Below are 121636 nucleotides of genomic sequence, written 5' to 3'. Positions count from 1 at the left end.
ATGTGGGAGACCTGGGTTCAATCCCTGGGTTGGGAAGAGCCCCTGGAGGAGGACACAGCAACCACTCCAGTATTCTTGCCTGGAGAATCCCCATGGACTGTAGCCCGCCAGCCTCCTCTCTCCATTGGGTCGCAAAGAGTCGGACAAAACTGAATGGCTAAGCACAGAACACAGTACATGCCCCTTCTGAGGGGAGGCTGCTTTAATCAACTGCAGTTCTGGACCGAACACAGATCTTCAGGGACCATAATTCATAATAATAAAGCTACTATATATGAAGGTCAGGGTGACATATGGGTGATTGACATATGGGTGATAAGACACCAGATTAGATGGTATATTCACATCTGTCTTCATTTACCCATGTTTAATCTTCATTAAACCCATGAGTATTTTCTTCATTTAGCAGATGAAATGGAGACTCAAAAGGCTGAAGAGACGTCAAACAAAAACAATTATCTAGTACAGTATGCCCAGGATATACTGATAAAGATGCGATATACAGCTGTTCTCTCTTTAGTGTCAACAATCATTAGGACCACTCTGCATCGTTATTACTCACCAGATACTCAGGCCCAGGTGCTGTGATATGCCCCAGGGGTATCAAGTTGATCCAGACAGGGTCCCTTCCCTGAAGGTATCCCGGCCTAGTGAGGGAGATACACTGAATGCAGCATTGACAGAAAGCAAGCCATCAACCCGATATTTGCAGTGTTACAAGAGCCTGAAGGAGCACGTGGCTTGGGAGAAGCCGGGTGGGAACTGGCTTTCGAAGGTGATAGTTGCTTAGGAGGGCAGAAGGAACAGGAAAGGGCATTTTGGGCCACAGGTGGAGGCAGGCAAAGAGGAGGGATGGTATAGAAGGGTAACTGCAAGTAATGCACAGTGGCTGGGAGGTGAGGTAAACTGAGCATTTGGAGAAGAGGCTGAAAACTACTTCATCCAAAAATTTATTGAGTGCCTACTAAATGTCAGGCTCTATGTAAGGTGTCAGGGAGACGGTGGTACATGAGATAAAACCAGGCTCCTGTCTCCTGGAGCTTATATGCAGGTATGTTATCTTGTTCTTCTTTGTCATCATAGCCACAAAAATGTAACAACATGAGAGGCTTGACTCAAGTAGCTGGTATATCTCGACTCACGATTCTAAGTGGAATGTATAAAGGGAAGTGGAGTTTGGTACTGGCATCGTCCTGCCTACCCTTCCCAGGAAGGGAAGCAGCATGGGAACTGGCTTTCAAAGATGACAGTTTCTCAGGAGGGCAGAAGGAGTAGGAAAGGTTAGGCAGGAAGATGCGAGTACATAAGGTAAGTATTCACAGGGTCTGGGGTTTAGGATACGAATATCTTTTGGGGGCTGTTATTCTCCTTACCATAGAATGATAAATGTCTGGGTCCCCTTGAATTTGTTGAGAAGGAAAGCAGTCCTGCTGTCAGCTACTTCTGGATTCCTTCTAAAGTCAACCACGAACAAGACAAAGTGCTGTTAGTCTATGTTGTTTGAAATACAAAAACAAGCAAAAGGCGAACAAAATACAGCTTTATGAATCCCAACCCACCTGCCTTCCAACCTGCAAGGGGAAAGCAAGTTTAGAAAATAAAGTGTTTGGGTGTTTGGTACAAGCTCTGAGTCTGAGCCCCACCTTCTGCACGGGTGACTGGCTGGCTTGTCCACCCACCCAGTCTCAGACTGAGGAGGAGTATAATAGAACAAAAATGATTGCTGCTGCTTCTTCCCAGCTTCCTCTTCATATTGTCTTCCTGTTCCCTCTTTTTACTCCTCCAAGTCGTTTCCAGCCTCCCTACCGTTTCTTTGGGCTTTTGACACTCAGGACAAAGGGGGTGTAAGCAGAAGGATGAGAGCTGAAAAGAGAAACAAGGTGGTCTGCTGTGGTGGAAGAGTGGGATAAGGGGCAGGAAGTACTCCTGGGGTCTGTGCATCCCCACCAGAGTCAAGAAAGCCGACTAGATTAGAGATTATGATTTGATAGCCAGACCGGGTTTCTAAAGGCAGAGCCGAGAGACTGCTGAGAGGTGTCGCAGCAGCAGCAGCTCAATCGCCCTGTGTAAGATGACAAAAGACCTGGTAAGAAATCCCCTTTTGGAAGACCACAGTGTTTGGAAAACAGGTTATTTCTCTATCTGACTTCCTATGAGGCAGAGGCAATAAAACTAACATGGATGCAACTAGAAATAGTCGTTAGTAAGTCAGAAAGACAAATACCGTTATCACTTAGATGTGGGATCTAAAACATGACATAAATGAACTTGTCTATGAAACAGAATCATGGACATAGAGAACAGACTGGTGACTGCCAAGGAGGAGGGGAGTAGGGCAAGGATTGGGAGTTTAAGATTAGCAGGTGCTAATTGGTATATATAGAATGGATAAACAACAAAGTCCTACTGTATAGCACAACAAACTATTCAATATCCTGGGATAAACCATAATGGGATGTACGTGTGAGACAGTAACCTCACCACCACCAACAGGAGGCTGCTCTTTGCCCTTTTCCACCATCCATAGAGTTAGTGCATTAAGAGCCAGTGGAAAGTGGGACTGTTGACCACTGCCTCCTTCCCTTTCTAAGCAGAGTATCACATCCAGCAGGCACTGTGTGTGTGTTGAGGGGTGGAGACCTTTGAATCAAATGACTGAAAAACTTGATTGTTTGAATAATGCAAATGACTTAAAAGTTATACAACTGCACCAAAAGTCCTCTTCCAGTGCGAAACTGTATTCAGTAAAACACAGCAGGCAGTTACTGGAAAAACAGAATCACTCTACTATTCGTATCTCAACAAGGTGATGCTTCAGTTGGTTACTTCAGCATTATGAAAGGCTGAACGTGAAGCATGCCCTCTATACTGGTGGAAGGGATAGGTTGTGAACAAAGGAGCAGAGACAGAGCATGGGACTCACCTTTAAGGCAAGGTTCTGGGGTCCACTTGCCTGATGGTGATGATCCCCCGACATGGTAAATTCTCAGGCCCTGACCCGTTAGACCAGTGAGGGAAGTAGCTGGTGGTACTATCACGGGAGACGGGCAGAACTCCCCTCCCCAGCACTCTTTTGCCCTCCTAACTTTTCTAAATGCTTAAACCTGATTTAATGCACTCATGAATTTGACAAGTATTGTTTCTGAAAGTAAAGTTTTGAAAATTAACACTGTATCTAACCAAATGCTCACAGCACCCCCTTCCCCACAAAGGACACTGAAGGAGCATCTTCTGATGTCCTGTACACCAAGGCTAAGGGGCTGCAAACTTTATTTGGGTGGTGGACTCCTTTGGAAACCTGATTTTAAAAAAAAGCATTTACTAGACCCCTAGAAAACTATACATGCACACAATTTTGCCTTGGATTTAAGGATTTTTGGCCCTAGAAAGCTTTTGACTGCTAGTGACCAAAATATTGATTTGTTTTGCAAAAATTAGAATTGTTTAGATGGAATACTTTTAGCCAAAAAAATATCTAATTCAGATTATCTTCTATTCCATGTTGTCTAGACTATAATTTGCAAGTCAGAAGTGCAAGAGTTGGTTATTTTTGATGCTAAACAAAGGGACAAAAATCAGAAGAGCAGCAGCCAATTTGAAAAGGAAAAACTAGCAAGTGAACCAGAATAAAATATTTTATTGTATTCCATACATTCACAGGTCACTTCCAGATTTAGCAATAACACTGCAGTGCTCTGATACCGTGCACTCTTCAGCTTGGACCATGCCGGAAATCTGTAGCTGTCTCCTTTCAGTCTAGATACCATTCTTAACAGTGCAGCCTGGCAACCAACAGCTAATTAACTGTGGCAGAATTCACTCCCCTTTTCTCAGAAAGTTAAAGGATCGATACTTTCCATTCCATTACAAAAGAGATGACCAAACACTGTGCAGTACAGAGTTCCTTCCCCCACCTTTTTTATCTTGTTATGCACTGCTATCCCTTACATTTAGTTTTGAGAAGTAGACGTTTACCTAGCAAACCTCTGTACAGACCAGCTAAATAACCAAGGCAGTCGTGAAAACATAGCTCTTGTTTCTTTGGCCAGAATTCACCCCTGATCTTCAGCCCCTGCCACAGATATGCAAGTACTTGGTTCTCACTGAGTGTGCCTGGCTGACACAAACTCATGTGCCCGCCCCACAGTAAAACCTCTTCAAAACTTTGGCGTAAGCCATGGGGGGCAGGGTCATACTTTATTGCCATGTGGCCTGCCACAGCCTCAGAAGATTCAGTAGATGAGTGATCACCAGGTTCCACTGTCCCTTGGCTTAGAGGTGCTCACTTGCTTCTCTGAGGAGGCTGACACAAGAATCTCTTCACCACAAATGACTGCTTCCATTGCCACAAATCAGTTTGAAATCACCATCCCTTTCTACTGAGATTTTTAAAGTGCAACACAGTGTTTCTATCAGGCACTGAAGAGCAAAAAGCTTTTTCTTTTCTATAATGAAATATACATTTTCTTTACTCTTGGTGTTTGTAATATGCCTGCAATTAGAAGCAGCAAACACGGAACAAACAAAACACGGGCAGAAGGCACAGGATGAGGAGCAGTATGCAAAGTTTACTATTACTCTTACAGGGACACCAAACCAAACCAGGCCCCAAGCCCATTTTGTTAACAGTCTCCTCTGTTCCAGTCAGTCCTTGAAAGCTGAAACCACATTTACTAAACCCTGTATCCCAGGTGAGCAGGCCTGTACCAGAACCAAGTAGCCATCACATGTTACACCAGAAAATCTAAGTGATCCGAAAGACAACTTGTTACAAATGCTTAATGTTTTCCTCTGAGAATACCATCAAGTCTACTAATGCAAACCCAGAATAGTACTGCCATTCAATTTAGCAGAATGCTACACAGTCTATATGAAATAAAAATTAGCCACAAAAATACCTTAGAAAAGATTTTTTCTCCCCCTTGTGGACACTTTTAATATATTATGGAATTCTCAATCATTATATTCAAACTGCAACCAACATTTGTTAATACTATTTTTTAATTCTTTCTTAAAAGGGAAAAAAGGGTAAATTTTTTTGAAATATTGACAGGATCCTCCAAAGTTAAATATTAACATCTTTTCATCTCTCTTACGAGAACTTTACTGTAAACATACATTATCACAGAATGAACTATTCAATATGTTACAAAATGTTATCCTGAAAGAAAACAAATCTCTTCTGAACCCAGATTCTTCATCCACAAAAGTTTAATGACTAAAATAACACCACAGAATGAACAAATGTTTTATTGGCATGTTCATTGTTGTAAACAGCATCTGGCATGAAAAAGTTTTACCAAAACCTTTTTATTGATTTTTATAAATTAGATGGCATTTTCAAAACTGACGGAGAATTGTGTTCACTGAATAGCTGTATTTAGCAAACTTGCTGATTCTAACAGACTCTGCAATGAAATCTTGGTGACTGTATTAGCCTGTGCCATGACCTGACTTCCTAGCAAGTTTATTCAACACGATGTTAAGACGTTTCCCCAAAGTTAAGCTACATGTAACTACGTGTCAACTCCAAAAACTAAACTGGGACTTACAAGGTTTTAGAAGATTCAAACTTGAAGTAAAACTTCAAAAATAGATGTACAAAAGGAAAAAAACTGAAGCCACTGAACAGAAAAACCTCATTAACAAGGGCAAATACAATCGTATGGGACCCAGTGCTGAGGAACCTCACTGAGGGTTACATTTACATAGACTGCTATACCTCTCAATGTACACAAATGTACATCATGAATGATACGTAAAAGGAATAGCCATGGGAAATAGTTGAACTGCAATTATGATAACTCAATAGGATCAATTTTATTTACATGCTGAATGAATGAGTGAAACAAATTCTCTACATCCATAACTTACGTACAATCAGTTATAATTACAACACTGCAGCAATCTGAGCTGCCACCTGCTGGGAGCGGTCTAGGGAAATGTTTTGATGTTCCAGAATAATGTTCTTAATACTTTGCCAAAAATGAAAAAAATAAAAACACAACTTCACGATTCTTTACTGGGTTATGGCTGGTTCTAAGATTTTCTTTCTTCAGCTCCTGTTTTTGCTGCGTTCCAAGAGTCAACACACGTTGCATTTACTTCTGAATTGTCAATGAGGTAATGTGTGTATCAGTGAAATAAACAGAAAATTCATTCATTCATGGCCTTTGCACAGCTTTTATTATTAAGCTATGAGCATCCTGTTTGAGGCTGGTTTTACTAGCGGCTATGTGCACATCTGTCCGCAAGAAAAGAAGTTTACTCATTCCCCTTCCCACTTTTCTAGTAGCAGGTTTCACTTTCTGTTTTTTTTGCACATCCCTTTTCACTTTACAGTACATTTGACTATAGTGCACAACATGATTCCAAGTCAAAACAGTGGCCCACTGGGCACTGAGCTTCTGATTGGTGAAGGGCCATCCAATCAGTGCTGGTGTCACTGGGTTACCCCCAACCATGTCCGGCCATCATGGCACTACACAGTAGCAGTGAACCGTCTAATTAAAACCAAAATCCCCCAGGGAAAATGCTACACTAGCAGAGTCAGTCTTGAGTTAGATCTTTATTTGGTGCTCCATCCAGATAAATTTTTAGTGCTTTCTCTTTCCGAGGTGAGTATGTTACACGATGTCCTGTTTTCTGGAGTCGACTGCTTTCTTTTTTCATCAGTTCATTTCTTTGCTCATCTGTCAACTCCATTAATTCTTCTGTTCTATCCCTACATTTAAAATATTAATGACACATTAGACCAGTATAGCCGTCTGCCTCTTTTAATTTATGCTTAAAAGATATAACGCTCCTTAATGAGAAAATAAAATCTGACGGTCACCACTTAAGTTATGTAACTTAAACTAAGATGTCCTAGATTTCTAATGTGTTATGTTAACACAGCACTCACTTCTAAAAATGGCAGAGAATAATTTCCATGTTACTATTAGTATAATAGTGGCTATCATTTATTGAACATCTATTTATAACAGTCATTGGGCCAGTTTTTTAAAATGCAGTATTTCAAATTCTCATAAGATCTACAAGGCTGACATTACTGATGCCATTTTACAGATGAGGACCTAGGTAAATAAATAACAAAGCCGAATTTGAATACATATCTGCAGGCGCCTATGACTACTCTTTTTCCTCTCTCTCTATAACGACAGATCCAGTAGCCACTACCCATGTGTGTCTATTGAAGTATGTATGATCCAAATTGAGATGGGTGGCAAGTATTATAAACACATAATATTTCTAAGACTACAAGGAAAATAATGTAAAATATCTTAGAAATGATTTTTATGTTTTTACAAGTCATAATGATATTTTGGATATAGCAGGTTAGAAATACTTATTAAAATAATGTTACCTTTCTACATTTAAAAATGTGGCTAACTAGAAATTTTAAAATACAATATATGGCTTGTATTGTATTTCTACCGGTCAGGGCTATTCTATAACAATCATAAAGCTGTTTATGAAAAATAAGATGTACAACAAAAATGTGGTATCATTAGAAATAACCAAAACATTGTGAATGTTACCTATAAAATATGACTGCACCATCATCACAGATATAAAGAGGCCAGACATTCAGGGTAGAAACTTTGGGATTCCAGTCCAAATCCTGATGAATATCAAGGACAGAAATATCACAGGGAAAAGTTCCTCTACCCTAAGGAAAAAACAATGAATGAATGTCACTGTTGGCCATGTTTACTTAGCACTAGTACCCAGATTTAAACACTCTTAGGGTCTTACCTTGGCAAACTCAATATCTTCTAAAGGAATTCCACTGATTTCACAAAGCTGTTAAGAGGAAACATTTTACATGAGTTCACCTAAAAACTAAGTTTGCTGAAACAAGTAATTTTCCTTTCACCTTGTGAACACAGAAATAGTTTTGATTTTTTTTCCAAAGTAACTTATGTTTGATATAAAATTTTTTGAAAGCAGGTAGAACTGTCTTCCCCGTCCACCTGCAAGTACCATGTCTCAAAATATCAATTTAGTTGGCACTCACTTCATAGGGTCTCTCTTATGCAACACAGAGAAAAATGTATGTTAGTTCATTTTGTTTAAAACGAGTTTACCTTCTCTCGCAACTCATCAACACTACTGCTTTCCAACACAACCTCCTGGAAGGGGTCCAACTTCATCTCTGAAGGCCTCCACCGTCTTGACAAAACTGCAAGTTGTGACATGGATTTCATCTTCTCCACCCCTAAGAATATTCAAGAGTAGGCCATCATTCTCTTTACCCTAAAGATTCATAATATGCCTTTTCTTATATTGCCTCAAAACCTAAAAGATTTCCTTCAAGCATTATTCTTAAAAAGTAGGCATAAAAGAAACCAGTTATCACAAGGAGTTTTTCAGAATAAAATACTCTCTCCCCTCCAGTCTCAGAAGAGAATTTGTAACCCCGCAAGCTCTCCTTCCAGCAGGACTCCGGATTTCACTCTCTTGTGAGTCTTGGTGGACACTGCTCTCCCAGCTACTCTCATCTTTGGACCTCTAATCTTTGCTCCTCTGTTGGCTCCTACCATCCCACAATCTAAAATCATAATCAAACAGCCTTCATTTTATCTTCTTTTTTCACTCAAGCTATTATTAATCCTTCTCTTTTACTCCCAAACTTGCTGATTCTTCAAACCCAGCTCAGCTGTCACCTTTCTCTTTGATGTACACAAGAGCCAATTGCACTGATGTGTTTCTTAGCACTGATGTTTCCTATCATTTTGGAATTACAGCTTTGTAGTTCTTGTTCTCCCATACACTGTGCATCTCGAGGGCAACCACTGGTCTTTATTGCTGCAGCACCATGGGTCAGAATGTCCGGCAAATTACAGGCCAATGTTTCTTAGATTTAATCATATGACTTAAATCTTACTCAAGCACTTTGATGCTAAAATATATACTGAAATGATACTGATGCAAGGATCCACCATCCAGTAACATATTCTCGCTAATTCATCTCCGCCAATATATATTCCTTCCTAACAAGGGTGACATCTATGTCCTTCATCTCTTCTTGGCCTACCCAGACCCAGGGATTAGTCTATAAGGCCCCAGATACTCAGAGAAGGACTAACTGGTAACACACATTGTTCTTCTAGGTCACTGTTACACGGTTATATGGGTTGAATTGTGTCCCCCACCAAAAACACGTTGAACTCCTGAACTTCAGTACCTCAGAGTGTGACCTTATTTGGAATTTACAACAGTAATCAAGCTAAATGAGGTCAATTGAGGTGGGTACTAATCCAATATGACTAGTGTCCTTATAATATGGGAAACGGGGACCCAGATAGGAATTCCTCCATGGAGCACACTGTGTGAAGAGGAAGCCAGAGATCAGGACACTGTCAAGGCATCTATCTACAAGCCAAGGAACATGAGACTGCTGACAAACCACCACGAGGAGAGAGGCATGGAGCAGACTCTCCCTCACAGCCAACAGAAGGAACTAACCCTGACAACATCTTGATCTCAGATGGCCAGCCTCCAAAACTGTGAGAAAAGTTTGTGGTACTCTGTGATAGCCTAGAAAACTAGTATTGTTATTGCTCTCAAAATTTCTGAAAAATTAATAGCACATCCTCAAAGCAAATAAGCCAAAATGAAAAAAGATACTAAAAAATAAACATGGCTAAGAAACTTTTACTTTCAATAAAAAGTACTAAAAATGCAACTTTGAAACTGCAACTTCCCTGAAATGAGACTGAAAAACAAACATGGCTAAGAAATTTTTACTTTCAGTAAAAAGTACTAAAAATACAACTGTACAACTGCAACTTCCCTGAAAGGAGGAATTCATATTCTTAAAATTAGAGAAAAGAAGAAATATTTAAAAGGCAAATGGGGCCCAGAGAAAAGATAGAAGCAGCTCATTATTTGAGAAAAGCTACAGCCTTCTATTATTTCTAGAGAACTTCTGATATTTCTCCATAAAAATAATGATAATACCATCAAGAACTTCAAGGAAAACCTCCCAGTTGCTGGAAATATTAATATCTTCTTCATAAATATGATAATCCAAAAAGACAGTGCCAGGATTCTTCCATGTTTTTTTCCTTAGACGAAACCTACAAGTGTGATAAGATATTTTAAACTACTATACTCTGAAATTCTTAACTTAAAAAAAGCAACATGAATCTGACATCAAGGAAAAATGAAATGTTCAAATACAAAAGTCAAATGGTTATTCATCAAAATTTTGGGAAAATACAATGAAATGATTTCAAGACATCAAATTGAGTGTCCTGCAGAGGAAGCTCAGACCAATTCCTAAACAATTTGGTGAGTTCTAACACATTAATCTACAGTACAAAATTTTGAATGGTACAGGAATTTAAAATTCTTTGTTTTAGAAAATCATACTAATCCATGTCAATTGACCACACTGTCTTTCTTGAAACTGCGATGACATTGTAATTTTACTTTACCTGTCAATACTGAGCTCTAAACCACACTGCTCCCTGAGTTGAGGAATTAACTCCTCTTTTGATTGCCGTACAGTCATTCCTTTAGCAAAAACAGCATCTAGCAGAAACTTGCATGGCTAGGAATGTAAAGATAAACAATTACACCCTGAATTACACATTAAAATGAGGATCAACAAAACATTTTATTTGTACTTTATAGTGTAACAATTACTGGGACTGGGTTTAGGAGTCTGTCTTCCTAGATTTAAATCTTGGCTCCATTACTTACTGTTATCTTGAGCAAGTTTACTTAACATTTCTGTGCCTCAGTTGTCTCATCTATAAACTGGGGACAGTATCTTCCTCAGAGTCATTGTGAAGATTAGATATGATAACACATTCATATTTCTCTTCTTATAATACAATGATCATCACTTTTATAGAGTAAAATGAGGGAAATGAATACTAATTTTTCAAATACATCCATTAATTGTCTCAAAAGAGAAACAGAATCCACAAACCCCAAACTCAAAGAAAGACAAGTCAAAATGAGTGTAATGAATCACACATAAGAGATATAACTGATGCCTAATAAAATATTTGTTGAAACAAATGAAGGCATTTTATGAAAACATTACCCGCTTATTTGCTGTTTTTCACATCTGTCTAGGTCTTCATTGAGATGTTATAAATATCTTAAAAATAGCATCTTTGTCTTTATTTTTCTGGGTATTTACCACCATTTTAAATATCACAGGAACTAAGATATTTTATTACTCCCCTAGAACATAGTCTGTTTAGACTCTTAATCCACCGTTTAAGAGCAATATGAACCTGGGCATGTTACTTAACTTCTCTGCGCCTGTTTCTTAACCTATATAGTGGGAATAATAGTACTTTTATAATAGAGTTAACTGATGAGGATTAAAGGAGTTAATATTTGTAAGCACTCAGAGAACAAAGAGGCACTAAATATAATGCTAGTTAAAAAATGTCTCTCTGAATTAAAAAAAGTATACACTACAGGTCAGTTGCTATCTTTCTGTATCATTATACAATCATTCCCAGAAAATAAGCACAAACAAATCCACTTTTAAAAAGCAGAAAATGTATGCCATTCCAGCATTTGTAGCAACACTTTAGATCAGGGGGATGACAAAAATGGTCTGAGGGCCACGATCTGGTGCCTGTTTTTCTGAGTGACATTTTACTGCAAGGAAGTCCCTGCTGTTGGCTTATGTGTTGCCTATGTCTGTTTCTGTGCTATAATGGCAGCACAGAGCAGTTGCAACAGACATAGTATGGCCTGCACAACTGAAACATTCCCTTAAAAGAAATATTCCTCCTGTGTGTTGTGCTGTGCTTAGCTGATCAGTCATGCCCGACTCTTTGCATCCCCTTAGACTATAACCTGCCAGGCTCCTCTGTCCATGGGGATTCTCCAGGCAAAATCACTGGAGTGGGTTGCTATGCCCTCCTCCAGGGGATCTTCCCAACCTGGGATCAAATCCAGGTCTCCCACATTGCAGGTGGGTTCTTTACCATTTGAGCCACCAGGAAAGCCCTTTCCTTCTTTAGAGAGACAAAAAGAAATGTCTAGTAATAAAATCTGTACACTGCATGTTTTTAATAACTACCCAAGTGACCTTACATTGCTTGTAAGGATGTTACTTACCTCTTGTTCATTGACTAGAAGCTGGTACACTTTAACTCTGTATTCTCCTTTTTTAAGTGCTCTTCCCAGTCTAATTGTAATCTATAAATTAAACACACTTTTTAAAAGATGTACTGTCTCAGTAGAATAAACTACCCATTCTCACCCCAACTGTTTAGGATTCTCCCCCTAATTCTCTAGATTCTGGGCTGTTTGAGAACAGGTATATCTTTTACCTCTGATTCCCCAATGCCTAGAATAGTAACTGACACACAGTTAACATTTAACAAATGTTTGTTAGATGAATGGAGAAAACAGTAACAAAAAAACCCAATAATCACTAAATAATCCTTTTAGGGTATCTATTTCACCTTACTTGGAAGTAGTGTAAGATGTTCCCAAATCTATCATTTAAAACAGACTCTAATTATTCAGAATTATTTTTATCAACCTTATTGTCATCTGAAAATGATGAAAGTGTCTCATTCAGCCGGACGCTCTCAAACTCTTGATTGCTGGCGTACACGCGAAAGACCTTGAAGTGAGAGGACAAAACTCCAACAAAGGGCTCTAAATGTTGTTTGAAAGTGGCCAGAGTAATTCTTTTGTCAACATGCACCATCAACCCTAAGCACACAGACACACACAAAAAAACAGAAACAAAAATGTAAAAGAAACCTCTTAAGAGTATAAATACAGCAGATAGATTATAGATTGCCAACTACACTGTGAGGAGGAAAGAGCACCCCTTTTCAGTTATTTGACTTTCAGCTAACATACTACATTGAATGGACATGGACACAGAGCATATGCTACGTATAATCCGACAGCTTTAAATATTCTGAGATATTTGCTTACTCATTTTGGTCACTAATTTAAAAATCAAACTTTCAGGAATTTTTTTCAAATCCATACATTTCTAGTCCTACACAGCAGCAGGGTACGCTGTGACTGTGTCTCACCCCTGCCTCTTCTTCGTCCTTACTAGCTGTCAAGACACAGAGCAAGTCACCAGCCTCCATACCTGCATTTTGTCATTTGAAAAATGGAGATAATAACAGTACCGATCTCATAGTATCTTACTGTCAATTCAGTGAGGTTAATAAGTTAATCATGCTTTTAGAATAGTTTCATAATAGTAATAACCTCAAAATCTAATTTTTTAGATTTACTAAAAAACTAGTAAATCTAGTTCTGGGATTTCTACTAAAAATGTCAAGACTAGCATACAAAGATGACTGTCTTATCCTGTGATTGGCTGGACTATAACAGAAACACCTACATGGATCAGAAACTCCAACCTCCTCTAAGCTCCAATTTAAGCTCTCTTTGCATTATAATATGGACTTCCCTGGTGGCTCAGATGGTAAAGTGTCTGCCTACTACGCAGAAGACCTGGGTTCAATCCCTGGGTTGGGAAGATCTCCTGGAGAAGGAAATGGCAACCCACTCCAGTATTCTTGCCTGGAAAATTCCATGGACAGAGGAGCCTGGTGGGCTACAGTCCATGGGGTCACAAAGAGTCAGATGACTGAGCGACTTCGCTTTCACTTTCTTTTGCATTATAATAATAGGGTTATCTTTGATGTGCTTTAATTTTTTCTAATGCTTATTATTTTAATCTTTGGCCTTTATTTTATAAGCCACTCATGATGATACTTTTGGAACATACTCTTGACACTACTTCTGGAATATATTTCTTATGCTGATCTTCATATTCTATTAAAGAGCAAAAACATCACTAGTTATCTCTTTCTTTTATAAGACAGTGCCGAATGCAAAAGCTGCCATAGAGTCTCACGCTCATGCAGCCCTAAGGCTCTCTGTAGGGCAGACCACAAGTTTTCTGTGAAATTTACATGAAAGATCAAGGATGAAACCTTTATATAGTCTTGGTTTCCATTTCCAAGTCATCCCAACTAGGACTGATGAATTTTTCTGAATGGATTTTTCAAATAATGTCTATTTACTACTCCCCCGGTTATAAAATACTGGTTCACTAGAGAAAATGTGATAAGTATGAATTAGCAGAAAACATACAGTGATGAACTTTATTTACTGTATATACCTTTTGAGGCAGTATATCTTTTACTTTGTTTAAAATGTCTATTTCTAAGCTTTAAGGAATGTCCCTACATATCAGCAATCTAGCTTTTGGCAAATAAACCTCTATTTATTAACCAGAGAGGTGTTAAATTTCTTGAGAGAAGGGAGTAATGAAAAAACTTCTTGATTAGAAATGAGCAGCCTATGGCTGGATTTCAGTTTTGCCACTTTGGTCCGATAAATGGCTATAGGTACTTATCAATCTCTTAGCCTTAGTTTCCTCATGGGATTATTACCCAGTCTCATTGACTGTTGTTCAACAAATGTAGTATATTCTAAGGCATTACTCAAACAAAAGCTATCACTGCCATTTTGGTTTCTCTTGTAACTCCTAGTAATGCTGTATCACAGAAAGACATGAATGTTTGTTGGTTATTGATATAGTCCAATATGGTGATTAGAACAAAGTGTTCTGGAGTTAGATGGCCTGGCTGGAATGAAGTTCTTGTTCCCCTTCACATATTAGATTTGTGACTTCGACTAACTTCTCTGAACTTCAGTGATCTCTATTATAAAACAAAGATAACAATTTTTATATTTCATAATGTGTTTTTAGGTCATACATGCAAAATGCTTAACACAGCACTGACAAAGTGTTAGTTCAACTGACGAGCTATAATTATTTACTGGTTTTACAGAACACCATCATATCGATTTTCCTATCTATGCCTTCATACAGAAGAGTTCAGTCTCTTCACAGCTGCAATTTTAAAGTGCCCTCAAAAGCTTTCTTTTTTCATTCTTTTATGTATTTCTTGAAAGAGGTGGTAACCAAAATTGTACAAAGAAGTTTCAGTGCAAATACATGACCATTTTTATTTCTCTGGTCTTCCTATTTATACCCTACTGCCTGCAGATTACAACTAGGTCACACTGGGATAGTATTTTCAAAGAGGTCTATAAGTACTCCCTGAAACAATTCCTGGATTATAACTAATTGCTTCAAGACCATCATTTTAAGTGTTATTTGGTTATTACCTAAATGAATTGCCTATACAGTGCAGGGCATACCACTCTTCAGGTATCAAATTCTGTTTACCCATTCTACCTTGCCATTTCATCATTCTAAAGAATCTGTACTGTTACTTGTCATCCACATTTCCCAAGCACCTACTTTCAGATCCCTGTGGAACTTGACGAAGCAGTCGTAGTACCGATTCCTGAAACACCTGGCTGCTGGCTGTCATCCCCATTCCCTTTCCCCTAAGCCAGTTTGTTAAACATGGAAAGACACTTTGCAGGGTTTTCTTCTCAAACAACCTTCTGTATAGCTTCTGAACACTTAAATAATTCATAGAAAATGATTTATCTTCATCACATGTTTTACTATATCCATGAATGCTAGTAAATTAGCCCACAATGTATTTCTAAAAAGGTTAAAATGGTCAGCAGGCTCCTTTGCAAAGGTTCCATTAACTGTTTTAAGATGGAAATGAGACCCTTCAAACTATAATTCTAAATATCTCCACTAAATCCTTCCTACAGTTGAATGCAGTCAAATTTCCAGTACATCATTGAAAAACAAACTCCTTGAAAGAAATTTCTAACCTTTTTCCAAAGAGAAGCTATTTTTAATTTCTGCAATGCTCTTGAAGGGTTGAGAATGATAAGAAAGCAGTGTAGGTACTAGCTATCTTTACTATGATGTGAGAAAAGAAACAGTGGTTAGCAGTGAGAAGGTGGAGAAATGAGTACCAGGCTTGCAACTGGAATACTTGAATCTGATCCCAGCAGTGTGACCTACTAACTGTGTGACCTCAGGCAAATTATTTAACCTGTATGAGCCAGTTTCTTCATCTGTGAGTTACGTTTAACAATATCAATTTCACACAGCTGCTGAGAACTAAATAAAATAACATGTTAATGAGAGCTGTAAGAAAAAAAAAAAAACCCATGAAAATTTAAATAAAGTATTACTATAATAGAGTTTCTCTGTCTCCATTTTAATCTACCAATCCACATTTTCCCACTTGAGTTTCTATAAGATATAGGTATGGATGTCAAATAATTATGCTGTTTTTGAACCTACTTAAAAACACAAACTTATGCATTTTTACTACTGATTTCATTTCTATCACTTTTAAAAGGAATTAAAAGATCCAGTTTTGAGACTATAAGCATCATAGCATTTAACTAATATAGTGGTTTTTCTGTGCACCTTCTCCTCATGAGATGAAGCATAATGCTGCACTTTAATCATCCCGACTTCTAACAAATACATAGGGCCTAGTTACAGCTTATATTCAGGAAATAGCAGTTGTGGAGGCATACAAATGGAGAGATGAAGAGTGGGACTCTCTTACAAAGTAATAGGAGCAAGTGCATTCATACCAGAGCTTTAACCTTTAGTAATGGTCCCACTAGTTACTAGCCATATATATGTTTTTGGGAAAGTCATTCACCCTCTATGAGTTTCAGCCTTCTCATCAGAGGATATCAATGTCTATTTTATTAATCTCAGAGAAGCTTCAAGTGAGAACAAAGAAGTGTTTTGAAAACTAAAATATAAAAATATAAGGGGTAATATTAATATTTGCCTTTCAGACTAATGCAAAGTATTTAGGTTTTCAGCTATTTCCCTTTTATACTTGAAGAAATATTTTGTATCTTGCACCTGTTTGTCCTGCTAATTCTCTGGCTGGTTTTATTTTGATATTTCATGAATTCTTTTATTGAGTCTCATACAATGTTATGTTTTTGTTGTTGTTTGTCCAAGTGTCCAAATCACTTCCATTCTGAGATTATACAATTCAGCACTTCTAGTTTATATGCCTGAGGCTTCCTTCAAAGAAATGTGGGGGAAAAGGTCCCTTTTCTTTCTCTGACTTTCCCAGTTAATTACGTACTTTTTAGGGGGTGTAGGAATGGTGTACCTTGGAGTAGGTGATGGAGGAAACGGAAGGAATGCACAAATTAAAAATTTTTCTAGGCACTGAATAAAAAATTTTCTAAAGTACCTGGCCTTTTTTTTGTATATTATTTGTTATTTAAACTATTTCTTTTCCTTTTTAAAATTCTGCACTATTATACTTCTTTCCTTTAAAAATATTCTTAATTTCTTTCTTTTTAAAAATCATCTCACCAGAGTCTGGACATCATTCCAGCACAGGTCTAAGAACACTGCTCACTACAACTGCATCAAAAATGAAAGCAAAGAAGAGAGAGGATAATCTTATAATCCAGGATGCTACAGATAATCTTAGGACAAAGCATCTCTCTTAGCTGATTCTTCTCAACTAAAAATTTAAATGAACTGATAAAAAAGAATTGAGGCTGTTTCAAGAAGCAGCCTTTTTCTTTAAAGTACATACATTTATGTCCTTCCCCAGAACCTTCATCTGCAGCATAGGGCTCTGCTTTGAAATACATGTACTGTATTTCTCCCCTACTCTTGCCACTCTCATCATATTCACTGTCCGTTCCAGAGTCTTCTTCTGCTGTATCCCATGTCTCCTTTTTCCCTTCATTCGCTTTAGTTCTTCTACTACTCGTGATGCTGTGAGAGTCAAGTCCATTAGCCAAAGGGATCTGAGCATTATCTGCATTGCACAAAGTGTCACTGCTATGACTCGAGCTAAGAATATCACTGTCCACCGAACTTGTACTCCTGTCATTATTCACATCTGAATCTGATCGCTCTTCAGATTGAAAATGTTCAGGATCAGAAGTCTGCATATGCTGTTCAAGTTCTCTATTATCCACTGAGGCTGAGGAGTCCCTCTCATTGAGAGGTGATTCAATGTTTTCAAAGTCACTTGTCTCAGTACTCTTGCTGCTGTCCCCATTATCTCCCTCCTGCTGCTGTTGCAGTGACAAGCTTTTGAGTTTTTCAGTGCTTTCTTCCAGAATAGCTTCCACAGACTTTAGGCTCCCTGAAGGTCCTTTGACTCTTTCACAGTCATCATCCACGTTCCCAGAGTCACCCCCAGCTTTCTGATATGCTGTCCTTTTGGAGTAAGATCCTGGAGATTGTTCAGGTAGCAAAACAAATAATCTGATTGTATTTGCATGCCGATCCAGGAGTTTCCATAAATGAGAGTCTGTAAAGGCCATCTGGTAATCCAAAGTCTCAGAACTTTCAACAAACACCTAAACAGCAAGTTAAAGAGTTACATTACACCATTAATTTTGGGGACAATCTCATTCACTGTAAGAATAACATCACATCAATATAAGACAGTTCACAATAGATTATAAAATTTGAGATGATAATGTTTCTAAAGGACATATATATATATCGTTTTTGGAGACTAATAAACTTTATGTTCATATCTCCTTGTAACTGGCCATAAACTGTGCTAAGACAGATGGGGCACACACATGTGTATGTGCCTGCCAAATCTCTTGCTTACTGGAACATTCATAAAAACATCTTGGCAATGCAACACCAAAATCCAAGTTCTATAAAAAGTTTTATGGACAAATGACTTGATTCTATAGCAAATAAATTGCAAGGAAACAAACATAAAGGGAAAGCTTTAGACTAAAATAAACTTAAAGAGATATTACAGCCTTTATTCAGATTCTGATGTGAGCAAATTTCACTGAAAAGTTTTTTTTAAGATAATCAGGGAAATCTGAACACTGACTAGATATTGGTTAATACTAAGGCATTTCTGTTAATTTTTTAGGTGTAACAATGTAATTGTGGTTATGTTTTTAAAAGAGTTCTCATCTTATAGAAATATATACTCATTGCTTATAGATGAAATGATATGATGCTGGGGATGTTTCTGAAATAATCTAGGGGAAGTAGTTAAATATAGATGAATCAAGACTTAATAATTACAGAAGCTGGGTGATAAGTACATAAGGGTTCATTATACTATTTTCTGCACTTCGGCGTATGTTTGAAATTTTCTATAATAAAATTTTAAAAAGTGAAATGCATATATATATATCTGGCAATTATGAATAGCATTTTGAATTTTGTATAAATGTTATTCAATAAATGTTATAAATGAGGGCTATAAGCTAACCATTTAAGGAAAAATATTAAGTTAGATCCTTCCCACTCCTTACCCTAAAACAGTATTAGGGTAGATTAGAGATTTTAATGTTATATACAAATACCACACAGAAGTACTGGAAGAAACTACAGGTGAATAAAAATTACACGTCAAAATTGATAAAACAATATATAAAAAAAGGGCTAAATGTTATAAAAGATCAATCTTTTCTAAGATGAGAGAGACTGGAAATGGTGATAAATAAAAGATGGTAATCGAGGAAACTTTGCTACAGTCTATCCAGAGTAAACTAATAGCATTAAGAATAAAAACACATGAAAAATGATATGATGGAAACATAATGACACCAAGAGATGCAACAAAAAGACCAACATGAACTTTCTCTTTCCTTCTAGAGATAAACGAGTAGGAAAAGGGAATAACATGAAGTGAACCCAAGATAAGAACTGTCTGTACCCTAGGCATGCTTCAGACTCACCATGAAGTAACGCTTTATGGGAGAAGCTCAAGAATGAACAAAATTCAGAGGACATAATCATTGTGACCAGAACTAGTCATCAAGGTTCCACCAGAGAGGCAGGACTAATCAGGGGCTTGAAAAATAAATGTAGGTAGATGGGGGAAAAACACTACATGTTGGGGTAGCACATGAACAAGGCAAAGAGGAGAACCAGCAAGATTCATTTAGAAGACAAAGAAGCATGACCTGACCTGACTATAAAGATAGGTAATTACTGGAAGGATGTGAGAATTTAAAAGGTAAAATTTCAGACAAATGGTCAACAGCAGTACAGAAAATAGTAATGGAAAAATAAAAGACATACCTTGTTACTTCTAAAAAACCCTTCAAGTTTCAGGGTTTTACTGGGCACAGTGAGAAGGCGCAAATCATTGTAGCAGCGTTCCAGCACTATTCTCATTGTTTCAGCAGGTAAATGGATGGCCTAAAATGAAAGTGATTTAATTAAAAAGTACTTTTTCAAAATAATTTTGCTTGACTTGGAAATATGGGAAAATAAGACAATGCCGAGTTCTTCTTAGAAACAGCAGAAAGAAAATTAAGTGAAAAATAATCTTACTAGAGATTTACAAATTAAAAACATTATCAGTCCTATCCACTAATTAGGCTGTAAATTAGGAGAACAGAAAATCACTTATAAATGTATGCTCTGAAACTATTTTAAAAGTAACAATTACTCACTAAAAGTTCTATTTCTCCCAAACTCATGAAGTAAATGAGGTGATGATTCCACAGAAACTGAATAACTGACTGTGAGAACTGATGTCAAACCACTTAACTTCTTGACTTTTGATCAGGTCTTCTGTACTGAGTTAATACTTCTACTAAATCAATTTTTTTTCTGTGTAAAATGAGATTAAATTAGTAGGTAAATTTTAAAGTTCTTCTAAAATTCCATGTCCTTAATTTTTGGTGTCACTTAAGAAATTTCTCATGAAATGAGCAAATAAAAATAATTTACATTTTACAAAACTTCATTTGTATAGTTAATGATGACTAATTCTGAGGCATTCTAGTTATAAACACTAAATTTCTTGGCATCTTGTTTTCTGACTGTCTTTATACTCTACAGACATATTTTTCCCCAACAAAATTATAAGCTTCTTCAGGGAAGAAAACACATGTGTTTCTTTTGTATTCTACCTCAATGCTGGTATTCTAGATTAAACTATAAAACAGAGCAGTTAATCATAAACTATGACTTCAAAATATGATTTGTTTCCTCTGATTATTACTGTGGCAAAAGTGTCAGAAGTATTTTTTTAACATAGTAATAATTAATAACTAACTTCTATACTTCACTTTTTCACAAAAAGAGCATTTATTTATTTTACTCATGTTCACAACAACCCTGTTAAAATAGGCATTAAAAAATTCCAGATGAGATAAAAGACAATACTACCATAAAATGAATACTAGAAATGACTGGCTGAAAGTTTTTTGATTTGTGATTTCTGAACAATTCCCACCACACCAAAGGACTCTAAGTTGGGTTAATTTTGCCTATATTTGTGTGCTCAATGTTCTACAGAGTACAAGACCCCTGAAAGGATTATAATGATTTCTCTGGAGTGAAAGAGTTTTTCTATTCAAGGAAATCTGAATGTTTCATCATCATGTTTTTCCAGTTCAAAAATTCTGAACGAGCCTATACTCTTTACTATTTGCTCACATAATGTGACTGATAGCAGCTTACTCTTCTACTACTTATTCATTTATCACTATCTTTCTGGTTACCCCAATGTGAAACTCCTCAGGTCTTCTGTGCTCCTGCCTTGCTCTAATATTTAGCAATTCCAAGTGCTGCCAATTTTATTTATAGATTCACTCTTACAATCTCCACTTTTTTTCATTTCTGGTCTTATGTCTTCACCTAAATTACTTTAACAACCTCATCTATTAATAATGTTCCTGACTCCTCCCTCAGTCCATTGGGAACACGAGTCTGGAATTGCCAGAACTGCCACACTACAGCACAGCTCTCATATCATAACACTGCTGTACTTAGAAAAACAACCAACCAACCAACCTACTTCCTACTGCTTAACTAAACAGAGTCCAAACTTCTCTGTTTACATTTAAAAACCTGCCATGAGATAAAGTGAACTTATGTTTCCAGGCATGTACTTCACAATGATCCAGCCAAACACACATGTCATTGTTACAGGCACTTGCTTCACACTTCTTATCTTCACATTTAGGTCAGTCTGCTTCTTCCATATGAAGTATCCTTTTCTCCCAATTACAGTTGTCTCCAAGCTATAAATACATTGGCTTCTTGAGGTAAATATCAGTTCCTACATCTTATAACTATCACATAGTGCTTTGTACATAGCAGGCATTTAAAAATATTCATTGACCAATTTTAAAACTTACCTTTGAAATAAGCTGTTTGAACTCTGTAACTGTTTGATTTAAGTAAGCTCGGACAGTGATGGGAGCAGCTATAGATTCTGCCTTTAGATCAACAACATGAACTTTCACCATTACTTCTGTCACATTTGAAAAACACAGAAACACAAATGGAGGTTCTTTTTTAAAAAGGAATTTCACATTAGCAATGCATTCTAAATGTGTTTCTAACAGATAGCAAAGATAATGTTTTTCTAATTGTCAAAATGGTAGATGTATAGGTTAACATGCATAATACAATTAACACTTCTTTCACAATTTATCACATTACAAATATATATAAAGAACTAAAAAATAAATCTAATAAAAAGGTTCTTACAGATCTCTTTAAAATGGCAAAAGTCAAAATGTGATTTTTAAAAATACATGCTTTGTTTCCTTATAAAATATTAATACCACCCCTGTTGAATTTTTCAAGCATAGTAAAAATATATATCCAAAGTTCTAAAATACAGAGCAAAACCACAACTTAACACTAACAGAAATAACTAGAGAAAACAAATACTAAAGGGGACATAGAAGCCCTACTTGCTTTTTACAACCTTCACTAAACAATTCAAGACCTTGTTCATAATCAAAGACTTCTTCTCAAAATAATATTCTCTATATCCTATAGAGAATTCAACAGAAAAGCTTCTGGTTTACATGTTTTGTTTTCTGACTTAAAAGTTTTCATGTTAACAACTTAATGCCATCTTCTCCTCTCCTGTTTTCAGGATATCATATAAAACTTAACTTTCAGTCACCAGAAAAATAAATGATCTTCAATACCTAGATTTAGTAGATATTCTCCAGCTTTAATTGTTTTAATCTCTTGTACATAGCACATGTCAATCTTCCATTTCCCCCAATGTAGCTAATCTAAATTTGAATATTATTCTAAAGTATTGACTATTAAACAATAAAGGAGATTATGAGTGTCATAATACACAACAACATTTAGAGTTCTCTTTTTAAAACGTGAGTTATTTTGCTAACCAATGTTATACTTTTATCATACTCTCTACAGTCTAATTCAAAAATAGTCTGAAAGAAAATGCTCCAAAGGGACTCTTTATGGATAAAGTGGAGTATGACTGAAGAAGCTCTTGAAAGAATACCATCCTTAATCTACTTTGGAAAGAGGAGGCTTCAAAAACGGGAGGTGTGGAAGATCGGCAGAAGAAGAGGATTTGAACGAGTTAGGGAACCGTGGCTTCAGGGAGGCCCTGAAAGACTACTTCTGAGGCTTTATGAGGACATACTTCTTTGGGCCGTGGTCTTCTCTATAAAAAGAGAGGCAGGGGCAGGGGCAGGGGCAGATGTAGGAAGGGAGGATGATTTAGTACTGGAGGAGAAAAATCCTACTGAAGACTTCTGTTGTTTTCTTTGTTATTTGTTTTTAAAATTTTGTGTATAGTTTTTTGAAAGTAGTCTAGAATTTAATTCCAGGTTTGTTGCTCACTACTTCAAAACCTATCAAAATTATTATACATTCTGAGAACATGTAAAAAATTTAAAAATAATTTCTATAAACAGAAAACTTTATGAAAATATAAGTCCTTTACAATTCAAAATACCATAAAAATGCTTACCTCCAGGTTTATAAGACTGGAAAACTTGATCAGGTCTTCTTGTTTCCAACAGCAGATCAAACATGTATGTTGACTTGACTCCACCTAGTAAAAGACCCATTGGAGTATCTTCTTCTCCTTCATATGATCGTTCAAGATAATCATGAAACTCATCATATTTAACAAGACGACAGCAATCCATGGGTATTACCTCTTCTAAATCCATCATCTAAAAGAATACAACATCCAAGGAAAAAGAAAAAAATATATATATTTTAATCTGATATGTAACTGTACTAACAGGAGATCCTAACAAACAATAAAGTCCATATATATTTATGATTTGCACCAAAGCTCAAAGGCATGACTTAAATGGTATTTTAAAATAACCCTATTTCATTATCCCTCAAATTATACAACCTATATACCAACATATTTTAAAGACTTTTAAAAAGTTAACATTCTAAACTTTAGATGCACTCAAAATTAATGCACTGTAAGCTATTGCTTTATAACTATTAACCTGGAAACATAAGAGGAAAATAACCAACTAGAACATGCATCTTTTGTTATCTTAACCCAATCTGGAGAAAAACTGGTAATTCATGTATCTAGTAGTGCTCTTCTTAAGCACAGGAGGACAGCATGCCTTGCTGAGCTACCACAAAGGCCTTCCCGTTTCACAAGTGCTACCCCACTCTTCTCTGAACCATCCCCCGCAATCTAAGCCAACAGAACACCAACAAATCAGAGATAGGAATTTCTATCAAAAATTTCCCCTCTATTCCATGTCACTTGTAGGTGGCACACACTCCATGCAACATCACTTAAGTGGGAACTGAATCTCTCAGAGAAATAGAGTACGACTGCTTAGAAGTAGTTGATACTCATTCAAGGTTTGTGCTTACTGGTGGCTCAGATGGTAAAGAATCTGCCTGCAATGTGGGAGACCTGGATTCAACTCCTGGGTTGGGAAGATGCCCTGGAGGAGGGCATGGCAACCCACTCCAGTATTCTTGCCTGGAGAATCCCCATGGACAGAGGAGCCTGGCAAGCTACAGTCCTTGGGGTCACAAAGAGTCAGACAGGACTGAGCAACCAAGCACAGCACAGCATGAGCCTCCCAGCAACAGGGCAGGACTGCTTAGGAGCATTTCATACTCATCTACGGCGTGTGATTATGACTTTAAACAAAGTGCATAAACCTCGGTTTGTCCCCACTGTCCTCTACTCTACTCACTCACACCCCACTAATGGAATTTTACCTTTCTTACGTAAGATTAATTTCTCTCTTCTATTTAACTCTTTACCTTTATGAGCTTTTACTTTCTATTTTTAAGACAAGATTTTTTTCCCCCTACATTAAAAACTGATGGAATATGAGAACCTACTGTATAGCAAAGGGAACTGTATTCAATGCTCTGTGGTTACTTAAATGGGAAGGAAATCTTAAAAAGAAGGGCTATATGTAATACATATAACTGATTCACTTTACTGTACAAGGGAAACTAACACAATATTATAAAGCAACTATACTTCAATAAAAATTAAACAAAACACCTAATGAACTGTAAACTACCCTTATCACTATCACTGATTGACCTTACTGTGTAAACCTGTTAAGACATTTTCTCCATTTTAGTCTAATTTGGTTTCACTACTATTTTGCGTGCAGTCCACCATTATGTTTAAAGGATTTTTACTTTAATCAGGTGAACCCAGAGACATTTATCCACTTATTATCTGTTCATGCCTATACCCATCCAATTTTGACTAGGTAAAAGTAATAGAAATGCAACTGTGAGCAAAATTATGGCACTCTTCACCCTTGTTAGTGCTTACAATTTAGTGAGGGACAGTAACATTAATTAAAACAGTGACAATTAAGTATAAATTTTTAATACTGATGAAATGCTATGAAAGACCAGGTATGTAACAGAAGTTTTCAAATTTTGTGTGTCCAAAAATTCCACTTGAGGTACTCATTTAAATTGCATGAATCCCAGAAGCCAAAATGTAAGTTCACATTTATTTGCAAGAATTAGTTTTTTCATAGGAATGTGATTCTGGTGCAGCCTGTGCTGGGTTATACACAGCACTCTGAGGATAAATGCCAGTGATCTTATGAATTATTTTTATTTTTTCATTGGTTCTATTCATAAATATAAATGAAATGATGCAGCATGCATATTTTTTCTCTAGGTCTGAACTATATATCATTAGAATAAAATAAAATTTCTATACTGATAAAATTGTTTAATTTCGTTTTATGCCACTCTCTTCTCATTCAAGACGATCTAAAGACAATGCCTCCTTTTTCAGCTTCTTTATCATGCACTTCTTCACCTTAGTTTTTCTACACGCTTTTTCCCTAGTTTCTTGCACAGCTGTCTCCTTCTCATGGTTTAAGTCTCAGATTAAATAACCTTAATATACTTCTGAATTACTTCATAGCATCTAAACAATAAGATATTTGCAAATTATCTTTAAATATTTAAATATTGTGGTGTTTAAATATTTTGTCCATTTTCCCCCAGTGGGATTACAAACTCCATGAAGGCAGTGAGCCTATCTTGTTTACTTTGGTACCTCTAACACCTCATGTTATCTTGTTCATTCTAGTTCTCTTATGCCTCATATGGTAGTCATTCAATAAGTATCTGCTACAGTGGTGCTACTCGTAAAGAACTTGCGGGCCAATGCAGGAGACATAAGAGACACAGGTTCAATCCCTGCATTGGGAAGATCCCCTGGAGGAGGGCATGGCAACTCACTCCAGTGTTCTGTCCTGCAGAATCCCATGGACAGAGGGGCCTGGCGGGCTATAGTCCATAGGATCACAAAGAGTAGGCCATGACTTAGCAATAAAAAACAAAAACAATTTGAATATAAAGAATAAATAAATATCTTTGTTTCTAATTTTATTTCTGAGTTCTAGAAAGCTTAACTGGCTTTCAGAGTGAGAAAGTTCTCAAAAGCAATGAACCACATTTCAAAGAAGAGGTATAAGCTATGCTCCTTAAGAGATTCATTGATAGGATTTAATGGGCTACTGCAAGTGAAAAAAAAAAGCTACTGGAAGTGCTTATACTACTACTGACTATAATAAAAACTTGGGAAAATGTTAGCACCATTATGTAAGACATCAATAATTAAATGCCAACAGTACAATTAAACATACCTTATAAGCCATTTCTACTGCTTCCTTTAGTGTCTTATCCTTATGAACCTCCAATTTATTTTCCATCATCACTTGTTTCACAGGATGCAAGCAGAATAATTTTATCTAAAAAATGTATATGTAAAATATCATCATTAACTCAATAAGTCATAAATCAAACTAGTTTTGTAGACAGTATGTAAATCAAATTATTAAAATTTTTAATTTTACTTTTTTAATTTTTAATACATTAAAAAATATATATTAAAATATAATTGAGATCACTCTCCCTCAGGTCTATTTATCTCGCTTAATAATTGATAGTTTATCAAAAATTCAAAATCATTCATTTTAACAACTATGTTTCTTTATAAGCATGTATCACAATTTATGAAACCACTCTCCTACTGATAAACATTGAAGTTGTTTCCAATTTTTCCCTAATTTGGAAAATACTGTGGAGAATGCTGTGGTAGTCGAAATTTTTACTACACTGTAATTATTTCATTATATAATATTTTTTAAGAGAATCATATGAAAGAATATAAATTTGCTTTAAGGCTCTTGATAAATCTAATGCAAATGCTAGACAAAAAGGTTTATAAATTTACTCTTGTAGGAGAATGTTACAAAGTTCATCTCATTGCAACCTTACCAGCACCATTATCACATTACTGATTTTTTAAGCATAAAATAAAATCACTTCACCTCAGTAATATAGTTGGCTACACGGCTTAATGATTACACCACTCAATGAGTAAGTTACGAGAAACGCAGTGAAGCAAAGTTTAACAGCACTTTTTAATTAAAAGTAAATTAGGAAATCTAACCTTGCATGTATTGCGCTCAATTTCTCGTTGCCTCTTTTCTTGTTCTTCCAATTCTCTCTCTCTCTGCACCAAGTTTTTAATATGTTCTGGATACTCATCTACTTCTAGAAATTCTATTAATGGTAAAAACAGGGTAAAACAGTGCCACTGAGACTGATCTTCCTTTATACAATTTTGTTCTACTATATTTCCAGAGGATATACTTCTACTACAGCTGTTATTAAAATTTACTTCAGTTACATCAATCTTTCAATGTGGAACACAAACTTCTTCCAGACAAGGGTGAAGAGGTAGTTAATAATGACACATGGTTAGGTCTCAAAAAAAGCCGAATCTTTACCTATATACCTCTTGGCTCCTGACAACTCTAGCATGTAAATTAAGATTTTTAGAGTGAAAAAGCCTCCCTTAAACTTGAAAATAAAAGCACTTCTGATTTAAAATAGTGCTATCACAAAACTGTGCAAACCTTGGGCAGGTTTACTTCCCCAAACCTTGGCTTTTTTCAGCTAATTAATAGCACCTGCCACAAAGAGTTATTACCTGGGATATAATGAAATGTAATACATACTGTTGATACTCTATTACTACAAACGGTATTTATTTTATTATTATTCACTAATATCATCTTTCCTTTGTTCTCAAAGTAGTCTTTTAGCTGCCTTTTTTAATAAGGGAGGCACAATCCTTTTTTTTTTTTACTTATTTATTTTTGGCTGCACTGGGTCTTTGCTGTTTTGCCTGGGCTTTCTCTAGTTGCGGCGAACAGGGGCTCCTCTTTCTTGTTGTGCGTGGGCTCCTCATTGTGGTGGCTTCTCCTGTTGCAAAACACAGGCTCTAGGTGCACGGGCTTCAACAGTGGCAGCACGTGTGCAGGCTCAGTTGTTGCAGTATGTGAGTGTAGGCTCAACAGTTGTGGCACACAAGCTTAGTCACTCCATGACACATGGAATCTTCCCAGACCACGGATCGAACCCATGTCCCCTGCTGTGGCAGGCGGATTCCTATCCACTGTGTCATCAGGGAAGTTCCCAGCTGCCTTCTAATCAAAGAACTTCAAACGTAACTCGAAGTGTTAGAAGTATGAGATTATGACACTGTTTAATAAAGCCAATGATTGCTGGGCATTAAAAAGAGAGAACAATTTATATTTTTAAAAAATCACTCCTCTTTGGAAGGCAAAAATCCACTGTTTTTAGAAATAAGCTCTAATTTAAAAAATATTCCGCATTATACATACAGTGCCCCCTGATGCTTTATCACAAAACTAGAGTTGGGGGGAGCAGAAAAAAGAAAGTTGAATTATTGCACTACTGAAAACATGGGACACTGAGTGCCACAGAAGATACATGAACTATAATCCTGGTCCTATCTCCAGACAGTTATGACCTTGGACAAGTCACTCTTTGGGTATAGTTTCTTTATGTGTAAAGTGAGAATGGACACTTCTACTCTGAAATCTCTATTCTGAAATGAGTTCTCATTGTAATTTCTTTTTTCTCTTTCCTATAATTACATTATAAATTATTGAAGAGCCCTTAAACAGCAGTCCCTGAATCATATCATTGGTGAAAAGACAAATAAGTCGTAGGCCCTGCAACAACTGAATTCATAATCTCATGAGGGTTTATGAAAATGTAAACAAAAACATTAATTAGATTGCCTAAAAGACTTACTTATAGTATGGCAATTTCTAAACAAAGGAAATATGTTGAAATCAAAGACAATGATTATATTAATTGTGAAAATATAAGCAGTATATCACCTGACTATATATCTCTGTGTACACACACACACACACATCATACACCTATCTGCAAATACTGTTTCTGTCAAGATCAGAGTTAGCAAGAAAATACAGGAACTGTAATTTTTTAAAGTAGCAATTACAAAAGGAAAAAAGAAAGGCAAATCCACATGCTTTGTATACAGCATTATTTTTAGGATTCTTAGTAAAATTAAAATATAATAAAGGACGCATACTTGACTCTTAAAATTTTACTTGCTTTTTAAGCAAATAAGCAAAGATATTTAACTCTAGCATGAAACTAAATGCTTAAAATTTTATCTCAATTTTCTATAACAATGCTATAAAATACTTAAAAAAAAAAAAACCTATAACATCCCCATTTTACATTTGTGGAAAGTAAGACTTAGAAAAGTTAAATAAATAATTCCTTCTGAGACATGCAAATTGTGAGTTATGACGGCTACACAGATAAGGGACTGTCATCACTGCACCAAACTACACAGAATACAATCTTATTGGAAATAAATATCCAATGTACATAATGCAGAGGAAGTTAAGTTTTGTCTCTTAGTGTGTTACAAGGAAAAGTTCAACTTTTTCCCAAATGCTTTTACCAATTAGTATTACCTCAAAACTATCTTTACAATTAATTCTTCTACACATAAAAAAATTTAATAGTCCTATCATTCAAAAGCTTGCAAAAAAAAAATTGTTTAAAAACACAAACAAAAATCAAGTAACTATGTCAACATACTTGCATTTCTTGCTGGGTCCTTCAGTCTGTATATCAGCATATATGCATTTGTGGAGCTAGCAGAAACATAAAAATGATTAATGGGGACAAAAAGTCGACTGTAAAGGTTCCATTTCCTAGCATCAAATTTTTACTTTAAATAGAAATTTTTTCATTGTTTCAAAAAATTAAAAATGTGTTCTTGAACAGGTTCAGATTTAAATATTCTTGGCAAAAAGACTACTTTGACACATCTAGGAGAAAATCCTCTGTCTTCTCTTGGTAACACAGTAGAATCTTCAAAACACCTTTGTCCTTGAATGACAGTCAAGGAATGACTGTCCCTGAAGGACAGTAGTCCGCAAATTTTTTACTGAAAAGGGCCAGATGGTCAAAGTCATAGGCTTTGTGGGCAACTCTGCTGTTGTGGTGGGAAAAGATGAACATGCAGTATTTAAAGCAACGAGCATGGTGGTATTTCAAGAAAACTTTATTTTCAAAAACTGCAGGCAGGCTGAATCTGGCCCATAGGTTACAGCTTGTTGACCCCTGAGTTAAATCTTTTTAATGCATAAAATGCTGAAAAGCTTGTAATTCTAATTTATGAACAGTAAAACTAGGAAGTTATTTACCTTGCAAAAGCACTGGAGTAATATCCTCTGCTTCCTGAAGATCCACCGTGTGTTTTCTTAATGTCCTCTTGTGTTATCTAAAAGTTGTTACAGTACTTACTTTTTTTGGTACGATCTAACACCTTTATGTCAATATGAACTCAAGTTTTAACCTCAGAGTTAAACAGACCACACAGATACCATTTCTCAAAATGTAATCATAATCAGTGGCTACTAATGGTCAGTCATTTCTAGTCCTCTTAAATAGGCAGCCCACATGAAGGCTCAAGCCAAGAAGAAAACTGGGGATCTATCTCTACAACACTCAACAAGCTCAAAATAAAACAAAACAAGGAGATAACAACAATAAACAAAGGAAATTTACTGAAAACAAAAGACTGATTAGGTATGTGTCTTAAAATGCTTCACTGGACAGACTGTCTCCCATTTTTAATAAACCCTTCTACTGATGAGAAACATCCTTACTCCTGTCTTTCAGAATAATAATCTTAAAAAATTCCTCCTTACCCTGCTGACATGTTGGTCATTGAAGCTGTACCACTGGTCATCACTGAAAGACTTAATGCAAGCGTAATAATGGCCACCAGCAGCGCTCCCTGAATGAACCATAACGGAGAAGAGCTCATAGATCAAGGAATTCTAAGGGAAAAGAAAAGTAACTCAGAGCAGAGGAAAAACACAAAACTGTAATTTGTATATTTCTTATTCTCTACTAAAACACAGTGAGGTAATACGTTAGTTGTCTTACATATTTATGGCAAATCAACTTTTCTCCAAGATCATTAAAATGGTAATTCACCACTTAATTTTATATACCACAAGTTTCATTCAACATATTCCTTCACATTTTAATTATGCTGTCACCTTTAGAACAATGCATAACTGAGATATAAATTTATATATTTATGTAAAAAGAAGAAAATAGCCTGAAATTTTAGAAGCAGATGCTTAACACGAGACTATTCTGATATGCACATCAAAATCAATACATCTCAACATTTTAAAAAATTCAAGTAAGATGATTTTGAACATCTTCTAATGTATTTATTATTTCTCTCTATATAAATATATATATATATAAATTCTAATGTATTTAGTAGTATCTGTGATACACTAATCTATTGATTTGATGTCTCTCAGGTAGGCAAAGCTGGTTCAACATTAGAAAATCAACCAATGTAAACCAGGCTAAAGAAGACAAATTATATGATCATAATCAATTGAACCCAGAACAGCATTTGACAAAATCCAAACCCATCCATGATAAAGACTCTCAACAAACTAGGAAGAGAGGAACATCCTCAAATTGATCTACAAAAAAACCCATAAAATGTATGAAAGAGCCTGTATCATATTTAATGATGACAGACTTGAATACTTTCCTCCTGAGAGTGGGAATAATAAGGCAAGAGTGTCTTCTCTCACCATTCCTATTCAACACAGTATGGGAAATCCTATCCAGTGGAACAAGACAAAGGGGAAAAAAAAAAGATAAGACATAATTGTCTATGTACAAAAACCAGGCAAGGGATGGATTTAGCTCTTGAGTAATAATCTTCCAACTCTTGCTTGAAAGCAATGATCTTTATACTAAGTTATGATGTAACTGCTGCATTATTCATCACAGCAATTCATACTCATCTATCTGCCCTGAAAGAAACAGGTAATTTTAAAAGGTAAAGAGTAGTGGTAATGGTGATGAGAATAACGGTCTTGGTCTAAAGACATTTTTATGCAAGTGAAACTCCATTCTTAAATACTGCCTTAAAAAGCCTGTATTCAATACGACTGTGTAAGACTTGAATTCATGATCAGTCTTCACACTGGTGATTCATTATTCACACCATGCTCAAGACATTTGATCTGTAATTCTACCCTCAAAAAAGTATACAACACAAATGTGAAATAGTTTGAAAAATCTTAAAAATCACTGACCTAGTAACAAAAAAAATTCTATCCTAGATATTACTCAGTGTTGTAGTTTTTAAATTATAATCCATGGAATTATACCATTTTTTGAAGTCCCTTAAGGGCTGTCATAGGGCAGGGGAGGGAAACTGAGGGGTTCCCTATCTAAAAAAGATTAATTCTCTTATTGTTTCAGAAAGAATTCTACAGCCAGAATTTTTTAAATGAACAAATCGAGTCTAATGCTTTCAATTTGCTATATGAGAAAACTGATATAAGATTTAGAGCGTTGCTGTTACTTCAAGGGCCAGTTACAGTTCAGTGTCTCAGAAGTCAACGCTCCCACAAGTAAGTAGCTTTTCCTAAAGTTTAAATTCCTAAAGTTTAATTTTGATCACATATATGCCTAAAAACAGTAGCAATTAAATTTCTTTAAGAGAATTATAATAGCAGCTCAGCAATTACTTTATTTTGTCTTTCAACTAAAAACCACAAATTATAAAATACCTTCTCAAGTCCAGGTTTTGGAATCTTTTCAGCTCCGCTGTTGTTTTCAAGGCAGATCCCTTCATCAACACCGTCGTCATTAGAGAAATCGTTGCTCATCTGATCACTGTGACAACTGCCTTCATTTTCCGCTCCACTGTCTGTGCAGCTCTCAGTCTGTGGAGACTTCTTAATAAAACACAATTGTCTTACAATTATAAGGCAAATAAAGGGAAAATGTAAACCTTTTAATTTATATGCTGTCAACTTCTTCGCAAAATTTAAGACACTACTGCTAATAAAAATACTTATTCTACTTTAAACAAATTTATTTTCTGTTAAAAAAGTGAGACCTCAAACAAAAAAGTGTATTTTAAAACCATTTCTGTTAACATCCTTATTAACATCCTCTATTAACAAATTATTGATTCAGAATTCTACTAAACCTCATTTATGCTTACAGCTGCAAAGAAGCAGTATAAAACTATCATTTCTTTCATCAAAAACCATAAAAGCAGAGAACCTAAGCTCCAAAGTGAGCTTCTGTTGTTCTCAAATCCCAAAAGAATACCATCTCCTTTCTTGAACAAAAAGTTCAATTCAGTTCAAAAAAGTTCAATCACTATGCTAGGTATTACAGACAATTAGAAAGAAAAACAAGACACTGTCTCTCTCAAGAATTTTATACTCCAGTTATAGGAGGCAGAAATGCAACAGTAGTACACAATACTTTTCCATACTTTTATGATTTTTAAATCTCTTTCAGACAAATTTAACTTAAAGAATTCTTCCTAGAAATCCTCAAACAACTCCTTCCTCCCTTCTCCTTAAATATTTTAAATAGAGTTTGAAAACTCTTCTCTAAAATGTAGGCCCTTGATAAGTTTAAGGCACTGCACAGAAGTTCTTGAATTAACCAAGCAATATGTAGTAAGTACCAACTTTTTGCCAAGAATTTTGTTGTAAGGATTACATCTAACATATAGTCTTCATTCTTCAAGAAAGTCTGGTTCAAGGAAAAATGGAAATGAAAACCAACTTTAGAATTCTACACAAAGTTCAAAGAGCTCATTCCCAAAACCTCTTTTAACTAAGCCAGAACACCTACTCTTCTCCCAAGAAATGGACCTATAACTTCCTCAAAGTTCCTGTCAAACCTTCTGTCTTCAGTTTTTTTCCCTTGGAAAAGACTTCCTTTTACAAGAACTACATTAGGAATATAAGAAGACCAATCTAATACTTATCTTTGAGTAGGAAATCTCCTTTGAAATACTCCTTTGGTATACTATGGATAGATTTCCTAGCTTAAGCACAAGTGTTTGAGATACTGTTTCAAAATTATTACCTGGACACAGGTACCATTCAATGAACATTTACTCTATCTAAGGCACTCTCTTCTTAGAAAAGCTATAAAAATCAATTATCATCCTTACTTTACCACAGACAGGGAAAGTGAAGCTCAGAATATAATTTGACTCTTAATACTTAAGAGCATAAATAAAACTTGAGAATGTTTGAAATTATTTTTGAGCCTCTGGGAAAAGGCATTTTTTAACTACTGTGATGAATTCCAATCAGAAAAAAATGCTTTATGGCAGTTTTGAGAATAAGAAAGATTTATCACTCTGTAACAACTATGTTAAGTGACTGTACATATTCCTAATAACTAAATCAGAAGAGTTTCCAAACGAATAGAGTGGGACATTATGAAGCCTTTACTGGATAAGGACAGAGGAACCAGAGAATTTGGGGAGGTCAATGAGTAGAAGAAATTAATTAGCATTATCTGTGCCCTCAAAGTCTCATTCTCAAACTATATTTAATTTTAAGTTTTTTATCTTAAAAGCTTTAATTAAAAAACTAATTAAAAATATCTTTATTATCTAGCTTTATAACCTAGCCAATTTATGATCTGGTAAACCTTAAGTGGCTTCCCTGGTAGCTCAGCGGTAAAGAATCTGCCTGCCAATGCAGGAGACATGGGTTCAATTCCTGGGTCGGGAAGATCCCTAGGAGAAGAAATAGCAACCCACTCCAGTATTCTTGCCAGGAAAATCTCATGGACAGAGCGGCCTGGTAGCCTGCAGTCCGTGGGGTCACAAAGAGTCGGACATGACTTACCAACTAAACAACAACAAAACCTTAAATGAGAACAACCCGGAAAACTTAATGCTTGAAAAAGTCACTAAGACAAAACAAGAAATTTAAGGCCACATTACCCATTTTGCTTGTTCTTTCAATATACTGTATTTGTTCTCTGTTTATCATGTGCCAGAAACACAAATGCAGCCCATCTCTAGACTGCTATGTTTCAATAACTAAGCAAGTTATGAAATATAAGGGACTGGTCATCCAGTGGCTAAGATTTCAAGCTCCTCCTGCAGGGGGCTTGGGTTCGATCCCTGGTCATGGAATCCCTCACGCTGTAACTAAGATCAAAGATCCCACATGTTGCAACCAAGACCTAGCACAGTCAAATAAATAAACATGCTTTTTAAAAAAGAGAAAGTTATGAAACATAAGATTATCACTCAAATTAAATAATTCGAGAGTTTAATATCCTTGTCTTTTCAAATATCACATTACTCTGATCAAAACTGAAGTATAATTTTTAAGTATTTACCTCATCCTCAACATCAATAAATGTACTCATATCTAGTTCCTCAGGAAATGTCATCCGATCATTCAGTTTAATCCTGTGCATGGTTGTATAGTCAAAATCAAACCTTTTCAATTGTAAGGTCAGAAGATAAGGGAAATGCAAAAACCGAAGACCCTAAAAAAAAAGTGGGGAGAATCTACTGAATACTGAATATTATCTCAGATAATTAAGTCTTAATTTCTACATGGCATCTACCTTTCGTGCATCACACTTCTTCTTACAACGTTCACAAAAATATTGATTTGGGCCATCCAGGATCTCTGGCTGAATAAATGCATGCAATGCTTCTTCCTAGTTAGAAAACAAATTGTTGTATAATTATTGTGAAATATTATAATGTTAATGACAAAGTCCTGAAAATAAGAAAATTGTAATTATCAAAATACTCATAAACAGAATGGCTAGAAAATTAAGAATTCAAATACAAAAAAGGGGAAAAAGTATCAACAACAAAGTGATTTTATCATTATAAAACAGCAAAAAATTACTTTATTTCATTCTGTATGAGTGTTATGTTTCCTGGTCTTGAGTATCAGTCATCTCTGCTTAATTTTCTTAGACTTTACATTGTGGTTTTTGGCTAACTAATCTAACAGATCCTGTCTTTAGATTAAAAAGTAATTCCCCACTTAAAAAAGCAGTTGTATACGTCACTGCATTCTTCTTATAAAAGGAGACTATTTTAAACTGCACAGTTAAAAACAGTGCTCTGAAGTGTACACTATCTGTACACTTTCTAATAATTTTCCCTCATCACTATATTTAGGGTCAGTTAGTAATTCACCACTGTACTAATTAGAAAGATTGAAAACCATTGTGCAGCCATCTCACTGGTTGTCAGATACTGCTCCACTTGAAAATGTATGAGAGCTCCTGGACTGTTCACCTAGTGGAGCCACGTGGTTCTCTTTTTCTCCATACAGCTTTAAGACAGAAGCAAGAAACTTGTATGAATATTGTTGAAGAATCAGTAGGTATAAAGTTTTAAACTTTTCATCATTGACTTTTTGCAATTAAAAAAGTTTCAGTTAGTACAACATATATGATTGGCGATTCCCTGGTAGCTCGGCTGGCAAAGAATCTAACTGCAATGCAGAAGATCCCAATTTGATTCCTGGGTTGGGAAGATCCTCTGGAGAAGGGATAAGTTAGATAACCACTGCAGGATTCTTGGGCTTCCTTGGTGGTTCAGCTGGTAAAGATGTGGGAGACGTGGGTTCAATCCCTGAGTTGGGAAGATCCCCTGGAGAAGGAAACAGTTACCCACTCCAGTATTCTGGCGAGGAGAATTCCATGGACTGTACAGCATATAAGGTGGGATTGCACAATTTCATTTGGTATCACTTTTATTCCTCACACATGGTCTAAGGACATGGTCTGACAATAGTTATTATAAATAAAGAAAAAGAAGTGCAATCACTAAGACAAAATATCTTCAAAAATTTTTTTGCTATAGAACAAGTTGTTCCTCAAAAGATAAAGTGAGCTTGATCAGGCAAAATGGAGTTAGTTGTAAAAACAGCTACCAAGTGTATAAAATTCGCACAATGCTTGGTATAGCTCATTCTGGAATAAGATAAAAAAATTATGAAAAATACACAAAATGCTTCTAACTTCACACATCTCCTATTTTGTCCTCAGAACACAAAGAAGCATTAATAGGGTGGGTGAAGGGGACGAAATAGCTGGCTTTTCTCCATATATTCAAGCATTTTACAGGAGGTCATAGAAAAGAACACATTTAGAAAATGATTTTTTTCCCTTCTAGAGCATATTTTAAGTATGAAAAAGGCAAATTCTTCAAAAACATAAGAGCAAAAGAAGATTTAAGAGCAATCACATCTATAGCTTAACACAGACAGATAAAAAATCAGTTGAGCTTTCCAAATGGCAACTGAATTGGTACAACACTTGATATATTTTTAAAAAAGGGAGACAGTGAGAAAATTATGTAACTCAAATTCTACTTTATGAAGCTATTATGTATGTACTGATTTCTGGCTTATAGTTCACAGCCAGAGCTATAATTTTTAGAATTTAAAATCCAGAGAAAAGTTTGAACAACAGAAAATTCCCTTAAACATTTTACCCAGACTCACCAACTTTTAACCTTTTGCTACCTTTCCTTTATCATTCTCCCACCTACATTTACATCATATGTTTTTTCAAACCACTTGAGAGCAGGTTCATACACGCTTTTCCTGTTAATCTTCAATGTGACTTTTTAAGAAAAAGGATATTCTCATAAAAACAAAGGAGTTAATCAAATTCAGGAAAATTTAATATTGGTAATTTGTCAGTCCATATTCCAATTCTGTCAATTACTCTAATAACTTCCTTTACAGTATTTCTCCCCATCCAGTACAGAATCAAAACCAGGAACAAAATCTGCATTTGGATGACTTCAGATTCATTTTATAAGAACAGTTTCAAAGACTTTCTTTCATGACATAAACAAGTTTTGAAGAGGCCAGGTTATTTTATAAAATGTTCCAAAATTTGGGTTTGTTTGATGTTCCTCATGGTTAGATTCAGTTTATGCCTTCCTTACTATACTACCACCTAAGTAATGATGTATTCTTCAAAGGGTATCACAGTCAAAGTGCATGATGTCCTTAACATCCCTACTGGTGATACTAACTTCAATCACCTGGTCAAGGTGTTGCCCAGTTTCTTCACTATATGGTTATTACTTTTTCCTCTTTCCAACTAGTACACAATTTGTAAGAAGACACTTGAGAAACCATACAAAAATACTGAGCCTTAACAAGTTTTCCACCTTGGTTTAGCATCCATTATTGGATTCTTGCTTAACCCATATTTTAATGTTTGTTTTACAAGTCAATTTAAAGATCTTTTACTGTTAATAGGGAATTTAAGCCCATCCATATCTAATAGGACCAATGTTTTGCTCCATCTCACTATTGTGCATTTTAATTATTCTATTAATATTTACTGTTTTTTTTCTACACGGTGCTTTTCTTTGCTATTTTTCTACATTTTCTTTTGGTATTTAGTAAGGTTAGTAATTTTGTTCTAGTGTATTTATGTACACTTTTGCTAGTATTCTTAACCCTTCCTCCTCCTCAAGTTTTTAGTGTCTAGACTGCCTATTTTAAATGGTATCCTGGTCTCCCCCCATTTAACCGTCTATGACCTCATTCTACAACCCCTTCTTTTTTTCCTTTTTTAAGAGAAGCATTCTTTGCACATTAAGATACAGTATCTCATACTTTCTTCTATCATGTCCTCCCCCTTGTTTTACTTGGTCCTTATTCTACAATATATTAAATGCTCATGGTCCTTTTGCTGAAGCTTCCCCAGTGGTCTCTTGGATGGGTAGAGCTCACCCTCTAATAAACTCAAGGTTTACAGATAAAATAATCAATGAGTCCCCCAATATTCAAAGTTTGATTTTCTACTGCCATAATAACTGAAGAAAAACTTGGCTAGATAGCAAAGTCTTGGCTTACAATTTTTACTTTCTTGAAATTGCTATTCTGTTGCTATGACTTGCATGTTGCTCTTCAAAACTATGCCAGTCCAATTTATCCTTCAAGTTTAAAAGTCTATTAAATTATGTCTGAGTTGATCATTCCAGATCTGCTTTTCCAAGCATGGTGGGGGGGGGGGGGGAAGGGCGGGAATCTTGCAAAAAGTTGATTAAACTTCTCCAATTCCTAGAAAGTTTTCCTGGATTATAGTTTATAAGTTTTGCTCTACCGTGTTTTTATTCTTCACACAGTCCAATTATGTTGGATTTCCTTTGCCAGTCTTCCTTTATAATCATTTGCTTTGAGATCCTAATTTTTACTTTATCTCATTTTCTATGTTCTTCCTTAGCTTTCATTCCATCCTATTTTCTCTTTAGTATTTTATAACTAGTTCTTCATTTCTAATGTAGTTTCATCTTTTCTTCAATTTCCTTCCTGAATTTGATCAGCTCACACTGCATTTCTTGTTTTGTTTTTCTAATCCATTTCTCTCCTTAAATTTTTGGATACCAAGTTCTATTCTGCTTGCTTGAGAATACTTAGTCCAGAGTACTGTGTTACAGTATCCTATTTTGTGGTTATTTTTTTGAGGCTTACTTTTTCAGGGCTGTGTGTGTATGTCTACTTACTCATCAGCTGAAATGCTTTAATACATATATTCTGTTTTCTTTCAACAGCTGTGCTGTTTGATTTTTTCTCATAGTCATTTTATGGGTGGCATTCTTTAGTTTGTGAGCATGTTATGTCAACTTAGTGAAGTGCAATTTTGTGAATGGGTAATGGTGAAGAAGAGGCTGGTGTCCCCTTTTCATTTTGCAGAATCATTCTCTTCTTGTCTTCTCACCGCTATGACTCAGAGGCATCATCCCTTTTTGGTTTATCTCCTTCTCTAGAAGCAAAATTCCTCCAAGGCTGTCACTTCCTTCTCACTCTAAAATTCCTTCTCTATAGCTCGTGCTATAAACTACCAAGTCCCAGTCTGAGTTCACTATTTTGGCACATACTGCTGTACTTTCTCATTTAAGGGTATTCCATCTTCATTCAAGTCTTCCAATCCCCACTCCTCTGTTTCATGGAGTCTCTAAAGCATCCCATTCCATACTCTCCACACACACACACTTGCAACAATACTGGAAGGTCTCCTGGAACTTGATAATTTTGCTATTTTCAGGTAATTTAAAGTTCATATTTATTCTGTCTCCTAGTAATACAAAAGTACGGGTCAGTTGGGTTTTGTTAGTGTTCTTTTTGCCTGTGGTTTGGTGAAGACATGTGGGATTACCTATATTCAGACAGCTGAAATTATCCTTTAGATTCACAAACCAGTTAAAGCTATACTAATAATTTTCTTTAGTTTCCTATTCACTTTTTAAAAAGTTGCCAATAATTATAAATAAAGATTAGCCAGCCGTAAAAATTAGTTTCAATTCATCTGTTCATTCAACAAATAAAGTATGTATGGGCTAATATGGTTATATACATTTATCTTCACTTAATGTGATGAACTCCAGTACTTTGGCCACCTCATGCGAAGAGCTGACTCATTAGAAAAGACTCTGATGCTGGGAGTGATTGGGGGCAGAAGGAGAAGGAGACGACAGAGGATGAGATGGCTGGATGGCATCACTGACTCGATGGACATGGGTTTGAGTAAACTCTGGGAGTTGCTGATGGACAGGGAAGCCAGGCGTGCTGCGGATCATGCGGTCGCAGAGTCGGACACGACTGAGCTGAACTGAACTGAATGTGATGAGACAACAAAATCATGCCGAACTATATTTCAGATACTGAAAAACAAGTCATGGATCATAAAAATGCAACACAATACAAACACTGTGCCATTACTAATACACACTCACACACACGGTAAGCTCATGCTTACCATGAGCTGTCCTCTTGAGTATGTTAAACTATTCTTTTTTTTTCATTTATTTTTATTAGTTGGAGGCGAATTACTTTACAATATTGTAGTGGTTTTTGCCATACATTGACATGAATCAGCCATGGATTTACATGTTAAACTATTCTTGAGTCATGTTTCCAAACTAGCTTTGGGTTGACTGTGATTGTTTTTTATCATTCCAGAGTGAAGATAATAGCTTTATTTCCAAGCACTTACACCTCCTTATATATTATATAAAGTGTAACTGTACAGTTTTTTAGACCCTAATCTTCAGCATTCAGAATAGAATATAGAGAATTCTTATATCCTTAGTTCTTTAAGAAATACAGAAAATCTAGGTATAGTGCAATCAAAAGATAGAACCAAGAAACAGTACTGCCTATAAATCCTCATTTAACTCTTAACTTATATATAAAATTGTTTCTCCATCATTCACTGTCTACTTCATATTTTATTTTTCAAACTGAACCACAGAAGATAAATTAGAACTACCACTGATAACTATTTTCTAACTGATTTTAATATACTTAGCAATTCTGTGCTATTGATACGCAGTTATGTGTTCCTTAGAGTCAAGTATCTTTTCCAGAATATATACTTTGTATTTCTCTTTAAAGTAGGAAAAAGATTCTATTTTTACTTAAGCTATCTACTTTTAATTGCAATTTTTGAGATTACTGAAGATTCATATACAATTATAAAAAGTAATACAAAGCCCCCTGTACATGGAGCCATTCCTCCAAATGGTAGGTAACTAGTTTGCAAAACTATAGTATAATATCACAGTCAGGATACTGACATTGACATAACCCACCAATATTATTCCAATCTTCTCAGTTTCAGTATACTCATTTGTCTGTGCATGTGTGTACTGTAAGTTCTATATAATGTTATTACCTGTATAGGCTCATGTATCAACCACCATAGTCAAGAGACTGAACAGTTCCTACACCAAAAGGATCACTCATGTTGTCCTGTTATAGTTACCACCTACCCATCCCTCCCCTGGGTTCAGCTACTCTATAAGCTCTGGCATTGATTAATCTCTCAATTCTAAAACTGTGTTGTATCAAAAATGTTATGTAAATGAAATCATATGTAATCTTTGGAGATTCGCTTTTGTCACGCAGCATAGTTCTCTGGAGATTCATTCAAGTTTCTGTGTGTATTGCAGTTTGTTCCTTTTTATTAATAAGTAGTATTCTATAGTTTGTATGCACCCCAGTTAATCCATTTACTTGCTGAAGGACATCTGGGCTGATTCTAGTTTTGGAATATTAAAAATAAAGACATTATGAACATGTAATTAGCTTTCATTTCTTTCGAATAAATAATCAAAAGAGTATAACTACTGGAGGTTATGGTCATTTCATGTTTAGCTTCGTAAGAAACTGCCTATAATACTTCACATTCCCACCAAAAACATGAGTGATCCAGTTTCTCCACACTGTTGCCAGTTTTTTGTGCTGCCATTATTTTTTACTTTATTGGTAGTGTGTTATCTCCATAAGGTTTGAATTTGCATTTCCGTTCTGCTGCTGTTCAGTTGTTATGTCTGGCTCTTTGCATTTCCCTAGAGATGCTGAATATCTTTTCCTGTATTTATTTGGTATCTGTGTATGCTCTTAGATGGAATGCTTTTGTCTTTTGCCTACTGTCTAAATGGACTGTTTGGGTTTTCTATTACTGTGCTTCGAGATGTCTTTATGTATTCTAAATACTAGCCCTCTGTCAGGTATGTGCTTTCCAAATAATTTCTCCCAGTCTGTAGCTTCTCTTTTTATCTTCCTCACTTTGGCTTTCAAAGGGCAAATGTTTTAAAAATTATGTTGAGATACAGCTTGTCAATTTTTCCCTTTGTGGACTGTACTTTTGGTATCAAATCTAAGAATTAATTGCCTAACCCTGTATCTACAAAATTTTTGCCTACATTTTTTTTCTAAAAGTTTATAACTTTACATTTTAAGTCTATGATCCACTTTCAGCTAATTTTTGTACAAGCTGTGAGGTTTAAGTAGAGGTTCATTTTTGTAAATATGAATACCCAACTGTTTAACATCATTTGTTGAAAAGACCATCCTTCTTGTATTGAATTGCACTGTGCAATTCTAAAAAATCAGCTGGGCTATGTGTGTGGATTTATTTCTGGGTTTTCTATTATGTTCCACTGATCTATTGATTATTCTTCCAATATCAGAAAGCCTTGATTTCTGTTAAGTATATAATAAGTCTTGAAATCAACTAGACAGATTTCTCCTAATTTATTCTTTTTCCAAAATTCTTTTAGCTATTCTAGCTATTTTATGTTATTTAGAATGAGGTTGAAAAAGTTTGTCAGATTCTGAAAGGAATTCATTAAAATTACATAATCTGAGAGAGAACTGACATCTTCAACATGTGAATCTTTCAATCAATGAGCAGAGTGTGTCTCTTCATTTAAATATTATTTTCAGAATTTACAGTTTCCAACACATAGGTCCAGACCATATTTTATTAGATTTACACCTAAGGGTTTTTTTTTCCCCCAAAACTGTAAATGGTATTGTATTTTTAATTTCACTTTCCACATGTTCTTTGCTAATACTTTGAAACACAACTTATTTGTGTTCGCTTATCTTATATCTGGCTACCTTCTAAAATCACTTATTAGTTTTCCAGGGTTTTGCTTTGTTTTGGCAAATACCTTGGGGTTTTCTATACCAAAAAAAAAAAAAAATGTTATTTAAAAAGGGGGAACAATTTTATTTCTTCCTTTAATTGGTATACCTTTCATTTGTTCTTCTTGCCTTATTGTATTGGCTGTGACTTCCAGTACTGAAATGAATAAGAGCAGACATACTTGCCGAGATAACCTTGATGTTTTAGGCAGAAAATACTCAGTCTTTCACCACGAAGAATGATGTTAGCTGTAGGTTTTTGAATATGTTCTTTATAAGTTTAAGAAAAATTATCCCCTATTACCAGTTTTTAGGGTTTCTATCATGAGTGGATTATTGAACTCTGTCAAGAGCTTTTTCTAAGTCAATTAATGTGATCATGCCAATTTTCCTGTCTCTGTTAATATGGTAGATTACAGTCAATGATTTTTAAAATAATGACCATCCTTGAATCCCTGGAATGAACTCTACTTCATCATGGTATATAATTCTCCTTATATATTGCTTAGCTCTATTTACTAATATTCTGACAAGGATTTTTCCATCTATATGCATTAAGGAAACTGGCTTGGTCATAATTTGAGGGTTTTTTTGTTTGTTTAACTGCCTTTATCTGGTTTGGTATGAGGATAAGAGGAGCTTCATAAAACACATTGGGGAAGGTTCCTTCCTATTTTTTGAAAGGGGTTGTGAAGAACTGGTGCTCACTGTGCTAAAATATGTGGTACAAGTCGCCAGTGAAAACTTTACAACTTAACAGATTTTCTTAAGAGATTCTAAATTATGAATTTAATATCTTAACAGTTATGAGGCTACTAAAATTATCTTAAGTCATACGAGTACTTTGTGCTTTTCAAGGCACTGGCTCAACTAAGTCATCAAACTATATGTGCAGAATTGTCCCTTATTATCCTTTTGATATCTACAAGGTTTGTAATAGTAGTAGTAGTTTCAGTCTTAACACTGGAAATTGTTATCTTATCTTTTTCCCCTCTGTCAGTCCTGCTACAGGTTTATCAGTTGGATTGATCTTTTCAAATAACTGCTTTTATTAATTTTCTGTTTTCAATTTCACTGATTTCTGCTCTTTTATTATGTCCTTCCTTCTGCTGGCTTTGGGTTTCTTTTGCTCTTTTCCCAGGTAAGGTGGAAGCTTACATTATTAATTCATAACATTTTCTTTTTGCTTGTGGAAGAATTTAAACTAAAGGCCAGCATTTAAAGCTATAAATTTTCCTCAATCGGTAAGAAATCTGCCTGCAATGTGGGAGACCAGGGTTCTGTCCCTGGGTTGGAAAGATTCTCTGGAGTAGGGAATGGCTACCCACTCCAGTATTCTTGCCTGGAGAATTCTATGGACAGAGGAACCATGGGATTGAGCGACTAACACTTTCCTCTCTGTAGTATTGCTTCAGCTGTGTCTCAAAATTCCTGATATGTTACACATCTGCATATCCATTAAAAAAAAATATATATATATATAAATTTGCCTTGAGATTTCCTCTTTGACTCATGGATTATTTAGAAGTGCATTGTTTATTTTTCCAACATTTGGTGTTTTTCCAGTTAACTGTTACTGATTTCCAATTTGATTCCAGTGTGGCAGAAAAACACTCTATGATTTTAATTCTTTTAAATTGAAGTCTGTGTTACAGCCCAGGATATGGTCTATCCTCATACGTAGTCCACAGGCACTTGGGAAGAACGTGTACTCTGCTGTTGTCAAGTGCACGGTTTTATATCTATTAGAGCTTGTTGGCTGATGATATTGTTAGGTTCCATATCTTTGTTAATTTTTTGTCTAGAGATTCTACCTATCAATTATTGATAAGGGCACTGAAGTCTCCAACTTTAACTGTAGATTTGTCAATTTCTCCTTTCATTTCGGACAGCTTTTGCTTCACATATTTTGCAGCTCTGTAACTTAGTTTGCACACATTTAAGATTGCTGTCTTCCTGATGGACTGACCTTTTTTTATCATTAGACAACGCCCTTCTTTGTCTCTAGTAATTCTGCTTTAAAATCTGCTTTATCTCCTTTTAATATAGCCATGCCTCATTTCTCTTGATTAATGTTTACATGATATATAATTTTCAACCCTTTTATTATCAACCTGCCTATTTCAATATACTCAAAGCTGTTTTTTTGTACCTAGCAAATTGTTGGGTCACATTTTTTTAATCTAATATGCTTATCTCTTCCTTTTACTTGGTATGTGTGTTAGTCACTCAGTCGTGTCCAACTCTTTGCAACCCCATGGACTGTAGCTTGCCAGGCTCCTCTGTCCATGGAATTCTCCAGGCAAGAATACTGGAGTGGGTTGCCATTCCCATCTCCAGAGGATCTTCCTGACCCAGGGATCAAGTCCAGGTCTCCTGCATTGCGGGCTGATTCTTCACTGCCTGAGCCACCAGGGAAGCCCTTTACTTGGTATAGTCAGACTATTTACACGCAACTAAGTCTGCTATTTTAATGTTTTGGTTTGTTTTCTTTTCTGTGCTTTCCTATCGATAACTTGAAAAAAATTTTTTGAATTAAATTTTACTTCGATTTATTGACAGTGCTTCTGAGTATACCAACTCTGGGAGTTGGTGATGGACAGGGAGGCCTGGTGTGCTGTGGTTCATGGGGTTGCAAAGAGTAGGACATGACTGACCGCTGAACTGAACTGAGTGTATCTCTTTTTCAATGGTTGCTCTACATGTTACACTATATACACAAAACTTTTAGTCCATTGGTCCCATTCTTTTAACTGTTCAAGTGAAGTACCTGTCTTACTTCACTTACCTGTCTTTTCACCTCTTTCAGTTTTGTAATATAATTGTCTTACATAGTTCCTTTACATATATTTAGAATCCCACCAGACACTGTTATAAATTTGGTTCAAGTATCAAAGATAATTTAGAAAACTCAAGAGGAGAAGGAAAGCCTACTGTATTACCCTAAGTTTTGCTTACCATGTTCTTTCTTCATTCCTAATGTTCCAATATGCCTTCCTTTTACCATTTCCTGTTCAGAGAATTTTCTTTAGCCATTTTTTTATGGTAGGTCTACTAGTAACAAATCTTCTCAGGATCCCTCATCCAAGAAGGTCTTGATTTCCCCTTCATTCCTGAATAATATTTCCACTGTATATAAAACTCTAGTTGACAGCTCTTTTCTTTCAACACTTGAAAAATGTGCTACTTCCTTCTCACCTCCATAGTTTTTGATGACAGATCTGCTTATGAGAAACCAGATTGTTTTTCCCCCATAAAAAAGGTACCTTTTCAAATCCATGGCTGATTCATGTCAATGTATGGTAAAAACCACTACAATAATGTAAAGTAATTAGCCTCCAACTAATAAAAATAAATGGAAAAAAAAAAGGTACCTTTTCTCACTCACTGCTTCCAAGATACTTTGTCTTGCCTTTTCAAAAGTCTAATTATAACTGAACTTGATGTAAAGTTCTTTTGGCTTATCTTGTTTGTGATTTGCTCAGCTTCTTGGATCTGCAGCTTTAAGCCTTTTGCCAAATTTGGGAAGTCTTTAGTCATTATTTCTTCAAGTGTTTTTTTCAGCCCTGTCTTCTTTTTCCTCTCCTTCCAGGACTCCAATGACACCAATGTTAGGCCTTTTGTTATAGTCCCATGGGTCCCTAAGGATTTTCACCTCCCACTGTACTTCTTCTGTTATTTAAACTGGGCAATTTGTATTGTTCTATTGTAAGGTTCACTATACACTGTCTCTTCCATTCTGGTGTTGAGCCTATCCATTAACTTTTTAATTTTGGTTACTGCATTTCTCAGTTCTAAATTTCCATTTCATTTTTCTTTGTATCTGCTATTTCTTCCTCAGGACTTTCTACTTTCTCATTTGTTTCAAGTGGGCTTAGGAACTTGCACTGATGTGTTGATATTTCTAAGATGGTTGCTTTAAAATATTTGTCAGATAATTCTAACATCTGTCCCTGCTCCCTCTGTGGCCTCCACCGACACCACATGTAGGAGGGGGACAGCCTCCCTGTCTGGGAGGTGGGAGGTGGTAAAAGTCCTGGCTCTCATCTAGGCCTCCTCTAACATCACTCCAGTGGGAAGGGAAAGGAACACCTTTTTACTATTAGGTGGGAGTGTAAGGCCAGGCTCCCCACATGGTATCTAACAACAATTAACCACAGTAAAAGGTGAACGGCAGTGGGGAGGCTCAGTACTGCCCTGGAGGGAAGAAACTTCTGGCTCCTAGTCAGTCTTCTCTGAAATCACCCCAGCAGGGGGTTGGAGCACCTTGTTCCAACTTCGAGACTCCCTGCTCAGCCTTGGCTGACACTGGTTAGGGTCAGGGCCACAGTCTTCCTGGCGGTGTCTGGCTGCAGCACAGCAGCTACTGGCTAAGTTTTCTGCCTTGCCAGGCTGTCCTTTCCCCAGTCTTTGGGCTAGAGACAGCAGACTTATTAGTTTGTGCTACTTGCTACTTTCAGCCTGCCAGCATCTTCAGCTCCAAATTTGGGATACATTAGGCAAAAAGAAAACCCAGGGAACTCACCCCTTGTCATTCCTTGAGTCCTGAGGTCCCTAGTCTTTATGCCTTTTCTCCACCTTTCAGAGTCTTCTTATGCTTATTTTATATATAATGTTCAAGATTTTCAGTTGTTTAAGCGGAAGGAATAGGGCAATGTACATCTACTCCATCATCCTGAAAGCAAAAGTCCCCACTTTTTAAATTGGTTCTCACTATGTTCAACCACACAAATTCCTGGAAAAATGAGGGTAGAGTCCATGGAAGAGAGTTTTCTTTATGTGATGCTTACACATTTGGACAAATCTGGACTACTCTACCAACCAAATGAGTTATGTGACCAACCCAGCCATATAAGAATGTCCAAATTACCTGTTAAATCAGGGTAGCACTTATGATATAAACATATATAAACTAAATATCTGGAACAGTTATGATTTCACAAATGCTTATGAATTTAACAATTTTCTATTCAAAACTTTAAATGATCATTAAATTGTGTTTACTTAGGGAACAAAGGTCTTTCTCCTAATCTGATCTTTCCCAAGACACTACAAGGAACCATACAGCCAAATCCAGTTTTAGACTTTTGAACACATTTTTACATAATAAATGAATATTTAAATATACTTACCCCAAAAGAGGATAAAACTATACTAATAAAAATGGCCTAGAATAGTACCTACCACTGAATAAGCAACTCAATAAAATTACCTATAAGAAGACAGTGTTTAAAATTTACTATTAAGTATAATGCTCTCCTCTAGTTAATGTCAAACATATGAGGTTATACCATTTAGATCTTCTTAAAATAATACACTCTCAAATATGCTTGGCAATAAGCAGATTCAAGGTTTCTTTGATTATAAAGTTTGAAGAGACTGATTTTATGTAGACAGTTCTAATTACCTAACAAAACAGTGAGAATCAAGTTTTTTAAAGTATTAATACAAGTAATCTTTTGGCTGATATTATTTTTTCAGGATTAATAACAAGACATGTAAAATAACAGGAAATGAGAAACATATTATTTTCGTATTGTCACTCCCTTCAATATTACAAGGACATAAATGTTAATGTAACAAAGTAGAGATTTCCTTAAATCAGCTTAATCTAATGCAGAGCTTCACAAAATATCCTAGAATATTTTGTGAATATATTCCTCAGAATCCTAGCATCCTCTGAAATACTAACAGATGTCCCACAGAGAAAAGTTTGGTTAATTTCTCTATTACAGGAACACGGAGGGCATTTAAAGTTAAATGTGCATTGTAAACTTCCCAAAGAGAATTACAGTTAGACAGTTTCCCAATTTTATTTAATCAGAAGCCTTCTTCCAAACACCTATTAAACCTATTGGAGACTAGTGCTGAACAAAACTCAATTTGAGAGACAGAACAGCAGAATCGTTTACACTACTTGGACAGATAAACTGGAGACTAGAAACGTAATAAATATTACAGTTATAACAACTAAGAAATAATTCAATAAAGAAAACATTAGGATGAAAAGCTGTTTTAAAAAACTATATAGGTAATTTTTAGCACTTATTTAAAAATTAGTCTGCTATCAATCATGCTGAAAAATAACCAAAGTTATTTATAGATGTTATAATGCTAAATTAACTAAGTGGCAACTCCATTCTTATTTAATTTTAAATATTACTCTCAAGTTAATTTATTTAAACATGGAGATAAAACAATTCAGAAACTGGGTGTTGCAGATGAAGTTAAGAAACAAACAAACAAAAAACCTCTTATTTTTAACAGAATTTCATACTTACTGATCTGAAATTAAATACCAAGTGCTAACCACAGTGAATACGCATAACTATAGTATTGTGGCTCAGTAAACAGAATATGTAATATGCAAAACACATAACCATCAATGCTGTGTATGAAGGTAAGTATATGTGTGTATATATGTGTGCATGGAGTCAAGTATGTTTGTGTATGTATGTATAAATAGCCAACAAGGCAAATATACCAAGACCATTAGTAAGAGTAAGAAAATAAATTTTAAAAGAGTTCAACTTAAATTAAGGCCAAATATTATAATAGTCTGAACAAGATTTTATAATGCTTCTTTTAACTATTTATAATCCACATTTATACCAAATTCTTTTTAAAACACATAGCACTAACAAAATACACAATGGCAAGCAGTGATATAACACTAAATTTAGATGTTATATGGTGATTTCTGCAGTTTAGTAAGTGTAGGTTTTAAGTTTGAATTCAGAAAATAAAGGGAAATCACTTACCTCTAACTAAAGTTCTCTGAAGGTAGTATCCTCCTTAGAACCCCTATCTTGGGTAGTCTCACCTGCTGTAATTTCCCTCAAGAGACTCCAGCAAAATCTAGCAAGTTTTAGGTTCCCTTCTGCAAGCCCTATTAGCGCATGTGTGTATAAACCTGTTACATCCTGCTTCATAGCTGTAATTTTCAATTCCCACTGAATAATCACCACCACCATCATCCATATATCAATGTAAGATAGAATTGGAGAATTCCATTCAGAAATGTGACTTTTTTCACTTCTCCAAAAATATCCTCCAATTCACTTCACTGCTCTGTCTGTAACGTACTGAGGAGAGTGGTAACAATTAGCAGGCAAATAATGAAAAAGATTTAGCAATTTTTTTTATAGCTGAATACCCAAGTATTATATTTGCTGAATACTCAAATATTAGATTCCAACATAACACAAATAAAACTAACTTCCTCAAAATTCAATAAATATGTAAGAAAAAAACAAAACATATGCATGAAAAATCTTACATAAAAAATATTTTCATAAATAAAGTAGAAAAAACAGTGTACATCACTTGGGACTACTGAACACTTTCCTAGTACATTTCCTTAAAGAAATGCCAAAGTTTTAAAATGAGTTAGGAGATAAATCACTGAAAGATAAATCTTAATTTTTCAGTATGTCTCTTCTACCTTAAACTGACAAAATAAAGTAAAAACAAAACAAAAATGAAAAATAAAACTAGCCGCTCAAGCCAAGGCCAATCTCATATACCTAGAATGGCAGTTTACCAAGGGTATTATTAAGTACTTAACAGAATTTTTCAAATCTGTTCAGGAAGCTGAATCACTATATTGTACACCTGTAACTTAATAACTTACATAATATTGTGTAGTAACTATACTTCAATAAAAAGAAAAACATGCACTTAAAAAAAAATAATGGAGCAGAGGAGGCCAAATCTTCCCCTATCTCGGAACGGCCTTTTACTTTGGATTCCCACTGACTGATCCCACAACTTCTTGCTGTTATTGCCTGACAGTGATATAAAAATAGGAGAAAAAAGCAAAGGGTATTAAGTAGTCCTAGAGACTACTTAATCACAGTTGAAATGCTATTTTAGAGACTAAAGTATGAACTAGTTTTAAGAGCACTGATTTTACCTACAAGCCACCACCAGCCTGACTGTAGCATAAGTAAGATCATCATGATGAAATTTGACTTTTTCAGATAACTTAGCTGTGAAAGTTTCCCCTGACTCATAATAGATTTGAATAAATGTTTCTAAATTCTAATTTTAAATGTCAATTTAAGTCCTTCCATGACTCTCCTTTTGTATAAGCAATTAAATACATAAATGTAAGGCTAAAATACAATAATAAAATTACAAAAAAGCAGTTAAAAACAGAGAACAAAAGGAGAAATGAGAAAACCTAATTCACCCAATTTGATGATATATAAATAAGCTAATTATATATAATTCTGATTCTTCAAATTATCTGTGCTTATAAAATGCTGGGTCATTTTAAAATTATGTTTTAGAACAGGAATGCTTTTCAAAAAATACAGTCTGTGTTTGTCTTAGTAACTAGAGGTTATTCTTCTCACAAAAGTATATGGAACACAAGTCTGTTTTATACATCTGAGTCTCTTTTTCTGTTTTGCATATAGGGTTATCGTTACCATCTTTCTAAATTCCATATATATGTGTTAGTATACGGTAATGGTCTTTATCTTTCTGGCTTACTTTGCTCTGTATAATGGGCTCCAGTTTCATCCATAAAAACTACTGCAATGATGTAAAGTAATTAGCCTCCAACTAATAAAAATAAATGGAAAAAAAAAAAAGTATATGGAACAAAACAGTGCTCTCAAAACAAAAAAGTACTTTCCAAAAAAAAAAGTAACAAGAGCAGTATTTATAGGAGATTCCCTGGCAGTCCAGCGGTTAGCACTCTGCATTCTCACTGCCAAGGGCCCAGGCTCAATCCCTGATTGGTAGAACTAAGGCCACACAAGCCACCTGGCAAGGCCCCCCCAAAATAAATGTTAAAAAGTAGCATTTATAAAACAGACTGTTTACAGAGGTTTAAACAAAGACAAGTGAAATAATCTAGTCACTTCTACAAAAGAGTAAAAGCCTGAGCCATGAGGCAGTACATTTGCATATACTTCTTCTCTTAAACATGCACTATTAGGACTCACTGAAGGGTCAAAAATCTTCTAGATCTTGCTAGTTTAAATGCAGGAATGACTATCAACCCAAGAAGGTGTATCTAGGATGATACTTACCTTAGGATATGTTATATCACTGTGCTATTATGTACTCTGTGTATGGATACACAAGCAGTCAGCGGAAAGGTACACACCACACTAGCAAACGCTTGGCTGGACCCGTAAGGCCGGATGACCAATGGGATATCAAGGTACGTGTCGATTCTCCAGCCCTCATAGCCACATTCCAGACACCTCACGTAGTCCTTCAGCTTGCCTTGGTACAGTTCATTTATAAGATCAGCCTAAAAACAAGAACATTCAAATTTTTAAAGGGCTCCTTTAAAATCAGCTAATACTTTATGCCTTTCAGAATGAGTTCCAAAAGGATACTGATTCTTACTGTTGAAGTTTTAGAAAGCTTTAAGATTTACCTAATCTAAAATTCTATAGAAAAAAAAATCAGATCTTAACAAAGACAAATTAGGAATGTGCAAAAATGAACTATTTCAATTCTCATATCACTAAAAATCCCACTGTTAAAATGTTTTCTTGAAATCAGTTATCAAGTAACTTTACTACTACTAAGCCCTATATTATATTTAATTAGGATGGGAATACTTCACAATCCATCATTTCAGGCATATTGATAATCACACAGCTAAATAACTGGCTCTATAGCTTTACATATACATATCACTATTTTCACAATAATATACTCTGATTTCTGAAATCATATCCTTGATCTCAAGATACAAATAAAACTTTTTTCAATAATGCACATAAAATAATTTGAAGGAAAAATATACTGTACTTTAAACAAATAGAAATTAAAAAAGAAACCTTAAACTCCATCTCCCTCAAGATAGCCTCACCTAAGAAGAATGAATCTCTCACCTACTCCCCAAACTTAAGTCAACTGGGGGCTATTCTGAGCCAAAGGAGACAGGTAACTCCTAGGTTAAGGACCCTTCATGTGAATGTCTTGCCTCAAGATTCCTGTACCAAAACCTGGGAACTCAGAAGGAATGCCCCAGCCAGTCTTAAAATTGTTGACCCACAAAGGGATGTTAATGAGGATAAAGGGTATCTGCATAAGGTTACAAAAATACAATCCTAAAGATTATGTAGAGAATCTAGATAACTAAATGAATGTAAATTTTTTTCAGTATTTCTTAAGTAAGAATAGGTTAAGAGGGAAATCATAGTTTGCCTCTTTCATAAATGTATACCTCTTCAAGTATTGAGGATTTATAAGCCTTCAAACCAGGATCCACCATAACTGTCTACATTAATACTATTTGTTTAATGAAGCCTTCTTCATTAACCTGCTCCAGCTATATCTGAGTCTTTTCTGAGAGGACATTTCTAAGTGTTTCAATTCAGCATTTTTCAGAGTTTTGCTAGCAACCCACAGTAAGAAAATAATTTACACTGCAACCTAGCACATATAACCGTAACAAAAGTGGCATAAAACAATACTTACCCTTACTATATGATGCTTCTACTTTTCTATTTTATTCCTTTTCAAAAAAAAAAAGTGTTGTGTAGATTCACTAAATTAATTTCATAAATGAATGGATTGCAATCTAGTTTGAAAAACTCTAGTCCAAGCCATCAGAATAGTTCCGATCAGATAGTACATTCTCCTGGCTATCTTCCAGATTCTTCCTTTTTATCTCTAATGATCTTTTATCACTACACTTAGCATAAACCCTCCTCTGTAATGAGTCCTAAGCCTCATCCAGTTCACCCTTAGGCCTCATTCCAGTGATACATCTAAAGTTCTCTCACTTTTAATCTGTTCCTCCTTCCACTGGACAAGAATAGGGTCAGATTAACAAGGATCCTAAGTGTGAAAGGGCTTCCCTGGTGGCTCAACTGGTCAAGAATCCACCTGCAATGCGGGAAACCTGGGTTTGATCCCTGGGTTGGAAAGATCCCCTGGAGGAGGGAATGGGTACCTACTCCAGTATTCTGGTCTGGAGAATTCCGTGGACTGTACGTAGTCCCTGGGGTTGCAAAGAATCGGACATGACCGAGCAGCTCTCATTTTCACTGCGTGTGAAAAGCATAACTACAGTTCACTGGTCAAAACGAAGGTAACGCTGGATGAGTACACTTCACAATGTGTGCCTTATGTGTTACAGAGAAGACACCTAATTTACTTAGCATCTATCTGAAAATGCTGTTCAAGAATCACCACCCCCCCACACCCCACGAATTACACAGTTTTCAGCTAAAAAGAGACCATCTAGATCACAGGGCCCAACTTCCTTAAAGATGAGGAAACTCTCAGTACTTTAACAACTGGACTAATGCCCAAGTTTTAAAACATTCCAATAAAATAAAGTCACTTTAAGGAATTAATAATTTATTAGAAAATACTCCCCTCAACTTGAGAGATAAATTACCTGTTCTGTTTGCTTCCATTTCTGTTCCAAAGCATCAAACATGACTCTGCACAGTTCTTGTACATCATGCTGCTGCCAGGCTATTTTAAGATAAAATTTAATTAAAAAGAGCTATTAACTTAGTGTAATGAAATATTAGTTTGTTGTTTAAAAGCAAATTGCCAGAAATACAGGAGTCTACACAAAATAATGCTAGATTTAAAAAGAACACAAAATACATATTAGAGTCATAAAAAGGCAATCGTATGAAAAAGAATCAAGAGAGCTCAACATTCTATAAGTAGCATATGCTTCATGGTGCTACAATATTTGCCATTTTTATTATTTTTCACTATAGAGTCAAGAAATACGTTAATAAAAATCTAAGCTAACACATTTAAAAAACTGTAGTTTAAGTACCTAAAAAGAGTATAACCAAACTTTAAAATAAGATAGCTTTAATGGATCAAAAACTTATGCCTCGGAGTTTAAATTTTAAAAATAAGCTATTTTTAAACACCAACCAAAAAGCAATGAAAAGGTTTAAAGTAAAGATGTTAATGTGTTATTTATAATACAGTCTCTCAGAATTCCTTTGACTACTGCAAATACTTATCATTATAAGAGAATTAGTACCCTCACTACTATCCCATCCAAAGCTCCTTGTAACATCTGTAGTTTCAATTGCTCTCTTTTTGCTGGTTTGTAACAAAACAAAAAGCCTCTGAAGTTGGTATGGGATACTTGTCACTGGATCTTCTTCAGATTCTTCAAACTCCCACCTATTGGAATGAAATGTTTGAAAATTATTCATAACATATTTTTATTCTTTAGAGCATAATTAACATTAAAACCATAACAAATGTTAATTTTTAACTCTGGGGATTTTACGGAGCTTGGGTATTAACTGAAGCAATTAATATCTAATGAAGTATTCTAATTCATACATTTAGAAAGCAATTTAGGCAACATGAATAAAAGGCAAAGGCTATCTAAGAGTAATCGCTGAACCCGAACCTGGTTAAGATTCTTGTCCCAATTATTAACTCACAAAAAATAGAGGTAACAAAATATTAAATGACACTGGCATTTGACCATCAAAATCCAAACTGTGGAAAATTACAGGACAAATGCCATCAGTTTTTGACACACATATATATTTCCAAGGAATAAATTGCAACGTGGAAAAAGATCAAAGGGGATCAAAAATAGATTAAGTAGGTTAAAAGTTTTGTCAATTTCAATGCACAGATCTTATCTGGATCCTGATTTGAACTGTTTAAAAAAGAAATTATGAAGCAATCAGGGAAATTTTAGCAGTGACCTAAGATGTAATTTACAGATGATATGATTAGGTATGTGCTTCCAAATAATCAGAATGGGGGATTATAGACAAAAAAGACTGATCATGAGTTGATAATATCCAAAGTTGGGTGATGGGTACAGAGGAATTCATTATACCATTTTACTATTTTTATTTTAGTATGTTGGAAATTTTTCCTAATTCATGCCTACATACGTAAGTGGTAGGTTCTTTCCGGCTGCTATATAGCACGTGAAGAGAATAAGCAAACGGAACCCTATCTTTCATGCTAGTGCTACCCTGTCTGTAGTCCAGCAAAGTCCAGCCTTTTAATGGAGCCATCCCTTCTTTAGCTCTACATGATGAACTTACTCATTTTGCTCCTGAAAGTCCTCCTGTCTATAATGTCCTCTTAATCTTCTCTACCTGGCCAAACCATACCTATCTTCGTGACTACCTCAAGTTCTACTTGCTCTGCTAAATTAGCCACTTCTCCAAGTTTCGTTAATCTCTCTTCTCTCTAAACTCTCAGGGCATTAAGCCATCCTTAAATGTTATTTCAACTACTTTAAAAAATTCACATATTGCTACTGTGAAGAGACCTGTGAATTACTTAAGAACAAAGACCTTATTTCTAACTTTATCTATCAAGTACCCACATATAAACACTGGGTAACAAATACTTGCTGAATGAAAAACATGTCAACTTTTTCAAGTAAATTCAGATGGTGAGCTTACATATGCATTTAATGGTAATATAATGTCGTTTGTAATATCAAAAGTTCCAAAAGTACTTTAGATATGGTATTTATTTAGTACTTTATGACTGTAAATATTTACAGTAATTACAAAGGTGTTTCTCAAAAGTAACACAAAAAGGAGGAAAAAAATCAGTTTATCTGTACTTTAAAATGTCAAAAAATAAAAGTTATGGATACTGTAAAGAAATATACAAACTGTATTAAATGTATTATAATAAGATACTCATAAAAACAAATGTCTGACTTTAGGGTTTATTTAAATATGGATATATACAAATGTATATACAGTCTTATATACACACACACATAAAACACAGAACAGTTGCATTTTATTTTAATTAAAAACAAAATGTGCAAGTTTAAAAAGGCAACTTTGTTTCTTAAATTGAGATGTGGAGGAAAAAAAGAATATGGGTTACAAATTCAGATTATCTCCAAAAGTAGATAACATACTTCTTCATAAAGGCATGAAAGCTAAAAGCAAGGGAAGCTTAAATATAATAATTTATCTTAAACATAAATCTTATCAATTTTATCCTGTTGCTGTCTATACATTTCTGATTCTCTCTCCCCCCAAATTTTTCATATGCCTGCCTCTCATAAAATCATTTTCTTTTTTTTCCATTTATTTTTATTAGTTGGAGGCTAATTACAATATTGTAGTGGTTTTTGCCATACATTGACATGAATCAGCCATGGATTTACATGTATTCCCCATCCCGATCCCCCCTTCCACCTCCCTCTCCACCCGATCCCTCTGGGTCTTCCCAGAGCACCAGCTCTGAGCACTTGTCTCATGCATCCAACCTGGGCTGGTGATCTGTTTCACCTTAGATAATATAAAAATCATTTTCTTATTTACTATTCAAGGTATGTTTTAAGAAGTGAGAAATGCCCCAAACTTAACAAATAAGTGAAAGAAGGTAAACAGATTTAATTAATTAGAAGTTGTATTTCATTCTTAAATCAATTTTATTGATAGATAGAATTTTTTTGAATACTCACTTATATAATGCATTCCTAAATTCAGGAGTCATAAAAAGTGTTTGCAAAAGGCTATTCAAATAGCAAGTCATTGCTTGGTTTACTAATCCGACATACCCTTAAAAAAAGAAATACACAAATATAAATCAGCATTTATGTAAAAAAATTAACAAAAAGAAAACTTAACAAGAATTTAATACACAGTAAAAATTAAGAGATTAAGGTTATAATTGGAAATTATTTCAATTTTTTTCAATAATACCTAAGAAAGACATCTTTGGTCAATATATGCACTATGTAAACTTTATCTCTCAGAAAAAGTCAGAATCTCTGGACATGCTGTTATATGTCTAGAGATACACATAGATATTACATAGCATTTAATATAGTATTTTGTGACAAAAATAATCTTTGTTCCCCAAATCTAAAAGCTGTGCATTAAAATGGAAAAAGTATATACATATTCACTTTAAACATCATATACACCCAAAATATGAAGACAGTACTGAACCAGTTCACCAGGTCCAATAAACCAATTTCTACCAATAATCAATAACATAAGATAAATTCACTGTATACAAACTCAGAGGACTTCCACTGTTGTACACACCCATGAAGTATGAAACCCATAGATCAGCACGCCATGCAGAGAGTGACGATTAAAGTAAGAAGAGAACTCAGAGATGGAAGAAGAGGAGATTTGAGAGAAAGGGAAAAGGAAAGGAGTAACTTAGATGCGTTCAAAATTCAAATGAACTATTTAAGTACTTAACTTTATATACCTAATTAGAAATGGTTACCACTGTTGAGAATATTTTTGGAACTTCTCCTTTGAAGTAGGCTTCAGGCTCAGTTTATGAGGTACGCATACACACACACACAAACTTATCAGCCTCATCATTTTATTATACCTCATTATGTGAGTAAAATACGGTAAACACATTGCTTAATAATTAAATTTATTTACTCCCACTTTATACTGAAAAACTTAGTTATCTCAAAAAAACAAATCTTTTCTCAATACATGCCAAAGGCATTCACTGAAGCTCTCTGAAATACATTTTTCAATTTTCCAAGAATTAACAAAAATATCTTTTGTTAGTAAGATAGTGGCAAACTTTGTAGACAAACGATACTGCTAACTAAGATGATGAAAAAGATCAACAAATGCAGCATGAACTTTGGTTCAGTTGTGGAAAAGAGGAACAGATTCCACACTACCTGCACTTGTACAATTCTAAGAAGGGACCAAGTAGTTGCCTATCTTTTACTCGGGACTAAGGTTCAAGCTTTGATTTCTAATGCCTTCATCTTTAAGAATATTGTGAACACATGTCTATATATTTACTCTACATTGTTATATCATTATAAACTGCTTCAATTCCTAATCAACACGCACCACCTGAGTTGTTCTTACAGCATACTGTCCTTAATCCTTTTTAGAGCTTTTAATTCACTGTTCTATAATTGTTTATTTATTTGTATAAGTCCCCAACAGTGAGGGGAGGGGTCAAATCTAATTTATCTCTCTATCCTACTACTTAGCACAGCAGCAGGTACCCATGAGGGAGAAGTGAATATGACTTACAAGCAACATAAATCTATAAGCTACTTGAACTGATAATGGATTCTTTCCCACAAACAACAGCACCTGGAGCAAGGAGACACAGTTGTTCAGCACCGGATCAGCTGCCTGGGATTTCTTCTTTTCCACCTCCTTCCCCAATTCCTCAATAGTCAGGGACAACCATTCTACCCGTAGCCTTAAAAGGCAAGGTATTATCAAGGTACTACTGTCTTTTGTGTACCCTAAGATCAATCATACACCATTTATTTGTGAACTTGTTTCCCTTCCCTGGGCTTAAAAAAGAGTGGCAGGGGGAGGGGTTTAAGGGAAGGAGGGAGTAATAACAATTTTTCCACTGCTCTTTATTTTATCACTAGCAATAACAATCAAATAGAAATATATAGTCTTTTGTACTTCATTTAGCACCATATTTAACAGAACGACCAGTGTGTCAAATAAAAGTACTATTATTTTCCAAAAATATGAAGGTTTTAGTGAGATTAAAAAGATAACAATGCTACAGAACTAATAGGAATCTTCTGTCATTATAAATTGTCTAAATCAAAAAATTTCAAATGGGAACTATTATCAAGTGGGCCCTCTATCTGAAATAGTCATGAGTCAATATCATAAGTCAATAAGGGAAGAAAACATAAGAACATATGCCATTCTGTATAAAAAAATAACACAAAGCAAACACAGAAAGAAATCCTGAAGAGAACCAGTAAGAAACGAAGGAGAACTCTACGAGGCTGAATGAAGCAGAATGAAACTGGGCAACTCAAAGCAAATATAAAGAAAGAATTGTTAAAGAAACTGGCCAAGGAAAGATATCTCAGATTTAAATGATAGAACACTTCAGTCATGTGGCTTTTAATCACCTGCAAGTCCAATCCACCTTCAATCCACTCCTTAATTTTTTAAGTGCCCCCCACTTCCAACCATCTCCCATTAACAGTAATTGGCCACCAGAAGGAATTAGGCAAGGAGACAGAAAAGAGTAAGTCCCCAACCTCACCGAATATGGAGAGAAGTGTTCCTGCAGTTTTGAGTGGAAATCATGAAAGCATTTTTCAATGAAAATATTTTGTGCATTTCAATAAATTCTTAAGCAAAATGCCAATTCAATAGTCACTAACAAACAGTTTTTGAACACCAATTCGTTTGGATGTATACAGACTGTTTTAATTCAGAAAGGGAGTACTCCAGAACACTGAAGGACAATGTACAAGTAGGGAAAAGAGTGGAATAGAACTGTGTGAGGAACAATAGTTGGAAATGAAGACTATGATTACATGGCAATGTATATCAAAGTCCTATAAAAATATGTTTAGTAAATTTCAACTGAGTAATTCAATTTCTAGAAACTTACCCTAAGGAAATAATCAAACATGAAAATAAAAACTTACAATAATGTTCATTATAACATCAGGAATAATTATAGTTTAAATATCTACATCATATAATGAAACACTACTTTTTAACCATTTAAAATCCATACTAAAATACTACTTAATAATACTGAAAAATGCCCCTCATACATTACATGAAAAACATAGATTAAAACTCTTCTCATAACAATTTCCTCATTTTCTTGAAAGCATTCAGATGAAGGAAAGAGAAGACAAAAATATGCAAAATCATTAAAGTAGTTTCTGTTAATTGTACTGTCAGAAATTTCCACTTTCATTTACAATATGACAATGAACATTTATTATATTCAAACAATCAGAGAACTTTTTTTTTAAAGTATATTTACAGGCATCAGAGAGCTATACATTATTCAGTACAAAGTAGGAGTTCTGTAAATACTTCTTGCATAAGGACTGAGATGGTTGTCAGAATACATAGCAAAAATTTCAAGAATCCTGACTTGTTAAATCTGGAACCTTCTCAAAGTATTTCAACTATCTTATAAAAATCTAAGGGTATTTATTTAAAACAAAATGCAATTTATCCAGTCTACTCAAGAGTAACTAAATCAGTATTTTGGGAGTAATGCCTCAGAACCTACATTTTTAACAAGTATCCCAAAATGATTTTTAAAGAAATAAAATTTTGAGAATCACTACTGTTGACAGTGTAATGAGAAGCAGCTTTCTTATTTGCTATTATCTGAAAAGATAATTTTGCATTCTCTTCTATTCTTGGTAGTTTGCTGCTAAAAGTTCTACTTATATAAATTGACCATAAATACCAAACCCAACCAGTTTTGACTATTTCCAGAACAAATATGCCATTAAACCTGTACAAATGCTTAGCTGTGAGGAAATTATTCTATATTTCAATTACAAAATATAGTAAGTGGAAGACTACAGAACACATTAAAACAAAACCTACAATGTAATTATATAGTTCTCTTTTTATACTAGATGAAAGTAAAAGTGAAAGTCACTCAGTCGTGTCCGACTCTTTGCGACCCCATGGACTATACAGTCCTTGGAATCCTTCAGGCCAGAATACTGGAGTGGGTAGTCATTCCCTTCCCAACCCAGGGATCGAACCTAGGTCTTCTGCATTGCAGGCGGATTCTTTACCAGCTGAGCCACCAGGGAAGCCCTTATACTAGATATTATGTGTTATATTTACAATCATCTCTGTTTTGAAGTTCTAAGAGTAAACACTCTGAAGCCATACCTAGCATGAAATAACATTAGCTAGCTGTACAATCAAAAGCAAAATGATATGTAAAGTGATTCAGATTACATTTTCAGGCAATTAACCAGTCATATATAAATAAAAAATTGCATAAATAAAGCAACTCTACTAGCTCAAAAAATTGAAAAAAATTTAAAAATTTGTTAGTTTTAAACATAACATATTCAGAGACAAGCTAGCAGGAATTTTTAAATTACATGATTAATGTCAAACATATGATTAGATTAAAGCAGAACATAACACAGTAGTTCTAATAAAATAAGCCTGACCCATTTGTTTCCACATGAAAGTTATCTCCGTAAATCTACTGTAATCCACACAGACAGATATTACACATTCCTTTCCAGAGAAAGTAAACTTCAAAAACTTAAGATTAAATTCAAGATAAAAAATTATCAAAAAGAAATGACTTCTTTCAAAATCCATTTTTTTTTTTTACTAAACAGTAGCAGTAACAAGAAAGGTAACAATGAGATGAGGGAAAGGGAACCCATTCTTGTTCTAACGTTGCTTCTGCTCACTAGTGATCTTGTTTTGGGTCTGAGTTTTCTAATCCATAAAATGAGAAGATTAGGTTTAGAGTGCTAAGATTATTCTAGGTTTAATGCCCTATGATTTTAGGAAAATACAACAATCATAAATCTTACCAGTTTCTGATTTATTCAAAATAGATGAATAGGAGTAGCTTTGGCTGACATAATCACTGGTAGAGCCCACAGAACCTTCTCTTGGAAGTGGACCAATAAATTTGTCATGAACACTGTCATCCCCAGCACTGGAATCCTCCTAAAATATAGCATAACAAATATTTACTGAGTGGTAAATACTGCTAAAACAATGAAAAAAAGCATACTAATTCCTGAGGCAATGAAAAAAAGACAAGGCATTACTAGCACCATCAAGATATTCCCTGACTATTTCCTACAGGAAGGTCTGAAACATGCCCAATATAAAACACTTTAGAGAAATGCTTATGTCTCCTTCCAAAGCTTTTACTTTCTCAAGTTTCTTTAATTCTTTTTCAATTTTGCTTAAATGAGAGAGATATCTTACTAGTCAATCCAAAGTACAGTTATGAACTCCTTGATGACAGTGTTTATCATTTATTTTTCTATTATCCTTGCTAAGTAGGCCTGGAAGGTAGGGAATACTCAATAAGTACTGAATGAAATGGAAAGGTTCCTATTATCTCCAATAACAAACTTCCTATCAATGAGGAAAATGTGCAAAGGGAATAAAGGATATAAAATCAGCACAAGCAACTAAGACAGACTTGAAGAGTAATTAGTAAGAATTTTAAAACAAGAACCCCCAAATTAATAGCTAGTTTAGTTTCAACATTACTCAGACTAATCTAAATCTTCTCATGATGTCATAAAGATCAACAGTGAGATTAAGGTAGGTCAGAACATTTTCTGGTATTGCTTTGAAATCGATGCCCTATGTTTAATTACTGTCTACTATCCAGAAAGGTACTCTAACTCACAACTGACTCCTAAATGAAAAGCATGAAACAGAAGAACTTTTCCTGAGGAAAGTTTCATTAAAGAGAAGGGTTCTAAAAAAGTCCATAAACTCTGTGAGTCTTAGTTTACTAAGTCTGTAAAGCAGGAAGTTAAATCAGACCAGGTTTTTTCAGTGAATGCCTCTCAAATTAGGAGTTAACTAGATTCAATGATCACTAAAGCCACTGAACTGGACAGGAAATCCTATTGAAATATGAATTGCAGCAAGCACTAAGAGAACAGAAATAAATCATATAACTTTACAAACTAGCCATTCTAAAAAGGAGGGGAGGGGCAGGAGTGGGGTCACAAACAACAGAGTAGCTAATTCTGGGGGTCTGTTTCTCTACCAAAATACCAGAAAACCTGGCAAAATTGCCAAAATTTACAGCAGACAAGCAAATGCTTAACCAAAGAAAAGGCCACTGAAATGCAGTAAGAGATCCTAGACCCATCCCCATCCTTGTAGTGGTGATTCTCAGTGTGGCAAGAGACTGTACACAAACAAAGGTGCTATGGATACCCAGTGCAACCATGTTAACATACATATTTACAACAAACCAATAGAAAACAGAAAAATTATTTATTATACATAAGTTATGTAAAACACATCTCTCTCCTTTGGAAAACCGCTTCACAAATAGTAGGTGACAGTGCACAAAAATTATGAATACAGGGCTTTCTAAGTAGTTTACCAGCAGTATCTGAGGCTGTTCACCATCTTTATCTGTCAAATGCAGGAAGTTCTTCTTTCCTGGCTCAAAATTAGCATCAAGAAGAGACTTATCACTGGTATGATCCAGTGGAGCCTACAAGTATTAAAAAAAATAAAAAACAACTCAGACAATGAGAAACATTAATGTTAATAAAATAAGTAATATGTAAATAGATGCATATCTACAATTATTGGGCTTAAGCAATATTTTTTAAAAATGAAGATTCTGATAAATTCTGTCAATCTAGGTTTGAATTAACTCATCTATTCATGAACTGGGATGGCTAAGCCCAGTGACAGGGTATATACTAACTGGTATCCCACCTGTTCACATTTCCCAACATCTAAAAAGACTGAAGTACCACACACAAAAAAGAATTATAAGCATTTGTGTTTTGATGTTCTCTAAAATGTATGCAATATAGTAGTCAATGGGTTTTCATGAAAACTAAAGAATATTTTATATAACTAAAACATGTTTTGATATAAGAATATAGTAAGAATTCCCATATAAGGAACCGCTATGCACAAGCAACCCACCTTATATAATCACATAATATTAAAAAAAGGCACTCTTAGAAATGAAGGAAAAGCCTGTCCTAATAAATGATACCTACTTCAAGTCTACGGCCAGGATTCAGAGGATCCCAGGGAGATAGAAGTGATCAGTCTTTGAAAAATAAACATCTAACATGTTTATTCTTTACATCTTTTATCTGGTAGGGCAATTTAAATGCTAGCTGTCATTCTGATACACTCTAGTTAGTAGATCAGAGTTAGAACTCTGTTATGCCCCAAGCCCTACTAATCCAACACTCCAGTCTACCACTGAGAAAAATGAAGGATAGAATGAATGCCCTACCCTTGTTTTAAAACTATTTTGTGAACCTGGTAGAGATCGGACTTGTGGACACAATGGGGGAAGGTGAGGGTGGGACAAATTGAGAAAGTAGCATTGATATGTATACCTATCATGTGTTAAATGTTAATAGACAGACAGTGGGGAGTTGCTAAATAACACAAGGAGCCCAGCCTGTTACTCTCTGATGACCTAGAGGGGTGGGGTGGGGAGAAGAGGGCAACTCAGGAGGGAAAGGATATATACATTAATATAATTATGACTGGCTCACATTGTTGTAGGGCAGAATACAACAAAAATTGTAAAGCAATTATACACCAATTTTTAAAAAACTATTTTGTTCATTAAGAGATGTTTTTAATGTTTCAAAGACATGAGGATTATCTCTTTAGAAGGCTTTATTTCATGGAGATGCCTTTATTTCTTAGAAAATTAACATTATAAAAAAGTATAGGTATTAAGGACAAAAAAATTAATTCTAAGAGATTCTGCCACTTTGCTATTTGTGTGACTTGGTACAAGTTACTTCACTTCCCCATGACTCAGTTTCCTCACCCTTCGTACAAAGCTGTGATAGCACTTACCTCATAGGGTGGTTAAAAGAATTAAATAAGGTTACATTTGTATAAAGTCTAGTTTCAGAACAAAACTAGGCACATAGTAAGCACAAAGTAAGTGTTAAGTAATAAAATAAATTTATCAAAACTCAGTTAACTTTGGCTCACATGTAGAAATTCATGAGAAAAATAGGATACAGAGAACCAGAAGCTAAGAGAAGTCACAAGCAAGAAAGAAAAGAAAAGGAAAAGAAAAAGAAAAGAAAGAAAGAAAGGTAGCTTTGGTTCCCTTAATTCTGACAGGAACCAGAACGCTCAGCATCTCTCAGGCATAAAAGATGAGATGATATAGCTAGAACACATGGGGAGAGAGGGTTTTCCTTAATAAATAAGTGTCTGTGTGTATAAAAGGGTGAGTAGATAAATGAATTAGGTTTGTAGAGAAGCATACATGCAGCATTGTACAGTAAGGTAAGAGTTTACTTGTAGAAATGCCCAGTAGGCAAATTAAAACACAAAAATTAAGTACTTAAAAACAATCACAGTTGATGAAAGAAAAATAGTTAATCCTGGCACAGTGCTATTTGAAACTACTGCAAATGTTAATTTAACAAACACTTTTTGAGTGCCTAGGGATAGTATCTTTGGAGGATACAAACTAATACTAAGGTCCCAGTCATCAAAATACATTCTGTCAAGGGGAGAGACATAAATGAACAACAATTATAATAAAAAGACTATATGCGTGGCATAGTAGAAGAAAAAGCACAATAAGAGGACAAAGACAAAGATTATTTTTAAAGTGGCATGAGGAAACATCAAGTTTCCTCAAAGTAAAAGATAAACTGGACTTAGGCAAACATATATGGTAGTATAGGACTCCTTTAAGTTGAAAAAGAGGCAACACTAGAAGTTACATAGTAATGTAAAACAGAGTATTCAAAGTTTCAGATTAAATATCATTTCTCATCGTTTAACCTGTTGGGGACTACCAATATTACTGACCAGTTTCACAGGGGGAAAAGTTGGCTAATTTAAAACACTAGGGGTTTTTTGTAAGTACATATTGAAAAACAATTTTATTTTACATTGGAGTATAACTGATATACAATGTGTTAAGTTTCAGGCATAGAGCAAAGTGATCCAGTTATGCATATATGGCTATTATTTTTTTCAGATTCTTTTACCATTTAAAAACACTAGTTCTATATTAAAAAAAAAAACAACAAATACATTATGAAACAGAAGGCAAAATATCATCAATTTTAAAGGCAAATCCAGCAATATCCTACACCTCTTATTCTTCTATAGAGCCAATTAAGACCATACTCTCCAAATAGGATGAAGATACACATTCAACTTCATTTGCTATTAAAGCTATTTTCCTGGGAAACTGAAGAGCAACAATGGTATAGGACAGGAAGAGATTAACATAAGCAAAAACACGGAGATGGAGAAGTATAAAATTCTATGTTAAGAAAATAAATTAGTCCTATCTGCGAGTTAAGATTAGACTTAAAGGACCAATTGTCTTGAATGCTAACCTAGGGAATATGATTTTTAATCTGTGGGCAGTGAGCAGTCATTAAAGATTTCTAAACTGGAAGGTGACAGGAGTACTATGATTTAAGATGACTGAAGATAATTCTAACAATCGTACACAGGGTGAATTTGGACTGAGAGTCAGGGGGCAAAAAAAAGACTATAAGGAACACTATCCTAAAATACAGATGAGATCCAACTCAACGTCTTCTTGCTACTGTCCCATGCAAAACTGATCAGTGCCTCCTCTTTGCACTTAGAGCAAACTCATAAATAACACTTAATAATACTTAAAACACGTTAACGCAATTGTTTTTTATGTACTTGTCTCTACAACTTTACTGTGAGATCTCTGAAGCAGAAGTCATGGTGCCACCAACTTTCCTGACCAGGTGTTTCATCACTCTATGTGGTACATAATCTCTGTTAATATTGCAGATCCAAGTCCTTTTATTCCTTTTTCTTTCTATATATTACATTTTTTTCTCCTTTTCAAAAAGTTAGATTATAAAATACATATGATTTTATATCCTGCTTTTCTCACTTAAATATTTAAAATGAGGATTATCCCATTCAGTAAATGTTGGAAATTTTTCCATAGATGACACAAGCTTGTGATAATCAACTTACATAAATAAAAAAACTAATGAAATAACATTGTGCAGATAATCAAATGCTGAATTCCAAATGAAGGTAAAGGGATGAGTTGCACATACACTCTAGAGTTTTGCTTATGATATCAAGAAGGGTTCCAGGATTTAATATACTCGTTAATAATAACAGCAACTATAATATTATTAGCAGCTCAAGAAAAGATGCTTTCAGTTTAGAGTTTTACCATATCAGCAGTATTGATTCCATTTCCCCACACCAAATCAAAGGTTCCATTTATGTAGCCTACTTTGTTGGCCACATCTTCAAAGAGCTTTCTGAGTGGAGTAGAAGCTGGTAAATTTAAAGTGATCCGTTCATTCACCGTCTTTGAATTAGTAGTATCTTGTATTATACATAAGACTCTTGGTTCTTCAGCAGCATTTTCTATCTGAAATTTTAAAAAATATATTATTTCTCTTTAAAGAAAAAATATAATTATTGTTTTCTACTATTAAATGCAAAACAACACAAAATACTATTTTCTTTGTGTGAATATTACTGTTTTATGTCTGAAACACACTCCACTGGATATGTCAAACATATAAAGCACCATGTATGTTTGTTTTGGGAAAACTGGGGCATACATAAGAATAAGCCATTGTTCTTATGGATATTTGGTTTCATCTTTTAAGGCTGCAAATCAATGACCAACAAGCCCATGAAGACAGTTTACCTGAGCAATTTTCAGTTGAAAACAACAACATCTGATCCTTAAAAATGTGTCAGTACTATGCTAGCACAGTTATATCTAGCATTTCTGGGTTTCCTGATGAAACAGAAAGGGAACTGTATAGAAATGCAATAAGGATTATCTCAGACCGCAAAATCCATAACTAAAGGAAATAAGCAATCAGGCATACTGATCTTTATGTTGTCCTTGTCATACCCGAAGACCCAATGTCCAAAAACCCCATTTATCAACATGTTAGGAGCTAACAAGCAGACTAGCCAGCAGAGGGGTAAAGGTGAGCCAGGAAAAAATGCTTTTCTATTACCAATGTACAAGGAGTTAGGACCACAAATTGTTTTCATTCTTTTTCATCTAGCCCGCAAATCTGAGCAGAAAAATTTTGAAAAAGATTTTCTCAAGGAAGCTATGCACTCCCTCAAGCTGTTGAAGGACACTTTCGTCCTATTTCCACAGGGATAGCTGGCTACATCAGACACTGCAGTGAAGTAAGTTCTTTCCCTCCTCCTGTAATGCCCAACTCAGTGAATGGTACCATCATCTACAGACTGCTGAAACCAGACAGGTGAGCATATTCTTCATTTCTTCCCTCTTCTTCACCTCGCATAATTACCAAATTCTATCATTTCTACCATCTGAATATCTCTTGAACTATTCCTTTCCCCTTTATTCCTGCCTGCAGTAATCAGAATCTTACATTAAGATAGTATCAATAGTTACAATTAGTGGCAATAGTTTCTCTCACTCTTATCTTCCTTCAATCCAGAACAGCATTTTAATATGCAAATCTGATCATGTAAATTTCTTCCTTTCCCTCAAAATCTAGTAAGGCAGTCATTTCCTCTCACCATCCCCACAAAAGGCTTTTGCACAAATATGAACTGTAGGAACCAGTACTGTATACAATGTATTTCTTTCCTTCTAAAAAAAAAAAAAAACCAACCACAATAATATCAACCTCCGTCTTCTGCTGCTTCTATATTATCCATTTTAAAATAAGAATACTTATTATCACTGATGAGTACTGTAGACAGAACAGCCAGTTTTTGTTTGGTGAGGTAATATAATGGTAATTAGTTTCTGCCATATATCAATACAATTTGGGATTTGTAAAAGATTACTTAAACTAAGGTTAATCCAGATAGTTTAGAACAGAAATAAGTTGCCATAAAAGAAGTATATTGTTTAAGATTGGCTAGAATTATATTCACACAAATCAAGATATTTAACTACCAATAATACCCATTTAAAAACAAAGAAAAATACATTTTTAATTAAATAAACAGGGTAATAAAAAAGTCTTCAGTTGAAAACTTAGGATGTTATATTAACACTTGCAAAAGATGGTTTTATACATTTTAATGTCAAACTGATAAATATAAAATGGGCCCTTTTTAAACTCTGGTTTACAATAAAGGAAGGAGAAACTCAAAATAAATTTCAACTACAAAAGATCTGCTTTTACAGCTTCAGAGGTAGACTCAAGTATTCCAGGTGAAAAGCACTATCGTGGCCAGATTTTAAAGCTTCAGATAAGTCTGAGTTGAGGGTTCAAGGAAGAGAACCCTACCTAAGAATTTAGGAATCAGAAGCACTGGCATAGCAGTATACCTAAGAATGGTGATATGACATCATCATATGGCCATCAGCAATTCCTGGTTCTTTCCCTAAATAAGTGAGTACAAGGTACAGGCACTCCAGCCTCCTCTCCCACATCCAGATGTTGGTAAAATTAGCCCCAGTGGAATCTCATCTGAAGGCTAAATGTACTGTAGTAAACACAAAAGCTAATTTTATGTATGCCTTTTATTCTTTTTAATAACAACAACTTTTTTTTCTGTGTACTGCATGTTAAGAATTTTTGTTCCTTTAAAAAAAATAGGAAGAGAACAAAGGAAAAAGTGAAAATTAACTGTAATTCATAACACAGGTAACTGTGAACATTTTGGTCTATATTCTTCCAAATATTTTTCCTACACATACACAAACAGATATATACATGCATGCTTTTAAAACTCCAATGTTCAGATGGAATATATATGCTGTTTCGAAATGTCTTTCTTTACTTACATACATATAAAGTAATCTTTTCTTGTCAAGTTTTTTCTAACTCATCATTTTAACAATTGAATAGTATTTTATTACATGGATTAATAGTAATTTGTTCCATCAATTTTATTTTACTGACTCTTAAGCTAGACTTTTTTTATATTCTAGAATAATTTTGTGATGAATACCTATATAAAATTTTGTACATTTTTCTGTTTCCTTAAGCTGTAAGAATTTCTGGGTCAAACATATTGCTCTTAAATTTAATTCTATGATATTTTAAACAAGCTTTGGATTTCTTTAAAGTTCTAAGATAGCTACAAGTAAATTCTATTACTTTATTTTATACTCAACCTCCTGGCCCATTTTTCAGACTGAACTTAATCTACTATATGGCTATCATCCACGGATTACATGTGAATTTTTGTGACCATGAATGCCAACACTAATTACACTGAAGCAAAATCACTCTCCTCCTCTTTCCTCCCAATTTAGGAACTAATAAGAAAAAAAAATCTTTTTCCCAATTTTAAGGTTTCATCAATAAGGTGTACCAATCTTAAGCTTTCCAAGAGGGATTAAAAAAAAAAACTCTACAGTATTATACTAAACATACAAATTTCCAAAATACTTAACATGTAAAAAAGTATTTCCTAGAATTAGGAAAATAGGGGTGTCCTCTTTTTTTCTTAATTTCCTTGGAGCTCTACCCCTGACTGATCCTGCTTATGCCCAAAGCAAAAAACACCACCATCTTGAGGTGAATTAAAGATGGCTACAAATTCTTTGCTATTCTTTTTCTTTTTCCTCTTCCAATGAATCTGGGCTGGCCTTGTGACCAAGTAGGACCAACAGAATGTGACAGAAGTGATTCTGTGTGATTTACAGCAGGAAGCGTCTGCTTCTGGATCTCTTAGAATGTTCCTCTTATAAGTCAGCCAAACAAAAAAAATTCATTTACCCCGGGACCACCACACAGAAAATGGCCACTTAGTGGAGCACTGGGGTGCCTGCTCAGTAAGAAAAGCCTTCTTGGACATTCCATCCAAAGCTAGTCACCAGCCAAATGCAGCCAAGTAATGATCCCAGATAATGCTATGTAGAGCGGAAAACTGACTGGTTAAGCCTTTGCCCAAATCCCATCCCAGAGAATTGTGAACAAATAAACTAGCTGTTTTAAGCCATAAAGTTCTGGGGTAGACTGTTCCATAGTAATAGATAACAGAAATACATTCAAGCACATGCAAGCGCTGGTTGGGAAATATATGTGATAGCATTAGTGACGGTGGCTGGTAGTGGGGAGGGTGTCCACTTAAATACTACACCCAACATTAAGGCAAAGCATCTGAACACACGTCTTAATTTAGGGAAAGGAGCACAATTTTCAAGTTAGTGAAAGTTCTATAATGAGTAAGAGACAATAGTTAAGAAAAAAAAATGCAAAGTTTTAGAAAAGCCTAAAGTACGTCCCACTTGAGAAAATATTTCATCTATATTTAGTGAGCTATTAGAGAGGCATAAAATTCTCTATAAAGAAAATCTAGTCAATTACAAAAAGAAGGTACAAAGTATAAAATTAAGACTACTTACTTTGTGGGCAACTCACAGTAATACATTTGTGAGAAAAAGGGGACAGTCAACAGTAGTTATATTAACACTGTAAGCTAAGAGAGTGATCTGTCTTTATGCTCTCTGTAGAAACAGATTTCCTAGCAAAGCCTGAAAAAAAGAATCCTTGAAAAAAGACAAACAAAAATGATAAGTCTTATTTACATAATGTAAAATATACTGGGATAGAAACACTGCAAATATATGGTCCGTCCAAAGATAAGCTCACTGTCAGAACATCTGAAAGTGGCTGACACAGATGGTCCTTCTGCCTGAGAAGTCTGAGTCTGCTAAAGGGATGCGTGCCTCTCAAGTCATCTTATCTCCTACTCTTGGCATTCTGAACAGTTCCAAGTTCAAATCTGGGTTCTCTGAAGTTAATATCTCAAAAGTTAATATAACTTTTGTTTCATAAAAAAAAAAATCCTAGGTATTTCTTACTAAAAAACACAAAACAAGGTGCATAGTTAATGCATATATTTAAAACGGTGTTCACACGCAGAAAAGTTAATATCAAACAAAATTCAAAGTTATCAAGATTAAGATTTTTCTAAGAAAAAAACTAATTTATGAAGAATTTTAAAACCTTAAGAAAGGACCTCTTCACCTCTAAATCTGTCAACCCATTTTCTCTCAAGACTTTCTTCTTTCCAATGTTATTATAAATGATAATATTACGGTTATAAACTTAAAAATACATCCCCTCACACACACACACACAGGCCATTTTATCTACTTCTTGATAAAGAAACTGCTATGAACTAAGAAATGAGGCCTTAGAAAATTACCCTTCTGGGTATCCACAGTTCATGGTTAATACACTGCCACAAACTGGAAAAAACAACTGACGGTGTAAATATTTTTGCTGACTGAAACTTATTAAATTTATCAGCTGCATTCAGATTGTCCATTTCTAACAAGTAACAATTCCTGGGGTAGTGCTGAGAGTCTTAACTTACACGAGAGAAAGATTATTTTTAAGATCCTCCCTCCATTTTATTCCAACTCCCCACCAAACTCTAATGTATTTTCTAAGTGGTCTCTGCCACAGATCACCTGGAGAGAACAGAATTAAATAAAGAACCTTGAGCCTAGAGATAAAGGGGTCTGAGTGAAATGATGTATTAAGTAAAGGTTAGAATGGGATGCTACATCAGAGAAATGTTTAAGTTTCCAGTGTATACAGGTTGTTTTTAATTTCTATTTAATTTTTCAAGTTAAGATTTCTGGGTCTTGACTCTGTAAATTATTAAATGACTTAATCTCAGTGCTATTAATATTTCAGAAAATATATATCTGTATAAAATAGACAACTACTATACCCAAAAGTCAAAACAAAGGGTTCTAAAGTTTTTACATCATTTTCCCACCTCATTTATTTGTTAAAGACAAGGTGCTATAAGACACATATTCATTTAAGGTGACTTATTATTGAAATCAGGGAGAAATAAAATAGGCAAACAACCATAAAACTTAAGACATGCCTTGTTATTAAACAAAAATACTAACATGCTGTTACTTGCTCTGCTGATTATCACACTAAAGCAATTACATCAGCAGTCTACCTGTAAAAATTTCTTCTTCATTTCATCAAAGATATTTTGTCTGCATCTCCAAAACACATCCTATGATATATAAGAACAAAATAAATTACAAATCATTCCTTTCAAATAAAGAGAGAAGACAGTGAAATGAGAACAATTAACCTAAAGGCATTTTTACAACAAAATATGTGTGAATTAAAGTATTATTACACCATCTAAGATTTTATGCATAAATTATATCTGTAATTTTAATCTTAAGCCTCAATTACTCTTGAAAGTTACTGAAAGCCTATGTTATGGTGATAAATATAATATTAACATGGAAAACAACCACATTTTAACAAAGAGTGGTAGCTTCAGAACTATATATAAATCAAATGTTCTAAGTCACATATTTTCCTAGTTTTATTGAGATATAATTAACATGTAACTGTAATAGTTTTAAGGTATACAACATAATGATTTAATAAATGTATATATTCCAAAATGATTAATTACTACAATAAGTTTAGTTAACACCTATCATCTCAAAATAGTTACAATTTTTTTGTCCATGTGATGAGAACTTTTAAGTCCTATTATCTTAACAATTTTCCACTATACAATACAGTATTGTTAGCTACAATCATCACACTGTATATTACATTCAGAACTTATAAGTGGAAGGAAGTCTATACCAGTTATCTATAGGATAACCTATAATCAAGACAATCTCTTGAAAAATCTTGGTTTAACATTCCATACTTTTTCTGTATAAATTTTTTCTCCACCATCTTTAATTAATAAAAGGAAACCAACATATTGTTTTAAAAGGTGCTTTTCATCATTCATGGGCTTCCCTGGTAGCTCAGTTGGTAAAGAGTCTGCCTGCAGTGCAGGAGACCCGAGTTCAATCCCTGGGTTGGGAAGATCGTCCTGGAGAAAGAAATGGCAAACCACTCCAGTATCCTTGCCTGGAAAATCCCATGGATAGAGGAGCCTGGTAGGCTGCAGTCCATGGGATCGCAAAGAGTCGGGCATTCACAGTAGCTTACATGCTATTCTACATCAATTAAAAAATTTTACATCACTTTCTTTTACAATAGAAATGTGTTTCTACTATAATGGTAGTACATATTTTTTGACAAGCAAGTCTAAAATAACTCCTATAGCACTTATTAACAATATGATATACATCCTATTAGATTCTCTCCATTCTGTGCATATTAAAAATTATTAATCAAAAGAATCATTCTGAACACCATCATTTAAATTCTGCTCCTTTCCCCTCAACACTCACTCATCTTTCTGGGCCAAAACACTGAGTTTGAAAACTGCAGTGTTCCATTATACAGTCCAATCAAAATTTATTTAACTATTCTGTTAATGGACATTTAGACACTTTCAAATTTCCACTACAGCTCTGCTTATTTGTACAGTTTTCTCTGAAGATTATTTCCTAAAGAAAAAATTAGTATATCAAAGATTACATATTCATTTTTATGATTTTTTGATACCTGGCACCAATAGGCTGAGTATTTCTTCCACAAATAAGAATTAAACTACAACTATCTGTCAAACACCATTCTAGGTGCTGAGAAAATAGCAGTGAATACAAGCCCTCGCCTCCAAGGAGCTGACACTGCACATGGGAATTCAGCAGTAAACAAACCTAAGGCATCAGGTAGCCACTAGCCATAGAATCTTTGCATTTCTGTACACTGTACATGTGATGCTCTTCCTTTAGATATCCTTACCTTCTTTTCACAGGTTGTTATTGTGGTGGCTTTACACTTGATCTTAGCCAAAAGGCCAAGAAGTGATGTGTGGTGGTTTAAACAGGTGTCCACAAACTCTTTGACATGCCTCCCAGCAAGATTAGGAGTCTAATTCCAGTTCCTTTTAATATGGGCTAGCCTGTGTGACTTTCTATGATACATAACATTACTTTCAAGATTGGGTTAGAAAAGGCAATAAAGCTTCTTCCTGGCTTTCCCTCAGATGCTCATCCTTGGAATCTGGCCACCACACTGTGTAGGAGCCAAGCAGCCATATGAGAAGGTCATGTGTAGATGTTCTAACCACACCCAACCGAGATGCCATCTGGCAACTAGCATCAAGCACCACACATGTGAGGAAGCACTCAGATGATTCCAGCCCCCAGACTTTCAGATGCCCCAACTGATGCCAAGCAGAGCAGAACAAGCTGTCCCTGTCCAGGTTTGCCCAAATTGCACACCCATGAGCAAAAGTCATTAAGTGTGTGGGTACACAAAATATAATCAAAAGAGCCAATTTCTCAAACTCTCTTCTCACCATTCAATTTAAAATTGCAATCCTCTTCACCTCCCTTTCTCACTTCAGGTTTCTCCACAGCACTTTAGCTACCTGATATATTTGTTTATGTTATTATTTATTGTTAACGCCAAAAAACTTCTACTATGAGCCAAAATGAAATAGCAGACTGAATTTATCTTCTCCACCTTAAACAACTAAAAAGAAGAGATGAAATATATGAAACAATAGTTTAAAAATATTAAGTAACAGATAACACAGGACAGTGATCCCTGTGGAAATAGAAACAAACAATGTAAGCTACCTTCCAGGCTATGATGTAAGCAGAAGAACCCCGCTAGAGTTCAGCAATCTCCCTGAGCTGAAAAGAGGTTAGAAATTCAAGTGGGTCAATTCAGCTACAATTTACAGAGCAGAATACTGAAGAGAAGAAAAATGCGCAAATATCACACTCCAGAGATACGTAATGGTCCTCCCTGTGTATTCAGTTGAGTACTCATCAGCACATACATGTGAAGAAACTACTTGGGCAAGGGAAAGAACCAAGGAAAGAATCCCCGAGCTCACTTCAGTTCCCACCAGCCAGAGTGAAAATAAAATCATAATACATAGGCATCAGATAAGAGCAGACAGAAGAGTATTGTCTCAGTAGTGGAACCAAATTATGCCTAATCTAAAGGTTATTCTGGGGGGCTTCCTTGGTGGCTCAGTGGTAAAGAACCCACCTGCCAATGCAGGAGACACAGGTTCAATCCCTAGTCCAGGAAGATCCCACATGCTGCAGAGCAACTAAGGCTGTGCGCCACAACTACTGAGCTTGTGTTCTAGAGCCTGGGAACCACAACTATTGAGACCACGTGTCCTAGAGTCCGTGCTCCGCGACAAGAATGAGAAGCCCACAAACTGCAATGAAGAGTAGACCCTGCTTGCCACAACTAGAGAAAAGCCGGAGCAGCAACAAAGTACCAGCACAGCCAAAAGTAAATAAAAAAATAAAAATAAAACAAAGGTTATTCTGGGTCAATCTTAAAATACTAAAAAGCAAGCCTTAAGAGGCTCAAAATGTTTACAAGTAAATTCACACTGTCAGAGAACAAAGCTCAAGAATATCTATGGAAATAATATACCCAGCACTCATCAACATAAAAATCACAGTGTTTGGCATCCAATTTAAAATTAGCAGGCATGCATCAAAGTAGGAAATGATGACCCATCCCTAATGAGGAGAAAAATCAATAAAAATCAACCCAGATATAATACAGATGATATAATTAGTAGACAAGAATACAAAAAGTTTTAAACTATATTCTGTATTTTAAGAAGGCAGAGGGAAGTATGTAAAAGGAAACAAATTAAAGATTAAAGATTCATCGCAGGAGGAGACAAGATGGCAGAGTAGAAGGAATTGCACTCACAACCTCTCATACAAACACCAAAATCACAACTAACTGCTGAATGACCATCGACAAAAAAGACTGGAACCTACAAAATAAAAGATATTCTACATTCAAAGATAAACAAGAAGCCACAGTGAGATGGTAAAAGGGGTGCTTTCACAATATAATAAATCCCATACTGACATGCGACAACCCACAAACTGAAGGATCATTATACTTCAGAGGTTCTCCTACAGGAGTGGGTTCTGAGCCTCCCATCAAGCTCCTCAGCCTGGGGTCTGGCACTGGGAGCACTCCCCAGAGGATCTGGCTTTGAGGGTCAGCAGGGCCTGAGTGCAGGAGCCGCACAGGTCTGGGGAAACAGACTCCACTCTTGGACGGTGCACACAAGAGTTAATGTGCACTAGAACAGGGCAAAGCAGTGATTCCCCAGGAGCCTGCGCCAGACATGCCTGCAGATGTTAAAGGGTCTTTTGGGGAGGCAAGGGTTGACTGTGGTTCACCGTGGGAGCAAAGACACTGGTGGCAGAGGCCCCAGGGATCATACATCAGTGTGAACTCTCGTGTAGGTCACCATTTTGGCACCCAGACCTGACCCCATCCAACAGCCTGCAGTCTATGGTGCTGAGACCCCTCAAGCCAAACAACCAACGGGGTGGGAACATGGCACCACTCATCAGCAGACAGGCTGCCTAAAGTCTGTCCTAAATGCACAGCCAACTCTAAACACACCCCCTAACAAAGCCATACCCAACAGAGGGACAAGAACAAGCTCCAGGAAGCTGGAGTAGCAAGACTCATATCAGACAAAACAGACTTTAAAATAAAGACTATTGTGAGAGAAAAAGGACACTACATAATGATCAAGGGATCAATCTAAGAAGATAAAACAATCATAAATATCTATGCAACTAGCATAGGAGCACCTCAATATATAAGGCAAGCCATAAAAGGAGAAATTGACAGTAACATGATAATAGTGGGGGGCTTTTTACATCAGTGGACAGGTCATACAGATAGAAAATCATTATGGAAAAACAGGCTTTAAATGATGAATTAGATCAGATGGACTAATGGATAATTATAGGACATCCCATCCAAAAGCAGCAGAATACACATTATTCTTAAGTGCACAGGGAATATTCTCCAGGATAGATCATATGCTGGGCCACAAAGCAAATCTTGGTAAATTTAAGAAAACTGACATCATATGAAGCATCTTCTCAGACCACAACACTAATGATTAGAAATCAACTAAAAGAAAAAAAAAAAAGCACAAAAAACAGACACATGGAGGCTAAACAACATGTCACTAAACAACTAACGGGCCACTGAAGAAATCAGAGGAAATAAAAAACACCTAGAGACAAATGACAATGAAAACACAATGATCCAAAAACTCTGGAACACAGCAAATTCAGTTTTAAGATGGAAATTCATAGCAATACAATCCTACATCAGGAAACAAGAAAAATCTCAAATCAACAACCTAACCTTATCCAAAGCAACTAGAGAAAGAACAAACAAAATCAAAAGTTAGTAGAAGGAAAGAAATCATAAAGACGAGAGTAGAAATAAAATAATTAGAGACAAAGAAAACAATAGCAAAGAGTAATGAAACCAAAACTTGGTTCTCTGAAAAGATAAATGAAACTGATAAACCTTTAGCCAGACTTGTTAAGAAAAAAAAGAGAGGGTTCAAATCAATAAAGTTAGAAATGAAAAAGGAGAAGTTACAACTGACACCACAGAAATACAAAGAACAAGAAACTGTAAGCCTATACAACATTTTTGAAATGATCAAATATAGAAATGGAAAACATATCAGTGATTGCCAGGAATTAAAGAGGGACTGGGAGTGGGAGAGAAGTGAGTGTAGTTATAAAACGGCATCATGAGAGGTCCTCATGGAGATGAAAATGTGCTGTATCTTGACTGCATCAATGCAAGTATCTTGACTGTTATATTGTACTATAGTTTACTTGATATTACCATTAGAGGGAACTGGGTAAAGAGTACACAATGTCTCCTTTTTATTTCTCAGAACTACAGGTGAATCTACAATTAACTCTAAATTGAAAGCTTAATTTAAAAGTAATACACCTGCCTCTTCTACTACTCCTCTACCGCTCTTTTCCTAGATACTAAAAGAGGATGGCCTGTTTTAAACCTTGGAGTGGAACAGGGGTGTCACTCCTGAGTATGTGTAGCCACAGACTGGCCCTCAGGCTGGTTACAATCCCAATTCACACTATCTGGGTGGTTAAAAAAAAAAAAAAAGAATTACTTTGAAAATGGTTCTAGAACAGTAGTACTCCGAGATAAGTGGCATAATCACAATTTTCTTCTGGAAGAAGCTATCTGTATTCCAGAGCTCAAATAATTTCCATAAAAATTATTCTTGGGACTTCCCTATCAACCCAGTGGCTAAAACTCTGTGCTCACAATGCAGGGGGACTAGGTTCCGTCCGTGGTCAGAGAACTAGATCCCACATGCTACAACCAAAGACCCCATTTGATGCAACAAAGACCAAAGACCCTGCATGCCACACTTAACACCCAGCACAGCCAAATAAATTAAAGAAAGAAATTTTTTAAAGTATTCTCATAATCTCAAGACAAACGAACAGCTCCAAAAAAATTTTAAACCACTAAATATATAATGAAAAAGGAATCAAGAGTGTCAGCAAAGAATAAAACATAGCAATGACATACGAAAAAATTTTCAATATTGAAACTATCAGCAACAGGGGCTTCCCTGGTGGCTCAGTGGTAAAGAATCCACCTGCCAATGCAGGAGTTCTATCCCTGGTCTGGGAGGATCCCACATGCCACAGAGCAACTAAGCCCAAGTGCTGCAACTGCTGAGCCCGTGCTCTGGGGTCCAGGAGCCACGACTGCTGAGCCCGGGCTCCGGGGTCCAGGAGCCACGACTGCTGAGCCCGGGCTCTGGGTCCAGGAGCCACGACTGCTGAGCCCGGGCTCCGGGGTCCAGGAGCCACGACTGCTGAGCCCGGGCTCCGGGGTCCAGGAGCCACGACTGCTGAGCCCGGGCTCTGGGTCCAGGAGCCACGACTGCTGAGCCCACGGGACATGACCACTGAAGCCCGTGTGACCCAGAGCCCGAGAGAGACTACTGCAACGAGAAGCCCGCACACCGCAACTGTAGGAACCCTTGCTCACCGCAACTAGAGGAAAGACTGTGTGGCAGTGAAGACCCAGCACAGCCAAAAAATAAAATAAATTAAAAAAAAAGAAAGTTTGAAACTATCAGCAACATTATAAAAAGAAACATGTATAACATGTTTCAAGAAATAACAAAGACCTTTGAATTCATGAGCATAGGTTAGCAATGAGCAGACTTTTCTTAAAATTTATTTTTAACTGGAGGATAATTGCTTTACAAGGTTGTGTTCATTTCTGCCACACAATAAAGTCAACCAGTCATAAGCATACATATGTCCCCTCCGTCTGGGACCTCCCTCCCTTGCCTCACCCCATCCTACCCCTCCAGCACGTCAGAGAGTACTGGGCTGAGCTCCCTATGTTACATAGCTCAGTTCCCATCAGCTCCCTGCTTTACATATGGTGATGTGTATTCTTCAATGCTACTCTCTCAATCTGTCCCACCCTCTCCTTTCCCTGCTGTGTCCCCAAGTCTGTTCTCTATGTCTGCATCTCTATTGCTGACCTGCAAACAGGTTCATAATGTTTCTAGACTCCATAGATAAGTGTTAATATATGGTATTTGCTTTTCTCTTTCTGACTTACTTCACTCTGTATAACAGGCTCCAGATTCACCTCACGAAAACTGACTCAAATTTGTTCCTCTTTACAGTTCTTTATAAATGGAGTAATACTCCATTTTTATACATATACCACAACTTCTTTATTCCACTACTGGGCATATACCCGGAGAAAACCATAATTGAAAAAGACACATGTACCCCAAGGTTCATTGCAGCACTATTTACAATAGCTAGGACATGGAAGCAATGCAGATCTCCATCAACAGGCGAATGGATTATTAGCAGACTTATAAAAGCACCAAACAGAACTTCTAGAAAAAAGATCTGTCTCTGCAGGACTGCAAACAAAAGATCTAATATTTGTATAACCTAAGTCCTGTAAGCAAAGAAGAAAGAGGGTGAGCCTAAAAAAGCATTCAAAGAAGTAATGGCTGAAATCATCCCAAACTGGCAAAAGACAGGGAGTTCCCTGTGGTCCAATGGTTAGGATTCTGGCTCTTTCATTGCCTGGGCCTGGATTCAGTCCCTGGTTGGGGGAACTAAGATCCCACGAATTGCACAGTATGGCCAAAAAGAAAAAATGCAAAATGCAAAAGACATAAAACTACATAATCAAGAAGCTGAGTGAATCCCAAAGAGGATAAACCCAAAGAAAATTACAGAAAGACACATCTTAATCAAGTTCCTTGCAAACTAAAGACAAAGAGGAAGATTTTGAAAGTAGAAAGAAACACCATCTATGAGGGCAAAACAATCTAATGTAGCATGTTTCTCATCAGAAATTACAGACACAATATTTTCTAAGGGCTGAAAGAAAAGGACTGCCAGTTCAGAATTCTGTTTCCAGCAAAAATATCCTTCAGGAATAACAGGAAAACCAAAACATTTTCAGATGAAGGAAAACAAAGGGATTTGTTGTTGAGAGACCTACCCTAGAAGAACTGCTAAAGGAAGTTCTCTGAACAGAAATGATTAGAATATTAAGAAGTCATTTTGTATTTAAAATAAAATATGAATATCATATTCTATGATAACATACATGCTATTTTATATAAGTAGAGTATTACTTTGATTACATGCTTGCATGCTCAGTCGCTTCAGTCACGTCTGACTCTGTGCAACCCTATGGAGCCTGCCAGGCTCCTCTGTTCATGGGATTCTCTAAGCAAGATACTGGAGTAGGTTGCCACGCCCTCCTCCAGGGAATCTTCCTGACCCAGGGATCAAATCTGAGTGTCTTATGTCTCCTGCATTGGCAGGTGGTTTCTTTTCCACTAGTGCTGCCAACACACATGCAAAACTAAACTACATTAATAGTTTAGAACCGATTCAATGTGATGGTTGGCTTGTTTCCATAAAAAGCTAGACATCATGGATGTCAAGTCTCCTGTCATTCCACTATCTATGCTGCAAAATCAAATTTAACTTACATCATTTTGGTTCACAAAAAGTTTTTCAAAAAGTGGCCTTCTATGAGTGCTAAAACTGCCTACTGATCTGGTAATTTCACTCCTGCATATATAACCAAAAGAACTGAAAGCAAGGACTCAGATATTTGCACACCCATGTTCATAGCAGCATTATTTACTACGGCCAAAAGGTAGAAGCAATCCAAGAGTCCCATGGGTGGATGAGTGGAAACAAATGCAATACATACAAACAGAGGAATAATATTAAGCTTTAAAAAACGTATGACATAAGCTACAAAATGGACAAACCATGAGGAAATTATGCTAAGAGAAATAACTGTCATAAAAGGACAAATACAGTATGTTTCCACTTACATGAAGCACCTAGAATGGTCCTTCATTGAGAGAAAAAGCAGAATGGTGGTGGCAGAGACTGAGAAGGGGAAGTGGGTAGGGGAATAGAAATTATTGTTAAATGAGCAGTTTTGCAAAATGAAAAGATTTCTGTGGATGGATGATGGTAAGTAGCACAATGACATTAAAGTACTTAATATTCCTGAATTGTACACTTAAAAATGTTTGATGGGAAATTTTATGTTATCTGTATTTTACCACAATTTTTTAAAATATAAAAATTAAAAGAATTTATGACTACAATTTGTGGAAGCAGCAAAAACTGTCTGCAAATTGAGTTTCCAATGGTTCTGTATTACAGACACACAATATGCATGAAATATATGGATATATGTAAATATATATATGAACATGAAATTAATCCCTACTTTTTCTTTTAAACAAAAAAAATTATTTTTGCGTATTGATTAAGGATTTCAAATAATTTGAGTGTATATATACATACATGTAGGGCTTCCCTGGTGGCTCAGTGGTAAATCCTCCTGCAATGCAGGAGACGTGGGTTTGATCCCTGGATGGGAGATCTTCTAGAGAAGGAAATAACAACCAATTCCAGTACTCTTGCTTGGGAAATCCCATGAACAGAGGAGCCTGGCAGGCTATACTCCATAGGATCACAAAAGAGGTGGACATGACTTGGTGACTAACAATGATATTTAGGCTGGTGAAAAATTAACTGTGGTTTTGGACCATGAATTTTAAATCATTACAACTAGGTTCAAACACATCTTTACTAGTCAAAATAAGAACCATTACAGTCAACAAATTTTGCTATCAAGAAATGTTTGTTTATCCCTGTAGCATTAAAAACCTGTGCTTTGGGATTTGACGAACTCTTGGAAAGCATTTTCTGCCTCTTGCTGGTTGTGGAAGCATTTTCCCTGCAAAAAGTTGTTGAGATACTTGAAAAAATGGTAGGTGGTTGGTGAGAGGTCAGGTGAATATGGAGAATGAGGCAAAACTCTGCAGCCCAATTCGTTCAACTTTTGAAGCATCGGTTGTGTGACATGCAGTCAGGTATTGGGCCCATTCTGTTGACCGACACCAGCTGCAGGCGTTGGCAGTTCTCAGTGCATCTCAGAGATCGGCTGAGCATACTTCTCAGAGGTAATGGTTTCACCAGGATTCAGAAAACTGTCGTCGATCAGATGGGCAGCAGACCACCAAACAGTGACCATGACCCTTTTCTTGGTGCAAGTTTGGCTTTGGGAAGTGCTCTGGAGCTTCTCAGTCCAACCGCTGAGCCGGTCACCACTGGCTGTCGTATAAAATGCACTTTTTGTTGCACTTTACGATCCAATCAAGAAATTGTTCATTGCTGTTGCACAGAATAAGGTAACAACTCAAACAGCAATTTTTAAAAAAATTTCCTGTCAGCTCATGAGGTCAGCTCACTTATCAAATTTTTTCACCTTTCCAATTTGCTTCAAATGCCTAACAACCGTGCAGAGTTCTTCAGCAACTTTTAATGTATGTATAGGTATTCTGAAATTTTTAATAGCTATCATTTAAATATACCACCTTTTCTATTCTAAGTCCTTTAGGGAATTCTCTAAACAAAATATACTCATTCAGGAAAATAACTTCATAATACATTATAGCTGATGCTTCTGGAAGCACAGTGTGCTCTTAAAACTTCTAAGTAAATTTTTAAAAGTAGAATTGATTTTGTAAACTCTGTAAAGTTTCCAAACTGATTAAAAATATTTCTTTACTGCAAGGGATTTTAAATATTTAAAAGGAAGTTTGATAACATATTTAATCTGACAGTTAAGAAGCAATCAATCAGATGATTCATCACACACGACATGGAACTATAATACATATTTAAAGACGGATGGACCTTTGGACATCAGATCAAGCTCTTTACTTTATAGATGTACAAGAAATTCAGAAACCTTAAGTGACATGCCTAAGGTCCCATACAAACACAGATCTCTTAAGAAATAAAATTTTCTGATGACTTCATGATGTTGAAATATTTGTGTCATTAAAATTACAATAATAGTATTTTTCCTCTCACTTTTATCCTAAACTATTCCCACTTTTGCCATACTCACTTAATTGTTGTTATACTACTGTTAACTGGTAACCCACTAATGTTTAGGTATCTAAACTTAGAAACTAAACAAACTACTCTCTGGAGGATGTACAGTATGTCCTTTACTATTCCTGTTATCTTTATTTTTGATTACAGCTAAGTTTTCTTCTGTGAGTAGGCTGTTTTGATAAGCAGTGACTCAGCTTGTGATACAACTGACTTGTTTACAAGTCTTGAAATGTTCCACTGCATTATTACTAATTCAAAATAGCTTGTTTATATTATCTGTAATCATGCTTTTTATTTAGAAGCATGGATAATAAATTTTATAATACTCTGAACATGAAATCGTCAACCAAAAAAAGACGTTAAGGTTATTTAATACTATTTAAAGAATTTATTTCCTATTGGACAAGTCTACAGTGCAGAGTAATGTGGTGCAGATGCAAAAACGCTAGTCTAGAACCCTTAAGTCAAGGTGGATACTTTCCTTTTAGCTGTGTAATCCAATGCAAGTCACTTATTTCTGACTCGCAGGGTCTACAGAGTTTTACCAAAAATCGAAAGACAGAATATGTTGAAAATGCTCTATAAATGATAATAATAAAATATATCATAAAATAATACAAAATATATTATCCTAGAACTATCAGTTACCATCCTTATAACAGACCTACTATATAATTCTCAACAACAAAAATACTTATGATTTATATTATTTACAATTTCAGAAGATCTTTTTTGAGTAATAGAAATTTCATCAGACAGGGAAAATCTCCAAAGATCTTTTGTTTTCTGATTGCACAACCTTCTTACAAAGTTTAAAAACCTACTACTGAAAAAGCAGCAAAAAAACCCTATTACCAAAAAGTTTATGTTGATTTACAATTTAGAGACAATAATACAATGACTAGTTTTCTCTATGTAAATTACCAACTCTGTTAAGAATAGGTACTCTTTTTACTCCTCCCTCTCCTAGCAGTACTAGCAAAACTTTAAATATGTAATAATTAAAATGTGATTTAAAAAAAAATCAGAATTGGGAAAAAACTCAAGCACAAGAAAAGATACTCTACATTATTAGTCATTATAGAAATGCAAATTCAAACCATAGAGATATCACTACACAGTAACTAGAATGGTTAAAAAATTAAACTGAAAAATACTGACATTGCCAAGTACCAACCTGGAGGCAGAGCAATTAGAACGTGCATACACTGCTGAATGGAATGCAAAATGGCATAGCCATTTCAGAAAAGAATTTGGGAGTTTCTTATGAAGTTAAACATGCACTTACCATACGAAGACATTTGTCTACCAAAAGAAAAAGCTGTACACAAATATTTGTAGCAGTTTATTTAGAATCACCCCAAACTGGAAATAACCCAAATGTCCATCAGTTAATAAATAAACAACTGTGGCACTGGACAATAAAAAGGAAGCCCGTTGACACACGCGATTAACACAGATAAACCTCATAGTTTTATGCTGGGAAGAAGTCAGGCCCAAAACGCTACATACTACTTGAATTCCAGTTATATAAGGAAAGGTAAAACATGAGGGCAGGAAACACATTAGCAGTTGCAAGGCCTGGAGGTGGCAGATGGGGTTGAGTACAACAGGAATGGGAAAACTTTTTTTAAGGTGATGGAGATGTTTTATATCTTGATTGTGATGGTGATTACACAACTGTGTAAGCTTGCCAAAATTACTAAAACTGTACATCCTTTTAAAGGGGCAAATTTTACTGTATATAAATTTTACATAAATAAATCTGACTTTTTTTTTTTTTTTAAAGCCTCATTCTAGCTCTCTACTACCTGAGACATTAAGTTACGGAGCTTTTATAGCCTTCATGCTTCCTTCCATAAAAATGGAAGATCTGTAATACCTAATTACTACCTCCCTTCCAGTGTTAAATCCTATTCTGAGTAGTAGAAGAATTTTCTGCATCAATGTCTATTTTTCTTAAAATTCTTTAAATTACATTCGGGTTATATTAATGGTAAATAATGTAATAGTAAACAAATATTTCAAGATGTGAATTTAGAATGTCAAAATTAAAGCAAAGATATTTCTTAGATATCTTTTAATAAGAGATTTCATTGTTATGTATCTAATTTTTCACCTATTTCCTTTCATTATCACAAAGTGCTATTAACAAAGTAATAAATTACACAATTAAGTAAACTTAAAGGCAACAAAATAAAAATACCTAAACACCTAAAAGGGCAGACATTTTTAGCTTTAAAATGGAAGAAATGTACATGAATTCATAGAAAGTTTTTATTTACAAAAGCCGTATGTATCTTTTACCAGATGAGCCATACAAAAATTCTACTTTCTAATGCAACCTGGAACTGGGGTTGTAATCAAGAGCTCCTTCTGGTAAAATTTTATTTGGAGCACTGGGGAAACCCTTGGGAAGATTTAACTAATTCCCTAATTAAAAACATTCCTTGTTAGTGTTCTTAGCTGCTGCTGTGGCTGGCGGCGGCTACCAGCCAACAGTCTAGCATCAAGACCACTTCTAGCCTGCTAAAGCTGCTGAAAGAAGGCGAGGTAAACAGGGAGTTCTCTACACTATGTCTCCGAGAGCTCCCCTGGTGGCTCAGACGGTAAAGCAGAGGCAATGCAGGAGACCCAGGTTCGATCCCTGGACAGCGAAGATCCCCTAGAGAAGGAAATGGCAACCCACTCCAGTATTCTTGCCCGGAAAATCCCATGGATGGAGGTGCCTGTCGGGCTACAGCCCTTGGGGTCGCAAGGAGCTGGACACGACTTTCACATATATACATACCAAGACAAATGCCTGTAAAGCACTCAAGAAAGCAACCGCTACAAACGTAGCTCACAAGAACATGACTTATACTGAAAAGGTGATGAAACCACATTTTCATAAGCATCATACAGTGGCTGTCGCTGAAAATCGGAAGCGCATGTAACTTCTCATTTGCAAACTTCCCTTCCAGCACTGAGTGTGAGAAAATGTTCAGGACTTCAAACCAGATCTACACTACCAAGATGCAGATACCTTCACATTTCTGGAGGCAAATGAGACCTATCTAGTTAGCCTATTTGAAAATGCCTACCTGTGTGTTATCCATATCAAATATGTAACTACTATGCCAAAGGATATGCTGCCAGCATGACTCATATGTGTAGAACGCACTTAAGAAGCGTTACAGAGGCAAACATTTTATTCTTAAAAAACAAACAACCAAAAAAAGTATCTAGTTATATGACTGCAAATGAGGGGGAAAAAAAACAACCAGGTGAGAGAATAGGTATTACAGCAAATTTCACTTTGCCCCATTTTCATTTGTTTGTAAATGTTTAATATTAATGCAGGGACACAAAACATTCATGCAAGTAAACAATGATTCAACGAACCAGTTACAATGAATTTGCTTATAACAATTATAAACAAATCTGTTAACTTTTTCTGCACCCCCCAAAAAAATTCCTGCCCACTCATGTCTACACAATAAAAACCTAAATTCCTTTATGCATACAAAGCCTTTAGAATTTTAAGACACAATCTGCCAGAACTATCTTCTCTCATTCACCCCAGGCACGCCACGCATTTACCCCAAACTTTCTGTCACTTTTAAAATGCATTACAGACTTTAGTGTTTGAAATGTTATTTTTCCTAACTAAAAGCTCTTATCTTCTCTTTACTTGGCAGTCATCTTTTGCAACCCAATTTAAGTGTTCTCACAGAACCCCCTAAATAAAGCTGTTGGCTCCCTCCCTTAGGGTCCCACTTTATTTCCACATTATGCATTTGTCTCTTCATAAATTTTTGTTTCCCAAACTAGACTAAACTAGACTAGCATCTAGAACTAGATCAGATTTCTTATTCATCTTTGATTCTCTGATCCATGGCAGCTACTAACTCGGTGCTTAACTGAATGAATTCGACAGTATTAGGAGCTACAGAAATCTACATTAAGAAAAATTAAAGTATATTTATGATGAAATAAAAACAGGTAATATCACTTGATACAAGAAAGATATTTATAGTCAAACTACAATGCTTTGGTTACACTAGAAGATTTCACTTAGGTAATAAATGAAGGGCATGGCTTTCCCAAAGTTAAGCCAAAGGTGCTAGACTCACTGTGTACCAGTGGTCCCCAACCTTCTGGGCTCCAGGATCGGCCTCATGGTAGACAATTCCTCCACAGACGGAGGGAGGGGTGCATGGGGGAGACTTTGTGTTTCACCTGGCACTCCCTGCCTGCCACGTGGCCCAGTTCCTAACAGGCCACAGACTGGTACCTGTCCCTGGCCTGGAGTTTGTAGGGACCCCTGCTGTACAGAAAGATTTAAGTCCAGATCTTTTTTCTTAACTATGTCACTTAGCCATTAATTTTTCTCCACTGGAAAGCCACTGTACTTCTGCTAATATGGGAACAACTCTGCAAGTCTTACAGCAATTACACAGCATCAAATCTAAAGCACAGTCATGTTGTTGTGTAGCCAACAAAGGTCGGTCTAGTCAAAGCTATGGTTTTTCCAGTAGTCATGTATGGATGTGAGAGTCGGACTATAAAGAAAGCTGAGCACAGAAGACCTGATGCTTTTGAACTGTGGTGTTGGAGAAGACCCTTGAGAGTCCCTTGGACTGCAAGGAGATCCAACCAGTCCACCCTAAAGGAGACCAGTCCTGGGTGTTCATTTGAAGGACTGATGCTGAAGCTGAAACTCCAATACTTTGGCCACCTGATGCGAAGAACTGACTCATCTGAAAACACTCTGATGCTGGGAAAGATCGAAGGCAGGAAGAGGAGGGGACGATAGAGGATGAGATGGTTGGATGGCATCACCGACTCAATGGACATGAGTTTGAGTAAACTCTGGGAGTTGGTGATCAGCAAGGCCTGGCGTGCTGCAGTCCATGGGGTCTCAAAGAGTCGGACACAATTGAGCGACCGAACTGAACTAAGTCACTAAGCTGTGTCTCATTCTTCTGCAACCTCATAAACTGTAGCCCCGCCAGGCTCCTCTGGCTACGGGATTTCTCAGGCAAGAATACTGGAATGGTAGCCATTTCCTTCTCCAGTAGATCTTCCCCACACAGGGATCCAAGCTATGTCTCCTGCTTGGCAGGCGGAATCTTTACCACTGAGCCACCTGGGAAGCTCACAATCAGTAATACAACTGACAAAAAAGACAAGTTAATTGGTTCTTCTATTCATGTCAACTGGTTATACGCCAGAGTTTTTGAAAGTCAGAATTATCAAACACATTAAGTTCTCCCAGAAACAAACATTCTTAACATGGATCCTGCTTTAAAACAACATTTCACACTGAATCTTATAAACAAATAACTTGCTAATCTAGTAAGTTATTTCAACAAATATCTATATATTCTAAATCAATTTTTCTTAGGATCTTATTAGATTAAAAAGTTTCATTTAAAAGCTGTACTTTGTTACATGTTTCAATTATTAAAAAGCAGTAAGAACAGGTCTTACTTGACAATATAAAAAATCTATCAAATCTAACAATCATTTAGGATTTATGCTGACAGGTCATATCAGATCCATGACTTCAAACAACTAAGCATATTTAATAACTAAGACATGACTTCATTTTTATTTAATCAATACATATTCATGTACAGCATATTATGCTGGCCCCTATACCAATATATGATGATGGTAAAAACAATAATGAAGGTAGTAACATTTATTGTAACAGATAACACTTATAAGAGTGTTTATTAGGTAGAAGACACTCTATATGTATTAACTCAGGCAATTTTCCCAAAAGCCCAAGGAGGTAGTTACTAGCATCTGCATTTAACTTAGGTACTGGGAAATTAAATAACTTGCCCACGATCACAAAACTGGTACTTGAACCCAGGCTCTCTGACTGTTGTGTCTTGACTTTGAATTAACTTTAATAAAGAGGCGTAATTTTTCAAATGTCAAAAGTTACAGCATTATGGCATTTCAGGGTTAGAAAAATGGTATTAGATTGGAAGAGGAAAATCAGCAAAGGTTTCTTATACTAGTAAGAAGGGCTAGATTTTGCTGTTTAGGTAGCATTTTATCAGCTTGCTTTTAAAAAGCATAAAAAATTCAAGACAGTTCCATGCATGGCCAAAAAACTTTTTTTTTTTTAATTTTAAAAATAAAATTTAAACGTATTGGGAATTACCTGGCAGTCCAATGGTTAGGACTCAGCATTTTCACTGACAGGGCCTAGTTTTGACCCCTGGTAGGGGAACTAAGATTCTGCAAGCAGCATGGCATAGCCAAAACAACAACAACAAACAAACAAGAAACACAACAAATTCAAGACACAGATCTCAGGGAAGTTTCATACAAAGAGTAATCTCCATACAAAGAGTAATCTCTCAACATTCTCAAGAGTAGGTTTCAGTGACAGTCTCATATCAATGAAAATGTTCATATCCATGGCTACTTTTATTTTTTTAAAGTCTTCATTGAATGTGTTACTATATTGCTTCTGTTTTACGTTTTTATTTGGCCATGAGGCATCTGGGATCTCACCTCCCCAACCGGGGATCAAACCAGCATTCCCTACATTAATGGGAAGGCAAAGTATTTACCAGTGGGCCACCAAGGAATTCCCTCTACGTCTACTTTACGTATGCTTGGTTCAGTTTAGTTTCATTAAACAAAAGAATAGGGCAATTACTGCTGTTCCCAAACCTTAGACAAAGTAAACAGAAGTATGCAGTAGAGAGGAGACATTTGTTTACTTACACTACAACTATATCCATCCCTTCTTCCATTACACTAACAGAAAACCAGGCTCAGGAAAAATATACATTAAGAATCTTGATCTAAAAGATCACATCATTTCTGCCAATCATCCACCGTCACTGCTAGTCACAATCATTTTGCCAAAGACTTAAAAAAATTTTTTTTCAATGTTGATTTTTATTTATTTGGCTGTGCCTGGTGCCAGGTCTTAATTGCCGCATGTAGAGATCTAGCCCCCTGACCAGGGATTGAACCTGGGTCTCCTATATTGGGAACTTGGAGTCTTAGCCACTGGACCACCAAGAGAAGTCCTGCTAAGACTCTTTTCTTTTTTAAACAACAGAGAAGGTTTGTAGGAAATTAGATTGTAAGCAGCAATACTAGAACACTTTAAAATCTGTGCAACAAGCCTCATAAAACAACATGCCTCTGCTTATCATGACACCTATCATACTGTCTTAACTAAGTAAGGTCCTCAAAACCAATGAATTGGTTTTTAAAGTAGATGTCTTCTGGAACCTTAATTTACAATAGGTAGTTGAAAATAAATTTAATGCTATGTTTTTCACAAGTCCCTATTTTCAACCCAATCTTTTCTTTCAATTTGGGCTAGAGTGGTGATGGTACACAAGTACTCTGAAAACGCACTGTGCTTCTCCCCTTTGTTTTGGCAAAAATTACAATATCTGGCACTAAGAAACAAAACATTTATGTGACTAATTCAGAGAACGGAAAAGTAAAGAGAGGCAACAATCCTAACAATGTACTTAAGACAGTACTTAAAGAGTAGTTTTCATGTAAAAATCAAAGTTCATCCATTTAAGACTCCCTAAATACCAGATGTTAAAAAAAATACTTGGTATTATTCACTCAGGGCAAGTGACACACGACAGCATATAGCACATCAGAGAATAGCCACTAATGTAGCTGAATGTGTCTAAAACAAAACTGGCTTGGGGCAGGAGACAACAAAAACATTAAGAATTTCTAGTTAAAGAGGATAGACTGAATGCAAGCATTGAGCTAAGCTTCCCAAAATATCTCTGAAACAAGAATAGAGAAAATTTTTAAAGAGCATAAATCCATAGGAAACCAAAAACATGATTTTAGAAGCTGGAAAGCGAACAGGTGGTAATGACTCTTACACCAGAGAAGGTTGAAACCTCTACTAGCCTAAACGAAAAACAAAGACCCCTGGTTTATAGCACATGTCGCATCTACACTTACAGCAAAAGACCTCTAAACTCTTTGGAGAAGTGGTTGATCGTAGTGTTGAGGCAGCGCAAATAGAAGATGGGCTGAAGCATTGTGTGGTGCCACAAAGTAAAGACGTGCTCAAAAAGCAAGGATGAGCACAGATGCCAATCAGAAAGAGCTTCCCCGGCCAAGACTGCAACAGCTTGAGCAACAAAATTAATAACAATAATTTGCGGTTATAATACAAAGAATAAAATCTGTAAGTCTACACTTATATAAATAAATAAGTAAATAAATGGGGGAGAAGGTACAGCTTCTGCTCACAAAAGAATTCCAATTAATAAACGTAGAAATGAGGGAAAGAGAAAATCATAACAGTAGCAAGATCTATATATGGATGCTAAAACTAGAGGGCAGAAGTTTAAGCAGAAACAGGATATCTGCATGGTCTCAAAGTAGTAATTATTAAAGAGGAAAATAGTAACTTTACAGTGGAGAAACCTAGCAGAATCACCTGAACCTAGTGATCAAAGGTTAATATTACCAGTAGGACACATCACCATCATGTCATCTCCACCCCCCTCCAAATGATGCACTGAAAAGGACATATCACTTCTGTGATATCCTTCTCTTTAACAACCTTTGTCTAATCCTGAGAAAACATCAGACAAACCCAAATTGAGAGCCATTCTGCAAAAATGACTAGTACTGTTTAAAATGTCAAAATCATGAAAAAGAAGAAAAGTCTGAGAAAGTGTCACAAATAAAGGAAACTAAGGAGACATGACAACAAAATTTAATGAGGTATTCTGAATTTGGACCTTGGAATAAAAAGAAACATTAGTGGGAAACTAGTTAAACCTAAGTAAATTCTACAGTATAGTTAGTACTATTGCACTAAGGTTAGTTTCTTACTTTAAGTGCTCAATGATCTATATAGAGAGATCACCATAAGGAAAAGCTTGGTGACGGGTGTATGGGAACTCCGTGTATTCTTCTTTCAAGACTTCTATTAAAAAAAAAAAATTAAACAGAAAAACCTAAAAGGCTCAGGAACTAGCTGTTTCAGATACTCTGGGAGCAAGAGTGAAGTCCAAACTAGAACAGGAGATCAAAGTCTGCTTAAGAAACAGTCAAAACTTCCAGATCCTCTCTCTTCTACTCTTTGACCCCTTCTTGGCAAGAGACTAAACAACCTCAGGAGAGTATAAAACAAGGTATCTCTGGACAAGAGGACGCCAGGTGCGACTGAATTTGAAGGCTGCCATACTGGAAAGTGGCCTTCCAGGTGGTGCTAGTGGTATAAAACCCGCTTGCCGATGCAGAAGACTTAAGAGACCTGGGTTCCGTCCCTGAGTCAGGAAGATCCCCTGGAAGAAGGCATGGCAATCCATTCCAGTAATCTTGCTTGGAGAATTCCATGGACAGGAAGATCCTGGCAGGCTATAGTCCAGGGTCACAGAGTCAGACTCAACTCAGCAGGCATGCATACTGAAAACTGCAGAATTAAATCAAAGTGTACTTGTGTACTTCATGATAAAATCCACATTCCCTTTTCCTACTCAACTCCAAAGTCTGTTCTCTTCAACGAACAGACCAGAAATCTTTTCTGGGAAATCAATTCAGCACAAGAGAAAAACCTGTCACTGGGAGTCCGCAAGGAAATTATCCAGACATATCCAATGAACAGGGAAAACCATAATCACACACTGGCAGAGCTTCCATTCAGCTTTTTAAGGGCCCTCTTCTAAGTAACACTAACTTCCAATGAATACCAGACATCTAAAAAAAAAAATCTAATATAAAAGACAAAGTCCAAAGCCAACAAACAGAAAAAGGAAATTTGGAGAAAAGAGAGAATATTCAGAAAAGAAACGTATCAATAATTCCCTAAGAGAGAAAGATATTGTATCCGTGAAACGAAAGAATATTATCACTTAAACTTTTTTAGGAAAAAAAAAATACTTGGAAATTACAAACATAATAGCAGAAATAAAACCTTAGTAGAAGAACTGGAAGATAAAGTTGAGAAAAATCTCCCAGAAAGCAGAGGAAAAAGAAAGAAATGGAAAATAGATGTAAACACAGAAGAAAATTAGAGAAGCCAGTCAGTAGGCCTAACATCTAAACAACAGGAATTCAAGAGAAACAGAGAAAACAAAGGGGAAGAAACCAAAGAAATTGCTTAAGGAAATTTCCTAGAACTGATAAGATAAATTTCAGATAGAATAAGACTACCCTGAATCCAGCAGAAATGGAGAAAAATAGACCTTTACACATAATCCAGCAATTTCAGAACTCTAAGGGAAAAGATTCTCCAAGCTTCCAGAGGAAAAATAAGATTCAAAATCTTCTAGGCATCTGATGTCTCAACAGCAACACTGAAAAAAAAGATAGCAATGGAGCAATGTTTTCAAAATTGAGAAAAAATATTTCTGACCGAGAATTCCCTGCCCACCAAACTATCTACAAAGAGAATAGAGACAACATTTTAAGGCACGCAGTTTCAAAAAAATTACAGCCCATCCTGAAAGCTATTGAAAGTGGTCCTCCAAAATGAGAACACAAAGAAAGATGAAGGCATCAGATACAGGACCAGGAACTTCTAGAGAGATCTGAAGGAAACTAAGATGACTATAAATATAAATCTAAGACAACAGCTGCAATTCAAGAAAATTCATCCAAAGAAACTGGTAGGTTTGAACATAATAATGAGAAGATTTATACACTCCAGAGTTTGGACTAACTCAGGGTTTCTCAACAGTAGCACTATTGACATTTTGGACCACATAATTCTTTGCTGTAGGAGGCTATCTAGTGCAGTTAGGACGATGCTTGGCAGCATAGCTTGCTTCTGCTCACTAGACATCAGAAGCACACTCCTGCCCGTGCTCACCTACCCAACATGGCCAATATCCTTAGTTGAGAAGCACCTGGTGAAATTAATGACAAGTACAAAGAAAACTAAGCAAAAGCAAATCTTTAGAAAATATTAAGTCATGGAAAACACAAAATGCTACACAGGAAGGGAAAATAATCACTATAAACTACAAAGCTGAACTATGTATATAGCCACAATGACATAAACTTTGGAATTTTATGTATCCAAACAACTTGCAATCTGACAATACTAGGATGATTGGGCAGAAATGAGAAGTGTGTCTCTGTGTTTGGGGACAGTAGTAAGCCCAAACTTCCATCGTGGGAAGTCAGTAGACAATTTCTTCAACTGAAAAATCACGAAGGAAAATGACAGGAACACTACTTTGAAATATGGAGATAAATGTCTGAAGAATGAGTGGAAAGTGGCTGCCTCTGGAGAGCCTGAAATGAAGGGGCAGGGAATCTGTACAGCAGAGCTATTCCACTCTTTTAGATATGTGCATGTATAACGTTGATAAAAAATTAACTGTAAAAAACAAATCAACTGAGACTACATTATGAAGGGCTTTCCTACTGCTTAAGGCCACAGTGACTCAGAAACAAACAGCTATACAACTTTGAGGAAGTTACTCTTTACACATATTTTCTATCTATCTACAAAATACACAGTAAAAGAGCTGCCTTAAAGAGCTTTATATGTATTAAATGAGAAAAGAGTGTAAAATGTTTAGCAGTGTCTGGCACAAAGTGTTTATAAATTGTATCTAGTATTTGATTTGCAATCAGAGGGTAATAATTATAAATTTTAAAACAGGTAAGTCATAATCTCATTTGTTTTAGAAAGTAATGGCTATTGTGGGGAAGACAGTTACTAAAGAAAAGAACCCAGAAGCACAGAGACAATTTAAAAGGCCTGTACTGGAATGAGACAATGGATAGAGGCAGAGCCATGAAGAGAAAGGTAAGGATACAAGAGACATTTTGCAAGTGATGGTCTAACTACAGATGCAAAAAGGAGGAATTAAAAAAATGTTCTAACTTAAGCAAACAGAAGATGATGACAGTAACTGAACAAGAAAGTACAAAGACTTATGCTGGGAGGAGGACATAAGAAGAGAGGAAAGAGAAATGAGGTTAATACTACACATCTAATCTATAGGTGCCAAGGTACAACCAACTACAGATATCCAGTATGCAGGTGGAAATCTGAAACTGGAAGAGAGGTCAGGACTTGAGATATTCAAAACATGTAAATTACAATCAAAGGTTGAAGCCATACAAATTAAAAGTATATTCATTTGATATGCTCCATAATAGATACTGATGGAAGTGATTTTAAAAAAAGAAAAAAAAAAGACAATAGAGATGAAAAACAAGCTGTTTTAATGTTTTGGGGATCTCAATATCAATGGCCCTGATACAGTTATGAGGTCATTGTGAAGTTCAAATGAGTTAATACACACAAAGCACATACAACAGTATGGGACATTTAATAAATGCTCAATAAATTTCGGGTTATTAGTATCATCATTAGTTCCAGATAGAAGTAGTGTTTATTGACTTCCCTAGTTAAGAACCCACCTGCCAATGCAGAAGACATGGGTTAATCCCTGGTCTGGGAAGATTTCACATGCTGTGAGGCAATTAAGCCCGTGCTTCACAATAAGAGAAGTAGTGATTATTACATGGAAAAGAGAGGCAGAAAAAACTCCACTGAGATATGGAACCACATATTCTTTTCTTTTACTTTTCCATCCTTTCTACATTTATATTCTCCTTGGACACCACTTTAAGTATTGCAGTGAAAGTATTATTTTAAAACCACTAGGTACATTGCAATATCCTTAATTATACCGTAAGACACTTGAGGAAAAAGTAATTTTTTTTTCTACTTTTTCTTCCCTGTATGGCAGCATACAGCAATGTACAGTGAGTACTCAACAAATACTAACGTCACAAATTCCTTATAAGGAAACAGAATAAAAGCAACAAAGCAATAAGTAAAATTTGGAATGATATTAAAAGCAAAAGATCTCAAAGTCAACATCAATATACAACAATTCAAAGACATACAGTAGAGTGAAAAGGTGAGGGAAAAAGCTTTATTGTTAACCACACAGAACAGAACACACTCTCTTTGCTCTCCTCTGGGTACAACAATTAGGAGAAATACAAAAAACACTGGATTATGTCTAAAACAGAGCAAGCTGAGAAACAGAGAACTGAGGATGCTCAGACTTTATTTTTTTTCAATTTTAAAGTTTGTCTTTTTTTTTTCCATTTATTTTTATTAGTTGGAGGCTAATTACTTTACAATATTGTAATGGTTTTTGCCATACATTGACATGAATCAGCCATGGATTTACATGTGTTCCCCATCCCGATCCCCCCTCCCACCTCCCTCTCTACCCAATCCCTCTGGGTCGTCCCAGTGCACCAGCCCTGAGCACTTGTCTCATGCATCCAACCTGGGCTGGTGATCTGTTTCACCCTTGATAATATACATGTTTCGATGCTGTTCCCTCAAAACATCCCACCCTCGCCTTCTCCCACAAAGTCCAAAAGTCTGTTCTGTACATCTGCGTCTCTTTTTCTGTTTTGCATATAGGGTTATCGTTACCATCTTTCTAAATTCCAAATATATGTGTTAGTATACTGTATTGGTCTTTATCTTTCTGGCTTACTTCACTCTGTATAATGGGCTCCAGTTTCATCCATCTCATTAGAACTAATTCCAACAAATTCTTTTTAATGGCTGAGTAATATTCCATGGTGTATATGTACCACAGCTTCCTTATCCATTCGTCTGCTGATGGGCATCTAGGTTGCTTCCATGTCCTGGCTATTATAAACAGTGCTGCGATGAACATTGAGGTGCACGTTTCTCTTTCAGATCTGGTTTCCTCAGTGTGCATGCCCAGAAGTGGGATTGCTGGGTCATATGGCAGTTCTATTTCCAGTTTTTTAAGAAATCTCCACACTGTTCTCCATAGCGCTGCGTACCTATGGACACCTTATCTTCGATAAAGGAGGCAAGGATATACAATGGAAAAAAGACAACCTCTTTAACAAGTGGTGCTGGGAAAACTGGTCAACCACTTGTAAAAGAATGAAACTAGAACACTTTCTAACACCATACACAAAAATGAACTCAAAATGGATTAAAGATCTAAATCTAAGACCAGAAACTATAAAACTCCTAGAGGAGAACATAGGCAAAACACTTTCTGACATAAATCACAGCAGGATCCTCTATGATCCACCTCTCAGAATATTGGAAATAAAAACAAATGGGACCTAATTAAACTTAAAAGCTTTTGCACAACAAAGGAAACTATTAGCAAGGTGAAAAGACAGCCCTCAGAATGGGAGAAAATAATAGCAAACAAAGCAACAAAGGATTAATCTCAAAAATATATAAGCAACTGCTGCAGCTCAATTCCAGAAAAATAAATGACCCAATCAAAAAATGGGCCAAAGAACTAAACAGACATTTCTCCAAAGAAGACATACAGATGGCTAACGAACACATGAAAAGATGCTCAACATCACTCATTATCAGAGAAATGCAAATCAAAACCACAATGAAGTACCACTGCATGCCAGTCAGGATGGCTGTTATCCAAAAGTCTACAAGCAATAAATAAATGCTGGAGAGGGTGTGGAGAAAAGAGAACCCTCTTACACTGTTGGTAGGGATGCTCAGACTTTAGAACAGAGCTTGGTCCTCCTACTCCCTTCCCCCATGTTCAATAATGAAAAAAAAACCTATCCTTTGGAAAATGATTTAAAATTTCTCTATCCAGAGCCAACAATCAAAAGATGGCAGTTATAGAGAACTTCTCTCAGCTCAAAAACTTAAAACAGATCTCTTAAAAGACGAAGATGTTACCTGAGATGTCATGAAGGTATTCAAGCTGAGGTTGGAAAACAGCTTGCCAAGGATGTTATGGAAAACATCCAAGCAGGGGAAATTGGTTAGAAACTGGTTTCCTTGCAACCCTGTAACCAGATCAATGAATATTACTGAAGATCTGCTTCAGAAAGGACACTATCCGAGATCTATAGTAGTTGTTGTTGTTCAGTCATTCAGTTGTGTCCAACACTTTGGGACCCCATGGACTGCAGCACACTAGGCTTCCCTGTCCTTCACAATCTTCTGGAGTTTGCACAAACTCATGTTCACTGCCATCCAACCATCTCATCCTCAGTCATCCCTTTCTCCTCCTGCCCTTGACCTTTCCCAGCATCAGGGTCTTTTTCAATGAGCTGGGTCTTCTCATCAGGTGGCCAAAGTATTGGAGCTTCAGCATCAGTCCTTCCAATGAATATTCAGGACTGATTTCCTTTAGGATTGACTGGTTTGATACAAGGGACTCTCAAGAGTCTTCTCCAGCACCACAATTCAAAAGCATTAATTCTTCAGTGCTCAGCCTTCTTTATGGTCCAACTCTCACATCCATACATGACTACTGGAAAAACCATTGTTTTGATTATATGGACCTTTGTCAGCAAACTGATGTCTCTGCTTTTTAATACACTGTCTAGGTCTGTCAAACCTAGACAAACCAGATCTACACAAACCTAGCCAAACCTAGACAGGGTACTAACCTATATCTTCACAAACCTAGACAAACCTAAACCTATAGTACATTAAAAAAAAAAAAAAAAAAAAGCACGGGTGAGAGAGACACATAAAGATCTCTGCTGGCAAGACATCCATAATGAATACTAATAAAATACAGTTGAGACTATAATAGATGACCAGTGAACCAGTGAAGTTGCTCAGCCGTGTCTGATTCTTTGCAATCCCATGGACTGTAGCCTATCAGACTCCTCCATCCATGGAATTTTCCAGGCAAGAGTACTGGAGTGGGTTGCCATTTCCTTCTCCAGGGGATCTTCCCAACCCGGGGATCAAAGCCAGGTCTCCTGCACCGCAGGCAGACGCTTGACCGTCTGAGCCTCCAGGGAAGCCCATAAGAGATGACAAAAGCACTATTTACTAATTGGCAAATGAATTCTGTTCATATATAAATCTTCTAAGGAGGAGAAATCTTTAAGGTTAAATGGTCAGAAAAGTTTTTTAAGAATAAATGAGATATGAGATACTTAAGGAAAGATGTGTATGAATGTTCTGAATTGGTGGGCAGAAGTAGGAAAGAGGAGGCAGCACAAAAAGAAGTGAAAAGCAAGTTAAAGAAAAACCTGTTTGGCTACATTAAAAACTTGCTTTGAAGGAGAAGAGATAAGCTTTCTGAAAGGGCAGATTGTGGCCAGAATCAAACTGTATCAATACTAGGTCTTGAACACCAAGCTAAGTAGCTTCAATTGTATCTTGTATACAGCATCTGTATCAGCTACTTTACTATAGCCATCAGTCAATAGTAAAAAATGGGCATGGCTGTGTTCCAATAAAACTTTATTTATGAATACTGAAATCTGAATTTCATATACTTCCATGTATCACAGATTATTATTATTTTGATATTTTTCAACAATTTGACAATGTAAAAATCATTCTTAATTCATGGGCCAAACAAAACAGGCTACAGGCTGAATTTGGCCCAGTGACTGTAGTTTGCCAAGCCCTGCATGACACTTAGCTGCCTTCCTCAGCAATCTAAGGTACAGTTTTGTCCTTGAGCTTCTGGAACCAGAATAATATATTATTCATTCAACAACTGCACACACATGAATGCATATACTTTATCAATATATCTAAATCTAGTAAGGGTTAGAGGTTCCCTTTATTTTTTCAGAGGTTCCCTTCTAAAAAAAAAAAGATAAAGCTTTCCATATAGTTGGTAATAAGCCATTAGAACAGAACCAAGACATTTTAAAATTCTGTAATTTACTTTCACATAATAAATACAGTTAGAGAGTTACAAACCATTCTTACAGAGCCTCTAGGTTACATGGAGGGATGTGTAAAATAAGAGGATAATCAAGGGGATGTTGAGTTCTAGTCCTAGCTCTGTCATTTATTTACTTATTATGTGACCCTGAACAAGTCCTTTCCAAACCTCTGGCCCTAATTTCCTCATCTGTAAAAGTGAAGGGGCATAAGTTATAATACCAGATGATCACATCACTATGTGCTCTCTCAGCTTTAACACTATATAATTCTACTTCTACCAGACAGAGGATGACAAAGATCAGACAAAAGTGATAATTAAAGACACAGAAAAAGAGAAAGACATTGACCAAATGAGTGACCAGATAGGACAAACAGGTACGGAAAAAACACCCCAAAATACAGCAGTACTAAAATCAAGGATTTTTTTTTTTAGCATCAAATGCAAAAGAAACCTCAAGGAAGAGAAGCAGGCAAGGAGTACAGCCATCAAAAAAGAATGAACCACTTAACTAGTGAAAAAAATGACAGACCTGAGATTTGAGAGTACTGTGCATGCTTCCAGGAATCATGAAAGGAGTGAGGGAAAAAGAAAAGACTGAAAATGAGTCTGGGGAATAGAAAATAAAGGCACGTGATCCAGAAGGAGTAAGAAACAAAAACGTCAGAACTCAGGGTGAGTTTGAAGCCTCAGGTAAAGGAATTAGTCTTAAAGGAGAGGCATTTAATCTTTAAAAAGAAAAAAAAATTATTAGGGTATAGTTGCTTTACAATGATGTTTAATTTCTGCTGTACAAGGAAGTAAATCAGCTGTATGTATACATATATCCCTCCCCTCTTGGATCTCCCTCCCGCCCCCCAATTCCCTTCCCACCCATCAGTGAGGCATTTAACCTCTAAAATCCAAAAGGTAAAAGCAGCACTGCAGGTATGTTCCTGTGGAAGTGTATATCTATATCATGTTGTCTATAAACCAAGTTATTAGGGAAATAAACCTAATATTGAGCTTTCATAAAGCAAAGTTCCACCAATATTTTCCAATGGTCAAAAAATTAAGAAAGGACTAACTTTGCTTTTCACGGAAATGAAAACCAGCACTGCGTAGCTCTAAAAGAAAATTCATTTTTATATCTATCTCATAGTATCTATCACTTTCATCCTTGCTTAAGAGTTACTTTTGTCGAAAATTCCTTAGCCCCTACTTGGAGCTCCATGAATACTAGTGTTTAGTGTTGCCTTAGAAGTACCCAAGGCAAAAATTCTGATTAATTCATCTGTTTATTATTTTCTGTGCAGGTGGTGCTTGATGAATAAATACTGACACATAAGAACTGAGTTTTAAAAAACTGTTCTTGCAAAACAATCATCTGATAAAGTTGGGAAAATATTCCTATCACTTATACACAACTCCAGTAATACTTTTGCAGAGTCAGGGCTTGCTCAAGTAGCAACAAACAGCTACAAAACAACCAAAAAAGGCAAAAAAAAAAGAATTAAAAAATTCTAAGAACATCATCCAAAACTATCAAGATCCGATATTGCTAATTTCAACCGACACTTGCATTTATTTGAGGTATATGAGAAATAAAAATCCAAAGCATTCGCCTGATGATCAGCCAGTTAAAAATACACATTTGGACACCCTGAAGATATTTATAAAGCCAACAGAGATACTATTAATATATTGAAATTCACTGGCCAGTGCTGGATTCTATCATTAATCTTCTCCTGCTATTCAAGAGAAGCCAAGAAGTCAAGCCTTCTCATATCACTTGCTTTTAAGAATGTAAGTCACCCAAACTGGCATACACAACCCAACTACAAAAAGTAGTTCAACTCTCCATACGGTAATGCTTCGCTGCCTCTTACCTTTACTTGAAAGTCACATTTACTACTTTTCAACGATCTTCGGTAGGCCCCATTTAGGCAGGCCCATAGTACCACCAAGTAAGAAACAGGAGTTCAAAAAAGTCCTAACAGTTAACTGCCCTCGCACAAAGCTCAAGTTGGGCGTAGATTTCACAAGCCCTGAGAGCTATGCCACTGTCAAAACCAGAAGCAGCACCGTCACCCTGTCGTGCACATCGGCCACTGTTGCAGAATTTTTTCTTTGAAATTACCTCTCCACCTTGGCTCAATATGTTAAATACTTAAGCTACCTTCTCCCCGCAGAGCAGGACCAGATTCCTTCCAGTCCGCTCCGTTTTTGTCCAGCACCACAAATCCAATGGGAGAGGTCTCCGCTCCCCCGACCCCCGAGATCCAGCCCGGTTTCCCAACTGCCCGCCGCACCCACCATGCACCACCCCCACCCCACTCCCGCCCCGCAGCCCCGCACCACACACCTCCTCCTTCCCCCACGGCCGGGCCAGCCCACGAGCTGGGCCCGCAGCCCGCCCCTCGCCCCCGGCCTGCGCTGCTCGCAGCGGCCGCAGGCCTCGGGCCTAGCCTCCTCCGCCGGCCCCTCACCTCCTTCGGGACCAGTTGGTTCTCCTCGCCGGGCACCATCGCTCAGACTCCGGCCGCTCCTCTCCGCCCTGCCGGAGGAGGGGGAGGGTGGCGGCGCCGCTCTAGCTCAGGAGAAAAACGGCAGCGGAAGTCATCCTCTCCACCGCCGGCGCTCGGGCTATCGCGGAGGCCTCAACCTGGGCCTCAGACACCAACGCGCAGACACCGACCCAAGGTTCCGCCGCCGTCGCCTTCGTCTTCGGCCCCTCCCCCCGCCCGCTGCAATCAATGGAAAAATGGCGGCGGCCGCTCTCGCGAGAATTCGGGCCGTCGGGCTCCGAGCCCGTCGCCTGGCGCCCAAGGTGCCCAGACGGCTGTCGCTCTCAACTAATTACCTCAGCTCTCACTCGGCTTCGAGATGTATAAAAGTGGTTGAGCGGTCAAGGAAACGCTTTTCGGAGAGGGGTTCCAGACTGTTCATCTCGGGACTCCCCCTGCCGGCAGCGAAAGGACCAGGCCTCAGGTCCTCCATGCCTTTCAGGGCTCTTCGGACTCTCCTCCCACCGGGGAGAGACGCGACCCTGAAGCCTCACCTCTGGCCCTACTACCAACACTGCTCGCCCTCCCTGTTGGAAGAGCTCCTGAACTCTTTCTCTCTTTACAGACTTCCGGCCTCTGCCTGGAAGAGAAAGCATCACGGACTGTCTCCCGGCCTCCGCCCTCAGACACGGTCCCAGCCAGAAAGGATTGCGTTTTCTTTCCCCCTCTCCCCACCCTCCCGAGGGCTCGGCTCGAGGGACCTCAAGTCTGGTCTCCTGCTTGGGGAGGGGACAAGTTCATAGCTCGCGAAAGAGGTATCACTTTCCCTCCAGCCCCCCTCCATCAGAGCGGCACTCTGCTGGGCCATTTGGGCTGAGATAGCTTCAGAGAGTAGGGCTTCAGTTTGGACCTAGGATCCTCTTTTTTAAAGTACGTTAATCTCCTGTGGCAGTAAGCATTGTACTGTTTTATAGACAGCAAATTTTGCGATGGTTATTTTTCCAAATCCTGCTCATTCCTCAAACCTCCCCTTATGAAAACCTGGTGGGATGTCCTTCTTGAAGACTTCTGTGGTACAGCGATGTTTTCGCACTCGGAGATAATACTTTCCTAACACCCACAGTATCAACTACCTGTCTAAACTGTGTGTGCTCTCCAAACGTTTTCTTTTATTGCGCTTCCGTATTACAGAAAAAGTCTCTATACTTATGTAAATTTAGACACGTCCTGTTGTGTATGATGTAAAGCCCTTTTAAAGTGTAAAAAGGATAGAGATGAAATAAACATTTAAAGTAGCTATATTAATTATATTTTAAAAATCCGTGTTATTTTCACTAAAAATATTTAGTGAAAGCAATATGATTGACTAGGTTTCAGTGATTTTAAAAATCTGTAATACTTTATGAAACAGTTATTAAAATATGTGATTCAACGTTCAGGTTATTTCTGTACTTCATTTTAACTGCTGTCATAAGCTGAAAAAGATAACTCACAAAGATACATAGATCCTAATGGAAGAAACACATCTTTGGCTGCTCTTACTAATGCAAGTATCCATTTTTGTCACTTCCATCCACCAACCATGAAAAGTTTCTGTTTGAAATTCAACTAGTAACTTTCTGTCTTCCCTGATGTCAGTTATAAGAATTTGCGTTTTTATATATTTTCAAAACTCTTTGGAATGCATTGCTTGGAAGATTTCTTCTAACAGGTTGGAAAATTCTGCCTTCAAGTTTTAGTATACATGTATAAGCTATTTGTTTGTTTTTTGAATACTGATCTTGTGAGTATTTAAATTTTTGATATTTTGTGTATCATAGATTTTTGCATTAATTTTGACTTTTTAAAATACTGCATGTAGATGTTCATCTTGATTGCTGAGTTTGGGGCATCCTCTTAAATTTTGGGCCCGAAGTGCGTGCCTCACTATAGCCCCAGCCTTGGATAGCACACAATATGTCATCTTACATCAAAAAATCACGTAATGGAAATATTCTCAAATCTCTGATTTCAAAATGTCATGCCCACTACTTAATAAGATGGCTTCTGTAGAGCTCATGCTAGAAGCAGATATGTCATCTCTATCATCTTCCCCTTTATGCCTGCTTTATTATCTCCAGCCCATGTTTTCTTTCCAGAAATCTTTTTTAACTATTTTCATTTTTGTGGGGGTTAATTTAATGAAATAACAATATAATTGGTAAATCTACTTAACCCAGCACACCTAAACTGGAGGAAATCACAATATATTAAGACAAAAGAAAATGAAGAAATCTCCAAATTATTCTCCTTGTTGTCTCACACTTTTCACTCAGTAGTGAGATGCCAGTGTCAATCTATGTATTAAATATTTGAAAGGCTTAACTTTTGTTTTTAGATAAAAAAGAAATATTTTTAAAAGTTTTAATGTTTTCTTTCCACCACTCACCATCTCTGGTTGCACACTCTTTAAATGCCATTGGCATGAATGTACTGGAGTCTGATATCCTGGTATGTATACAATAAATATTTGTGGATAAGTATATGAATGCAGAATTGATTAATAAATAAATGAACAAATAGGTAGGGCTACCTTCCTAGTAAATAAAATTATTGCCATTACATGTATATGTGTTTGTTTATTTTACATATAGATTTTATGTCTCCAGCCTTGACTTCTCCCAGGGGCTCCAAATGCATGCATCCATCTACCTTTTTGATGACTCAAAATGTCTCACATTTAGCTTGACTAAAGTAAAACATTTGATTTCCAAGTCTCCCACCTACCTCCTGCAATATTTACTTTCTCAATTCTCCCCATCTCAATAGCCTACACCATCCTCAGTTCAGTCTATCAAACCAAAATCTTGAGGATCTTCATCTTATATTCAATTAATTACTAAGGGCTGTTGCTTCCCACTCTGAAATAAAATATATCCCAATCCAACCATTTTTTAAAAACTGACTGCGTGTATCCTCGTTGCAGCGTGTAAGATCTAGTTCCCCAACCAGGGGTTGAATCCAGGCCCCCCACTTTGGGAGCATGAAGTCCCAGCCACTGGAACACCAGGGAAGTCTCTGACCACTCCTCTCTGTATCCACTGCTGCCCATCTCACTCCAATCACCATCATTTCTTGCCTGAACCAATGCATTTGTCTCCTAGCTCCTGGTTTCTGCTCTGCCCCAACTCCTTCAAGAGTTTGTACTCCACGCAGCACTCCACAGTGGTGATCTTTTAAAAATTTATTAGATGATATCTTTCTCTTCCCATCTTTCTCAACAAGCATATTCCTTGCTATGGTCATTGGTGAAACCCAAAGTTATCTAGCCCTGTCTGCCTTGTTCATCTCATCTACCACTCTTTCTCTTTCACCAATGGCCCAGCCACTCTGCCTTTATTGAAGCTTTTAAAATACATTGCTTACCTCTGCTATAAATCCTTTGCCTTGTTATTTCCTTTCTCTAAGATGTTCTTCCCCCAATCTTTGCTCTTATCTAGTTCTACTTTGTTATTTGGGGTGCTCTCAGTTTCTCAAAGAGGCCTTTAATGACCACTCTTCTTCAGTGCCTGGCACATAATAGGTGCTTCATAAATTTTTGTTGAATTAATAACATTTTTTACACGAGATTCATGTTTTTAAAAACATACTAAGACTGTTTTCTTTATAACATTTTTTGGATTATTTCTCTTTTTCCATTCACTTGAAAATGTTCATAACATAACCCCAGTCAAAACATGACAAAAACATCAGAAAAATCCAGATAGGAGGACACTACAGGATATCTGGCTAGCATTCTTCAAGACAGTTAAGCTCTAGAAAAACAATTAAAGACTGAGAAACTGTCATAGACCAGAGGAGACTGGGGAGACATCACAACTAAATGCAATATGGTACCCTGGATAGGTTTCTGGAACCGAAGGTACATTGATGGAAAACCTGGTGAAGCCCAAATAAAATCTGTAGTTTGGTTATTAATGTTCTAATATCAGTTTATTAGTTTTGACAAATATACAATGGTAACATAAGATGTTAACCCTGGGAGAATCTGGAAGGGGTATATGTGTACTTTCTGTCCTGTCCAAGCAACTTTTTGGCAATTCTAAAATTATTCCAAGATAAAAAGTGTATTTAAAAATGTTCATGGTAATACTTAGGGTGTTTCTGTCCTCTTTCTGTCCAACTCTTTGCAAGACCATTTGTGAGCATTTCTATGTTTTAAATGACTTAAGAAGCCCTAAGTTCAAAATCATATGATGCAATTTAAGAGCTAGTCATAATGTTCCCTATAACTAGAACTATTAGTAATACTGTTAAATGTATTTTGTAAATGTGAATGGAAGCTTTCGCCTTGATTCCGTTTTAATGGGGTAAAAAGATCTTTAGTCAGTGTGATGTGACTTTGGAGCCACACTGATCTGTTTTGAGATTCAAGCTCTGTCACTTTCTCCATATAAGACCTCCCTGAACCTCTCTGTTCTCAATTAGAAAATGAGAGAATAAAGAAGACTCTTGGCATTTACTATTTTAACATTTGCAGTTTTGACCAGAAAAGTTCATGACATGTAGCACTCTATAATTGAGCGAAAGAGGAAATTTGGATTTTATACATTAGCCAAGGAGAGGAAACAGTATAGCTGTATGATTGAAAGAATGAAGTTGAGAATTGTTTACCTAAATTTGAATCCTACTTCTGTTAATATTAACTGATGGCCTTCCTTGGTGAAATCTCTTAAATTCATAAGCATCAGCTTTCTTATCTGTAAAATAAAGATGATAATAGCCCCACTTTCGGAATTCCCCGGCACTCGAGTGATCAGGACGTGACCCTTTTCCTGCCATAGTCCAGGTTCAATCCCTGGTAGGGAAACTAAGATCCTGCAAGCTACATGGTGTAGGGAGAGAAAAAAAAAAAGACTCAGAAAAGAAATTCAATGTTTAGCAATGAAATTGAAGAAACTAATAAAGTGATGGATCTTAGCCATGAACTAGGTTCTCTGGCTAAGTTAGAGAGTGAAACATAAAACTAGTCAGTTCGGTTCAGTTCAGTTCAGTTGCTCAGTCGTGTCCAACTCTTTGCAACCCCATGGACTGCAGCATGCCAGGCCTCCCTGTTCATCAACTCCTGGAGATTGCTCAAACTCATGTCCATTGAGTCAGTGATGCCATCCAACCATCTCATCCTCTGTCATCCCCTTCTCCTCCTGCCTTCAATCTTTCCCAGCATCAGGGTCTTTTCAAATGAGTCAGTTCTTTACATCAGGTTTCAGCATCAGCATCAGTCCTTCCAATGAACACCCAGGACTGATCTCCTTTAGGATGGACTGGTCAGGTCTCCTTGCAGTCCAAGGGACTCCCAAGAGTCTTCTCCAACACCACGGTTCAAAAGCATCAGTTCTTCAGCACTCAGCTTTCTTTATAGTCCAACTTTCACATCCATCCAAGACTACTAGAAAAATCATAACTTTGACTAGACAGACCTTTGTTGGCAAAGTAACGTCTCTGCTTTTTAAGATGCTGTCTAGGTTGTTCATAACTTTTCTTCCAAGGAGCAAGCATCTTTTAATTTCATGGCTGCAGTCATCATCTGCAATGATTTTGGAGTCCAACAAAATAAAGTCTGTCACTGTTTCCACTGTTTCCCCATCTATTTGCCATGAAGTAATGGGACCAGATGCCATGATCTTAGTTTTCTGAATGTTGAGTTTTAAGCCAACTTTTTCACTCTCCTCTTTCACTTTCATCAAGAGGCTCTTTAGTTCTTCTTCACTTTCTGCCATAAGGGTGGTGTCATCTGCATATCTGAGATTATTGATATTTCTCCCGGCAATCTTGTTTCCAGCTTGTGCTTCCTCCAGCCCAGTGTTTCTCATGATGTACTCTGCATATAAGTTAAATAAGCAGGGTGACAATACATAGCCTTCACGTACTCCTTTTCCAATTTGAAACCAGTCTGTTTTCCCATGTCCAGGGTTTACATTTGTAATGGAAATGACAATATCGTTAAAGAAACATGAAAAAGCAATTTGGAACTTATTTCAGTGACCGTTTTCACCACTATGGGGAAAAAGTCATCAACTGAGTAAGAAATGTAGTAAATTCTGAAAAGATAACTAACTTTCAGTGTAAAGATAAGAGCAGGTGGGCTTCCCCGGTGGCTCAGGGAAGTGGTGAGGAATCTGCCTGCCAGGGTGGGGGATGTAGGTTTGATCCCTGATCCAAGAGGATCCCACATGCCACAGAGTGGCAAGGCCTGTGTGCCACAATTACTGAGCCTGTGAATTTGTGCTCCAGAGCCCTGGAGTCGCAACTACCGAAGCCTGTGCACCTTGGAGCCTGTGCTTTGCAACAGAAGAAGCCACCACAATGAGAAGCCTGTGAACCACAACTAGAGAGTAGCCCCTGCTCTACACAACTAGAGAAAAACCTGTGCAGCAACAGAGACCCAGCACAAACCATAATAAATACATAAAATAAACTTATTATTAAAAAAGAGCAGGAAACATGATGCTCTAGAAAATGTAACCCAGAAAAAAACCTAGGAAGGTGTACAAATATTTCTGTTAAGCAATAGTGTAAAGACGTTAGTGGAGTTCTCAACCTACCATGACCTCAAAGAAAGATTTATTCAAGGACTTGAAGTAGCATTTTCCATTGACACAAACTGAAAAAGAATTACTGCCACAGAAGTGCTTGCTTCTTTCTAAGCTGAAGAAGTTCATAAAAGAAAAGGTTTATAGATCAATGTGTTCAACAGCATAAAAAGAGACTCACATCAACAGAAAACACCTGGACAAACATGTCGAAGGTGGAGACGTGAATATCAGAGCTTACAACAACCAAAAACAAATTGCCCATGATACGTCCAAGTTTTCTCTGATGCTGCTGCTGCTGCTGCTAAGTCACTTCAGTTGTGTCTGACTCTGTGTAATCCCACAGACAGCAGCCCACCAGGCTCCCCTGTCCCTGGGATTCTCCAGGCAAAAACACTGGAGTGGGTTGCCATTTCCTTCTCCAATGTGTGAAAGTGAAAAGTGAAAGTAAAGTCGCTCAGTCGTGTCTGACTCTTAGCAACCCCATGGACCGCAGCCTACCAGGCTCCTCCATCCATGGGATTTTCCAGGCAAGAGCACTGGAGTGGGGTGTATTGCCTTCTCCAAAGCTTTCTCTAGGGCTCAGCAAATACTCAGATTTCAAGGTCGAAGAAAAAGGAGGAATTGAATGAAGCTGAAGCCCTGGCATTAATCTTTTGAAGTGATTCTGGAGGTGTGCAGGGCCCTATGGGGCTCCCTGGGCACACGGCCTTTGTGTCCCCCGTTTCTTTGATTATAGGAAACAGCCTTCACTCAGACTCCATGACCTTCCCTGAGTTCCAGTGGGCAGATTCAAACAGTTGTTAATTAGAGAAGGAAGGGATTGGGAGACCAAGGAGAAAAAGCCTTGGGGCAGGGTCCTGTTTTCCCACCAAAGGATTCACACAAAGATATCTTTGATCCATTTAGTAGATACAGAAACCCCCTCCAGGTGGGAGAAGTTAGCAGTTAATAATGGTATGCTGCCCACAAACATGAAGACCCCAGATCAGTTGAACCTGAAGGTTGATGATGCTGGCTCCTATTTACCGCACCACCAACCCAGCTGAAGAATGTCCATGAACTGCTCATGCCCTCTTTGGACAATTAATATAAAACTTCTCACCATCTTCTCCAAGTTGGGACACATGGTTTTGAGAGCATGAGCCCACAGTGTCCCACTTTGCCTGACAAAGGAATAAAGCTATCCTTTTCCACTTCACTGAGATTTGACTTGGCACCAATGAACACAGAAGCTGAACTTAGGCATCAATTTCATAAGATCTTTGCAACAGAGTAGTATTTATAAATTTGATGTTTGACTAGATCTCATATTCCTTGAGAATCTCAGGGGCTCGTTGTAATTTACAGAATTGTGAGGATTAAGAATAATGGATACAAAGGTGAATATTTTATAATATTGTCACGAAACAAAAACTCAGAGTTACAAAGATGGTCATTAAACATTTAAACCTGTGAATAACAAAATAAAGTCAAAAGACAAAATATAAGCTGGAAGAATATTTGCAACAAATATGACAAATGGCTAATTTCTCTAACATAAAAGAGTTCTTATAAATCAATAAGGAAAAGGTGAACAATCCAACTGCAGAATGCATAAAGAAGATAAATTGGTAATAAAAAATGAAATACAAATTGCCAATAAACGTCCATAAAGATATTCTACTTTACTCATCATTAAAGAATAGCAAATGTAACAAACTGCCATCTTTACTCTCAGATTAGCAAGACTTATAGGGAAATAAGAATTCTCTTAAATTTGTATAATATGAATTAATGTAAACTTCTTTGAAGGAAGTATGGCTATATAAATACATATATTTTATACACAAAATGTATACATCTTTTGACTCGGCAAATCTATTTGTAAGATTTTCTTACAGCACAAATTATTAAAGCTATACACATGATAATGTTCATTATGGTATTGTTTGTAATAACTCAAAATGAGAAGCAATATAAAAATCTGCCTGTAGGATATATAAATTATGGTATACCCATACTGTAAAATATTATGTAGTTGTTAAAGTAGAGTAGGGAGGAAAATGTAAACTGATATGGAAAATGCAGCATGGTGTACTGGCCTAGATCCTAAACAGAAAAAGGACATTAGCAAAAATTTAGTGAAATCTGAATGAAGTCTAGTGTTTAGTTAATATTAATGTACCAATGTTAATTTCTTATTTTTGACAAATGTACCTGAGGTATATAATATTCTCACACTTCATGTTTAACACCACATGCTTCATGTAAGCTCATATTATAACTTTCTACAAATCCAAAATGAAAAAAATTCATGTTTTTAAAAAAGTGGTATAGAATGAAAATCAAGATAAAATAAATGAAAAAACCAAGTTGCAGATAATACATATAGCATTTGTTTACTAAAAGATGGGGGCTATGTATATATATACTATTTAGACATCGAAATCTCTAGTAGCATATGATCCTACCCCACCAAAAAGAAAGTTTATACTAGTTATCTCTGAGTGCCTAGAGTAAAGGCTGTCAATGGCAATGTCAGGTTTAGCTGGGATCTTTTTTTTTCACTTTCACATTAAATCTCGTTGTATTCTTTTAATTCTTTCACCAGGGTGGGGCAAGTTTGCCTTATATAATTTTAAAACAACTAAATTAAAAATAAGGTATGGAATTGATTAGCATTGTGACTAAAACACTGCTAGATGCTCAATGCTTAAAAACTTTTATGATCTTTTATTGTTTACTTTAGTTCATAAATCCTTTATTATATCTCTGTAACAGTCACAAATTGTTTTTGGCTATTTATCATGGTCCAGGCTTTGTGTTAAATACTTTACACATAGTATTAATATCCCATTACTCCCTACAAGAACGTTCTGAGTTGGGTCCAACTACCATCCCCACTTTACAAACAATTAAAAAAAGAACCAGGAAGTTAAGTAACTTGTCAAGGTCACTAATTTAATAAATGGTGGAGCCAAGATTCCAACCCAAGAAGTCTGACTCTAATGTCTTTCATTACAGGTAAAGCTTGCTTCTATAGATACTATAGAGTATATTTTAAAACAGAAATATTTTAATAGAATATATTTTAACTTTGTTCATGGTTAAGTAATAAGTATAATTTACCTTCAGTGGAACAAAGCAAGGAATCACCAACTTTCTGTTTTTTTGTTTTGGCTGCTGCACACAGGCAGATTTCTTTAGTTGTGGCAGCTGGGGGCTCATTGATAGCTGCTTCTCATTGTGATGGAGTCTCTTGTCGTGGAGCATGGTTTCTAGGAGTGTGGGCTTCAGTGGTTGTGGCCCGTGGACTCAGAAGTTCTGGCTCCCGGGCTCTGGAGCATAGGCTCAATGGTTGTGAAGCACAGGCCCAGTTGCTCCACGGCTTGTGGGAGCTTACTGGATAGGGATCAAACCTGTGTCTCCTGCATTGGCAGGTGGATGATTACCCCTGAGCCACCAGGGAATCTCAATCTAATTTTAATTTTTAACTAAGTTAGTAATTCAAAGTCTCTGGGCCTTTTAAAAAATTTATCAGCAAATAATTTTTGCTGTTTGATCTTTCACATTTTAGATGTTTAAACTGGTCTTTCAATTATTTAATGATTTTTCACTAGATTGATTCCACTTTCTAATCTTTGTTTTTTAATTTAGCTATTTAATCCTTATAGTTGTTCTTTCCTTAAAGATTATCAATCTCTTTCTACAAATACTAAAAGTGAACCTTTTCTTTAGAAAGGTAAGTAGAATTCCCTGGTGGATCCAGTGGTTAGGATTCATTGCTTTCACCCCCATCCCTCTCCCCTAGCCCCAAATAAAGATATAAAGCAGTTATTCTTTTCCTACTTTTCCTCTTCTTTTCTCTTTTTATAGAGCAGGTAGTTTTTCATTAAGATTTGTCTATTAAGACCTTTCAAAGACCAGTACAAGTGAGCAAAGGAATATTGCTTTACATGAGTCCCTTGCTAGGAAAAATTAAAATTGATACTTGGGTGTTAGTTGTTCATAGAATTTTCCACATGCACGGATTAGGTCACTTTTTTTTTTTAACTTAAAAACAATTTAGAAACTTCAACTATTACCTCATTTACTTAACTGCAGACAGAGTGTAAATTTTTAACCTCAATAATCATCAGACTTTTTGTCAATAATCAACATTTATTGGGTTCCTGCAATGTACATGGCACTGCTTTACACAAAGCAGCTTATGAGGAATGCAAAATTCTTAACCAGACTCCACATCGCATTTGATTTAACCACAAAAACTTAAAAATTTATGATGTGTTTCAGCACTACAATCATACAAGTCTCTTTGGGAGATAAAATATAATAAATAAAACCTAGAAAGTAGATCATAAAATAGATTTTTAAAACGTAATGAACAGAACATAAAATGAGCAAGGGTCATTTATCATAATAAATTAACCCCCACTAAATATCCCTAAGGTGCTTGACATTATGATAGATGTTTAGAAGAGCATACAGTCAGTGTGGTGACTGATTTCCTGCATAATTGAGTAATGAAGATTAAAAATGATGGGGCATGTAAGAGTTTTATGTCTGAAAGTGTACTCTGAGATTCAATTCAACAGATATTTATTGAGAGTCTTCCGACAAGGCATGTTGCCAGGAGTTGTGCCAGAGAGATGAACAAGAATGTTCTCAATTCTTGGGGAGTTTTCCTGGGGCTCAGAGCTTGGTGAGCAGTGCATGGGCAGACTTCAGTCTCCATTCACCCTTAGCTGGACATCTGTGTGAATTGCATAACTTGTACAATTGTATGTGGCAGCCCTGTTCATAATTAAAACAAATATTAAAAAGATATAATAGATTATGCATAAAGTCCTGAGTGATTAGGGAAGTAGATTCCCCCAGATCATGGCATTTGAGCTCAGATGATTGATAGGATGAGAAAAAAAGTGAGGAAAAAAAAGCCCGTTTGTCTACTATTGGCCCGTACTGGGTCACATGCCTAACACAATGACCAAAGAGGAAGCTGAGTGCCGAGAGCCCAGTAGAGACCTCAGGGAGAAGAGATTCCTGGAAAGCAAAACCAAGAGGTGGCATTTCTGGCTGGAGAAGTGGGGCTCAAACGTCGTGGAAGATCAAGCCCCATACTAAGAAGTTAGGCACTTTGGGGTTATTGGTAAACACATAAATTTTGTTCTTTAACTTTCCCTTATACAATATTAGATGATAGTTTGGGGAAATTCCAATAATATTTAAGTCTAGAGGTAATATATAGAAATTTTATCTTATGACTGGTTTGTGTATACAATCTTGTTTCCTAGAAATCAACCATAATGAACAAGTTGGACTGTAAGCTTCCGGGTCCTCAGAGCAAGTAGTTATTTACTAGTCTATAAGGCTGCTGCTGGTGCTGCTAAGTTGCTTCAGTCGTGTCCGACTCTGTGCGACCCCATAGACGGCAGCCCACCAGGCTCCCCCGTCCCTGGGATTCTCCAGGCAAGAACACTGGAGTGGGTTGCCATTTCCTTCTCCAATGCATGAAAGTGAAAAGTGAAAGTGAAGTTACTCATTAGTGTCTGACTCTTCATGACCCCATGGACTGCACCCTACCAGGCTCCTGCGTCCATGGGATTTTCCAGGCAAGAGTATTGGAGTGGGGTGCCATTGCTTTCTCCGAGTCTATAAGGCAGTGATCTCCAAATTCCTTTTGACCTGGTGCTTATTTAATAAAACACTAATACGTGTTGATATTTATTTATTTATATATATTATTTCAGTTCAGTTCAGTCACTCATTTGTGTCTGACTTTTTGTAACCCCATGTATTGCAGCCTGCCAGGCCTCCCTGTCCATCACCAACTCCCGGAGCTTGCTCAAACTCATGTCCACTGAGTCAGTGATGTCATCCACCACCTCATCCTCTGTCATCTCCTTCTTCTCCTGCCTTCAATCTTTCCCAGCATCAAGGTCTTTTCCAGTGAGTCAGTTCTTTGCATCAGTTGGCCAAAGTATTGTAGCTTCAGCTTCAGCATCAGTCATTCAAATGAATATTCAGGACTGATTTCCTTAGAATGGACTGGTTTGATCTCCTTACTGTCCAAGGGACTCTCAAGAGTCTTCTCCAACACCACAGTTCAAAAGCATCAGTTCTTTGGCAGGCAGCTTTCTTTATACTCCAACTCTCACATCCATACATGACTACTGGAAAAACCATGAAGTGAAGTGAAAGTCGCTCAGTTATTTCTGACTCTTTGCGACCCCGTGGATAGTCCATGGTATTCTCCAGGCCAGAATACTGGAGTGGGTTGCCGTTTCTTTCTCTAACTGGAAAACCAAAGCCTTGATTAGATGGACTTTTGTCGACAAAGCAATGTCTCTGATTTTTAATTTGCTGTCTAGGTTTGTCATACCTTTTCTTCCAAGGAGCAAGCGTCTTCTAACTTCATGGCTGTAGTCACCATCTGCAGTGATTTTGGAGCCCAAGAAAATGGAGTCTCTTACTATTTTCATTGTTTCCCCAACTATTTGCCATAAAGTGATGGGACAAGATGCCATGATCTTTGTTTTTTGAATGTTGAGTTTTAAGCCAACTTTTTCACTCTCCTCTTTCATTTTCATCAAGGGGCTCTTTAGTTCCTTCTCACTTTCTGCCATAAGGGTGGTGTCATCTGCATATCTGAGGTTATTGACATTTCTCCCAGCAATCTTGATTACAGTTTGTGCTCCATCCAGCCTGGTATTTCTCATGGTGTACTCTGCATATAAGTTAAATAAGCAGGGTGACAATATACAGCCTTGACATACTACTTTCCCAGTTTGGAACTAATCCATTTTCCCATGTCCAGTTCTAACTGTTGCTCCTTGACATCCTAGCATTATTGACTGATATCCTAAGACACAATAAACAACTTAAGGCAAAGTTGATCACTAGGGATAGTCAGTGGAAATCTGTATTTCAAATACCTTTGATGATTACACTGGTCAGTCTTCTAGCTTCCTAAGATGTCTGAAGTGTTGTACCAGGAAGAGGAAAAGTGTTTGATCTGCCATCCTCTTGTATGGTCATGTTTTCAAGGACCATCACATTTAAACAGGCACTAGAGATAGATTGCCTGGGGTGACTTGAGGCTCTGCTATCGACTAGCAACTTACTTAAACTCTCTGTAACCTTGTATTTTTTTTTTTTCAAATTTCAAATGGGAATAAAGTCATCCCTTCCTCCCAGGGTTTTTGTGAGGGTTAAATGCATTAATAAAGCACTTAGATGTGTAGTAAATGCCATGTAGGTACTTGATATCATTGGCATTATATTCCCACTGTCATTTTTTGTAGGAATCCTTTGAAGCCACTTTTCTATTTTGTGAGGGCAGATTAGTTAAAACCAACGACACAATCTACAAACCTACCTTACTGAACCCTCAGTGACCCTCTCTGCTGTGGAAGCTCCCCTTATCAACCCCTCCAAGTGACTCAGGAACAGTACGTGCAGAGAGGCCATCAGAGGTGCTAGTCAAGAGCACGTTTGGATGTCACCCACACGCCAGTAAACCTTAATTTTCCTTATTTTTTGGATAAAAAGTAAATATGTAGGTGTGTGTGTGTTCTATTTTTTTCTCACACCTCAGGGCATTTTCTAGGGTATTCTCTGGAATGTATGCTCTCACGTTGGGGCCAGCTGTGCTGGGGGCTGCGTCTTCAGGAATAGAAGCACCGACCTGGTTGACAGCTTACAGTGGTGCAAGCAAAATCCTAGCAATGCTGAACCCTGGGATGGTGGAAAGAGGAAGAGCAAGAAAACCTAGCAAAAGCCTAGAAGTCAAGTTTGAACTGAGGGCATAATCCTGCTCTAAGGACTCTCTCTGAGCAAGTCAGTGAAGCCTCAGCGTCTCAGCCCATCTGTATTTCCGCAGCTCAGGGACGATCAGCCAGTGTGCACCGAGCGCCTTCAGGGACCCAGCACTGCGCTGCGGGTCCGAAGGTGAGTGGTCACCTACGCAAGCGGCTTATGGTCTGATCGAGATGACTAACGCCAGTGTAGAATTTCAATAGGTGTGACGCCTATTAATATATGAATATGAGTACAAGTTATGTATAAATCCCACAGCACAAAATGCTCTGACTTACAGAAGAAGCAGCTACTCAGCCCCATTTGAGTCTTCAGAGAAAAGACTTCCTGGAGTAAGGAGGTGAAGTCTGAGATAAGTATTGAAAGAACAAACCTTCCTCCATTAATGTCAAAAAACAAAACAAACAAGAAAGTTCTCTGAACTGTTAATTAAAGATGCTATTGCTAATGACCTAGGATTTGTATAAAGCCACTACAGACACTAGAATCTAAATCCCATGAGCAGGTTTCCCTGAAGATATTGTATTGCTTGTGATAATACCACAATCTTTGTGGTTCTCATTTGTCAAATGAATTAATGAACGATTAGAGAAACTGTCTGTGAAATATTAGGTAGGATGCTTCATGTTCTCTCCTCAAATCATAAAATGAGTACTATGGGACCCCAGACATCAGTTCAGTTCAGTCGCTCAGTTGTGTACAACTCTTTGCGACCCCATGAACCACAGCATGCCAGGCCTCCCTGTCCATCACCAACTCCTGGAGCTTGCTCAAACTCATGTCCATTGAGTCGGTGATGCCATCTGACCATCTCATCCTCTGTCGTCCCCTTCTCCTCCTGCCTTCAATCTTTCCCAGCATCAGGGTCTTTTCCAATGAGTCAGTTCTTTGGTGGCCAAAGCGTTGGAGTTTCAGCTTCAACATCAGTCCTTCCAATGAACACCCAGGACTGATCTCCTTTAGGATGGACTGATTGGATCTCCTTGCATTCCAAGGGACTCTCAAGAGTCTTCTCCAACACGGCAGTTCAAAAGTATCAATTCTTCTGTGCTCAGCTTTCTTTATAGTCCAACTCTCACATCCATACATGACTACTGGAAAAACCATAGCCTTGACTAGACGGACCTTTGTTGGCAAAGTAATGTCTCTGCTTTTTAATATGCTATCTAGGTTGGTCATAACTTTCCTTCCAAGGAGTAAGCGTCTTTTAATTTCATGACTGTAATCACCATCTGCAGTGATTTTGGAGCCCCCAAAAATAAAGTCTGACACTGTTTCCCCATCTATTTGCCATGAAGTGATGGGACCGGATGCCATGATCTTAGTTTTCTGAATGTTGAGCTTTAAGCCAACTTTTCACTCTCCTCTTTCACTTTCATCAAGAGGCTCTTTAATTCCTCTTCGCTTTCTGTCATAAGGGTGGTGTCATCTGCATATCTGAAGTTATTGATATTTCTCCCGGCAATCTTGATTCCAGCTTGTGCTCCATCCAGCCAAGCGTTTCTCATGATGTACTCTGAATATAAGTTAAATAAGCAGAGTGACAATATATAGCCTTGACGTACTCCTTTTCCTATTTGGAACTAGTCTGTTGTTCTATGTCCAGTTCTAACTATTGCTTCCTGACCTGCATACAGGTTTCTCAAGAGGCAGGTCAGGTGGTCTGGTATTCCCATCTCTTTCAGAATTTTCCACAGTTTATTGTGATCACACAGTCAAAGGCTTTGGCACAGTCAATAAAGCAGAAATAGATGTTTTTCTGGAACTCTTTTGCTTTTTTCTTGATCCAGTGGATGTTGGCAATTTGATCTCTGGTTCCTCTGCCTTTTCTGAAACCAGCTTAAACATCTGGAATTTCACAGTTCATGTATTGCTGAAGCCTGGCTTGGAGAATGGGACCCCAGACATAAACTAGTCCAAATTCCATAGCTGGTAAACCAAGGGCCAGATAGTGCCTAAGGCACTCCAGGACCAGGTCTAGAATTGGAATGCGAACTCTAATTTCCTAACTCTTAGCTCAGTGCTTTCTTCACAATCCGATGGCACTTTCCCAGAATTAGCAGATGGTCACAATCATCTTTCACTGTTCCTACCTTCTTAAGAGCCAGGAAAGATTCTGATTCCAAAAGGCTGAAGGAAATGAAGACAGCTAGAGGTTTTTCTCTCCAGCTGCTGTGTCTGTACCTGGCTTCCCCAAAACCAGTGGTTTCAATGGCTATAAGTCCTTCTTTCAGGAGTGAAGAAGAGGGAGAGTAGCATTAAGTCTGTAGGCACAATTTAAATTATGTAATATAAATGCATACTCTAACTTCATCCATTGTTTTTCAAGCAAACCAGCTGGGCTGAGTGATCCATTCTGTGTAACCCAATGTTCTATAGGAGTATGACCTGAACATCTCAGAGTTCCTTATTTGTTTTTAAGGGCATATTTGAATATACATATTCTCAATATAATATGAATAGATTTTCATATATATATATGAAGATACACGATATGAATGTGTAATCTATGATTATGATTAGTATACATATATATATATAATTTGACCTTGCCATTGTGCCCTTTAGCTTCTGCTAAAATGTTACCCTCTTGAAGTAATTCAGC

General features: G+C 36.4%; 2 protein-coding genes and 1 non-coding gene across 6 annotated transcripts; 2 read left to right on the top strand and 1 right to left on the bottom strand.

Moving 5' to 3' along the window:
- Nucleotides 1-5795: 5795 nt before the first annotated feature.
- On the bottom strand, nt 5796-104731 carry USP47 (ubiquitin specific peptidase 47). 4 transcript variants are annotated; one of them, XM_020904945.2, is made up of 29 exons: nt 104642-104730; nt 74229-74288; nt 68503-68706; nt 64687-64800; nt 63134-63272; nt 58283-58379; nt 55850-55995; nt 55235-55314; nt 52976-53125; nt 35996-36091; nt 35762-35914; nt 33160-33327; nt 31252-31383; nt 30745-30821; nt 30134-30189; nt 27630-27742; nt 26821-26925; nt 23661-23868; nt 22051-22166; nt 19979-20098; nt 17496-18273; nt 12530-12705; nt 12100-12180; nt 10446-10561; nt 9967-10085; nt 8091-8221; nt 7759-7806; nt 7542-7672; nt 5796-6724 (listed from the first exon to the last, which is right to left on the bottom strand). In XM_020904945.2, exons 1-29 carry the CDS (start codon nt 104678-104680, stop codon nt 6550-6552), a joined length of 4128 nt encoding a protein of 1375 aa, XP_020760604.1. In that variant the 5' UTR covers nt 104681-104730; the 3' UTR covers nt 5796-6549. The 4 variants fall into 4 exon arrangements, with proteins under 4 accessions (XP_020760604.1, XP_070329488.1, XP_020760605.1 ...); XM_070473387.1 differs by having other exon boundaries at nt 22051-22163; XM_020904946.2 differs by having other exon boundaries at nt 33160-33324.
- On the top strand, nt 13427-13498 carry TRNAS-ACU (transfer RNA serine (anticodon ACU)). Its single transcript has one exon. It is a non-coding gene; the product is annotated as a tRNA-Ser (tRNA).
- Nucleotides 97247-107264, top strand: LOC139036958 (gametogenetin-like). Its single transcript, XM_070472803.1, has 4 exons — nt 97247-97276; nt 102457-102550; nt 104345-105143; nt 105285-107264. The coding sequence occupies exons 1-4, from the start codon at nt 97247-97249 to the stop codon at nt 105460-105462; spliced, it is 1101 nt and encodes a 366-aa protein (XP_070328904.1). The 3' UTR covers nt 105463-107264.
- The last annotated feature ends 14372 nt before the right edge of the window (nt 107265-121636 follow it).

Source organism: Odocoileus virginianus, chromosome 10 (assembly GCF_023699985.2).
Source record: "Odocoileus virginianus isolate 20LAN1187 ecotype Illinois chromosome 10, Ovbor_1.2, whole genome shotgun sequence".
In the NCBI taxonomy this organism is placed as follows: domain Eukaryota; kingdom Metazoa; phylum Chordata; class Mammalia; order Artiodactyla; family Cervidae; genus Odocoileus; species Odocoileus virginianus.
The sequence above is the reverse complement of the archived record's forward strand: the minus strand, read 5'-3'. Positions and strand labels throughout refer to the sequence as shown.

Bases quoted from the DNA above. Each gene is read 5' to 3' on its own strand.
- LOC139036958 (XM_070472803.1), top strand. From the start codon at position 97,247: ATGGATAGAGGCAGAGCCATGAAGAGAAAG. The intron at 102,551-104,344 runs GTACGGAAAAAA...TTCTCCCCGCAG, and splicing joins TGACCAGATAGGACAAACAG to AGCAGGACCAGATTCCTTCC. The intron at 105,144-105,284 runs GTCCTCCATGCC...CTCTCTTTACAG, and splicing joins GCGAAAGGACCAGGCCTCAG to ACTTCCGGCCTCTGCCTGGA.
- USP47 (XM_020904945.2), bottom strand. From the start codon at position 104,680: ATGGTGCCCGGCGAGGAGAACCAACTGGTCCCGAAGGAG. The intron at 36,092-52,975 runs GTGTGTACCTTT...TTTTCTAACTAG, and splicing joins GCCAAGCGTTTGCTAGTGTG to GAAGAAGCATTGCATGCATT. The intron at 12,706-17,495 runs GTATGTACTTTA...CTGTGTGCTTAG, and splicing joins TTCTGGGGAAGGACATAAAT to GGTTGATGGTGCATGTTGAC.